This window comes from Eulemur rufifrons, chromosome 2, assembly GCF_041146395.1.
Source record: "Eulemur rufifrons isolate Redbay chromosome 2, OSU_ERuf_1, whole genome shotgun sequence".
Taxonomy (NCBI): domain Eukaryota; kingdom Metazoa; phylum Chordata; class Mammalia; order Primates; family Lemuridae; genus Eulemur; species Eulemur rufifrons.
Window position 1 is genome coordinate 3,163,947 of NC_090984.1, and position 123,425 is coordinate 3,287,371.

The 123,425-nt window shown below is 38.9% G+C and overlaps 1 protein-coding gene across 1 annotated transcript; it reads right to left on the minus strand.

Annotated features, from left to right (window-relative positions):
• Positions 1 to 24,958: 24,958 nt before the first annotated feature.
• On the minus strand, positions 24,959 to 75,612 carry LOC138380933 (zinc finger protein 737-like). Its single transcript, XM_069465359.1, has 5 exons — positions 75,517 to 75,612; positions 47,890 to 48,211; positions 36,597 to 36,723; positions 35,990 to 36,085; positions 24,959 to 26,443 (listed from the first exon to the last, which is right to left on the minus strand). Exons 2-5 carry the CDS (start codon positions 47,917 to 47,919, stop codon positions 24,963 to 24,965), a joined length of 1,734 nt encoding a protein of 577 aa, XP_069321460.1. The 5' UTR covers positions 47,920 to 48,211; positions 75,517 to 75,612; the 3' UTR covers positions 24,959 to 24,962.
• Positions 75,613 to 123,425: the final 47,813 nt, after the last annotated feature.

A 123,425-nucleotide genomic window follows, 5' to 3' on the forward strand; every position in this document is an offset into this window, starting at 1 on the left:
AGTGTTGAGTTTTTCTCCAGCCGCAGTCAGTTTACTGGGGGGCTGGTTGGTCTATCAAAGCTTTCTTGTAAGTTTTGTTCAGGTGGATCCAGAATATTCCGTACTCCACAGCTGAGGGAAACCCGTGCCTTTTCTGTGTCTCAGAGGAACGCCGGGGCATCCAGTGAGGTCTCCCCATCTGACAGTGGGAATTCTGGTTTTTTTCCAGGCAGACTCCAGACTCCGCTGTGCTCAGTTTTTATTCTCTGTGAGACTCATGGGTGGCAGGACTCAGGGAACTCCCATGCAGATTTCTCTGCACCCTCTCAAATATCCTGCTCCAAACATTGCCACGATCTCACAAACCCTCATCTCCAACCTCTGTGTCCTCCAGGCAGTGCAGCCACCATGCTGTGCGTGCGCCCCACATTTCTGTGCCATGTTACAGAGCGAGCACCGGGCAGAACGAGCCAGGCGTTGTGCAGCTCACCCCACAGATCCTCTCGAGGACACGTCACTGACTGTGGTTGCCCGATGTCCGAAAACATTTGCTTCATGTATTTGGTTCAGGTTTTTAGTTGTTTATGGCAAGAGGGAGAGTTTACTGCCAGTGGTATGTTGTGTTCTCATAAGTTGGTTTTAATTAATACTTTCCTCCTTTCTGAAAACAAGAGCTGGGTAACTCACTGCAGTTTGCTTTTTGTTTTTCCCGGCTGCCAGGAAAGTCAGAAGTGAATCACATAATGAAACAGACCAAGATTTGCCCTTGTGATTAGCTTATTTGCTTGCCTTGTTCATTAACTTAATACTTATTTCATTATGAATTGCACAGGCAATTCACAGAGAGCTGTGAGTCCACAGAAGCCCAATCAATAGATTCAACTCCTTCCATTTGATGCCCTCTGTCGAGGTTCTCCTTCACTCCCTGCCCTGCCCTATCTGGCCTCACTGTGACTGCCAAGTCCTCCTTAGCCTGCGTGCTGGATAAATTTGCCTACTTGGAATCCTCTTTAACCTTTGTAACAAAACAAAACAAAACAAAAAAAACAAAAACACCCTTTCCTCATGTTTCCACCAAAATAAAAACTCCCTAAGTGTCTTCTGTGCCTCACTCGTGTGTGCTGTGTCCTCTGTAGCGCCCAGTATTTTCAATGCTCTGTTTGGACAGGGCAGTCTTTAGATGAAAACCTTGGCTTAGCAGAGAATCCACAGTCTCACCAAAATAGGGCATTCAGCGAGCCTGCATCTCATCCGCTCAGCTGTTCACCTCTGCACAAGGCAAGGATAAATCAGTGATCCTCTCTCCTCCTAAAACTCAGCCAATGGCCTAAAGCAGGGCACTGACCGCAGAGTAAATCATCACTCCCTTGGCAGTGATCTAGCAACGTGGCTCATGCAAATGTCCCCACTTGCTGAAATTCTGAGCTGGAAATCTAGACCTCGGATCACTGAAATTTGGTGCAGAAGGAATTTGTTAGCATTGTGAACTATCGCATTTGCCTTTCTTTATATCCAGCCCATTTTTCTTCCCCTATGGCAACTTTTAATTTAGATTTGGGAGTGGTTAAGATACTGGCTGCTCTTTGTTCTCTGAGCCTGTAAAACAAATACAAAGTGAGAGCACTTCTGAGCAAGGCACTCTGCTAGTTGGTAGTGAAGATACGAGCAAGAAAGAGCAGATGTGTCCAATGTCAACCCTGAAGGACACTCCAAAGCCCGCACACCTACCGCAGATGCCAGGCACCCAGGAGCGGTGGATTCTCGTTCGTAACTGCATCAGGAGGGGTTCTCCAGGAAGACAGACACGATAGAGAAGACAGAGGAGAAGTAGATGGGTAGAGTTTAAGGAATTCGCTCTCGTGACCATGGGCACAGGCAATCCAAACTTAACGGAGCAGGTCGGCAGGCTGCAAACCCAGGCAGGAGTTCACGCTGCAGGACGGACGCAGAATTCCTTCCTCCGGAAGCCTCAGGTTTCTTTGAGGCCTTCAGCTGATGGGAGGGGCCACCCACCTTAAGGAGTGTAATCTCCTTTACTTAAGGTCAACTGGTTGTAGATGTTAAGCACACCTGCGAAATACTTCCACAGCAATACCTGGATTAGTGTTCAATTAAAAGACTGGGGACTGGTGTTTAGGCAAGTGGACACCTAAGCCAAATTGTCACAGGAATCTTACAGCCTGTAGAAGGAGCAGAGAGGGACAGTGCCCAACCAAAGAAACCCTAGAACCATTTGATTAGGAAATGTCAGGGAACACTAGGAAACAAAAGTCATTTTCCATTCACTCGTGCAGCAGTATTTACAAGAATTTGTAACGCCTGTGCACTGAGAGACTTCAAAGAGAAAAACTCATCCAGGAAGATTCCTCATGGGCATGGGCTGGTCTTGCACTTTGTTGTGAAGAAACTCCAGGATTCAGAGTAATGACGCGAGACTCCAGATAAGCTGGAGTTTAAGAGTCAGCATGGTGATTTGGCTCAGGAAGGGAGGCTGGACTTTGAGTGTGCGAACAGAAAGCATTTTGTAAAAATTACTGCCTATTTGATAGACGCATTATTCTCAGTGGGAGGAAATGGATTGTGCTCTGTGAGGTTTTTTATTTTTGTAGCATCTATAATGTGTTTCACAAGTTGAACAGCACTTCTAAGTCCATAATTGCTTTTGTTTCTCAACAAAATTCTGTGAGAACATAGGGTACATGTAAAGACCACCACCACCATTGCATAAATGAAGATGTCCCCAAGGTCAAACAGGTGGTCTAATGGCTGCACCAGAGACAGGAGTCCAAGCCTTCTGGGTGTGCACCTGGCATTTTCTCTCCTGTGCTTGTGGAACGTACTCTGTAACACCAAAGGGGCAGAAGGTAAAATCTGCTTATGCAAGAGTCTCTAAAAACAAATTTAGAGGGGTGGGTTTGCCATATCAAGGCAGAAAGATGTCACATCCACTGACAGTCACCCCTCGGCTTTCCATAACAACATTTCATCCCAAACTTCTTACACATGTCTTGGTTTTCTGCATCTAATTTTATCTTTACAAAGGAAGAGAGGGAGAGATTTTCAGTGATCTGGAGGGATGAGGGACCAAATGCCCAAAGAAGTGTGGTCAGCCTCCCTGGGCTGGCTGCACCCCAGTAAATGTCATCAACAACTGCAGGAACTAGGGTTCCGCTGCCGCCTGAGGACAGAAAGACCAGAACTCAGGAAGGCAAGACTGAAATTCTTTCCTCACCCTGATGATGTTTAAAGTTTATACAGTATGTCTGTTCACCTACAAAGAATACATGAAGATGCTAAATTATATGTGAGCTGCAAACATCAAAGCCAACCTGAAATCCAGGAATCTTGAGGAGTCCCTCAGCCGCGTCCCTCCTTGGGGCTGTGATTATGTAGGCAATGTTCCTGGTCTGTGATCACATTAATTTGAGGATCTCCACAAGGGAATTATGTCCTTAGCAACTATAAAGCCCCCATTAACTACACTCATGGGCATACAACAGGACTATTGTACTCCTCAAAATCGTCCTTGGTAGGGTAAATAATAGAAAGAAAAAATGGGCAATAAAGGCTTTTGGGGGGTTTTGTTTTTGTTTTTTGCAAATAACAAAATATGACCAATACAGCAAGAGAAAGTGAAAGAAAAGAATCAAACTAGCTTTGACAATGTATTATTCCATGAAGTCAGGAAAGATACGATTAGCATATATGACCACACAAACATTTTTTGAAAATTAAACTAAGCTATGTTTTAAAAAATATGATAAACAAAGTTAAAATACCATTTTGGAAAAAATTTTTGCAAATATTCACAACATAGAAAACATACCAAGGCATAATTTTCTTACTATATAAATACTTCCCACAAATCTACAAAGAAAAATCTTAAATCATCTTATATAAAAATAAGTAAAATTAAGCCAGGCCCGATGGCTCATGCCTGTAATCCCAGCACTTTGGGAAGCTGGGGAGGGAGGATCTCTTGAACCTAAGAGTTTGAGGCTGCAGTGAGCTGTGATGGCGCCATTGCACTCTAGCCTGGGCGACAGAGCAAGAGCCTGTCTCAAGGGGGGGAAAAAAAAAGATGTGAATTAAAGGGAAAATAAGAAAAATATCTCCATAATGACCCAACTCACCTATCAATTGTAAACTATTTTAGGCATTAAAAATATAAAACATTATTTGGCTGTACTCATCAGCTATGACTGATCTGCAACATTTCATTGAAAGATGGAAGAGGTAACGTTTCTAGACACATTCTGCATTTGGCCCTGTTTAGAGGGCCATTTATTAACCCATTTGTTGCTCACAGTGATCCCATATGGTAGCAAAGATTATCTCCATTCTACAGGTAAGGAAACTGAGGCACAGAAGGAGGCACAGTGTCTTGTTCTTGGCTATACAATGAGTAAGTAGTAAATTTGGGACTTGAAGCCACAGTCTGCAGCAGGCTGGGGATCCTCTCTTCCCAGTGCAATGTCACAGGTGACACTCAGGAAGTCAGCACGCGGGAAATATGGTCACGTGATCTGGCAGAATCACGTTCTCTCTGCCATTCTTCTGCTGAGGTTCTGTGAGGACAAACATGAGTCCTCTCTGCCACCCAGTAGCAGACTAGAGACCCAAAGATGTCCCAGAGATGGTAGAAGAGTCTAAAGTTCCCAGAACTGAGGCCAGTAGAGTCTTTCCTGAGGTGGCCCAGGGTTGTGGAGGTGCCAGAAATCCCCAGGCAGTGGGGCCTTCCAGAGACCTCTGCATGGGGCGTCTGCTGTGAGGCACCCCAGGGCTCGGCTCCCAGGGCTCCTAAGGAAGTGCTTTGGCTCCCAGAGTCTGAGCAGGGTACAAGGTGAGCAGGCTTAGAGCATCTGGAGCCCTGTTAAAACACAGGTGTGGGGCCCCAGGACCACTGAGTCTGGAGATAGAGCAAGGGCCCAAGAATTCACACTTCCCACAGGTTCCCAGGATGCTGACACTGCTGGTCCAGGGAGCTCACCTGGGGACCACTGGCCGGGAGCATCTCTGGTGACTCACCAGGCCCTCCCACACACGTGCCTCCCAACCCGTGCCAGCCCCTTCCTTCCATGTAGTGTGCTCTCACCACCCTCTGTGGATACCATGTAGATGCTATTTCCAGGAAAGCCTTTCCTGACACCCACATCTGGGTGTCTCTTAGAAGAAGGGTCCCTCTTCCATGTCACTGCCCTCACCACAGGGTGCTGGTCACTGTGGTGGGGTGCACCTGCCCACTCAGGGACAGGCTACACATGCTTGGAAAGGGACCACACCCAGCCTACTGATGCCCAGCCTCCCCTGACTTCTGCAGTGTCTGCCATGTCCGGTGCAGTCCAAGGACACTTGTTGACTGATGAGCAAAATGATCTATCTCAAGGCCATCCTTTTAGAAGAGGATGTTGGGCATCCCTGCTGGAGTTCATAGTCCCTGTGGGTCTGCAAGGCTTCAGTCTCCTCCCCACACTGGCATCTCGACTCCTTCCCTATAGGACCTGTTCAAACCCCCAACTCAGCCAAACCCCAGGTGGTACAGGTAGGTGGCCATGTAATTCATTGTCTGAGCTAAGACACTTCTGAGTACGACAAGGGGTACTAGTAATAATTCATTCAGGAATAAAGGACATAAATTTGAACTTAGGAAAGCCAGCCTAAGTGTGGAACGTCCTGATTGGTGCTCTCTCGTGCTTACAAACCAGAGATAGCTCCTTCGGGACAGGTGTCCATCCTTGGTCCAGTCACCTGTGGTCAGGTTGACAGAGCAGCAGTAGAGCTCAGCAGTCCATGATCAGGTGGAGGCACAAAAAGGACTCCAAGGGCTCCTTGCTGGTGTCAGTGTGACTGGCTGGCAGCAGGCATGGGCTGTGTCTTGTAAAACCTGTGCTAAGCTCGCTAACAAAGAGTTTGCAGAGACCACGTGGGACTCATCTAATAACACTCCCTGGAGTACTGGGAGACAGGGAACAAAGCCAGGAGGCAGCATTCCCGAGGGACTCCCTCAGGAGCTGCCACAGACATGTGGATTGTAATTTCGGGGTGCCATAGACATGTAGATTGTAGTTTCAGGGTGTCACAAACATGCAGATTATAGTCTCAGGGTGCCACCAGAAATGAGTGCTGGTCAGCATCAGTGGGGGCTCACGTCACAGTGGGTGGCTGGTGCAGGCTTGAGCGTTTGGAGCTCCTCAGTGGCAAACGGGATCTGGGGAGGAGGAGAAGAGGGACCTCACTCACCTGTCTGACACATTACCTGGGGCCAGTTCCATTGCCCAGAGACAGGGAAGGCCTCCTCCTCGTCTGCTCGGCTGAGCTGCCTCTGTTCTGAGATCTCAGCACTTGTGTTGGGACCACTCAACCACACATTAAAAAGCAGCCTAGGAAATAATGGACTTAAATAGAATGCTATAACAAATGGGCCTGACTGACATCTACAGGACATTCTACCCAAAAACCACTAAATATACTTTCTTCTCATCAGCTCATGGGACATTCTCCAAGATTGATCATATCCTAGGACATAAAGCATGTCTTAAAAAATTTAAAAATATAGAAATTATACCAAGACAACAATCAAACCATAAGGGAGATTAATAAAATAAAAAGTTGATTCTTTGAAAAAATAAACAAAATTGACACGCCTCTGGCTAGACTAACCAAGAGCAGAAAAGAAAAAAACTCTTATAACCTCCATCAGGAACATGAAAGGAGAAATCACGACTGATGCCACAGAGATACAAGATATCATCTATGAATTCTACAAAAATCTTTATGCACACAAATTAGAAAACTTAGAGGAAATGAACAAATTCTTAGAATCACACAGCCTTCCCAGGCTCAACCAGGAAGAAATAGAATTCCTGAATAGACTGATATCTAGATCTGAAATCGAAACAGCAATAAAAAAACCTTCCCAAAAAGAAAAGCCCTGGACCAGATGGGTTCACACCTGAATTTTACCATACCTACAAAGAAGAACTGGTGCCCATCCTACATAAACTATTCTCCAATATCGAGAAGGATGGGATTCTCCCCCAACACTTTTTACCAAGCCAACATAATCCTGATACCAAAACCAGGAAAGGATGCAACCAAAAAAGAAAACTACGGACCAATATCCCTTATGAATATAGATGCAAAAATTCTCAATAAAATCCTAGCAAATCGAATCCAAGTGCTTATCAAAAAAAATAATCCATCACGACCAAGTGGGCTTCATCCCAGAGATGCAGGGATGGTTTAACATACGCAAATCTATAAATGCAATTCACCACATAAATAGAAGCAAAAATAAAGATCATATGATCCTCTCAATAGATGCAGAAAAAGCATTGACAAAATTCAACACCCTTTTATGATAAGAACACTTAACAAAATAGGCATAGATGGGGACTATCTAAAAATGATACAAGCCATATATGACAAACCCACAGCCAACATCACACTGAATGGGGAAAAACTGAAAGCATTCCCACTTCGAACTGGAACCAGACAAGGCTGCCCACTGTCCCCATTACTTTTCAACATAGTATTGGAAGTCCTTGCAAGAGCTATCAGGCAAGAGAGCAGAATCAAGGGAGTCCAAATAGGGAAAGAACAGATCAAACTCTCACTCTTTGCTGATGATATGATGTTATATCTAGAAAACCCCAAGGATTCAACCAAGAGACTCCTGGAATTGATCAATGAATTCAGTAAAGTCTCAGGATACAAAATCAATACACACAAATCAGAGGCATTCATATATGCCAATAACAGTCAAACGGAGAACCAAATTAAGGACTCAATACCCTTCAAAATAGCAACAAAGAAAATAAAATACCTAGGAATATATTTAACTAAGGAGGTAAAGGACCTCTATAGGGAGAACTATGAAACACTGAGGAAGGAAATCGCAGAACATGTAAATAGGTGGAAAACCATACCTTGCAAATGGATCGGTAGAATCAACGGTGTTAAAATGTCTATACTGCCCAAAGTTATCTACAGATTCAATGCAATCCCTATGAAATTAACAACATCATTTTTCACAGATACAGAAAAAATAATTTTACACTTTGTATGGAACCAGAGAAGACCCCATTTAGCAAAAGTAATTTTAAGCAACAAAAACAAAATGGGAGGTATTAATTTGCCAGACTTTAAACTATACTACAAGGCTGTGGTTCTTAAAACTGCCTGGTATTGGCACAAGTGCAGGCACACAGACCAGTGGAACACAACAGAAAATCCAAATATAAAACCATCCTCATATAGCCATCTAATCTTTGACAAAGCAGACAAAAACATACTCTGGGGAAAAGATTCCTTACTTAATAAATGGTGCTGGGAAAACTGGATAGCCACATGTAGAAGACTAAAACAGGACACACAGCTTTCACCTGTCACAAAAATCAAGTCACAGTGGATAACAGACTTAAACCTTAGGTCGGAAACTATTAGAATTCTAGAAGAAAACGTAGGAAAGACTCTTACAGACATTGGCCTAGGCAAAGAATTTATGAAGACTTGTAAGGCAATCACAGCAACAACAAAAATAAATAAATGGGGCCTGATCAAATTAAAAAGCTTCTGCACAGCCAAAGAAACAGTCATGAGAGTAAACAGACAACCTACAAAATGGGAAAAAATTTTCGCATATTACACATCAGATAAAGGACTGATAACAAGAATCTATTTAGAACTCAGGAAAATCAGTAAGAAAAAATTGAACAACCCTATCAAAAAGTGGGCAAAGGACATGAACAGAAGTTTTTCAAAAGATATAAAGATGGCTAACAAACATATGAAAAAGTGTTCAACATCTCTAATCATCAGGGAAATGCAAATCAAAACCACAATGAGATATCACTTAACTCCAGTGAGAATGGCCTTTATCAAAAAGTCCCAAAACAATACATGTTGGCGTGGATGCGGAGAGACAGGTACACTCGTACACTGCTGGTGGGACTGTAAACTAGTGCAACCCCTGTGGAAAGCAATGTGGAGATACCTTAAACAGAGTCAAGTTCGATCCAGCAATCCCATTATTGGGCATCTACCCAGAAGAACAAAAGTCATTCTATAAAAAAGACACCTGCACCCGAATGTTTATAGCAGCACAATTCACAATTGCAAAGATGTGGAAACAACCCAAATGCCCATCAATTCATGAATGGATTAGCAAAATGTGGTATATGTATACCATGGAATATTACTCAGCTATTAGAAATAATGGCGATATGGCATCTCTTTGGTTCTCCTGAAGAGAGTTAGAACCCATTCTATTAAGTGAAGTATCCCAAGAATGGAAAAATAAGCACCACATGTACTCACCAGCAAACTGGTTTCCCTGAGTGCACATTTGGGAATAACACCAATTGGGTATCGGACAGAAGTGGGGGCTGGGGGGAAGGGATGGGTGTATACCTACTTGATGAGTGTGATGTGCACTGCCTGGGGAGTGCACAGGCTTGAAGTTTTGACTGGGGGGGATGGTGGAGGGGGGAGGGGATGAGTGCATACCTACATGATGAGTGTGATGTGCACTGTCTAGGGAATGGACACACTTGAAGCTCAGACTTGGGGGGATGGGGAGGCATGGGCAATATATATAACTTGAACTTTTGTACCCCCATAATGAGCTGAAAAAAAATACAATAAAAAAATAAAAAAAATCAAAATCAAAATAAGAAAATACCTAACTCTATTTAAATAATGAGAAATGTTTTCTTCTGATGAGATACATTTCCTTTCACTCTACAATAAGAGATTTTTTTTAACAGTTTCTTCTCTATCCAACCAAGCCAAAGTAAAATCCAAAATAATAAATTGCAAAAAATTAGAAATTAACTTTGATTTTTCTCTAAGTTTTTAAAACTTTCTAGTTTTTAAAAATGCTACAATGTTCATCGTATTGTTTTCTCTGGTTTAAATATGTGCTCCAAAATTGTGTTGGAAAATTAATACCCAATGCAGTAGTGTTGAAATGTAGGAACTTTAAGAGGTGATCGGGTCATGAGGGCTCTGCCCTCCTGAATTCATTAATATTGTTACCAGAGGAGCAGTTTAGTTATCACACGATGGGGTTCCTGATAAAAGAATGAGTCCTTCTGTCTCCCACTTCCTCCCCTCCTTGCCATCCCCTTCCACCATGGGATTATGCAGCATGAAGACCCTCATCAGATGTGGTCCCTGAGTCTTGGACTTCTTGCCCTCCAGAAGCATGAGACAAATAAATTTCTTGTCTTTATAAATTACCCAGTCTCCAGTTTCCTGTGATAGCAGCACAAAATGGACCAAGACACAGTCCACATTTATAGTACATGCTAAGTAGGAAAACATCTGAAAGGATAATGGAAAATTACTACAAAGTATTCCTAATGCATTGGTCTGGAAGGGTAGGGATTACCGAGGTTTTCTAAATTATTTTTTAAATGTAGTCAAAGTTTATGGTTTAAATTATTGTGATGTTCAATAACAGAATGCAATTAAGATTGTTAATCAGCTGACATTAAGATAGGGACATTACCCTGGGTTACCCAGATGGGCTCAATGTAATTATAAGAATCTGTAAATGTGTAATCAGGAGGCAAGAGACTCGGTCTCACAGGGATATAACATAAGAACAACCACTGCTGGCTTTGCAGGTAGTCGGCAGACAGGAGCCAAGAATTGCAGGTAACTTCAAAAAGCTTGAGACAAAACTCAGAACCAAGAAACCCAAGAAAATGGATTCTCATCTAGACCCCCCAGAAAGGAATTCAATCTTGCTGACCTCTTCCTTCTACTCCTCCTTCTCTTAAGACAAATTTTGGTCTTTGACACTGAAGAATGTAATATGATAAATATATGTTGTTTTAAGGCTCTAGGTTTGTACTAATTTTCCAACTCAGAATATCATCACATTTGATGAGAAGCTTTTTTAAAACATCATCTTGATCTTAATAAAATCTTTTCTCCTTTCGGTCAGAATAAATGAAATTTCATCAAACTGTTGAAGAACTCCATTACATCTCCAAAGAAAAAGTTTTAGGCAATAAGTCAGAATGTGAAAAACCCAGAAAAGATGTAATGGACATAAGATATTTTTTAATTGTTAGACTTGGTGATTCTTTTTCCTTTAACATAAATTTAATTCAGTTCATTTGTGCAAGCACCATAGAGTAATTTTTGTATGCTCAGTGAATTTTTAATCAGAGAAAGTAGAATATTAATAAATGCTTCCAAGCAGTGAGGCCCAGGTGTTGTAGGAGCATAGCTAATGGACGGCTACACAGGCTTGGTTGTGCTTGAGATGGTGCTAGGTGTATAAAAACTACATAACATAAAAAATAATACAGAGAGACTGATTATTTAAAAATTTGTGTGAGCTAGTTAGGGTTACTCAAGGATCATTGGGTTGAATAAAAATGATAGGAGTGGCAATAATTTTGCCTACATAAAATAACAGATCATGTGAGTTCTATTGTGTTTTTCAGAAACAAGATGTGTTTCTTTTTTGCTGTTAAAATGAGAAAACTTTCCACTTATGTTACCATTAGAAAATGTCTTTTTTTCCAAGCAGGCTTCTCAGCAAATACTTTCCTCCTTCTCTGTGCATCTCCACACTCCATCTTGAATGTAGGCCTAAGCCCACTGATGTGACCAGCAGTGACTTGGCCCTTGTCTACATACAGCGGTGTTCCTCATTGAAGTGTTTACAGCATTTTCAGAACTGTCTGACTCATTGAATTTTCAAAATGACTTCAAATGTAAGGCATTTTTCTACCTGATCAGGGTGATGAGAAATTTCTCCATCTGCACCACCTGCCTCCTCAGCTTGCTCCAGGTCATCACCATCTACCCTCGCACCTCCTGGTTTGCCAGGTTCAAAGAGAAATTCACGTGTTACAGCTCCTATTTCTTTTTCTTCCTCTGGTTTGTCGGTGTCTTTCAGTAATAACCTGATCTTCTACACTGTGAGATCTTCCAACTGGGCCCAGACCAATCTAATGATTCTCACTAAATCCTGCTCCCTTGCTCCCAGAAGTTATATGAACAGGAGCCTGTTTTAAATGCTGGCACTAAAAAGAGATATCTCCTTTTTTGTAGGAAATATGCTTCTCTAGTGCATTCATGGTGATTCTCGTGTCCAGGCATCAGAGGCAATTCCAGCACCTTCACAGCAGCAGCCTCCCCCCAGGAGCCTCAGCAAAGAAAAGGGCCACCCAGACCATCCTGCTGCTGGTGAGTTTCTTTGTGGTCATGTGCTGGTGGACGTCATTATTGCATCCACCTTAACTGTGTTATGCGGGTATGACACAGTCATCCCAGGTGTTCAGAATCTTGTGGTCAGTCTCTATGCCACTGTCTGTCCCTTGATAGAAATGTGTTCTGATAAAAGAATAATAAATATTCTGCAAAATATACAATCAAAGCACCATTAATTTTTAACAAAGTAGTGATGGAAAAAATCTTCCATAGATTCTTCTACCAATTATTCAAGTAGTATAGGATTTGCTCTCTGATTTAAATAAAATGTGTAGAACTAACACATACAGACACACATAACCATTTTTTTTATTTTGATGTTGCAAAGGCTATTTGGCTTCTCTAATTCAATGTTCATCAGTGTTTGATATTCCCATACCCTGTCTCTTATTCTTCAATTTTCACTTTTAACTTTACATACAAAACATTACTTGTCTCTTAAAATGCACTCCTAGGAAGTTCCTATTTGTAACTAAATCACTTGGTGTTTTTACCTTTGAAATTATTTTAATTTACCCATTTTTGTTAAAGTTATTTTAGCTAAGCATTCAATTCTAGGTTTAACGATAGAAAAATAAACAACACTGAGAGAAACTATTTTTGGTTTCACACAAGCTATGGAAATTTTGTTCTCATTTTCATAGGTTATCTTTGTTCTCTCAGTCATTTTAAGTGTTTCTCTCTTCTTTGGTGTTATACAGCTTGACTATTATTTTGTTTAAGCCTTTTAAAAAAATTATTCTCATTTTAACACACTGCATTTTTTTTTAACTCAGTGGATTTAAGGATTCATGTATTCATCTCTGATTTTCAATTTTAGAAATTTATACATAACCAATGCCTTGACTATTACCTTGCATTTTTTATATATATCTAGATAAATAAAGAGATGTGGCCCATGTGTTTTTATTATTTTCTTCATATATGTATGTTTGTATTTTCCATGTTTTCTTTTTTTACGGTATTTGACTACGCTGTGTTCAATATTTCTGTTTACTAACCTCATTAGCTCAGTATAATTTAGTATTTCATCCATATGTTGTATATTAAATTAATTTTATTTTCAATAGTTTACTTTCTATTTGGCTCTTTTAAAAACATGGCTTGCCAAGCTTATAATTTCTTGTTTTTTTCCACATTATATATTTTTTCTTTTGGATTGACTTACACATTTAAACATTATTCCTATATCTGAAGTTTGTGTGATATAGAATTTCTTCTGACCCTCATCCTGATAATTTGCTTCGTTATGTGCAACATAAATTATAATTTGGTTCTTATATATGAGAGATTTTTCATTTGGGCTGTCTGCAGTCAGGGTTAAAAGAGTAGATTTTTAAATGTTTATACAACAGAAAATTACAAATATGTGAAGTGATGGATTTGTTATTTAGCTTAATATTTTCCCAATGTAAACGTACACCAAAATATCCCATTGCACCCAATATATACCACTATTTTTTTAATTAAAAATAAAATTTTTTCTAAGTTGATGATTTTTTCCAATGAATCTTTGAGCTGTTCATTTTATATTCTTGTATCTTAAGCCTGTATATATTTAATGGCTTACAATAGTGCCTAACATATTGTGTGTCCTAAATGCTAACCGCACTTATTGTCAAATTATCTCTTATACATATCATTCTTCAAATACAGTATAATTTTGTATTTTTTCTTATTAAAACATTTTTTCTCATCTAAATATTGCTTAAAAAAATAAGAGGCAGCCTTGCTTTTTCTGATTTATAGATTTCAAAGTACAATGGCAGTTTCACTAATTTTTTATATATCTCACTTAATAAATGCGAATTTTGTGTGTGAGTTTTTTATTTCAGAATGTTACTACCGTATAAGTGATTAGGTTATATATATTGCCTTTGCCCTTCCTGAGCCAGAGCTATAAGCATGTCCATCCCCCAGACAGTGTGCACCTCACCCATTAGGCATGAATATACCCATTCCCTCCTCCCTGCTCCAACACCAAATGAATGCTACTTATGTGCACATAAGTTTTGATCAATAAGTACCAATTTGATGGTGAGTGAGTACCTGTGGTGCTTGTTTTTCCATGCTTGTGATACTTCACTTAGGAGAGTGGGTTCCAGCTCCATCCAGGAAAATACAAGAGGTGCTAGTTCACCACCATCTTTTTGTGGCTGAGTAATGCACCATGGTATAAATATCCCATATTTTATTAATGCAGTCATGTATTGATAGGCACTTGGATTGTTTCCATATCTTTGCAATTGTAAATTGTGCTGTTATCAACATTCTGGTCCAGATGTCTTTATTACAGAATGTCTTTTTTTCCTTTTGGTACATGCCCAGGAGTAGGATTGCTGGATCAAATGGTAGTTCTACTTTTAGTTCTTTGAAGTATCTCCATATTACTTTGCCTAGAGGTTGTACTAGTTTGCAGTCCCACGAGAAGTGTGTGAGTGTTCCTATCTCTCTGCATCCAAGCCAACATTTATCGTTTTGGGACTTGATAAAAGCCATTCTCACTGAGATTCAGTGATTAGCTTGTTGTGGTTTTGATTTACATTTCCTTGATGATTAGAAATGTTGAGCATTTTTTCATATGGTTCTTGGCCATTAGTCTATCTTCTTTTGAAAAGTATCTGTTCCTGTTCTTTGCCCACTTTTTAATGGGGTTGTTTGATTTTTTTTTTCTTGCTGGTTTTCCTGAGTTCTATTTTGATTCTAGTTATCAGCCTTTTATTAGATGTATAGCATGCAAATATTTTCTCCCATTCTGTAGGTTGTCTATTTGCTCTAGTGATAGTTTCTTTGGCTTTGGAGAAGCTTTTAAATTTGATCAATCCCATTTATTTATTTTTGTTGATGCTATGATTGCTTTACGGGTATTGTTCATAAATTCTTTGCCTAGACCAATGTCTATAAGAGTTTTTGCAATGTTTTCTTCTAGAATTCCTGTGGTTTAACTCCTTAGGTTTAAGTGTGTTATCCATCATGAATTGATTTTTCTGAGGTGAGAGGTGTGGATCCTGTTTCAGTCTTCTACATGTGGCTATCCAATATTCCCAGCACCACGTACTGAATAAGGTTTCTTTTCCCCATTTTATGTTTTCTCTGCTTTGTCAAAGACCAGAAGGCTATATGAGGATGGTTTTATATCTGGGTTCTCAGTCCTGTTCCATTGGTCTATCTCTCTGTTCTTGAGCTAGTATCATGGTGTTTTCATTACTATAGCCTTGTAGTATAGCTTGAAGTCTGATAAATTGATGCCTCCCAATTTGTTCTTTTTGCTTAAGGTTGCTTTAGCTATGTGGGGTCTTCTATGGGGTCATACAAACTGTAGAATTATTTTTTCTAGATCTGCAAAAAATGATGTTGGTATTTTATTAGTGATCACATTGAATCTGTAGATCACTTTGGGTAGTATAGACATTTAAACAATGTTGATTCTGTTAATCCATGAGCATGGTATGGTTTTCCTCCTGTTTTTATGTCCTTTGCTATTTCCTTCCTTAGCATTTTATAGTTCTTCCTGTAGAGTTTTTTTTACCTAGTTAGTTAAATATATTCCTAGGTGTTTTATTTTCTTTGTTGCTATTGTGAAAGGTACTAAGTACTTTGGTACTAAGGTACTTTGATTTGGTTCTCAGTTTGCCTGTTGGTGTATATGAATGCTACTGATGTGCAGATGTTGATTTTGCAACATGAGATTTTGCGGAACTTAGGTATCAATTCCAGTTGTCTCTTGGCAGAATCTTTGGGGTTTCCTAGACATTAGCTCACATCATCTGTGAAGAGCAATAATTTGACCTCTTCTACCCCCATTTGGATGCCCTTGATTTCCTTCTATTGTCTGAATGCTCTGGTGAGGAATTCCAGCACTCTGTTAAGAGAAACAGTGATAAAGGGCAACCTTGTCTCATTCCAGTTCTAAGGAGGAATGCTTTCAATTTTTCCCCGTTTATTATTATGTTGGCTGTGGATTTGTCATATATGGCTTTTACCATTTTGACATAAGTCCTGTCTATGCCTATTTTGTTAAGTGTTCTTATCTTAAAAGGGTGCTGAATTTTATCAAATATTTTTTCTGTATCTATTGAGAGGATCGTATGGTGTTTTTTACTTCTGTTTATATGTGAATTAGATTTATAGATTTACATATATTAAACCATCCCTGCATCTCTGGAATGAAGCCCACTTGGGCATGATGGATTTTGTTTTTATAGGGAGCCGAATTTGTTTTGATAGGATTTTATCAAGTATTCTTGCATCTATATTCCTAAGGGATATTGATCTGTAGTTTTCATTTTGGTGAGTTCTTTCATGGTTTTGCTATCAGGGTGACGTTGGCTTCATGAAATGTGTTGGGGAAGATTCCTTCCTTCTCAATATTGTGAAATAATTTCTGTAGTATAGGCACCCGTCCTTCTTAGTAGGTCTGGTAGAATTCAGGTGTGAAACCCTCTGGTCCAGGTCATGTTTTTTAGGAAGAGTTTTTCATTGCTGCTTTAATTTCAGTACTTGATATTGGTGTGTTCAGGAATTCTATTTCTTCTTCATTGAGCCGAGGGAGATTGTGTGTTTCTAAGAATATGTCCATTTCCTCCACATTTTGAAGTTTATGTGCATAGAGATTTTTATAGTATTCAGAAATGATATTTTGTATTGCTGTGATATCAGTTGTAATTTCTTTTTTATTTCTGATTGAGTTTATTAGAGTCCTTTCTTTTCTGCTTCTGGTTAATCTAGTGGGAGGTGTGTCAATTTTGTTTGTCTTTTCAAAGAATCAACTTTTTGTTTCATTAATCTTTCATATACTTCTTTTGTTATGGACTTCATTTAGTTCTGTTCTAGTCTTGTTTATTGCTTTTCTTCTGCTGGGTTTGGGATTGGTTTGCACTTCTTTACGCAGCTCTTTGAGTCGATTCATTAGATTGTGGGTTTGTGATCTTTCAATCTTTTGGATGTAGGTTATTTAAGGCTATGAAGTCCTCTCAGGACTGCTTTCGCTGTGTCCCAGAGATTTTGATAATTTGTGTCCTCCTCATCATTTAGTTGAAAGAATCTTTTGATTTCTGTCTTAGTCTCCTCCTGGATCCAATAATCATTCAGGAGTATATTGTTTAGTTTCCATAACTTTCTGTAGAGATGAGTGTTTCTGTTGGAGGTGATTTCTAATTTTATTCCACTGTTGTCTTAGAAGATCAATACTATAATTTCTATTTTTTTAATAATTTGAGACATGTTTTGTGGTGTAGGATGTGCTCAATCTTAGAGAGTGTCCCATGAGGTGATGAGAAGAATGTATACTCAGTGGTTTTCATGTAGAAAGTTCTGTAAATATTTGTTAGTCCCATTTGTTCTAGAGTTCTGTTTAAGTACAATGTTTCTTTGTTTATTTTCTGTTTGGAAGATCTCTCCTATTCCATCATTTGGGTATTAAAGTTTCCAGATATTACAGTGCTTTTCTTTATTATTTTGTTTAGATCAAGTAGGTTTTGCTTTATGAATCTGGGCACACCTTTGTTGGGTACATAAATATTTAACACTGTTATGTCTTCATGTTGAATTGTTCCCTTTACCATTATATAATGACCATCTTTGTCTTTCATTTCTTTTGTTGATTTGAAGACTACATTATCTAATATGGAAACTGCTATACCAGCTTTCTTTTGGTTTCCATTTGCATGGAATATTCTTTTGCATTCCATCACCTTGAGCCTGAATGAGTCCTTGTGGGTAGATGTGTTTCCTGAAGACAGCAGATATTTGGCTTCTATACATTTATCGATTCAGCCAGTCTATATCTCTTCAGTGGGCATTTCAAGCCATTCACATCTATTGAAATAATTGATAAGTGGGGTGGATTTCTGTTCATCCTGTTGAATAGAACTTTGTTTCTTTTTTTTATGCCTTCAGCCACTGTGGTGTCTGACCTTTGACCTTTAGCTTTTAGATGATTTTGCACTGGTGTCTATTGTTCTGATCCATGTGTAACACAGTTTTGAATAGTTCTTGCAGGGCTACTGTTGTTTTGACAAATTCCTTCATCTGTTTGCTTGTATGAGAAAGTATTTATTTCCCCCTCATATATGTAACTTAGTTTTGCAGCATACAAAATTTGAGGCTGGGCATTATTGTTTGAGAAGACTGAGAATGGGGCCACAGTCCCTTCTAACTTGTAAGGTCTCAGTTGAGAAATCTGCAGTTACACTGATGGGCTTTGCTTTGTAAGTCACTTGCTGCTCTCACCTTATGGCTCATAGGAGGGCTTCTTTCATGTTTATTTTGTCCAGTCTGATGACTATGTGTTGTGATGTTTTTCTCTTTGTGATGAATCTCCCAGGAGTCCTTTGAGTTTTTTGTACCTGACTATCTAAATTTCTGGCAAGAGTAAGGTAATTTCCTTCAATTATTCCCTCGAATAGATTATCCAACCCATGTGTATTTTCTTCTTCACCCTCACGAATAGATATGATTCTTATGTTAGGCCTCTTTAGATACTCGTGTATTTCTTATAGGCTTTGCTCTTTTGTGTTATTTCTCTGTTCTCTTTGTGTGACTGACTTGTGGAATTGAAAGATGTTGTCTGCAAGCTGTGCTATTCTTTCTTATGCTTGATCTAACTGTTTCTTAAGGTTTTTCACTGTTTTGTAATTCATTAAATGAGTTTTTCATTTCCAAAAGTTGTTTGATTTTTAGTATTTCAATTTCTTTAGTGAATTTTTAATTCATTTCCTCCATTTTGTGTGTGTGTGTGTGTGTGTGTGTGTGTGGTTTCTTTGTGTTGGGTTCCCACTTTCTCATGCATTTCCTTGAGCTACTTACAATCCATGTCCAAAGTTCTTCATCTGTAATTTCAATGTTCTGATTTTGGTTTGGTATTCATTGCTAGAGAACTGATGTTACCATTTCATTCTTCATACTTCCAGAGTTCTTTTGCTGATTCCTTCTCATCTGGAGCAGCTGTGCCTTCTTACCTTTGTATTTTCTTTTGTATAGATAATGACATGCGCTGTTTAATATCTGAGCCAGTAGGTGGTGCTTCTGGCAAAGAATTGACCACAACCTGTATGATGAGTCAGTAAATGTAATAAAAGGGCATGCAAATTGACCTCCCTGTCAGTAGGTGATCCTTGCTGGGAGGAACAAGCTTCAGTTTTGTTTTTGGGTCCTGCAACCAGCTTTAGTTTCTCAGGAGAAGCATTCTAATGCCCTAGGTGGTGGATGGGACCCTGGAACTTACAGGTGTGTTCTTATTCTACACCTCATAAACCTGAGTTTTAAGTAATAAAATCATATTCATATTCATTATTCTAACAATGGAGAGAATTTTGAGCCATTTACTGCTTGGGCTAAAGATTCATTCTTTATTTTGATTCCAGATAATTCCATGTCAAGTGCCTAAAATTTTCATTTTTAGGAAATACAACAAAATAGAAATAAATGTATTGATAGCCATAAATTATGACAGTAAACTAAAGAAATTGATACGAATAGACATATACAATGAAACAGAATATATAAACAGTCATATAATAATAAAAAGAAAATACTTAAAAATATTTCCATATAGAAAAGTTCAGTATCAAATTGCTTAAATTGTAAAATCCATCAATATTTAATGAACTAATATTAATTCTTTATAAAAACGTTCAGCAGTAGATGTAACAGTTCCCAATTCCTTGATAAGCCAGTATACCATGATGTGAAGACCAGACAAAAGTATCACAAGTAAAGAAGAATATGGGCCAATATTCCATAAATATACAGACACAGATATCCTCCTAAATACTAGTAAATTGAACTCAGCAACATATAATGATCATATAGTATGACTAAGTAGGATTTTTTCACAAATGCAATGTTAGATTATTATTCAAAATTCAACCAATGTATTGCAAAATATTATTTGAATAAAAAAGTAATAATTTAAATAGGCAGAGAAAACTTTGACAAGTCCAACACCTATTTATGATAAAATTCCCAGCAAATTACTAGAAGAGAATTTCTGGGACTTGCTAAAATGCATCTACGAAAACCTACAGCTAATATCATTCTTAATAATTAGAGACTGGGTGCTTTACCCATAACTTTGGGAACAAGAACTTCCTCCTTTAGTTGTCTTTTCAACATTGTACTGGAAGTATTAGCCAGAAAATTGTATTTGAAACATAAATAAAATTCTTTAGGAAAGAAAAAACAGAACAGCCTTTTATCACATATTTCATAACACTGTATAAAAATGTGTAAGGGATTTAATTTAAAAAACTCATTAAGGTAAGAAACAAGTTCATTGTCACAAGCTATAAGATCAGCAAACAAAATTTAATGTACTTTTATATGAAAGAAATCAACAAATGGAAATTAAATTAAGAAAATCATTTTATTAATAATAGCATCAAAAAGAAGCATTTAGAAATAAATTTTTAAAAAGAAGTGCAAGTACTTTATATGAAAAAGTTATTAAAAATGCTGAAAGAAATCAAAGAACTGAAGGTATTGAGATATATTCAATGTCCAAGGGTAACAATAATTAATAGTAACATCAAAATACCCAAATAATTGATCTATGAATTCAATGCAAATTTCCAAATAACTTTCCTTTAATTGAAATTGAGAAGCTCCCCCTAAAATTCATATGAAAATAAAATCATATACACACAAGAATTTTCAAAAACTTCTGGTATGAATTGCTTCAATGTTACAGTAGTGAAATGTATAGTACTAGCATAAGGATAGATTTTTGTAGATTAAAAAAATAGAATTGAAGGTCCATTGGTAAACACATTAATTTGTGGTAAAATTCATTTTGACAAAGATGCCAAATAATTATGAGAAAAAATTCTGCTCAACAAATGATAATGGAAAAATTAAATATCCACATGCAACAAAATGAAGTTGGACCCCTAATCCAAATTACACACATACAGAAATACTCAAAATGGATTACATACCTAAATGTAAGACATGAAACTGCAAAATTTTGGGAAAAATATTAGAGCACCTTTTTGTGATCTTTAGTTTGGGAAAGATTTTTTTAGATGTTACACCAAAAGCACAATCAAGAAAAGAAAAAACATAATCAATTATACCTTAAGAAATTAAAAATATTATTTGAACATAATAATAAATATTAAAGGAAAAATTCCTTATTGAGAAAATATTTTAAATTATATATCAGTTTAAGATCTAGTATGTAAAAATTTTTTCCCATTCTGTAGGGTACACGTGTACCCGAATGTTTATAGCAGCACAACTCACAATAGCAAACATGTGGAAACAACCCAAATGCCCATCAATACATGATTGGATTAGTAAACTGTGGTATATGTATACCATGGAATATTACTCAGCTATAAGGAATGATGAAGATACGACATCTCTATGGTTCTCCTGGAGAGAGTTGGAACCCATTATATTAAGTGAAGTATCCCAAGAATGGAAAAACAAGCATCACATGTACTCACCAGAAAATTGGTTTCCCTGATCATCACCTAAATACAAATCTGGGATCGACACCAATTGGATATCAGACTGAGGTGGGGGATGGGGGAGGGGATGGGGGTATGCCTACACAATGAGTGCATTGCGCACCATGTGGGGAGTGGTAACACTTGAAGATGCTGACTCGGGAAGCGGGGGTGGCAAAGGGAGGGATATATACCTACATGATGGGTGCAATGCGCACGACCTGGGGAACAGACACGCCTGGAGCTCTGACTTGGGGGGAAAGGCGGTACAGGAGCAACGTATGTAACCTGCAATTCTGTATCCCCCATAACAAGATGAAATTAAAAAAAAAAAAAAGATCTAGTAGAGAGAATCTCTTACAAGTTAGTAATAAAAAAGTTTACCAATTAAAAATGGACAAAGTATTTAAATAGACATTTTTCCTAAGATGTAAAAATTTTCATGTAAAATATGCTAAACATATTATTCATTAGGGAAATGAAAATCAAACCACAATAATAAAATAATCAACACCCACTAGAATGGTTATACGCAATACAGGAGGTTCAGAGCATCTCATAAGAATGTGTTTCGTAAAGGGTGAGTGTGCCTTAATAAATTCTATTGAACTTCTATTGCCCTTGGCACAGTGTGATGTACATGATTTAACATAATAAATGCTCCCTGGGTAAATGCGTGAATATCTGGAATGCCCAGATTTCAGTCTCTCAGAGTTAGGCTCTTTTTTCACCAGCCCAGCCAGAATTCTGCCTGGGCAGAGTTAAAATGCTTGTGGTTGTCACCTAAGCTGGCAGAGGGTTTCCAATATATATGAGATAAGTGTCTTCTTAGAGAATTTCTCCTCGACAGAGATCCCTGTTCAGAATGCTAATAAATGCTTCCTGTGCCAACTTGCACCTCCTGATATTATCAATGATCTCCATTATGAGGTGGTCAGAAGAAGAAAAGGGGCTTTGAGACTCCCTCATTTATTCACCCTGCACCAGGTGCACTGGTCGGCCCACCATATGGTACTGAAAATGACCAAGTGGTCCCTGATCCCCTTCCAGGAGCCCAGAGTCTGAGGACAGCTGGATTAAAGCAAGGACATGTGAAAGAAAAAAGCAAGTGCTGTATTGAAAATCACGTAGGATGTTGGGAAGGAGGGCTGGGGAGTAACTGCATGCAGGGACCCAAATGCCTCACTAAGGTGACACTTATGCTGTAACCAGAATGACAACAGGTAGCCAGCCCTGCACAAGTCTGGGAACAGTGTGTCAAGGAGAAGCCACCCCTGGTACAGAGACTTACAGGTAGAAGTAACCGTGGGAGAGGAGATTGGAAAGGGGCCAGTGGGGCTGGAAGGGGCCTGGGGAAGAGAGGAGCAGAGGGAGGGAGGATCCTGGGGCATGAGACATGAGGGGAGTGACCTGCTTCTCTCTGACAACACTGCCCCAAGACATAGTACTTTTAAACAACTACTTAATATCTCATAATTTGTGTGGACAAGAATCTGGGCACAGTATAGGGGGGAGCCTCTGCCTCAACGTCTCTCATGAGGCTGGGCTGTGGTCTCAGCTGGAGCTGGATTGGGGGAGGATCAGTTTCCAAGCTCACTCATGTGGGTACTGGCAGGATTCAGAGTAGACACAGATCCTGGGCTCGCCCCTGTCTGCTGGCCTGGACACTTCCTCAGTTCCCTGCCATGTGGGGCTTACCACAGGGCAGCTCATAGCCTCAGAGCTTGCCTCCTCAGTTTGAGGAATACAATAGAGAAAGAGAAAGACACGGACAGAGAGATATTGAGGAAGGGAACAAAGGACAGAGTGAGTAGGAGGTAAATGAAAACTTTTTGTTAATAAAATCTTAGAAGTTGTAATAGACTAACTGTCTCCCATAACTTGTATGTTGAAATTTTAGTCCCCAACATAATGTACCCTGCCTCCCAAGGGTGTTAATATCTTTTTGATTTTTTGCGAATCTGGTGTCTGTGTGGCAAACGAAATGATTGTTCCTTTCATTTCCAGGTTTCCAAATGATACTTGTGAGTCACCTCTGGGTTGTTTAATATCTAACTTGAGTTTTGTCTTCCTTGAGTCATCTGTGCAGATCCTTGGCCCTGTGATGGGCTTTTTCTCATGCTGGAGTCTCCTGCCATTTTCCCCATTGCCAGCTTAGGATTATTGTAGCTGTTTCTTAAGGATCCCTTTACTGCAAAATAAAGGGAAGCGATCATGTTGCTTTAAGTCAAAATGTTTCTTCTAGAGTGTCTTTTGCTGTGCATTGTACCTAAAATGTGAAGAAAATGAGGCTTCCCCAGGCCCTTCCCCTCCATGTCAAAAGCAGATAGAGCCTCTGGTAGCACAGAAGGAATTTCATGCAGCCCTCACTGCACAAGATTCTCTATTCTGATCTGTGGGCTGGTGAGCAGCTGGCTGCAAATGGGGAGTCACTCACACTGGACACCATAAGGAGGTCATGTCCACAGAATGTGAGATGTGATGCCCTCCTAAAGCCTATGCTTTTCCACCCCTGTAATAAAAAATTTTTTGAGGACTCAGTGGAATGATGGTTTTCATACATACAGGCTATTAATACAGGTGGGTGCTATTGCTCTACAGCTGAAAGAACATCATGGAAATTCCATGAAGGTATTTTATTGGTGCAGGTCCCTGGGCTCACTATGCAATAGAAATTAGCCAGAGGCTGGAAGAGAGTCACAAGCAAGGCTTTATTGGGGCTTATGTTCAACATAAGTGAGGCAACACACAGGAAATGTTCTCTTGCTAAGTCCCCAAGGGAAGTTCAGGGAGAGTTTTAAAGAGGCTTATGTGGGAAAAGGATGGTGTGTGAGGAGGTAAAAGTGAAGATTTTCTTGTGTCTCTGTAGCTCTATTACATGCTTCTTCTTCCATTTTATGTCCCATTAACATGTTAAATCTCCAACCCTGGGTGTGATTTTTAGCATTCAAGTAGGAATAAAATGAGTTACAATCAAGGCAAGTTCAGTGTGGGGGTCCTGTTTGGCTTGAGGAGGTTAGATCTGGATATATCTGGTTTCTTTGCAGAGAGGTTCTTCATCTAATGTCAGCATCTTGTTTCAGTAGTCTTGAAAAAAACATTACCCAAGACACAGATTATTGGGCCTCTCTCCATACATGGGTATGGGCTGAGTTCTAGTGGCCACCCCTGTCATGTCAAGTAAGATGCGAACAGTTATTAAAAGATGTGCCACATTGTTTACATTTGTAGGATTTCTCTCAGTATGAATTCTCTCATGTATAGTAAGGTAAGAGCACTGGTAAAGGCTTTGCCACATCATTCACATTTGTACGATTTCTCTCCAGTATGAATTGTCTTATGTTTGGTCAGGGTTGAATGCTGGATAAAAATTGTGCCACATTCTTCACAGTTGTAGGGTTTGTCTCTGGTATGAATTCTCTTATGTCTGGTCAGGTTTGAAAGCTGGATAAAATCTTTGCCACATTCTTCACATTTGTAGGGTTTCTCTCCAGTATGAATTCTCTTATGTTTGGTAAGCATTGAACACCAGTTAAAGGTTTTGCCACATTCTTCACATTTGTAGGGATTCTCTCTGGTATGAATTCTCTTATGTGTGGTCAGGTTTGAAAGCTGGATAAAAGCTTTGCCACATTCTTCACATTTGTAGGGTTTTTCTCTGGTATGAATTATCCTATGTCTGGTCAGCTTTGAACGCTTGATAAAATCTTTGCCACATTTTTCACATTTGTAAGGTTTCTCTCCAGTATGAATTATTTTATGTGTGGTGAGGGTTGAACACCAGTTAAAAGCTTTGCCACATTCTTCACATTTGTAGGGTTTCTCTCCAGTATGAATTGTCCTATGTCTGGTCAGCTTTGAACGCTTGATAAAATCTTTGCCACATTTTTCACATTTGTAAGGTTTCTCTCCAGTATGAATTATTTTATGTGAGGTCAGAGTTGAACACCAGGTAAAAGCTTTGCCACATTCTTCACATTTGTAGGGTTTCTCTCCGGTATGAATTCTCTTATGTGTGGTCAGGTATGAACGCTGGTTAAAAGCTTTGCCACATTCTGCACATTTGTAGGGTTTCTCTCCAGTATGAATTCTCTTATGTTTGGTAAGTACTGAACACCAGTTAAAGGCTTTGCCACATTCTTCACATTTGTAGGGTTTCTCTCCGGTATGAATTCTCTTATGTGTGGTCATGTGTGAACGCTGGCTAAAAGCTTTGCCACATTCTTCACATTTGTAGGGTTTCTCTCCAGTGTGAATTCTCTTATGTTTGGTAAGTGCTGAATACCAGTGAAAGGCTTTGCCACATTCTTCACATTTGTAGGGGTTCCCTTCAGCACAACTTGACTTATGATTAGAACGGCTTGAGCAAGATTTGAAGACTTTGCCACATTCTATATATTTGTAATGTTTCTCTCTAGTATGAATTCTTTTATATTCAGTAAAGTGTGAACATTTGTTAATGGCTTTTCCACATTCTTTACATTTGAAAGTCTTCTCTACAGTATGTCTTATCTTATGTCTATTTCGTTCTGATAATTTTCTGAAGACTTTCAAACATTTATTACATTTGACGACTTTGCAATGGCTAGCTATTGAAAATTGGTTACATCCATTATGACATTCTTCCTGCACCTGGCACGCACCCACAATTTCCCAGTCTTTCCTTAAGCTTAAATTATGAAGTCCAGAGCCTTCATAATTTCTCAGTAGCACTTTTTGGAATGAATCTTTCAGATTTTTCCCAGGCAAATGGTCTTGGGTGTAATGAGAAGACAGAGCTGAAAGAAATAAAAATAACAAACTATCCCACTTGTTTTTTTTCAGCCTTAGATGAACATCTATTATAAATCTAACATATAAAATTATAGCAAGCACATTATCAAAATAGCATAGTAAAGTACCACAGGCCCTAATACAGTTACAGCTACATAACATTAATAAAAAATATACTGACCAAATTGCTTCTGTGTTAATTTTAAAACCAATTAAAAGTTTGCAGCATCCTAGGAGAACACAATGCCAAAAGCCACACAGAAGAGGAAGAAAAGTTTGTTACATTTACCTACCATTGCCCTTCCTAATATTAATATAGCATGGTTTATATGGGTTTAAAAAATCAACTCGTGGATTCTCCCCAAAAAGAAAAAGAGAATTGTGGCACATATATATATTTGGACTTTTAGGGGCCTTTCCAGAGACTGGTTAGTGTTTCCCATAACACAGAATGCTGAACATAATTGTGTTGTGCTTTGGAAGGTAGACTGGGTTTGCTGAAAACAAAGGTAAATGACTGTTACGGCAGCAGAGAGACTTCAGTACAAGGTGCATACAATAGGTGTAGCAAATTACAGGGCCTTAAAAAAAACATGGAATAATCACTTTACCTGGAAAATAAACATACAATTCCACAGAATAAACATCATGAGAATAGATTTGGGAGGCTCCAAGAATCTGTAGCCCAAGTAATTCATATGAGAATCTCCCAGGACAAAGCCATTTCTTAAAGAATATGAGAGATGAATTTTTATTTAACCCCCAAATATCAACCAAAGATCATAATATACACAAAGTATCAGGATATCCTAGCCCAATAAGACAAACAAAATAAATAATCAGAAATTAGCTATAAAGAAATAATGATATATATATTACCTGAGAAAATTAAAAAGCCCCATATGAATAGTGCGCAATGAGTGAAATGAAATCACAGACAACTAAATGAATAGAGGAAAATTAGAGCAGCAACCAAAAGTATAAAAGAAAACAAACTGTGAAGCTCAAGAACACAAATAGAAATGACTGAGCAATTCTAAAATGTGAGAAAAAGAACTAAGAAATCAAGAAGCTCAACACACTTTAACTAGAATAAACAAAAAGACCCATAACAAGACATTATGAGCAAAGCTTTGAAAGTCACAGAAAAGAAAATCTGAAAAGCTGCAAGACAAGAGTGATGTGTCATCTATGAGCTTGCTTCTATGAGAGAACCAGTGCATTTATCTTCAGAAACTTTGCCCTGCAGAAAAAATTGGGTTACATAGTCACAGTGCCTAAAGAACAAAAACTGCACAGCAGAAATACTGTATCTAGCAAAACTATCCTACTAAAAGAAGAAAATATAAAGATTTATCAACATAACCAGATCCTGAAAGAGTCTGTCAGCACTAGGTCTGCCCTACAAGAAGTGCCAAAGGAAGCCCCTTTCACTGAAAATAAAATGATGCTAGAAAACAACACAAAATTATATAACAATAATTAACTGAAGAGGGGATAGGGCAAGAGGGCCTACTAGAGACCTCACTTGCTGGAGCACCCCAGAGGGAAGAAAGTGTTTTAGATAAAGAAAAGGGAGGAATGGGCACAGCTCATGTGTAGTTTGGAGGAGGTGCCAGAGCCCGCTGCCTACTTCACAGGGGGAAACTGTGAAGCAGAACACAAAAAAGGAAAAATAAACAGGAATAAGAGAGTACTGCATTTCCCCTCCCTACACACCTTTGGTGATCAGCAGGCTACTGAGTTGTATGTGAGCGTTCCCACATTTATGAGCATGGGCACTGCTGAACCCACTGAATCGTGTGGAAACAGGAGTGGCTCTGGAGCTTGGATGTTTCATGCAGGCTTCCTTCCAAGGAGGACGACTGGAGGAGCCAGGGTCCTGGCTCTATTCCTGACTCTCTTCCTCCTTCCCCCACCCACTGCAGCTGGGAGGGCAGCCACCTCTCATCACCTACAGTGTTCTCCACACCTTTACCTTTGGGGACCCGTGGTGGCCCCAGGGGTGCCCAGTCTGGGAGTTCCCTGCCTGTGGTACTCTGTGCAGACACATGCCAGTGAAGAAGACACACAGGCTGGATCCTGTGCCCCCACGACTTGAGTGAATTCCCAGGGGGCACAATGGAGAGATTTGAGAGACTAACTTGGTAGGCAAGGGAGCCCACATGGGAAGAAATGATGCGAGAGTACAGTGGGGGTTTGAGCCACAGAAATCTGGTGAAATGCCCGTACCCCCACAGGAAAGTCACGCTGTCAGACTAGAGTGTATCCCTCGCATAAAGTTCCCAGCCTGTGTTCCCACTGTGGCTGAGTGCAGCATGTTTCTGTGCCCAATTGCAAACAGACACTGGAGGGAGCCCCTCAGGGCAGGGGTAATGAGAGACGGGCAGAGCTCACTCCAAGGGCCAGTTGGTGAGCTACAGAAAGCCCCTCCCCCATAAGCAGTCCTTTTAGTTTTAATAGATCTTTTTGGCCCCTCTCCCAGTGGCTTTTCCCAGGGCCCTGAAATAGGACTCTGAGCCCTGCCAAGACTTTGCAGAGCCTTCCAGGCTTGCTCAACCTAACCCCACCCAGCCTCACTCTCCCACTCTCCTCTCTTGTGGTGGAGAGTAAGCAATCCCCTGGGGACTGCAGGCCCCTCCCACTGTCTGGGATAGTCAAATGCTTCTCCTAAAGGGCTGAAGCCTATTCCAGGCACAAAAGAACCCCTCTGTACTTGGCTCTTTCCTGAAAGCATCAATCACTGACAGGGAGAATGACCATGTAGCCATTACAGCACCTACTGACTTAATCCAACAAGGTGTAGCTGACTCTTATAAGCACCACCCACCTCAGAGCTTAAGCCAGGGGTCCCAATACAATTCACACTACTGGGAAGAGGAGAAGACAGCAAAATTGAAGTAGCACTGCTTTTTAGGAGAGGAATAAAGGTTGCAGGCAGCTTGAACTGTGAGGAGTCTTCCCCATCCACTGCAGACCTCTGGGCTCACTGGGGAGCTGCTCAGAATCCATGCAGACACACTGCACACGAGAGCAGGAGATGATGGCATGGAGGCAGAGATAAAGGAATCCTTACACACTGTTGGTGGGACTGAAAATTAGTACAACCTCTATGGAAAACATATGGAGATTTCTCAAAGAACTAAATGTAGACCTACCATTTGATCCCGCAATCCAACTACTAGGTATCAACCCAAAAGAAGAAAAGTCTTTCTATCAAAAAGACACCTGCTCTCAAATACTTCCTTCAGCACAATTCACAATAGCAAAGGTGTGGAATCAACCCAAGTGCCCGTCAATTTATGATTGGATTAATAAAATGTGGTATATTTCTACCATGGAGTACTACTCAGGCATAAAACAGATCAATTAATGCCTTTTGCAATCATTTACATGTAACTTGGGACAATTATCCTAAGTGAAGTATCTCAAGATTGGAAAAACACCACATGTACTCATTATTAAATTGGAACTAATTGATGAGCACACATGTGCATAGAGTAAAGTAAAATTTGGTGGAAATCAAGCAGGGGGCAGGGGGCAGGGGGAAGAAGGAGAGAAACAAAAACCTGCCTGATGGGTACAATGAACAATATTTGGGTGATGGGTACACCTGTAGTCATGACTCAAGCATCACAAAAGTGATTCATGTAACCAAAAATATTTGTATCCCCTTAATATTCTGAAATAAAAGAAACCCTGTCTGAGAAAGTGATGCAATTACATCTAAATAAAGTTCTGCAGTATTAGAATAAAGGTTCAGAAAATGCTCTTAATCATGCTTTAAAGTTTATAAGATAAAAGCACAAAAATGATCAGAAACATCTGTTAGGCTGGGTGCAGTGGCTCATGCCTGTAATCTTAGCATTCTGGGAGGCTGAGGGAGGAGGATCGATAAGGTCAGGAGTTCGAGACCAGCCTCAGCGAGAGCGAGACCCCATCTCTACTAAAAATAGAAAGAAATTATCTGGACAGCTAAAAATATATAGAGAACAAAATTAGCCAGGCATGGTGGCTCATGCCAGGAGTCCCAGCTACTTAGGAGGCTGAGGCAGAAGGATTGCTTAAGCCCAGGAGTTTGAGGTTGCTGTGAGCTAGGCTGATACCACAGCACTCTAGTGCAGGCAACAGAGTGAGACTCTGTCTCAAAAAAAAAAAAGAAAGAAAGAAAGAAAAGAAACATCTGTTAATGGATATACAGTATAAGAAGATACAATTAGAGACATCAATAACATAAATTTTAAGGCAGATGTAATGAAGAAGAATTTTTGTATACAAGTAAAAAAGAGTTGTTACTTACAAGTTTAAAGTATATTGTTGTAACTATAAGAGCTCTTATGTAATCCACATGGTAACCACAATAGAATACCTGTAGTGATACATGTTTAAAAAAGAAAGGACCAAAGCAAGTCACTACAAAAATCAAGGAGACACAAACGACAGAAAATGAGGAAAAGAAGGACAAAATACCTGCAAGAAGCAAAGAAAACAGTTAATAACATGGCAATAGTAAGCCCTTCCCATTCAAACAATTATTTAAATATTTATAGACTAAATTCCCAATAAAAAGAAAAAAACTGAGTAAAGGAGTTTAAGGAAATTCAAAAACAAGATCCAACTATATTCTCTTTATAACAGACTCACATTAGATGTAATGAAAAAAATGGACTGAAAGTGGCAGGACGGAAAAACACACTCCATGCAATGGTTAAGCAAATGAGAGCAGGAGAGTCCCAATCATAATAGGCAAAATACATTTTGAGTCAAAAGCTGTCCTATTTCATAAAACACACTACTTTATGCCACAACTGTCACGAGACAAAGAAGGACACTAAATAATACAAAGTTTCATTCACTGGAAACCTATAATTTATATATATCAAAAATGTTTTTATATTTGGGATCCTAGATCCCAAAGCTCTTATAAAGGCACTTAGAGTGTGACATATATTTTATATATAAAACTATTATACACACACACATATTATAAATCAGGGTTCCCAAATATATAAACGTATAGGTAAAAAATGTATATAATTTTCTATAGAGATATGGCTGATTTGTATTTTAATTAAACCAGACATTGATAAAGTGTATATAGGAAGCTGCAATTTCAACCAAAATTATAAAGTGTAGGTAAAACAAAACACACAATAAACTTATGTCAAATGACATAACTTAAAAAACAAATGCAATAACATGTCATTGCAAAACAAGAAATGTTTAGATGTAAAATTTGATATAGAACAAAATAGAAAGTGAGACTATACAGAGAGAGTGATATTAACAACATGGTGAAATAGGAAGTCTCCTACTTTTCTGTCTCCCCACAGCAATTAAAATTTGGCAGCCATCCATGGACAAAAGTGACTTTATGAAAGCCAGGCACAGTAGCTCAAACATGTAATTCCAGCTACTCAGAGGCGAAGGAAATAGGATCACTTTAGTCCAGCAGTTTGAGACCACCCTGGGTGGTATTAGGAGAGCCCCATCTCAAAATCTAAGTGCTTTTATAAAAGCTTTGAGTTACAGGAGGGAGGTTGTAAAATAATACTAAAGCCCAAGACCAAAGAGGGTCATTTTGAGAAGGCAGGCCCTCATTCAGGTGGTAAACTTGAGAATCCCTGGTCTTAGATGCAGACCAAGAAATGGCTCACTCCACTTGGTACCACTGAGAATTCTGAAGTGACTCTATAAGCAACTTCAGCTCCTCCCAGCCACGGTCTAGGATGATCCTCCCTCTCCAGAGGCCTGCAGGGAATGTCCATTTGTGTCCATGGAGGCAGGCCTACAGACCTTGGCATTCACTGTGGTCTCTGAAGCAGCTGTACCTCAGTTCCAGTTCTCTCAGCCACAGTGCAAGGCCAGTGCTGCACACCTAGGGACCAACACCGTGCCCTGGGGAAAACCTCTCACATATTCAGTAGGAGCCACACCCATACATATACTTGACACCCTCCCCACCATATGCAGACCCAACTGTAACTTCCTGCCCTACAGATCAAAGTCCCGAGGGCAATCCAGTCTGCCCAGAAACAAGACAGAATTGACAACTGTCCAAGCCCCTAGTAACAGACCCACTAAAGGGAAGCATCAAAGCTGACCCAGAAGCAGCCTTGTTAGCCAGCTAGAACCCCTATTCTTTGCAAGTCCAGAGGAGAACCCAGCAAGCTGTGGACCCAAAAAGGAAAGATCTTTACCTGCTGAAATTGGTTTCTGAAAAGTGGATGACACATTTGATCCTCAAATGCACAGACACAAATGCAAGGCTGTATTGTACACACTTTCAATCCTTCTATTTATCATAACATTGGAAGTCTTAGGCAAAAATATTGGAAAAAAATTTTGTAAAGCCATCAAACAGAAAAGAAAAAAAATCACTATTTATACATGACATGATCTTCTATATAGACAACCGTAAAGAGTACAAAAAAACCTGTTTCAACTAAAAATACACTGAGTAAATGAGCAGAATATTAAATTAACGTGCAAATGTCACTTGTGTTTTCATGCAGTAACAAACTATCCAATAAAAAAGAAAATAATCTCATTTATAGTAGCATCAAAATAATAAACATTTTAGCACTAAACTTAACTAAAAAGGTGAAAGTGATGTACACTGAAAAATATAAGTTGGTGATGAAAGAAACTGAAGACACAAATAAATGTGAAGATTTCACAGGTTTATATACTAGCAGAAAAAATACTGGTAAAGTGCCATATTATGCAATGTCATCTAAAGATTCAATGGACTCCCTATCAAAACTTCAATGGCATTTTTTCACAGTAATAAAAAACACAATCTTAAAATTTTTATGGAACTACAATATATTGTCAGTAGCCAACATAATACTGAGGAAGAAGAACAAAGCTGGAGGCCTCATACTTTCTGATTTCAAACTAATTTCAATACTATACTAATAAAAACAGACTAGAACATGCATTAAAAAATGACAAAAAAACCAATGGAACAAAACAGAGAGCCCAGAAAAAAAATCCACGCATGCAAAGTCAACTCATCTTTGACAGGGGCACCCAGAGCACACAGTGCAGAAACTATAGTCTCACCAATACTTCACTACTTGGTGCTAGAAAACCTGGATACTCAGAAGAAAAAATACAATTACACCATTTCTTGTATACCATATCCAAAAATTAATTCAAAATATAGACTTATATAAAGCACAAATCCTTAAAAATCATAAAAGAAACATATGGAAAACCTCCTTGATAATGAATGACCTTGGCAATGAATTTTTTGGATACGACATCAAACATGTGACCACAAAAGTAAATATAAATAAGGTGGGCTGCAATAATCTAAAAAAGCTTTTGTACAGCAAAGTAGACAATGAAACAAGAAAACATAAAGGATGGGAGAAAATGGTTGCAAGCCATATGTCTGGTAAGAGACAAAAACAGTAATAATGATAATAACCCAATTGAAAAATAGGAGAAAGACTGAAAAGATCTTTTCCCAACAAAGACATATAATGGCCATACATATATGAAAAGATGCTCAACATCACTAATCATTAGGCACTTCAAAATCATGTTAAAATACCACTTCATACATGTTAGCATGGCTAATATCAAAAAGAGTAGATAACAAGTTTTGACAAGCATGTGAAGAAAAAGAAATCCTTTATACTGTCGGCGGGTTGTAAATTGGTGGAGTCATTATGAAAACCTGTATGGAGGTGCTACTCAAAATGAAAAATTAGAATTGCCATACAATTCAGCAATCCCACTTCTGTGTATATAACCAAAGGAAATAAAATCAGTATTTTTCCCTGGATGTGGTTGCTCATGTCTGTAATCCTAGCACTCTGGGAGGCTAAAGCGGGACGATCGCTTGAGCTCAGGAGTTCGAGACCAGCCTGAGCAAGACTAAGACCCCATCTCTACTACAAATAGAAAAAATTAGCTGGGCAACTAAAAATAGAAAAAATTAGCCAGACATGGTTTTATGTGCTGTAGTCCCAGCTACTCGGGAGGCTGAGGCAGGAGGATGGCTTGAGCCAGAAGTTTGAGGTTGCTGTGAGCTAGGCTGATGCCACAGCATTCTAGATTGGGAAACAAAGTGAGACTCTAAAATAAAAAAAAAAATCAATATCTTTAAGAAATATCTGTACTCCTATGTTCCTTGCAATATTATTCACAATTGACAAGATATGAAAACAAGCTGTTTGTAATATTCTGAATGGATAAAGAAAATATGATATATATACACAGTATATATATGGTCTACTGAATATTGTTTAGCCACAAAAAATATTATTCAGCCATTTCATCAAACACAGATGGTCCTGAAGGACATTACGCTAACTGAAATAAGCCAGGCACAGAAAGACAAATAGTGCATGATCTCACTTATGTAGGGAAGCTAAAAAGATTGAGGTAGAGAATACAAATGTGGTTTCCAGGGCCTGTGGTGGGGAAAATAGATGTTCAAAGGGCGCAAACTTTTATCTGATGAATACACTTTGGAGATTTAATGTATAGCACCATGGCTATAGTTAATAATAACTTGTATCCTGAAATTTGCCAAGACAGTAGACCTTAAGTGTTCTCAATACAAACAAACAAACAAAAAAAAAAAAGGTGATTGTGAGGTGATAGGCATATTCATTAACTTGATTTTATCAATCATTTCACAATGTATACAAACGTGAAATAATTATATATAACTTTTATTTGTAAAAAAATGTTACACATCCACATGTGTGTGTGTGTGTGTCTGTGTGTATAAATGAGACAGTTCCAGTGAACTTCAAACTAAGTAAGAGAAAACTATAAAATGACAGTGATTAAAATATAAAGTAAATATTGGGAGTTTAATGTATGCTCAGCAACGTTCTAAGCTTCCCAAACACATACTATATTTAAGAAATGCAGAAAAAAGGTACCTTAAGCTATATTAAAGTTGAGGAATATGAACATATAGAATTTAAATTATTTATCATAGTTGATACAAAAACAGAATTTTGAAGTAAAAGAACATTTGACTTCCTATACTTAGAGAATTCTGATAAATTACTGAGTATGAATTTCCCGTAAAATTACATTTAAAACCTCCACAGGATAGGAAACCATAAAGCAGAAAACATACCACATCTGTTTGTGGCGTCCCTGGGATACCTGAACCAAGTACTAATGTCACAACTTCACTCACACATGTCAGATATGACGCAAAAGGAAAATGAAAAAATTGTTTCACAGAGACTTCCTCAAAAATACACAGATATTACCATGTCCTGAAAGGCAAAAGAACAGGACTCAGACCCTGCTGTCCCTTGTAAGCCACGAACAGAACTTTGGTTCTCACTGTAACCTTCAAGGAACATCACTGATGGGGAATTAGTGCTTAGGGAATTAAAACACAAAGACAAGACATGCCCTTATGTGAGACCCAGGCAAAGAAACCCAGGCCTCCTAGAAATCATTTTCACTGAAGCACAGCTTCCAAAACCCCATTTTAAGGTCTGGCTTCCTTCTTAAATTCTGGACCTCTCCCACCTGTGCCATCTGCTTCATTCTCTCCCACCTACCTGGGTATTTGGCTACTGCAATGTATTTCGTCACCTTCCAAGGTTCCTTTCTTTGCTCCAGACAGGTGATCAGGTCTGGTTTAGAGACAGCAAGACCTATTTTATTAGAAAAAATTCACATGACTCTTACTGGGATTCTCCAATTACCAATCTAGTACTGTGCTCAGTAGAGAAAAGAAAACATATAGAAAATTGTAGAAAAATAATCCCCAAATACTCTTTCCTGACAGAAACTTTAGAATACTTAGAAAGCACTTAAAATCTGTGGGTTCTTAGCTCCACTACCCAGTACTACGGAATCAAAAATTGGTGGTGGAAATTGCATTTCAAGGTATGGGCAACAATATTTTCTGCCACTACATTTCTGCAATTCCTACTAATGTATGTAGAATGAAAGATACAGATTTCCAGCTCAAAAAGAGTTGAGATTAACATCAAGATAAAACACTTTGAATATTTTCTTTTCTACATCAAAAATCCCCAAGTTTCTCTTGGAAACAAGGATCAGAAACTCATTCATGCAAAGCAGAAACTCCCAGAAAATAATTTACAAAAATTATGAAATTATTAGTGTGGAATGGGAATGATGTATTGAAGTTATCCTCACCTACGGAGACCAGGTTTGTGTAGTTCTCTAACATCACATCCCAATACAAATTCTGCTGAGCAGGGTCCAGGCATTCCCACTCCTCCAGAGAGAATTCTATGGCCACATCCATGAATGTCAACAGTGCCTGGAAGAAAAAAATACACATACTTACCAAGGAGCCATGGGCAGAGATAATTTCAGTCCTGGTGAAATGAGAGAATAAAGAGAACTGGTTCTGACTTATACAAGTGACTGGAATTATCCCATAAGATAATTTTAACAAAAAAGTATTTCCTAATGTATTCTGTAAGTCTGGGGAAAGAGGACAGTATAACATTCACAAAAACAGTGCAGATACTATATTTTTTAGATAATGCAGCATAAAAGTAAGGCCACTCACACAGCCATGAGCATCTTGGAGTGCCTTGTTTACATCAGACATGATTAAGTTGTGTATATTTCTCTGATAGAAAAGTCATGGTAGGTTAGAAGGTACCTCTCAAATTTTAATGTGTACAACAATGAATGGAAGATCTGGTTAAAATGCAGAGTTTGATTCAGAAGATATGGGATGAAGCCTGAGTCTCTGGCAAGCTCATGAGTGATGCCAATGCTTCTGGCCCAGGAGGATGTTTTGTAAAACATCCACCAAGTGGTAGAGCCTGGGTTTATCTCAGTTTATCAGACCAGTAAATAAAGATGAGAGCCTTCCTTTTCCAAAGCAAGCTGTATGAAACAGAATCTAAGAACAAAGGGGAACTTCCAGATTCAATGTGATGGTTTACACACATCTCCCCAAGGTGTGTATTAATGGAGAAAAATAATTTATAGTGGAAAAAATCTGTTAAAGAGCATCTTAACTAAGTGTATAAAATTAACTACCATAATAGAGCAAATTGGTATCAGGTGCTGATTCACATAGGCGGACACAACATCATTGCTGTGATGATAGTGGCCCAAAAAAGTAAATCATAATTTGAATCTAATCATGAGGAAACTCAATTGTATGCAAACCTCAAGCTACGTGTATCTCCCATGATTTATAATCTCTAATAGTGTATGTAAAGTCTTTTCTTAGCATCCTAGAAAGCAAGTCTTCTCTAATTATTCTTTTTTAAAACTCTTGAGTTATTCTAGGCAATTAATGTCAGCACTTTAAGAGCACATTTACTTCATCCTGTTATGCACAGAGCTGATGGAGCATCCACATGGAACCTAAACAGTTTCATGTTCCCCTTCCTCACAGATACCCAAGGACCTGACCCTATCCCAAATAAGAATCTTAGGCAGCCACATGATCCCATGTTTGACAGCCACAAAGGGAACATTTTCTATATTGCAGCTCATAAACTTTTTGAGATGTGTTCATGGCACATAAGGGGCCTGGATGGAGAGAATGAATAGAAAGCTCTGCTATACAGGGAAGATTTTTCAGAGCACCTTGACCATTATAAGAAAAAAGGACAAAAGAATCATTGAAACAAACTCATTAGGCCAGAACATCACAAGAGAGAGAAAGATTTTCATTCTAAACACATGACATTTCAGGATGACACATGAACATAGTTCTGGACCTGGGACCTGTACATAAGAACCAGCCATTTCTTCCTCTTCCTTCTCTGGAACTTTTTCTCAGGTGAGAGGATCTGGACAAATCACATCTGCATTTTGATAAAGTGCCATCAATGGCATCAGCACAGGCCCTTCATCTGCTACGACTACACCCACAGGCAGAGGGACCTTGAAGTGCAAAAAGTCCACCCTTCCCTGTCCTTCATCACAGAGTCATGAACATGGAGCTTCTACATGAAGACCAATGAGTGATTTCTCTCCCTTCCTGCCCACAGGTGCCCTCCTCTACCACAGACACCAGCAATACCTGCTACAGCAGTGGGCACGTGGGCTGGGCTGTGCTGCCCTGCACCACACAAATCCATGCAGAGAAGACTCTGTGAGGTCCCCGTGGAACAAAAGCTGCACTCAACTTTCATAAATATATCTGGGAGCCCTCGTGCTTGACTCTGGACTCACTTTAGCATCAGGTGGGGCACTTAATTAAAACCACATAGATGCTTCAACCCCCACAAATAGAATCTGCAGGGAGGGCACAGGTGATGGTGTTTCTTCAAACTGGACACGTGATCCTAATTGGAACCTGGGGCTGAAAACACTTAGCTAAGCATTGCCTCTCAGCCTTTATTGTGCATATAAACTATTTGTTATTCCAGGCCACACTAAGTCATAGAATTTTGGGATTACAGGTGTGAATCACCACCCTAGGCTTCTTCGTACATTTTATAACATACAATAATAAGCACTTTAATAAAAAACATTTAAGTTTTTCTGGAATTATATTAGAACTAGCTAAATATTTATTCTTAACAAGGTAAAAGCAATAAAGACAAATTAAAACAACTCTTCTCTTCATAGATGGCCTTTGTGTGCTGACAACAGAACTCACAACATAAGGAAAATGGCCCAAATGAAGCAAAAGTCTGAGCAACTTCCTCGTCTTGACTACATGATGCTGAATTCAACCATTTAACCATTTGCTCTAGACTGGACAGGAGGAACCATGCCTGCTTTACTTGTTCCTCTAATGCTCATATGAAATGGAAAGAATTGATTGATCTATCAGTTTGTGTCTCAAGACCTCCTCCTTGTTTATCACTGAAGTACCAGGAAACTGCAGCAACTCCAATCTGGACACCAACAAGGGGGATTCTTTTCTATGCGAGGAGGAACAAACCTTGGATGACTTATTCCTCTTCCTTGAAATGGAGGGGAATTATATCCTGTCATCCTGACCCCAGCATGGAAGAACATCCCCAAATGTCCACAAGCCTCCCACATGCTGGTGAGAGGGTCCCCAGTGAGCTTGGGCTGATGTCCCCATGCTGATCCAGGCAGGAAAGAATCAGGCTGGCTCTGTGAGGTCAGCAGAGAAAATGGAAATGCCCTGGTAGGGCAGCTGATCCTGGATCCAGGTGTGACAGAACCTGTCCTTTATGGACTAACTGTTAGGTATGAGGAAGGAGAAGAACACCCTATTCCAGTAACCGTACAGGAAGCTGTAGTTGTGATCGTGGCTGTCAATATTTTGTGGACCTGGCCTCCCACAGCTGAGGTGCTTGTTTACATTTACAGATTTTGCCACTAGATTCTATTTACAACAGGAACCCTTCATACAAATCTAAGAGCTCACTGGACAATATCTGGAAATCTTGAAAGGCCTCATTTAGTAAAGGCTGGCTTCACAAAGTCTATGTTGACTTCTCACAATGCAGAAAATGTTTCCCTCAGGTTTTCTGTACAAACTCAGTCCCAAGACTGGCCCTGCCTTGTGAATCCCAGGTAGGGGCCAGCCTTACGTGCGGATTACAGGTGGAATCAACCTGGCTCTGTGTTCTTGGGTGATACAGAATGAGGGGGAACTAGAAGCTGCTCACGGAAGCTGCTCTCTCACGTCCTTGTGATCATGAGGACCTGGATTCAGAATTTGCAGCTGCAGATTGAGGTCTTGCAGGAATAGGGAAGCAGCTGGTGCCCTCTACATATTCATGAGTATTTGGGAAAGAGGAGGAGAGGGAGTTAAGATTCTCAGGCCTACTCAATGCATATGTGTCTACCTGGCTGGGTTTGCAAACCCAACAGACTCTGGATAAATTTCAGGTCTGAAAATGCCAGGGTCATTGACAAACAGCTGGAAGGGATGATTGCTGTCTTGTAACATTATTTTTGTAGAAATATGGTCAAACTGCTCTAGATAGCAGATTGCAAATAGCAGAGAGACCATTCTACATGTAGATATTGGAGGCACCGTGCACTTTGTTGCACAATTGTGAGTTATTACTGGAAGGCCAAGAAGGAAAGAGATCTTTAGAGTGAAGCCTGGTGAGCACTTTATATTTTTTTACCATGCCTGGTAATTCTTAAAAGTGTTTGGAAAATATAATTAAAAACAAAATTGTTTTCAAGCCCAGAATAACTCTCCACAATGGTAAAACAGAAGGAAAACTTTTGTTATACAATTAAACCAGAATGTACTGTACATCTCAGGCAATCTGATAAGAGATTCCAAAGACATAAAGAAAAGTCAACATAATTAGTCCTCAAGTAGATTTGTCAGCACCATTTTTCAAATGTAGTTCACCCAAAATTCACCTAGTAATTGGAAAGGCCGTGTGTGTTTACTAATGGGCTATATTCAAAGGAAAAAAAAAAACCCTTTCATATGTTCATGACAGAAGACAACTTTGCAACTTGGAGCTAGGTGCCTACTACTGAGAGGTTCCTACTCTAAAAGAAACTGGGATACACGCAGATTTTTTTGACTATTTACATTTCAAAGCAGCGGTTCCTAGATTTTTAAGAAAGACAATCCCGGAGTTAAAAAAAAAATAATAATAACAAAAGGCCTGTTAGCTCATAAAATAATTTATATATATTTCAAAGTGGCAGAGAAAAAAGTACATACAAAAGTAAAAACTTTAAGAAAGAGAAGAGAGTATAATCTCATGTTTATAAGTTGAAGGATCCAGTTGGTATTTTTCATTTGCATCTGTTCTTACAAAAACCATGTCAAGGGCCGTGGCCTTCAACTCATGAGTATAATTCCAGAGGGTGCTGAATTCAGGCACCAGAGGAGTAGCCTTAGTCACACTATGTGCCCAAGAAAGAACGTTTGTGGGGAAGAAAAAAATCAGAAGAAAGACAAGTGCTATCAATTACCCAGGGGTGGGAGACAGTGCAGAGCTGGTGTGAGGACTGGTTGCTGCTGTAGAAGAAACCAGAAATCTCAGGACAATCCCTCAAGCTCCTTATGCAGAAGCAAAGGTCAGGGTTGGAGGCCGAGTCATGCAACACCTTACAAATGAATGGTTATTACTAGCATTATGCATCAGCCAGATCACGGAGAGGTAAAAGGTTTTAGGGATATACATGGACTGCCCACACAGACCATTCAAACAAAATTCCTCGTTGGCCTTCCATAAGTAAGGACTCATAAGTTGTAACTTTTCATCTGCACTTTCAGTCTAGCTCCTAAAACTAAAGTCTGTTCAACTCCACACTAATAATGTTGATTACAAATTTATCTTCCCAAGTGCATAACAGAAACAAGATCAACCTTTCTTCTACCTATCCAGGGACATCTACATAATTGAGTCTTCCTTCACTTCCCTTTTCTCTTCAAACATTCATTTTAGCTTATGTAATATGTAAATTTTCTGGGCCTCACAAGAATGTAACAATTTTTGCCTGGCTGCCCACACCCCTCCTCCTTTTACTTTCTCCATGTCACCTTTAAATACTGAAGTTCCCAAACCCCCCCTTGGAAAAAGTCACAGATTTGTCTGTGGTTTGGTTTTTCCCAAGCACATCCTTATATGGTGGCCCAATAAACCTCTATCAATTAGTATGTTTGCCCCAGTCACTTATGTTGGGCTGTCAGTGCTAAAGATACTAGCCCAGGCTGGGATATGCTCTGGCATTCCTGTGTCCATGCAGGCATGAGACTATAATCAGGCAATCCAGCTGTAAGCCTGGATTGGTGGAGGGCCAGATTTCTGCTGCACATTTGGAGTCTGGGGGTGGAGCTAAACCAGGACTCCAGTGTGGATATTTGGTGGGAAACTCTAAGAGCAATGGAGCTGTGGTCTCCATTCCAGAGGGAGGAGACTTGCCTTGGAGGGGCGTGGCTCCATCAGTGCCTGCTGCACCACTGCATGAATGGGTGCGAATCACATGGTGGCAGCAAGCTGCAGAGAGGGATCTGACCCCAGGACTCCTCCTGTGTCCTCAGTCTCCTCTGACCACAGGAGGAGAAGCAGAGTCAGAGCACAATACGTGGTGTGACAGCCCATGTGCAGGAGAACAGACTCTCCCTTCCCTGAGAAACATGACACTTCTCACACCAAATGTGTGGAGTCTGATGAACACCGACCACTTTTTTGGCACCAAATGTTTCTCCAAAAGTCAATTCTGACACCACAGATTTCATACAGACCTCATGAGTTCAGGGCTCGGTCCTACCACACTGCACTCACTGCAGATGCCAGTGGCAGCCCCAGGGGCCCATGCACAATTTTGAGCAACTGTCTATCAATAAGATGCTCCTGTAACCCCCTCTGAAGTTTAATAATTTGATAAAACTAGTCAATGAACTCAGCAAACCACATTACTTACATTCATCAATTTGGTATACTAGAAAGTACACCACTCAGAAAAAGCCAAATGGAAGAGATGCATAGGGCAAGGGAAAGTGGCGGGGGAAGATTTGGGCAGGTAATCCTGGTAAATAGTTGTGATGACTGAAACCACCCACCCTTTGTGTTCTGTAATAGCCGCTTACTGCCAAGAAACAACCTTCCCATTACAAAAGAGGTTATTACTCCTTTTTCACCTATCACAAAGCCTGACACAGATTCTTTAAATTTCCATTTATTGCCTCATAAAAAATGAGAACAGTTTTCTTTTCAGTGGTCAGAACAAAATATTTCTTGACCAAACTTTGCTTAAGTTTTTCTTCTTCCCTCCAGGACCCTAAACATTGACTGATCCTCAGCCTGAGCCAACATGCAAACCTCCTTTGTGCTCCTCCTAAGAACAGGCTGACTTCAGGGTAAAAAAGCCTCTAAGCTAGGATGTCACTTTTGCACCATCCATCCTGCCCTTCCCCTCCCACCTTCTTTCTAAATTCGTTTGCTCCTCTCAAGGAAAAAAAGCCCTTGTCTGTGTAAACTTCATGATGCTTGCAGATTTATACTCGGTGCTTTCCCCTATCACAATACGTCTTTAAATAATTAAGACTTTATTTTATTGAATGACAAATTGTAATTTCAAATATGTTGTAGTGGACAATGTCTAGAAAGAGCCCTAGGACAATAGCAATTACACCCTCAGAAAGTGCATCTCATCACTCACCCCTACCTCCATCCCGACCTCCACTCCATCTGCCTGTGGATCAACCCCTAGCTTCCCAGGGCTCTGAAACTTCTCTCAGTATAAAGGGCTCCTTTCCTGGCTGATGGGAGCAAGCTGGGATATCTGCAGGGGAGGCTCCCTGGGCCCTCAATGACCACCTTCTGGAAGATCAAGACTGACATTAGCTTTGTCATTAGGCTCAAAACTCTAGTTCCAAGTAAATGTTATTCACTTAGTTTGGATGAGAAAAGTTCCAGTGTTTGAATAATTCAAGCCAGGCATGATGGCTCATGCTTATAATCCTAGCACTCTGAGAGGCTGAGGCAGGAGGATCACTTGAGGCCAGGAGTTTGGGTCCAGCTTTAGTAAGAGTTAGACCCCCTCTCTACTAAAAATAGAAAACATTAGTCAGCCATGGTAGTGTACACCTGTAATCTCAGCTATTCAGGAGGCTGAGGTACGAGGATCACTGGATCCCAGGAGTTTGAAGTTTCAATGAGCTATGATGACACCACTACACTGTAGCCAGGGTGACAAAGTAAGACTCTGTCTCAAATAAATAAATGAATAAATAAAAATAAATAAAAGTAATAATAATTCAGCAAAATCCCACAAACTCAGTGTTGATGTTTATAGGAGGTAAGGCAATGGTAAGGCATTCACATTTCACTTTTCTGAATTTTACATTCTGGGAAAGTGTGTGTGCCTGAGGAAGATTAAATGAGGGGAGACACTAAGATTTTTTACATCAGAGTGCCATGAAATCATTATCTATTTTCTTCCCATGTAAAATGTTCAGAAATAGAAAATCAATATTTTAAAAATAACCACCCACTGTTTTGCAAAGAAATGACAAGAAAACTAAAATACTCCATCTGTTTGCATTGGGCAATAAAGGAAAAACAGTTGATATTGTAAACTGGATGTGAAGTTGGCATTTGGAAATGTAGCAAAGAAACTGAACATTTAGGATTTTACTGTAAGGCCTACAAGAGTTAGGCTGAGGAAACAGGGTGGTGAATTTATGCCCCACTTGCCATACATCTAGAAAATACAGGTAGGCCAGGCACTGTGGCTCACACCTGTAATCTTAGCACTCTGGGAGGCTCAGGTGGGAGGATAGTTTGAGGTCAGAAGTTCAAGACCAGCTCGAGCAACAGAAAGATCCCATCTCTACTAAAGGTAGAAAAAATTTGCCTGGGCATGGTAGGTTTTGCCCATAGTCCCAGCTACTTGGCAGGCTGAGGCAGGAGGATCACTTTGGCCTGGGAGTTTGAGATTGCTGTGAGCTATGATGATGACACTGCACTGTAGCCCCAGCAACAGAGCAAGACTCTGTCATTGCTGGGCATATACCCAAAGGAAAAAAGATCATTCTATAACAAAGGTACGTGTACCCAAATGTTTATAGCAGCACAATTCGCAATAGCAAAGATGTGGAAACAACCCAAATGCCCATCAATACATGATTGGATTAGTAAGCTGTGGTATATGTATTCCATGGAATATTACTCAGCTATAAGGAATGATGAAGATACGACATCTCTATGGTTCTCCTGGAGAGAGTTGGAACCCATTATATTAAGTGAAGTATCCCAAGAATGGAAAAACAAGCATCACATGTACTCACCAGAAAATTGGTTTCCCTGATCATCACCTAAATACAAGTCTGGGAATGACACCAATTGGACATCAGACTGAGGTGGGGGGTGGGGGAGGGGATGGGGGTATGCCTACACAATGAGTGCATTGCACACCGTTTGGGGAGTGGTAACACTTGAAGGTGCTGACTCGGGAAAGGGGGGGTGGGGAAAAAAATATGAAACTATTGTTTTTAACTTGCACTGTTCACTTAATAATTTATCATGAATATTTCCCATATTATTTCATATCATTGTACAAGAAATAATGTATACATTATGAGGACATACTGTATCTAACAAGATATACTGTTAGACTCTTTGATTCTGTAAAACTAAATTGAAAAAAAATATATATATAATAAAAAAAAAAAAAAAAGAGAGAGAGAGAAAGGAAAAGAAAATGGAGGGAATACAAGTCTCTCTATGGAGCGTTATAATAAATAGGAGGCAATTAGACTGCAACAGCTCTAGTTCCCTGCTTCCATACCTCAGGAAACCAAAATGTAACTCAAATTTATTTCCTGTAAATTCCTAATATAGGGGCCAAAGGAAAACTTTTCTCTTTATTCTCAGAAGGTTCACTGAATATCAAATGACAAGAGGCAAATAAGAGAAAAGGCATGTGAATGTATTAATGTGCATTTGGGGACATCACAGAGGGATTACCCCAACCGTCCACTCAGGTTCAGATGCTCAAGTACTATTTTGCATAGGATATGCAAATGGAAATGCATACCATTCTTTTGAGAAGCAAAAAACGGTTATTAGCAAGAATGAATGGACCAGGGAGAAAGAAATTAACTTGTAAATTGTTCTTCTTGGCATCTGAATGAACCTGAGAGGCAGGCATTATGTCGAGGGAAACACCATTCAGGAGTGCTAGTATTATGTATCTGCACTAGCTAATGAAGCAACAGGATGGCAACAGAAGGCAATTGTATTGACTTTCATAAAAAGCTTTCTTTGTTAGATAAGGAAACTTCAGAGAGTCCCTCAGCCTTTGGGGTGAGGGCACAAAGCATCAAGGCAAGGTTAGAAGGATGGTGATTTTCCAGCAAATTTCTGAGGCTTTCCAATTTTCAAAATCACACAGCATCACTAACCTACATTTTTTTTGAAGAATCATTTCTTGTACTCCAGTATTACCTTAGAGGAAAACTGTTAGGTTTGTTCCGGGTGGGGACCCCAGAAGTACATGCAGGACAGAATATGGTTAACGTTGTAGAACAGGAAGGAGAGCAGGAGTGACTCCATGACAGGCTGAACCTCCTGGAATGGGCCTAAGTTTCGGTTTCCCAACGCAGGTCCTCCCCTTCCCCAAAAAACCGCTGATAACAACTAAAAGGTCCTGGGACTTGGAACCAACCAATCAGAAGCCAACACGACCTTGGAGCCAACCAATCAGGAGCCAACACGATCAGCCACTTTTGAAGGAGCAAATGAACTAAAGGAGGGAGGGGGATGGTGTGCCCAGTGCATGTAACCTACTGAAAAGTATAAAAGCTTAGTTTTTACCCTAGGGCGGGGTCCTGGTTCATGGAGAAGCCACTGCATTGGCACTCTGGGACTTGGACCCTAGCTCAAGCTAGCCAATAAACTCCTTTGCCTTTTGCAGCCTTGGTGACTCTGCCTCTCTCTTCCTGGGGCCCAGGGGAACTGGTTCTAACAATGTAAAACTGAGGCTTGTAAAACAATAGCCTCAGGAGTCTGGAGAGTTCCAGGACTTTGTAAATACAACAGACAGCTGCAGGCAGTATTCCTTCCCCCGCCCTCCCTGATAAGACAGGAAGTTCATCCCTTGCTAGCTCTCCTGATAAGAACAACACCAGAGCTAAAGGACCGATATGACTGGGGCAGGGGTCCCTGAAAATGATTGTTAAAAAAAAATTGAATTCAGCGGCTGTTCTGGCCCAGGTACTCACTCCCCACTGAGAAACCCTCTATAAAACCCAAGGCCTCCCTCTTCCTCGATGTGGATGCTTTTTTACCTCCATCCATCTGCACCCAGATGCTCAAAATAAACAGCGCTTTGCTACACATTAGGCTTCATGTGTCTCTCTGTCTCTCCCCCCCGCAACATCCAGACCTAACAGAAACAGAATTTAGTCTTAACCAACTACAAACTGCCCATTATCCTCTGATTACAAAACCACGTGATTTTTGCCTGTATAGTCCAAATAAGCACATGAATGTAATCCGTTATTGAACTTGGTGTGCTTCCTCACCACACCTGATAAAAGGCTTTCCTTCAAGCCCCACCCCCGTGGGCCCCCAAACCACAACCCATCCCTGAAGGCCTCATTATTCTTGAACTGCTCTTAGTTACAATGAAATAAACTCTTTACCATTTTATTGCTGCCTCAGTTTACTTTTAACAAAAGTTAGAAGGGACTGGGAACCCCACAGACGCCAGCTCCTCCCACGCACGACCCCACACACCAAGGCAGCAGGACCCTCCCCTGATGATTCTCCCGTAGTCACCACACAATCTGGGGGAGAAGAGGAGGCGCAATAGATAGAAGAGATGCCCAGACAGGGTTCAGGGCCAGTGTGAAGTCACCAGACAGGATGGGACAGGACACGCTGGAGCCCGGCTGCCAGCCCCGCAACACCCTGAACGGGAGGGAAATGGGGGTTGAACTGAGTCAGGGGGCTTAGACCGGCTGACTCTGGAACTGCAGCGGGAAGGCCGGGTCCCCACAACCGCTTCCACCCCGCCAGGGCAAGCAGACCTGCATACTCACCACTTCCCAGCTTCCGCGGTGTCCCAACATCCTCCCTATAGATCTTCAGGTACCTGGAGGTCACAGGGCAACACAGCCTGCAGCAGAGTCACCTGGGCCTCCGGAAGCCGAGAACAAGGAGCCCCAGAGACCAGACCAGGATTGGGAAGCGCTCACAAAAGCCCCGTAGTAAAGCGCCCGTCGCCAGGGCACTGAGACCGTGGAGTCCGCCCCCTCCACTCTCCTGCGCACCCGATTGGACAGTTCTCACTCACTTCAGCGCCCTGATTGGATAGGGCTCCAGGCCCTGCCTCCTCCGGTTGAGTGACAGGAGATGCAATTACTGGTGGGACAAAAGAAAGTCACAATTATCAGTTTTGTTTTGTTTTGTTTTGTTTTAGACAGAGCCTTACTCTATAGCATGGGCTAGAGTGCCATGGTGTCAGCCTAGCTCACAGCAACCTCAAACTCTTGGGCCCAAGTCATCCTCCTGCCTCAGCCTCCCAGACTGCTAGGATTACAGGCTTGAGCCACCACACCTGGCCTCTTCGTTTCTTTCTTTAGGTGAACGACTGTATAAAGTGATTGCACTTGAGAACAAAACCAAGAATGACATTGTCAAAAATATAAAATAAACTTGAAACCACTCAAGTTCCACATGTGGTACAACAGGTGAGTAAACTGAGTGACCCATAGGCTCAGCATCATGTGTACCACACAATGAGGCCAGAAACCATAAAAAAACCTTTTCACATAATTTTAATGGTATCTTAATGGGAACATTAAGTTAATGAAGAGTCAAAAAGGAAAAACTAAGGAAAAGTCTGCTTCATGATACATAGATGGTTAAGCTAAACAAACAACAAAATAGTCAGAAGTTTGGTCCCCTCTAGGGAGACACACCGGAACTGCCCACAGCTTATTTATTCACCTGGATGGTGAGTCCATGGGGGATTATATTACTTTTAAAACTCAGCGTGAAACAAACGGCATACTTCAAAACTCATCTGTGCTTCTTCAGACCATACCACTCAATCTACTCATATTTTCAACCAAGGAAATAAAAAGCTTAAGCTGAAATCATGGAATAAAATTCTTAAATATTTAGGCAAACAGGAATTACATGGCAGAAAAATTTTATAAAATGCTCCTTATATGGTTGGTGTGAGCAGGCTGGGAAACCTGCAGCGGAGGCTCCCCAGGAAGAACTAAATGGGCCTTTAATGACCTCCTTTGGCAGATTCAAAACTGGCCATAGGGCTGGGACAGTGATTCATGCCTGTAATCCTAGCATTCTGGGAGGCCGAGGTGGAAGGATTGCTTGAGGTCAGGATTTAGAGGCCAGCCTGAGCAAGATTGAGACCACACCTCTAACAAAAATAGAAAAAAAGTTAGTCAGGCAACAAAAAATAGAAAAAATTAGCCAGCTGTGGTTGTGGGCACCTGTGGTCCCAGCTAGCTACTAGGGAGGATGAGGCAGGAGGATTGCATTAGCCCAGGAGTTAGAGGTTGCTGTGACAAGACTGATGCCACAGCATCTAGCCTGGCAACAGAGGGAGACTCTTGTCTTAACAAAAAAAAAAAAAAAAAAAGGTTGGCCTTAGCTTGGAGTCCCTGGGCTCAGGCCTCAGCTTTTTGGTCAGGGTTATTTACATATTTACATAATTTTAAATGAGAAAATACAGTGTTTACATAAGCCAGCATAATCACTTAAACTCAGTGTTTATAAGATGAAAGGAAATTCTAAGGGAAAAAAAAATCTCATATCATAAATGTTTTCCTCTCCTCTCTCACACCACAACAATCAACACAGAAGAGTTCTGTGACCAAAGGTGAGAGCACTCCTCCCTATCAACAAGCAAGCAATCAATTTTGCAAGAAACAACGCTGGAGCTGGGTCTCAAACTCACTTCAATTCCAACACTATCTACCTGGAGATGGGGTACAACTTCATGCTCTTGCCAGAATCACCACCTTCTAGGAAACTCTAGATGTTCGGGTGTCTGGAAGCTTCCCAACCCCCTGACCCTTTTGGGTTTTTATGGAAACTTCATTTCATAGTTATAAATAAGTAAACCACAGGTGATTGGTAATTAACCTTAAGACCCTCTCTTCTCCCCAGAGTTTGGGGATGGAAATAAAAATTCCATTTCTCTAGGTATGCGGCTGTGTCCCTTGGCAACCAGCCTCCCAAAGAGTTATTTCTAGGGACTTTATAGAAATCCCCTTATAATGACATAAGCTCATTTATGTTACACTTGAGGGCTGTATAAACAAAATAAGTAAAAAATAAAACAAAAACCAACCCCATAATCTCAAGTGTTTGAAAGGGCTTCTTGTAAATAACAAAAGACTATCTTTCACCTCTACTGATTAGCAGCCACTTCAAAAACCAAGGACACAAGACCAAATAATCTAACAAATGTATTCTTATTGCTCTAGTCACTTAGGACACAGGAAGGCTTAAAGGAGCTGAGGGCCAGGAATCATGGGAGAAAAATGTGTATATGTATCATAATATAACAGCAATTGTAAGGCACTTAAATGTCCTATCCCAACAGAAAAAGTATCTATCCATTTTAGAAAATAAACAGATCATTTAATTTTTATTTCCATGATAACAAACCATTTAGTACACAAATTTGGGAGTTGCCAAATGCCACCACATAAGATTTAGCATTAAACTCCAACATCCAGATAGCAGTAAGCAAAACAGAGTTATCCACTGTCACAAATTCCCCATCTTGCAAAAAAGACAGAAATGGATGTTTTGGTCAATGTTTGTCATTCACCAATTTTTCTGCCAGACTTGTAGACATGTATTCACTTATTTTCAAACAAAATGGAAGAGAAATTTTTCCTTTTTTTTTTTTTTTCTTCTCCCAGGTAGCATTCCCAAAACTAAGCCCTAGAATTCCATTCAAAATCACCTCTAAATAAAGAACAGAAAAATTTACTACACTCAGTTTGGGGAAGAAAAAATTTTTCACAAATGGAATATTATATGTCCAGATTTTTTGTTCTAAAAGTTACATTTTTCTTGCCTGTTTGAAAATATGTTCATATCTTTCAAACTCTACTGTTAAAATTCATTGTAAAGTTGGTGAAAAACTCATTTGAAATAAGAACAAATCTCAATGTGACAAGCCTCGAGGGGAGCAGTGGTGGCAAGAACACAGATATGTCTGACTCAAGTGCCAAGTCAGGCCTCCTGTCCTTCAGGACAGCCTGCCACCCCTATCCTGCTCACTGAAGTACTGGATGACCACCCTCCCAGGAGATACCGCACTGTGCCTCGCTGTGTGCCTGAAATGTGTTCTGCTTTGCACATTCTCGCACTACCTCACTGGGGTATGTTTCCCCTGTCCTTCAGGATGATTTCTCTCCCTTCATAAGTGTGAGAAACTCCAGAGGGCAGGAATCATTTCTTTTTTTCCTTAGTACCAGCATCCAATTGGCTGGTAACCAATATGCCTCCAAGAAATGAAAACTGGGGCTGGGGAAGAAAACTGTAAATGTCTCCAAAAGGTAGCTCTTTAAGTGAAGGCACATCAGGATATTCCTCTCAGCCCCAGAACATATAGCTGCTCCCATGAGAGGCTCCACCCTCATATTTCAGGTTTTCAGGGAGATGAACTAGGAGCTGATATTCTCTAAATATTCTAAAAGACATGTCCACTGTGGGCATCTTTGGTCATTCCTAGACAGTTATATAGTCCAACACCATCAAAACACAGAGAGTGGCTGAGGATTTATCACCCTTAAAGTTACCAAAGGGGAAGCTTAACATAAATACAGGGTAAGATGTGTGTGCCTAGGGAATTTAAAAGGAGAGGCACAAAGATATTTTACAATGAATGTAAAGTGAATATTCTGAATTCCCCTCATGTGTAATGTTCATAAAAAGAAAATATTTAAGAAGAGCCACCCACTGCTCTGTAAAAGAAATAATTAACAATTAAGACACTCAGTCTCTCTGAAAACTACAATAAAGAAAAAATAATGGACAATGAGAATTGGAAAGAGGAAGCTGGCATTTGGAAATGTCAAAAGGAACTGGAAATTTAAGATTTTACTGCAAGCCCTAGAAGAGTTAGGCTGTAGAAACAGCGTGGTGGATTTGAGACCCTACCTGCCATACATTTGGAAAACGCAGTGGAAAACAAGTCCCTCTGTGGAGTGTTAAAATAACTAAATAGTAGCCAGTTAGACAGAAATGACTCTAGTGTCCTGGGTTCCTACCTAATAATACCAATATCTAACTCAAATGCATTTTTTTTTTTTGTAAATTACTAACTTAGAGAAAAACAATATTTTGGCTTAACCAACCAAAAACCACCAATTAACTTCTGATTAAAAAACTAGAAGATACCCACCTGGATTGCCCAAATAAGGTGACTACATAATGGTACCCAAGCAATTACAGAATTGGGTTTCCTTCCACATACACCTTATAAAAAACCTTTCCTTCTAGCCCTTCTGGAGGACCCCCAAACACAAAGCAAGGCTGGGTGCTCCCCAATTCATAAATCACTGTTTACTCTAATAAACTGTAATGTTTTAACAGTGCCTTAGTTTAAATTTTAACAGGAGAAAGGACAGATTGGGGAGCCCATGGACCTCAGCTCCTTTCCACGCATGAACCCCGCACACTGAATTGGGTTTCTTCCTTGATGATCCTACCGTCGTCACCACACAAGCTGGGGGAGACACAGGGCTGCAGGTGCAGAGCTACCCAGAGAGGGCTTCGGTCAGGGCCAAAGTCACGGGTAGGGATAGACAGGGCCCCCAGAGTCCTGGCTGCACCAGTGGGAACTTAGTTCTCAGACTCCAGAGTGAATGGGGGAGGCTGGGTCCCGCCACAACCGGTTCTGGGCAGTTCCAACACCCAGGATAGCCAGCCCCGCACACCATCATTTTCCAGCTTCTGTCCGACATCCTCCTGACAGATCTTTCAGTACCTGAAGGTCACAGGGTCACAGAGGCAGTGGCAGAGACATCTGGACCTCCCAGAGCAAAAGAAAAGGAGCACTGACCATAGACTAAGCTTGGTGGGTTGGTGCAAGAGACAGAAGGCCTCCCTGTTCCTAGAAGCCACTCCTGCCTCTCCCGCTGAGGCTGAATTGATAGTTCCCACCCCAGCACTCCTGACTGGATAGGGCCCCACGACCTTCCCCTTAAGCCCCTGAGTGACAGGTGATGGGATCCCATATATTCATGGCTGTAACCCGGGCTTCCTCTTTCTACAGGGACCTGGCACTGCCTGGAGAACATTCACATTTAATCTTGTATATAATATAAGGTTATATCCATTATGAGTAATATATATGATATTCAAAATTAGAAACTATAATGACAAATATTTTAAAATTTCAGATTTGGGACCAAGTGTGGTGGCTCACACCTGTAATCCTAGCACTTTGGGAGGCCAAGGCAAGAGGACCACTTGAGGCCAGGAGTTTGAGACCTGCCTGAGGAAAATGTCAAGATGCTGTCTTTGCAAGAAATTAAAAAAAGAAAAATTAGTCAGGTGTGGTGGTACATGCTTATAGTCCCAGCTACTAGGGAGGCTGAGGGAGGAGGATGGCTTGAGCCCAGGAGTTGAAAGCTGCAGTGAGCTCTGATCAGGCCACGGCAATGTTGTCTGGGTGACAGAGCAAGACCATGTCTCTAAAAAAACAATTCAGATATAACCTTCATGGCCTCTGGTCTTTTGAGGAGTGCCTGAGTTTTGAAAAGGGAAACGATCTTCTCAGGCAGTAATGCCTACCATTTCTAAAGTAGGAGCCACATATGTCATTTTAAATTCTCTAGTAGCAACATAAAAGAAAAAGAAATACATGGGATTTACTGCAAAAACTGAATTAACTCAATATATCTAAAATATTATTGTTTCAATGTGATCAATATCATATTTTTAATGAAGTTTTTGTGGAGGGTACTAAATCTTTCACAGCCACTCTGTATTTTAAGCTTCCTGAACAACCCAATTAAGACAGCACATTTGGATGCACATGTCTGATTTTTCCACATATATTTATATTAAGGTTGATCAATGGGTCCAGGGAATGTCTGCCTCTTTCTTTCATATAATTGCTTATTGTTACTGATTAGTGTTTTCCTAATTTCAGTCATTTCACTGACTGTTGCAAAATAGCAGTTTTCTAATTCTATTATATCCTCTGCATGTAATAGTTCTCATTCTTCTATTAAGAACTGCATTTTATCATGAGCTCTTCATTACATTCAAAACTAACTGATCAGGAAAGGAAGAATAAAAGCTTGATTATTTCTTTTACCCATTGTCATAATTATAATGGGGCCCTAGCAAACAAACATATAAATGATAATTTTCCTAATACTATTTTTAGTATATTTGATAGGATTCGATACACTGTAGTCTATATTTATTTTTGAGTTCAAATGGTCCCATAGGTCTGTGTTTTTGTGCCATGAGACCATTGTTCTGACAGCTTTCTTATTTTCTGGAATGAACACACGTGTGCTTCCCTTTAACTGTTATATAATTTGCAAATAGGTATCCCATTTGGCATTTTCCTTTTTACTTGACTTATGGTGCTTCCTACCATACACAATATTCTGGTTTCATACTGCACATTTTATCAATCTTTTTTTTGTTGTTGTTCTTTTTGTTAACATTTCTTGGTCTGAGTCACAGGCCAGACTTCTTCTCATAACTGGTAGAAATATTTACCAATGTTTTCTTCTACTATTTGTATGTTTTCAATTTTTTGTCATTTAGATTTCTCATGTCATTTATCTTACTATTATGTGTAAAGAATAAATCCATTTCACCTTTTTTTAAAAAAGAATATCCATTTCCAATCACCAAATATCAATAAAAGTGCCTCCTCTGTAGTTTTTATTGCATAACTTCTTTTATGCACCTTGGTAGATTTTAGAATTTTCTACTGTCCTGGTCTGTTTGCCTATTTTTGTATCAACAACACACTGCTTTAGTTACAGACTATTTTAATGTGTTTTAACTTATTATAAGACCACTCTCATTGTATTTCTTTTTCAGAGATTTTGGCTATTCTTGTATGTTTGTTCTTCCATGTCCACTTTGCAAAATAATTGCTACCTTAAAAAAAAAACTGGCCGGGCGCGGTGGCTCACGCCTGTAATCCTAGCACTCTGGGAGGCCGAGGTGGGTGGATCGTTTGAGCTCAGAAGTTCGAGACCAGCCTGAGCAAGAGCGAGACCCCATCTCTACTAAAAATAGAAAGAAATTATATGGACAGCTAAAAATATATATAGAAAAAAAATTAGCCGGGCATGGTGGTGCATGCCTGTAGTCCCAGCTACTCGGGAGGCTGAGACAGGAGGATCGCTTGAGCTCAGGAGTTTGAGGTTGCTGTGAGCTAGGCTAACGCCACAGCACTCACTCTAGCCTGGGCAACAGAGTGAGACTCTGTCTCAAAAAAAAAAAAAAACTGATCCATGTCAATAAAGTATAATCAGATCAAATACAATGTTGAAATTTTCTTAAAAAATGACTTCTTTATATTACTGAGTTTTTCTATCCAAGAATAAGACATGACTTTCTATTTGGTTAAGTCTTCATTCATATATTTCAATAACTTTATTACTTTGCTCACATAGACTCTGTACATTTTTAATTAGATTTGTTCCTAGGTAATTTTATTTTACTTCTTAAAATTTGTATTATACTTTTCCATTGTATTCTTCTCACACTGCATTCATAAATGATTAAGAGTTAGACTTGCTACAGTTTCGTGCATCAATATTACATTGTATTAGTTTACCAAAGTATTTTTTGTATTAGGTTTTTCTACAATTCCTTTGTATTTCCAGGTATATAATCATTTCATCTGCAAATTGAGTCCTACATATTTGTTTCCATTTCTTCTTCCACCTCCAATTGCCTTGAATAAAACTCACTGCAAACACAATATTGTGCTTTTTAGTATTGTTTCTGAAAATAGTAATGTCCTTCATATTTTCCATAAATACGAAGGTTGTTTTGTCAAGATTGAAATTCCTAATTTTAATGGTTTTAAGTAGTATTGTGCATTAAATTCTCCTAAACAGACATTTCTGCATCTATGAATGATTATGTAACCATTCTGTTTATCTTTATGAAAATGATGAACATTATCAGTGGATTTCCTAATATTGAATTACTCTCAAACTTCATATATAATCTGAATTGTCATTAGGTATTGTTTTTAATAATCAATTAGGATTTGTCTGCTAGTATTTTTATTTTACGTATTTCTATGTGTATAGAGATGAGATTTTTCTGTAATAGTGTACTTTGTACAGCATTTGGAAGTTTTGTTTATGAAGGATCTATTTGATTTTCATAATTTATTTAGAAGTTATATTTCCATTGTAATGTCTTCAGTTTGAGTTAGAAGCATTGACTTATATGATATTTAAATATGATTGTAAAATCCTATTAAACCACTTGATCCTGAAACTTTGTGAGAGCCTCTTTTATAAACTTTTCTGCCCCTACTCCTTATTCTGTTCACATCTTGAATCTAAACAGGGGTCCATATAGGTAAACAGTATTTTTGTAGAAAATTTCCATATCATCTTTTTCCCAAATCAATGTACATTGATTGAGTTGAGCTAATTATTCTTTAGTGATTTTAGTATAAATTTTATGATAGCATATTCCATGTTCTATATCCAACCCATTGTAGCATTCTTATTTTTTTTTTTTTTACATCATCTCATATTTCTTCCTATAACTTAAATAAATGGACATCTCAGGAACCCAGGAGTTAACAAAGCATTCAATTTTGGGTAAAATACCTTCTCATGGAAGCACACAATCAAGCGTACAAAACAGGCCTCACTGCCAATACCTCCAGTGTCAGACCTCAGCATTTCCTCCTCTCTTCTACATGAGACCCTGTCTGCCTCCAAGGATCATGGAAAAAGAAAGAACCTCTCACAAATGCTTTAATTGTCTCATTGAAGATGCTGATTGGAACTTGGCAATTATTTGGGGGATTCATAACAAAGATAATTTTTTTTCTCAGAAACAATCTCAGTTCCATTAGTGTGTACTGTCAATTCCACTACAGATAAAATGACAACAAGCAGTTCTGTAGAGAGGTGAGGTCACAGAATGGCATGAGTCTAGGTCAGGGTTTTCCTGCTTCCCTTCTACATATACCGTGACTGCGAAAACTGTCACAATACTACCACCATGCTGAAATCAGGAAGGAGTCAGCTGAGGATGTTTCTTTCTTTTCTTTTCTTTCTTTCTTTCTTTTTTTTTTTTTTTTTGAGACAGAGTCTCACTGTGTCACCCAGCTAGAGTGCAGTGGCATCAGCCTAGCTCACAGCAACCTCAAATTGCTGTTCTCAAGTGATCCTCCTGCCTTAGTCTCCAAAGTAGCTGAAAGTACAGACACATAATACCACACCTGGCTAATTTTTTCTATTTTTAGTAGAGACAGAGTCTCACACTCCTGAGCTCAAGAGATCCTTCCTCCTTGGCCCCCCAGAGTGCTAGGATTATAGGTGTAAGCCACTGAACCTGGCCAGGTGAGTATTTTAGATTTCAGATTGAGAAGCAGAGTCTGTAAGGGAAAGAAACTTATCAGAATTATGGGTGAGTGCACCTGTCTGCAAAAGGGATTCTTCTGGATTTCAAATTGGTCCAGTGCCTAATACACTTGGGATGGAAAAATAATTCCTAGGGAAGGGCTGATCTCTTGGAAATAGACTGAGGTCCTACATCCTAGACCCTATACTGATGTCTTATCTTCTCCTAATATCATTCAATACATAGTAATGGAAGTTAATGTTTTATCTTAGTAAATGTAAGCTGATACTTAAATTCTATGATTGTCACTCTGAAATTAATCTTCTCTACTTAAATCACAGACACCATTTTCAGAAAAATAAAAATATTGGCATAAAATCTCCATGCATGTGATTATAATTTAGTGGACCTATAATACAATAATCAATTGCTGTACAGAAAGCATGTGTCTTAGTTGCAATTAGAATGTTTCTTTTCCCAAATGCTGGGTGTGTGATGTGTTTAACGGTGACAGGACCTGTTTTTACAGAAAACCTCTGTGGTTTGTTAATTATGATGAAATTATTTTCCATGTAGAAATAATGGAATGCAGAAGTTACATTGTGATACTGGGATGATATAGCAGAAAAAACCCAAAGCCTTCAAAACTTTCTGCTTAAAAAAATTTGCAATATCACCTCAAGTCTCACTATGAATCTCTCCAATAATATTCAAAGCACTTATCCCCATGCCTTTTAGATGTATTTAAGTATTTATCTTACATTGATGTATGATTTCATAATAATTACATTATCATTAGCTCTTATAATTCCATTTATTACTAAAAAATCATAATATGACCACAATCAATAATAATTTAGTAGTATCCTACAATGTTTAATCTTTTATTCACAGGTTCAATCCCATTGCATAGCTCACAGCAGTATTCTGCAAAGATATTGGTTGTTGGCACCACTGTAATCTCATTTCTGGATCAAGAAAGTATACATAGGCTGGACACAGTGGGTCACACTTATAATCCTAGCACTTTGGGAGGCTGAGGTGGGAGCATTGCTTGAGATCAGGAGTTCAACACAAGCGTGAGAAATAGCAAGATGCTGTCTCAACAAACAAACAAACAAAAAAAAAACTAGAAAAATTAGCCAGGCACATGCCTCTAGTCTCAGCTACTCAAGAGGCTGAGGCAAGACAATCAATTGAGCCCAGGAGTTTGAGGGTGCAGTAAGCTATGGTGATACCACTGCACTCTAGCCTGGGCAATGAAGCAAGACCTGTCTAAAAAAAAAATATATATATATATATATATATATATATATATATCTCACCTTGTTAGTGTAGTATTATGAGTAGGTATCATTTTTTGACAAACAATCTAGATTTAATTCATGATTCAGGCCACTTACTGGAATGGGAGTTAAAAAAGTAATTTCCACCTCTTTGCCTAAGGTTCTTTATCAGTCATGAGAACATCATCAACAGTTTTGCAGAGCTGAATATTCAGTCAGTAACTACATGCAAATGTATAATAATAACTCTTACTATAAGTGCTGCATAGAGGATAATAAATATGCAAACAAAAACCAATAACTTCTTAAAGCAAATAATAAGTGTTTCTAAGTGTGAACAAATTCCATGTTGAGAATATTGGGCTGCAGTAGCCTTGAAGTAAGACCATGGTCATGTTTGCAATGAAGACATAAAAGTGATGACAAATATACAAAAACGTGCTCAACAACACTAATCAGCAAAATGCAAATCAAAATTACAATGAGATATCAACTTCCATCTCCCAGGATGGCCATTACTAAAAAGTCAAGCAATAATAAGTATTGGCAAGGATGTGGAGAAAAGGGAAGTCTTGCATACTGTTGGTGGGAATATAAATGCATACAGCTGTTTTGGAAAACAGTATAGAATTCCTTAAAAATTATAATTTAATTTTCCTCAAAATATTATAAAAATAAAAATGTTATAAAAAATTTAAAAAATAAAATTTTTAAAGATTAAAACTACCATGTGATCCAGCAATCCCATTTCTGGGCATATATCATCAAAAGGAAATAAAATCAGTACCTTGAAAAGACATCTGTATTCCCATGTATCAGCTACAGCATTATTCACAATAGCCAAAGTATGGAAACAAAGAAAGTGTTTTTAATGGATTGGTGAATAAAGAAAATGTGACATAGAATGGAATATTTTTCACCCACAAAAGGGAAAGAAATTCTGGCATTTGCTACAACATGGATGGGCCTAAAAGATGTTACGTTATGTTAAGTGAAAAAAACCAGGCACAAAAAGACAAATACCACTAACTGAAGCACTAACTCTGTACTTGCCCTACCATGGTTCTTAAGCATATTATAATGTACTGGAAAGTGTTTAACAATCGCCACACCCAGGCTTCAGACAAGAACCAGTAAATTAATAAGTCTGAGTCATGGATTCAAACTTCAGTATTTAAGGTGATTCCTGTTTGTAGTGAACCTGAGAACCAATCTACCCCACTTAATAATCATTAATGTGCATAAGAATCATCTGGAAATATTAAAAATCCACACATTTTGATACAATTGGTCTAGGTTTTGCCTGAGAATCTGTATTTCTAAGAAATTACAGATTTGTGGAGCACATTCTTGTACCCATGAGAATAAAATTTGACTGCAGACATAGCAGCCACGGTGGCAGCTGTCGTGCTTTCCGTGTGACCTGCCTTACAGGCCATGGGCCATGATCTGGGTTGGGACTCCCCTAGTCCACGGGCCACAGCTGCATCAGCCTCGAAAGCGCTGCTAACAACGGATTCCTCCTGGAGAAGGCACCGCTGCTCAAGCCTGCACTGGGCTGCTTCCCAGAGGGTGCTTCCAGCCTGGCCCCGCCCAGAACATCCTCCCGCAAGGGCAGCAGCAAGGCAACAATAGTCCCCGCGCAGTGTCACAGGTCTCAGCTCAGGTACGCATGCGGGCCTGGCCCTGGCCCGTGACCAGCCTCCTGGTGCTCCGCAGCTGCTCCCAGCTGGAGGAGACACCTGAGCGGAACCACCAGAGCCCACCTGATTGATGAAAAGACCCATAGATCAGGGAAGCTATAAATTCAGAAACAGACCAAAGTGCATAAGAATGTCTTAGTCCATTCAAGCTGCTAAAAAAACCAAAACCAAAACAAACAAACAAACAAACCACCTTAGACTGGGAACTGTATAAATGACAGAAATCTGTTGCTCAGAGTTCAGGAGTCTGGTAAGTCCAAGATCAAGGCACCAACACTTGTGGTGTCTGTTTGAAGACCCTGTTAATCTTGCTATGTCCTCACATGGCAGAAGGGACAAGGATGCTCCCTTCAATCTCCTTCACAAAGACACTAATTCTATTATGAGGACAGTCCTGACTTAATCACCTCCTCCAAAGGCACCCACACTTAATACTATCACACTGGGGATTAAGTTTCTGCATATGAATTGAGAGGTGGAGGGACACAAATATTCAGCCCATAGCAGAAAGTTCATAAGCAATAAAAACTACAGTAAGGATGGCAATAAAACTTGGGGTGTGGGAATTTGATTTTCCTATCACAAAAGCAAAAAAAAAAAAAGAAAATGATTTATTCTTCACAACCAATAACAAAATCAAGGTCCAATGAAAGATGAATCTATATGGGAAAAAAAAAATCAAGTTTTGACAAGGTTAATTCTAACAGGTTGCACCAGGGTTTTTGATGTTTCTGGGGTGCAAGGCCCCAGAATTCCTTCCTATGACATTTTCACTGAAGTTACTCATGCTCATACTTGATTTGGAAGTTGATAAAATGTTTTCTCTGTTTCATTATTTAAGAAATTGAAAATGTAGAAGGCTGATTTATGCATGATCCTCAAACAATTATTCAGTCAGTGCTGCTTTGCTGAGGAAGCTCACAGAATCTCAAACCCACAGAAGCATAATGTTCCCTCAGAAAGGAGACTTCACCCTGAGCCAGACCTTCATCTCTCACTCATAATCAGAGGTTTCACAGGTCTGTAACCACTCTGTGGCCCCACCACACAGGCTGAACTCTGAGAATCTGACTTCAGAATGTGGGTGATGAGCACATGTCCTCTGATCTATAGGGATCCTGCCCTATCTTAATCATCCCTTCCAGGGCTCTGAGATGTCTCCTGGATCCATCTACCAGTACAGATAAACTGGAAAATGTGAGCAGAAGCTTTGATTCCCCCTAGGACCTTTGTCCTGCACCACTAGCTTCTCTGGAAGTACAACATTTTAATCTCTCCTGAAAGACCCATCTCTGTGCCAACATAATTGATTTAGTAAAGTGGGAAGAGAAATAAGCAAGAGTCAGTTTATGCTGGGGGCTGGGTCTAGGGTTCCTTTACCTGATTTATGTCTCTAACTTATGCAAATACTGACAAATATAGATTCATCTCTTGGTGGTAGAAAAGCAGAGGAGGAGCCCCAGCTACAGAGGAAGGAGAAAGTGGAATCAGTGCTGCATGGATCCAGCTTAAGCTCTGCGATGGGTTACTAGGTGTCTTTGGAAAAAAGAAATAGCTCCCCATCATATCAAACAACTGTGGCTTCAGACAGCAGGATACTGGAAGCACGTGTTTTTCACTAGAATTGCATGCCCACACCACAAAGAATTGGAACGGTCTCAAAGGATTCTCTCCCCATAGAGCCAGCCGCTTTGATTTTGCCAGTGGATGGGGGAATAAAATAACTACCAAAGATAAATCCTAATTTTCCCTTTACAGCTGAGATATTTCTCAGTCCAATTTCCTTCCAGAAGATATTGTTTCCATTTAACAAGTGGATTTCTGAAGTCTTTGACAGAGTTCAAATTGGCCCACCTCAAAATTGGAATATAAAGCTGAGGAGCCCCCAGCCCTTGATGGGTTAGGATTCAGTTTGCCAGGAGCTCTGTAGCAAGCTCACAGCTGGGTTTAAAATCAATGTAACTAGTAGTGTTAGGGTGGCTATGATTCTAAACCCCAAGGGATTTCTTTAGTGGAAGTTGAATCCCTTTGCCAGAGCCTCCAAATGGCAAAATCGTTAAGTTTTCCTTGACCACTGGATAAACTTTGCAATGCTAACCTGCCTACATAGTTCCACTAGGCCTTAATCGGAAAGCGGGACTTTGGATTTTCTTGAGTCTTATCAGCTACCCCTGCTGGCAGAGAGATACCATCCCAGACAGAAGCTTATGACTTGGCAGTCAACAGAACGTCATCCACAGAGTGAAAATATTGGCCATCATAGCACAGAGTCACTCATGACAGATCTTGATCTTTCCTGTGTGGCAAATGGCAAGGAAGTTTGTCTTATACTTCTCTACCTGTCCCTCACCTGAATTGGAATAATCCACTCTGGGTCTTATGGAATAGGGAAGCACAAATTTAACAATTCCTACTATAAATTCTGATGAAGAAACAACGTAGGAGATTGAATTAGCCCAAAGGGCCCTACCTCCATTGTTAGGTGACTTTCCTCCTCTCACTGTGAAAACTGCTCAAAACCTGTCAGTGGAGTTTTGGTGGGTTTTTTGTTTGTTTGTCTTACTTTGTTTACTTCTCCTCTATGCAAACCTGGTCTAAAAAGTTTACACTAACCCCAGGGGAGGAGAATGCAAGGGACCAGGAGGCTAGCTAGAGTGTATCCAGGAGGTAGGGCTAGGGCAATGGGGAGGGATTATTCTCTTTGAACTTTTCAAAGTTCAAAGCACAGATCCTAAAGTCTGTGCTGTTCTCTTGGCTTCTTTGTACCTTCCAGTATTTGGGGAATATTCAGAATCAGAAGCTTCTATCTGCATCTTTTCAGCCAGGGTTCACCCCACTGTTCTTGGCATTTTCACCCACCTCTGCACCTACTGCCCCTGTCCAGAAGACCATATAGGATGGTAACTTGGACATTTGTATGCAATAGAATTATATAAGCTTGAGTTGTTCTCTCCCCAAATTTTTCAAATACATCTGACATTTTCCATAAAGTTGCTAAAGTGGGGAATATGTGCAGGGAAGGCTCAGTGGGTATAGGGATTGACACCGGTTAGTAGGCAAAGCCCCCAAAGCCACACTTCCTTTTAGTTTCTAGCAGTCTTTCAAATGGTCTCAGAAAAACCACAAGAACTTAAATATTGTCAATTTATACAAAGTACTATATTAGCTTTGGGTACTTCTTGTTCTTTTTTCTTCCTAACAGGGGAAGAATAAACAACAAATGAAGGACATTCAGACAGCGAATTTCAATTCTCCCTCTCACACACAGCCTCATTACCACATCAGAGAGTGGAGGGATCTTACTCTCACTTCATTCCCACGTGGTGAGAGAATTTTCTACTTGATCTGAGGAGCCTTCTCGTATCCCCTAACTATGCCTGTGAAGAATCTTTCTACTTTCCTCATACACAAAGTCATATATCTATCAGCATGCCGTCCACATCAGGAAAACTATCAAAATTGTGAAAAGTCTTAGATTTCTACTCTTTTTGCAAGCCAACAAGATGGACAGTCAGTTTCATGTATCTCATGCCAAAAGAAGGTAAGAGATCTCTGGGTCTGATAAAAAATAATTATTCATCATAAAAATGGAATAAAGTCTCACATTTGCATTTGTTCCTTATATTCACCCCAAGTGACATAAAGATGACGCAAATAGACCCAACTGGACATGTTATGCACAATAGACTTGTATTATGGCTGAGGAACCTCAAGGTTAAGAAACCCCAATACTTCAATGTGTTTCAAAGGAAATCTCTCCAACCATTGCCTCACACAGAGACATAATCTCTATTAAATTCTTTCAGGTATTTATTTGCCCTTTATGCAGGAGAGAGATACTACTGGCATCTCCCAAGGGTATTTGTTATTTTAAAAAATCTTTGAAAAGATAGTTTAAAAAAGAAGCTTACACAAGATGTGAAAAACTGAACTGAGAGATCCAGGAAGAATTGTCTCGAGTAGGGTACAACATTCTCTTAAAAATATGAGAATATTGACGCAGACATAATGAAAAACAGTACAGGGTTAAAAAAAATAAATGAATAAATATATAAGATGGAACTATCATATTATCCAACAATTCCACTTCTAGGTACATATGCAAAAAAAAAAAAAATCAGTATCTCAGTGAGACATCTGCACTACCAAGTTTATTGCAGCATTATACACAATAACCAAGATATAGAAACAAGCTAAATGTCCATCAATGGTTGAATAGATAAAACAAATTGTGTTACATATATACAGAGGAATAGTATTCTTCCACAAAAAGAGAAGTCTTGTCATTTGTGACAACATGGATGAACCTGAAGGACAGTATGCTAAGTGAAATAAGCCAGACATAGACAAATACTGTTTGATCTTATATGTGGAGCCTCAAATCTTTGAACTCATAGAAAAAGAAAGTACACAGTGGTTCCCAGGAGCTGGTGGGTGAGAGAAATAGGGAGATGTTGGCCAAAAGGTATAATCATTCAGTTATATATTTTATAACAAATTTTGGCAATTTAATGGACAGCTTGGGTAGTGATGGATGCAGTTGTAATCCATGTCTACTGCTGTAACAAAATACCTTAGAATAGATAATTTAGAAACAGCATGAACTTATTTCTCATGGTTATGGAGTCTGGGACATCTAAAATCAAGGCACTGGCAGGTTAAGTGTCTGATCTGAGCCCAGTTTCTGCTACACCAAGATGGCACACTGAATGCTGTGTTCGCATGTGGCAGAAGGGCAAAAAGGGTAGAACTCACTCCCTCAATCTCTTTTATGAAGTCACTAATCCCACTGATGAAGGCAGAGCCCTCATGACTTAGTCATCTCCTATAGGCCCCATGTTTTAATACTAGTACTTTGGAGATTAAGTTTCAACATGAATTTAGGAGAGATACAAACATTCAAACAATAGCAAGTATGTTCATTAAATTCATTTTGATAATCACTATACAGTATGCATATATCAAATCATCACATTGTATACCTTAAATATATTCCATTCTTATTTGTCAATTAACATTTGAAAATGAAAAATAAAAAAAATAGAATAAAATGTAAAAATAATTTATCTGCTGAGCAAAAAGTCCCACTGAAGATTTTTGACCAAAACTAACATTAGCTATTTTGTACTGTGGGGTTGCCATAAACTGAAAGAGGAAGAAAGAAATACAAATAATTACATATGATCTTCACAAAAACATCAGCTGTGCAAGTGTTTTTTATTACAAAATTTTTACGGGGGTACAAATGTTTGGGTTATAGCTATTGCATTTGCACTGCTGAAGTCAGAGCTACAAGCGTGCCCCTCCCACATGGTGCGTACCACACCCATTAGGTGTGAATTTACCCATCCCCTCCTCCCCCACCTGCCTGATCCCCAATGAATGTTTCTTCCATATGTGCACATAAGTGCTGATCAATCAATACTAATTCGATGGTGAGTACATGTGGTACTTGTTTTTCCATTCTTGTGATACTTCACTTAGTAAAATGGGCTCCAGCTCCAGCCAGGATAAGAAAGTGAGGTGATGTTAACTTGAGTGAGGCAATGAGAGGTGACAGCAAATAAAAAAAGACATTTTTAGAATAAATTGAATTTTGTTAGCTTACTGGAAAAATACTTAAATCACTAGCTATACAACAAATCAATTCTGAAGGGAATGCAAAATCAAAATTTAAACATAAATCCTGATTTTTAAAAAAAGATGAATATCTGTGATGTTAAAATAGAAAAAGATTCATTAAAACAAAAGAAGTTTACTACACTGGAAAAAACAACAAATGAGATTATATTGAAATTAAGAATTTCTCATCAGAAGACAGGAAGATAGAGACAGAAAGCAAGAGTGAGAGCAAGAAAGAAAGAAAAAGAGAGTGCTAAGAAAGAAACAGTGGGGTGATGGACAAAATAAAATAACAATCTTCAAAATAGAGGTCATTCAACGAAAGAAAACATGAAAAATATTCCACTTTCTTAGTAATCAGAGAAATACAAATAAAGCCTAATATAATCACACAGCCATCAGCAGACTAAAATGAACATGACAGAAAACACTAAATGTTGGCATGGATGTTGGGACACCAGAAAACTAATACACAGTTGGTGGGTGTGAAATTTGCAAAAAACATTTTGGAAAACTGTTTGACAGTATCACCTAAAACTGAAGACATATAAACAAGAAAACACAAAAAATCTACTACTACTTATGTTTCCAGCAGAAATTTGTTCATTCATCACCAAAACATTTTCCAGAATTTACATACCTCCACTTTTCCTAATAACCCCAACTGAAACACACATGTGCATCACAGTGGAATAACTAAGTTAATTGATATTTACACTATGGAATTCAATGCTAAGAAATAATCCACAACAACATGCATATAAATTCAAAACAACCTACGGAATTTAAAAAGCCATGTATAGGCCGGGCGCAGTGGCTCACGCCTGTAATCCTAGCACTTTGGGAGGCCGAGGCGGGTGGATCATTTGAGCTCTGGAGTTCGAGACCAGCCTGAGCAAGAGCAAGACCCTGTCTCTACTAAAAAAATAGAAGGAAATTAGCTGGACAACTAAAAATATATAGAAAAAATTAGCCGGGCAGGGTGGCGCATGCCTGTAGTCCCAGCTACTCAGGAGGCTGAGGTAGTAGGATTGCTTGAGCCCAGGAGTTTGAGGTTGCTGCGAGCTAGGCTGACACCAGGACACTGTAGCCCGGGCAATAGAGTGAGACTCTGTCTCAAAAAAAAAAAAAGCCATGTACAAAAAGTTCCTGTTGCATAATATTAACACAAAGTATAAAAGGAATAAAAGTGGCCTCTGCTCTTAGATGTTAGTGTAGTGCTCGTCCTTGAGGATAGTGACTGGCTGGGATCACAGGAAACATCTGTGGGCTAAAAATGTCCTTTTTTAATCTAAAAAGTCTCATACAGAATCATATCCAACTTTTTAAATTTCCATTTATTCACTACCCAGTTATAACCTCTGCATGTATCTTTAAATATTTTAAATGAATGGGAATTTTTTTTAAGTTGAAGAAAGGCAAACACATTATCCACAGGACACAGGTATTAAATCACTTGACCCTGTTATTAATGTTTAAAGGCAAGGTGTAATTTCTAAATTAAAATCTAAGAGAAAACAAATATACAACTTTCAATTACAAAGAGGAAAAAGCTTGAATTATGTTAAAAATTAATACAAAAGAGTATCAAAAAATAAGAGACTAAAACAGTTTATCATGAAAAGCACACAGTAAGTAAAAAATCCAGTCCCAAATGTATTCATTATTATATTCATCAAAATAGACCAATTGCTCCTATTAAAGACAAAAAGTATTTGACCATATTCAGCTGGATAAATTAAAGACAAATTAACCATTCATCACTTACCATAGTGATATAAATATCAAATATAACAGACTTTATGATAAAGCATTTTCTCATTGTCACAATTAGTACTACTTTTACATTCCTAATGTAAAATTTTCTAATATTATTGCTTGAATTAATAGGCATGATCTGACTGTCCAATACAAATACGTACACCCACATTTATGCTTATACAAATGTACGTATGTATATACTGTCAGTTTCTTGTACTGTGATTACTTCACAATTGTGTTTAAAATCCTATGAAGATGACTGAACAAACAACATTGAACAAATTCATATAACTCACATATTTCTGAGAAGATTGGGGAATTTTGTGTTACTTATCCACGAATAGCAAACTTGGATACATTGGAATCTCTGCTCATAAGAATAAAGGACTGACAGTGGGAAAACTGCATTGGTTATCACAGAGATGTGCACCTTCAACTGACTGGGATTATGAAAAAGGGCCAAAAAAACTTGAAAGATGAGGAGAGTGTAAAAAGATACAAAGGTGCTCACCAGAAGAAGGATGGCTCTAGTAGCTCTGGACTCAGGGAAGGATCTGGGGGAGACAATAGTCAAATGTATGTATTTGACCTGTACACGTAAAAACATAAAACACCAGGGCATGATCACAGTGCTGCATGGAGTGACTGGTTTTGTTAGGATGGACAGCAGAATGCAGAATAGTATCTCAAATCTTTTTGTCTTTGTGCTATTTTTGTTACTTCATTTGCCAGTCACGTACATAGGAAAAATGATGTTTCAGAATTTGGAGCATCCACTGCAGGAATAGGAAGGAGTCATCCTATTTGGGATATTTTCCTTCAAGCTCTGCCCCACCTGAGGTTACTAGGACTGACCATAATTGCCTGGAAGACATTCGAGAGGCAGATGGTGGCAGTGGACACACCCCTGCCCCCACTCTATGAATATAAATATTAAGTTTTCATTTGAAATCACTGAGGGAATGTTGCCACCAAAAAGCTGCCATTGGCAGTAGATGTCAGTATAGTGCTCACCCTTGAGGATAGCAACTGCAAGATGAGGTAGGATTGCTTCAATCAAGTGTTAAAATTCTCTTTTCATTATTTCAGTTATATCTTAATGAACATAACTAAATACAGTTGATTTTGTCCAGGTTAAAAAAAACATTTTTGTGGGTCTAACGAAGGCATAAATTTATAGATTTTTTAAAAGACTTTTATAATTTGTAACATATTTCAACTTAAAAGCTATGATGATGCCAAATGCACTCTACTCAGGGTGACAGAGGGAGACTGTCTCAAAGAAAAGTACTTGTAAGTGCACTAATGCTCCCAAAGGTGCTAAGTCTTAATCCCCTAATCCCCAGATTTTAGGAATACATTAAGTTTCACGGCAAAGGAAAAATAAAGTTGCAGATGGAACCAAGTTTGCTAATCTGCTGATCTAAAAATAGAAAGATTACCTAGATTAGCAGGGAGGAGAGTATAAATACAGATTTTTATAAACATAAAAGAAAGATGAAGAATAGAAAGTGTAAAATGAAGTGATGTGTAAGACAAGTGAATTTATTCCAGTTATTTGTTTTGTTGAGTCTTTTTTTATTAACACAAAATTTGTTCATTTCAGATTTATAAATACAATAGAATAATTTTATATACCTATCATTCTTCTGGGTACTAAATATTAAATGAGAGAAGGTAGAAAATAAATTTTTTTTAAGTGAGAAAGGCATTGGTCAAATTGGAATGTCGTAAATACTGTGTGTAGGCAAGATTATTAATTGTTGGTGTTTGATACATGTGTGCATGTGTGTGTCATATTAGGTAGAAAATAGTAAGTAGGTTGTATTTTCAATAATTATAGTGAGCTAGTCAGGGTTATTAAGAATAACTGGGTGAAGTAAAAATGATGGCAGTGGGTAAAAATTTTGACTACTGAAAAAAAGAACATTGATGATGTGAACTCTATTTTTCTTCCAGATACATGATATATGAGGGTTCTCCAGAAAGTATGCAGCCATGTATTGTAATATGAAAAATAGTATTAACAATGGCTGGATACTTTCCAACAGCCCTTGTATGTTTCCTCCCTGCCATTAGTTGAACACACTTAACATATGTAACCATTGAAAACTACCTTTCTTTTCCAACCTGGTATTGGACGGACACTCAGCCAGTACCTTCCTTCTTTTTGTCCATATTTTCACACTCCTCCATTGCAGGCAGAAGCTCACTGACCTGATCACCTGTCACTTGGCCCTCATCCACATAGTGATGCTCCTCACTGTACCGTTTTGGTTTTTTCCCAGGTCTGTGTGGTCTCTGAATTTTCAGAATGACTTCAAATTTAATTCACTTTTTTCTGTATTAACAGGGTGATGAGGAGCCTCTCCATCTGCACCACATGCCTCCTGAGTATGTTCCAGGGCATCACCATCAGTCCCAGCATCACCTGGTTGGCAAGGTTTAAAAAAAAAAATTTCTGTGTGAGTGTGTGTGTGTGTGTGTGTGTGTGTATATATATATATATATATATATATATATATGACATTTTACATGTTTTTGTCTTTTTATGGTTCTTTAATTTGCCCTGCAGTAGATACCTGATCTTCAACACTGTGGCTTCTTCCAATATGACCCAGACCAATCTTTTGAATTGCAATAAATACTGTTCACTTTCCCCCATGAACTATAATACACCATCAGGCTTGTGATGTTCATACTGACAACATACAGGGATACCTTCCTTGTAGGAGTTACGCTATTCAAGTGCATACATGGTGGTGATTCTTTTGTCTAGGCATCAGAGGTATCCCCAGCACCTTCACAGCACCATCCTCTCCCTGAGAGTTTCCCCAGAGTAAAGGGCCCCCACCCAGGCCACCTGCTGCTGGTGATTTTCTTTGTAGTCATGTACTAGGTAAATTCAATCATCACATAACCCTGCACCCTGCTATGCATGTACAACCCAGTCATCCTGCGTGTCCAGAGTCTTACTGTCAATGTCTATGTCACTGTCAGTCCTTTGGTGCTAATCAGTCCTAATAAAAGAATAAGCAATATTCTGCAAAATACTCACTAGAAATGCCATCAATTTTTAATAACTTAGTTATGAAAACTTTTTTCTGAAAAAAAGATTATTTTTCCATCAGTTAAATTATTCAATTATCAGAGGATGTGCTATTTCATTCAACAAAAATATACGAAATTTTACTTTTAACAGTCTAAATGCCTTCGTACCTCTCTCAATCTTTCTTTCTGTGCTCCGGCTTCTAAAGATTTGGAGATTCTGCTTTCAACTTTATGGCTTACCTATCTCACTGCTTTTAATTTTCTCACTTCTCTTGGTGGTATGCAATTTTACTGTAATTTCTGTTAAGTAGTTTTTTAAATCTCTTTTGACACAAATTCTCAATTCATGGATTTATGATTATTTTTAGAAATTTTATAAATTATCATTTATTGGTTATCGTCTTTCATTCTTTTTATATATTCAGTGTAAAACTTAGAGTGTTTTGTTCTTCATTCTATTTTCATATCTAGTCCTCTCATCAGCTCAGTCTAATTCAATATTTAGCTTATACTTTGTATATTACGTTTACTTCTTATATTTTAATTGTTTACTCTTTGGTTTATTTCTAAATATTGCTGTTTAAACTTAAGAGTTTCTTGTTTTTCTGACATTACTTTGATTTTTTATTTTCCCTGCTGTATTTATTTAATATTTACAACATAATTTCAATATTTGAATTTTATATGACATCTGTTTCTTCTGACCCTTCATCCTGGTAGCTTATTTTTTTTTTTTTCCTGATTCAAACTTTACAATTTACTTCTCACATTTGGGAGATAACATATTTGGGATGTATTTTGGTCAGTTGATTTCTGTTTCTTCCAGTTTCCCTCCTGGAAGCTGGATAGAACCCACATGAATTTGTCATCATTGTGATTTGTTAATAAGTGAAGGGAGTACTTGATTTTTAGTTTGATTACTCCTTTGGATTGTTTCCTTTATTTAGTTTTGCTCCTGAGGAGTATTCATATTTTTCTTTCAACTTTATTTAGAATTGTGAGATTCTTGTTACTTTCAGTTGTCTGTTATTAATAGTTTTTGCTATATACAATTTTTTATATAACCACAAATATCCATAGTGTACACATGAGTAGAATATTTCATATAGACATTTTCTGGCAGACAACAGCACCTCATGAAACATGGAAATTCTTTTTCATTTGGAACATTTCTCTTCAGATATACCATATAGTAAAAATAATTTGTAATGGGTGATTATTTTTTAACATGCAAAGTTCTAATTTATATTGTATGCAAATTTTGAAAAGATACACTCCATTTCAGTGAACAGTACCTGCATATGGCCAGAATTACTGTGTTTATATCATCATGAGATATCAGTGTACTATCATTTACCTGAACTCAGGTCTCTTGGTTCCAATCCGCATGTCTCCTCTTTAGCATACACCTGACTCTAAAAATAATCTCAGGTAGGATTTCCATTTAATCAAGAAGTTAATTAAAAGAGAAAAATGAAATTTATATTTGGAAAGCTATACTGGATGATTACATTAATTTATATAGTCATTTCACAATATCTAAAAAAAAGTGATTTGTTTAATATTGCTTCAATAAAGTTAATGCCATTTTAGGCCTAAAACATTATTGTTTTAAATAATTTTCTATTCTGCTGAAAAATAATATGTATCTCATGTTTTCTGGTGAATAGTGTCCATTTGTCACTATGATTAATGAGTCAAACTTTCTAATAAAATTATTTAAAATTTTATGTTTGGTTATGTATTATATACCAAAACATATTTTATTTCTGTTATGGCTTTAGTGTTAACTAATATTATAAATGTGTTAATTTGTCATTGTCTATAAACCATTGTATTATGTATTTTAAACTCTCTGTAAATCTATTCGTGTAAATGACTTAGAATAGTAACTAACACAGTATATGGACAAAATAATTATTTACGACTCTGATCCATCAAATTTCCATTTTTAATACCATTCATTATTTTGTATTTATTTAGCATTTGCTCCTATTAAAATTTGTTTTATTGTCCTATCTAAATATTGATGAAAAAGATGAGGGAGGCTCAGTATGCTGTCTTAATAAAAGCTAAAGACAAATGGCATGCTTCACTAGTTTTCTTTAGCTTAAATAACACATTTTGCTTATATAATGAATTATATATTAGATATAGCAATTACAGTCATGCTTCATCCTATAATGGAGATAATTTTATATCAATCATTGATTACACTAAAGTCTCATTATCCTACATTGAACTCCTTGAATTTTCTGTGTTAACTATTTAGAAAAATCTACAAACATAGAATATTGTAAATTTGAAATGAATACTTTGGTAGGCACAAATTATCAAAGTAAATTCAAAAAGAAGTAGACTACATATTAATAAATTGACATATATGTAAAATTATTAAATTAATTTAAAATCTTTCCACAAAGAGAAGCCTAGAGCCACATTCCATGACTGGTAAATTCTACTAAACATTTAATGAAGAATTAATGCCAACTCGTCACAAACGCCTCCAAAAAACAAACGAACATTATTGGGAATACTTTCCAACTCATTCTATGAGGACTGTATTAACCTGATAGTAAAGCCAGAGAAAAGCTTTGAAGTAAAGACGACTACGGAATAATATCCCTGATGAATATGCACAGAGAAGCCACAAAAATAACCTAGCAAGCAAATTTAATCTAGCCACACAAATGACTGTACATCATTACCAAATAGAATTAACACACAAATGCAATGTTGACTTAACATCCTAAAATCAATCAGTGAAATACACAAACAGAATAAAGAAATGACACTTTTAATACACACAGAAGAGTATTTGTCAAATCCAACACCTATATATGATTAAACTCCTAGCAAACTAGTAATACGAGGAAACATTTCTAGACCTGCTAAATGGAAGCTATGAAAAACCTACAGCTAACATCATAATTATAAAAGACTTCAAAGTTTTGGAACAAGAATGTTCACTCTATCACCCTATTCATGATAGGACTAAAAATATTCTCCACAGAAATTACATAAGAAAAACAAATAAAATTCTCCATAGAAGAAGAGAAGAGGTAGAATTGGGTTTTTATTGCACATAACATAAACTTGCATATATAAGTTTGTAAGAAATTCACTACAACTCACCAGAATAAATGAGGTCAGCAGTCGCAAGGTTCAAGATCAACACAAAAAATTCAACTGTATTTTTACACAGTAGCAATGAGCAATAAGAAGATGAAATTAAGAAAACAATTCCACTCATTATGGCATTAAAAAAAGGAAAGATAAACACTTAGAAAAAAACTTAACAAAAGAAGTGTCAGGCTTTTACACTGATTTTCTAAAAAACTTTTTGACAAAAGAAATCAAAGAACTGAATAAATAGAAAGACATCTAATGTTCAAGGATAACAATATGTAATATAGTGAAGATGTCAATACTTCACAAATTGGGCCGGGCGCGGTGGCTCAAGCCTGTAATCCTAGCACTCTGGGAGGCCGAGGTGGGTGGATCGCTCGAGGTCAGGAGTTCGGGACCAGCCTGAGCAAGAGTGAGACCCCGTCTCTACTAAAAATAGAAAGAAATTATATGGACAACTAAAATATATATATACAAAAAATTAGCCGGGCATGGTGGCGCATGCCTGTAGTCCCAGCTACTCGGGAGGCTGAGGCAGGAGGATCGCTTGAGCTCAGGAGTTTGAGGTTGCTGTGAGCTAGACTGACGCCACAGCACTCACTCTAGCCCGGGCAATAGAGTGAGACTCTGTCAAAAAAAAAAACAACTTCACAAATTGATCTAAAGTCCTTCTATGGAGTATTAAAATAACAAAATAAGAGGCAATCAGACTGAACTGACTCTAGTGCCCTGGGTTCCTACCTAATAATACCAATAGCTAACTAAAATGCATTTTTTGTACATTATTAACTTAGAAACAAAATTTAAGTTTAACCAACCATAAGTCTCCATTAACTTCTGATTATATAACCAGAAAATAGCCACCTGGATAGTCCAAATAAGGCAAATACATAACAGTAACCGGTCAATTACTGATTTTGGTTTGCTTCCTCATGTACCTTATAAAAGTCTTTCCTGTATGCCCCTCTGGGAGACCCCCAATTAACAAAACACGGTTGGATGCTCCCCAATTCACAAATTGCTGTTGCTCAAATAAACTCTTTAATGTTTTAATGGTGCCTCAATTTAACTTTTAACAGGAGAAAGGAATTAGGTAGATAGTGAGGGATTCCGGCTCTAGCAGGGACGAAGCTAGGCACCTTCCGAGTGCCCAAATCTACAATCTACCTAACACAGGGACTACAGACCCTGGGACCACAACTCCTCCCATGCACGAACTTGCACACCAAGTCGGGGTCCTCCCCTGGTGGCCCTCCCGTCGTTATCTCACAGTCTGGGGGAGATACCGCGATGTGGGCGCAGAGCTGCACAGAGAGGGCTCCGGGCTACAGCCAAATGCACCCTGCAGGGACGGGACGGGACGCCTGGGGTCCCAACTGCCAGCCCAGCTACCCACTGCGGGTAGAAGCGACTGAGGCCCCAGCAGCGACTGAGGCCCACTAACCTCACAGCTGACCGCCGGGAGGCCCAAGTCCCGCCACAGCCAGTTCCGGGGGATTTCAACCAGCCCCTCTCCCCTCTCCAGACACGCGGCCCACAAACTCACCATTTCCTGATTTCCGGGGTGCCCCGGAGTCCTCCCTACGAAACTCCCAGTACCTGCCGGTCACAGGGTGACACAGGCTGCGACAGACCCACGTGGAACTCCCTGCGAGAAGGAGGAGCGGCGAACACTCGGGCAAAGAAGACAAACGCCCAGCCAGAACCCGGAAACCGCCCCCTCCTTTCCGGCTTCGCGCCAAATTAGACAAGCCCCACCCCACGGCCTTGATTGGATAGGGCTCAAGGCCCCGCCCCCTTATGCCCAGAGTCACAGTAGATGCCATCCCAGGCGTGGCGGAAGGAGGTCAGAATAACAGGGTTTTAGTTTTCAAGCTCTATTTTCTATTCAGTCCCTTTTTAGTCAGGACTTCCTCCCTGCGCTGGAACCTGGCGCCACTTGAGGGACATTCCCATTTAACCTTGCATATAAAGTTATATTCATTCATGAATAATATATACAACATTTAAAATTGGAAACAATATAATGACAATTATTTTAAATTTATGATTACATAACCTTCGTGGTGACTCTGGTCTTTTGTGGAGGCAGCCTGATTTTTGAAAAGTGAGGCCAACCACTTACGCAGCAATGGCCAGTGGAAATAAAATGGGAGCCACATGTCATTTTAAGTTTTCTAGTAACCACATAAAAGAAAACAAAACATGCCGGGTGCGGTGGCTCATGCCTGTAATCCTAACACTCTGGGAGGCCAAGGAGGGTGGATCACTCGAGATCAGGAGTTCAAGACCAGCCTGAGCAAGAGCAAGACCCCATCTCTACTAAAATTAGAAAGAAATTATCTGGCCAACTAAAAATATATATAGAAGAAATTAGCTGGCCATGGTGGCGCATGCCTGTAGTCCCATCTACGTGGGAAGCTGAGGCAGAAGGATCGCTTAAGCCCAGGAGTTTGAGGTTGCTATGAGCTAGCCTGATGCCACGGTACTCACTCTAGCCGGGGTAACAGAGCGAGACTCTGTCTCAAAAAATAAATAAAAAGGAAAACAAAACAGATAAAATTAATTGCTATATATTATTTAATCTAATACATTCAAAATATTATCATTTAAATATGTGGTCAATGTAATATTATTAATAAAGTTTTTTGTGGTAATAAATCTTTCAAAGTCACTCTCTATTTTAAGCTTCCAGCTTATCCCAATTCAGACCAACCACATTCCAGATGCTCAGCAGCCAGTGGCTGCCACATTGAACTGCAGCTCTGAGGTCTCTGACTCCTCTGACTTCAGAGAAATGAAGGATCTTACCCCCTTCTTCCAGATGTGAGGGGACACCCATTTCCTGCCAACATCTCTCCTCAGGCCTAAGTGTGGGGGAGACAGTGCCCAGAAAAAGAGCAATGCCTGCAAGCAGGTATTTGTCCACAGGTGGACCACTGCTGCCCACCTGCTGCTTGCCAGGGGCAAAGGCCACTTCCAAAGATCACAGAGTGAACAAAGTATATGAGGGGCCAGGAGGAGGGAATCCATGTCTTCAGGTATGTTTACATTCTTGGCCTGCAGGGTACAGATGTAGAGGGAATAGATTAAAGGCAAACTTCTTATTTTACACTTTGGCCTTGGCCCTAATGATCAGGCTGTGGCTGTCTGTTTCCTCCTACGGTGTGGGTCACTGTGTGAGTTTAAGTGCCAATCACATGGACACATGTCTACATGCATTTCTGTATAACTCAACATCATAGAACAAGAGATCCAACTTTACATAAGGAGGAAAAAAAATCAAAACCTATAGAGTGCCTTCTGTTTCTCAGGTAACTAGTAAGCAACCTGTCATTTAATTCTAGCATTCTATCTGCACTGGGTATACGTGTCACTTAGCTAGTGCTACACAACAAACCACTCCAAAATTTAGTTTATTATTGAACTGTAAGCCATGTAGCCTGGGCACAGCTAGGCCATTCTTCAGGTCTCAGTTGGGCTCCTTCAGCCATGTGTGGTCAACAACTGGTTGACTAGGTAGCTCTGCTTCTTGGGGTAAGCTGGCTGTTGACTGAGGCACTTTAGTTCTTTTCCCTATGGTATCTCATGATCCATCAGGCTAACATGGGCTTGTTCTCATGGAGATGGCAGTGTAAGAACATTTGTCTCTAGGCCAAAAACAGGCACACTGTCATATTCACAGCTTATCTGGCCTGAGCAAATAAGCTCAACCAGATGAAAGGTTCCAGGAACATTCTGTGATGGAAGCAGCTATAAAGAGGGCATTGCAAAGAAAATGAATACAAAGAGGGATGAATAATTACTGCTATTTTTGGCAATGGACATTATTATACATGTTCTTGCAGAAAATATAAGCAGGTTTCCTGGGAGATTCTCATCCATCTAATACTGTTTACCATTGGGAATAACCCCCTGTAGAGAATGCTTCTGAAGCATCTTGGAAGGTCATGGAATAATTTGAGAAAATGGCTGAGGGCTCAGTTTAGGAAATCCCAGCATAATGTTACATTTTTCATTTCTCATCATAGGAGAAATTTGAAAGCATCTGTAATGCACTCCACATGTCTGCAAATTCTTTTCATCTCTTTTAGGTATTTGTAGGCTATTTATGATTTTCAACACAGAAGAAACAAATTGCCATGCCTGAACCATCTCTTCCTTGAAAGCAAGTGGCATAAAGATAAATCTGCTGAAAAGACATTTTCTTCTGCTGCAATTTAGCCAAGCAGCTGAGCATGTTTTGAAGGCATCCTTATATTTTACCAGGGCAGAGCTATTTTACAAGACTCCAATAGATCATTTGACTTTTGAGGTAATGCTGTCATCTCAAAACATTGACCAAAGAGATTGTAGGTCTGGGGATGGGATGGTGAGGGCACCTGCACCAGTAAGTGAGTGGCAGTAGGACCATAGGTGATACCCATTCATCAGGTGGGGTGTTTAAGGTTCTGATGTTTATAGCAAAAGTAACATGTATATTACTAAAATAAATTCTATAATATAACATTTAAAATAATGCAATTATATATAAAGTAAGCATGTCAATAATTCCAATCACTATTTTTACTATAATTATTATTATTACCACTATTAGAAGTAGTAGTTGTTGTTGCTGCTGCTGCTGTTGTTTTAGAAATGGTGATAAAAACATCCCGTAAAGCCTCCTCCTCCTTCCACCCTGGGGCTGCTGACTTGCTAGTTCGGTGCAGACTCCAGACTTCTTTTATGAAGATGCAGTTGAAGAGACTTCAGGCTCTGCTATGGACAAAGCAGAGCCTGAGTCGAGACTGAGACCTATGATCCTATGAACTTGAAGGTGGAGGGTAGGATGGTTCTGGGTGCAGTTGAAGGGAAGGGACACACACCACTTAGTGAGTGTGGGGAAGCCTGTGGTGAATCACAGGGTTTGTCCGTGGGACAGATCAGATTCCAGCCAATCAGTGAAACAGACTCACCTGCACATCTGCAAAGTAGGACAGAGATACAATTGCTGTGTTCCAGCAGCAAAGTGCCTGCTAAGAATGAGCCTGTTATTTTGCCCCAGATCTCTGTTTCCACAGACCGAACAGACAGTCTCATGAGGAAAGCCACAAAATGGTTCCACCACATCCTGACGGTACAGTATCATTTTCTCTATTCCTTCTTTCTCATTCCCCATTCCTCTATTGTACATAAAGTATCTGGTGTAAGTGCACAAACATGTTACTGCTTTTGTTTGTTTGTACTAAATGACCAATGGTAAGTGTTGATGGACAGACAATGGAGATCGGGTGGGGGAAATACTGATTCTGTGAAAAGAATCCCTTTCTCCAGTGGCTGCTCATTCATCTCTTATCTCTATATTCCAGACTTTATTTTAACGAAAAACAACAAAACACAGTAATCTTCCCATTTATTGTTTAACTGGAGAACTTTAATGTTTTCATATATCATTATAAAGCCAAGAATAATTTCATAATTTTTTTCTATGTAGCTGTTATACACAGAGCAAGTCTGTCTTTACATAGGGCTAAATGATACTTAACAGGATGAATCTCATATATGTTCCCTTTGAAACTGAGTATCTGGTTGTTTAAATACACACCCTGTGTAAAAGGAAAAAATTAAAAAAATATATAAATATAAGAATAAAAACATGCAGCAGAGTTTCTCTTGCCACCAAGTGTGTCAGTTGGACTGAAAATGAGGACAGAGGGGTTTCTATCTACAGGAAGTTCTATCTACCTAGGAGCCCAGAAACCATCAGCACCTTCTGAGTTCTTTTTCCCTCCTCCAACTTCTGCCCTAGCAGTGTGCCCTAGTAAGATGCACAGGTCTTTGCCCAGGAGGCACATGGAGGGGAAGATGTTGTCTTTCTCATATGCAGGCCAACAACTCTGGCTCAAAAGCCTCTGGAAGAATATTTCCCAGGTCCCCATCAACTTCCAGAGTCAAGCCCTTCCAGAAAAATTATAGGCATAAATTGTTCTTGGGGATCAACCCATGGGTGATACTAAATGACTTTGCATCCTGGACAGAGGGCGACCCATCGAATGCAACTGCAAAGTACAATGAAGCTCTATCAGCGACAAAACCCAACAGACAGAGACTGGAACATCCTCCTTTTTGCTCTGAAGGAAAGAACAGACTAGAAGTGGAAAGGGCCACCTGCTCTTGACTGCTGTTGTCAGGGTCAGCTGAGAAGTGCAAGAGTTCTGAAAAGGACAGTGCTGCATAACAAGCTGGAGGGGGTGACAGGGGAGACTAGAGATGGAGCCTGTGAAGTTAGATGGAAGTTCCACTTCATGGACACATAGAACTTTTCTTCCTCAAAAGTGAAGAAAAAACAAAGAAGAAATAAAAAAGGAAACCTGCAGGCCCCCTATGTCTATTTAAAAAGCATAAAGAAACTTCTATAACAAAGTCCTCTTTAGGGTGTGGATGTCACATCTGTGCTTTCAAGCAATGATTGGCTGAAAACTGCTACCAGGAAATTATTCCAGTTGAGTAAAGGGTTCCAGAAAATTAAGAAAAAAATAAAATGGTGTATACTCTTGTCACAGACATGTGAGAAACTCAATTTTGATGTTTTACAAAAGAGGAAAACAAATACTACCCGTATTGAACCGGGGATGGGACTTATCACCCCTGGAGCAAAGCACACTCAAATAGATTAAAGTGTTACTCATGGTGTGTGTGTGTGTGTGCAGTGTGTAGCATTTGCCATTGAATATCAAAAAAGCTGCCTTCTTGAACTAAAGGAAATTCTATGATTCTAAATAAAAGTAATGTCCTATGGAGCCCCAGAATCCTCCACAGCTGGGAGTTTCTTCTCCACCTTCAGTTGTGAGCCTCAGCTCCTTTGAGCATGGCCAGCAGAGCCAGTGCAGTGGGTGGGCGACTCCAAAGAGGATTCAAGGTCCTTGTTGGGGCCAGACAATAACCAGGGAGAATTCTGTGAAAGAACACATCCTTATCCACAATCCGGGGCTCACATCAGGGTGTCAGCAGGTGGTGGCCAAAGATTGAAGATGAGTATCACTGGAACTGGAACCAGCTGCAGGTTCTGTGACTTTATTTTTGGACAAATAATAATTTTGTATGTTTATGGGGTATAATGGGGTATCATCCTCAGTTCAATCTGGGTAGTATTTTTTTTCCTCTTTTGTAATACATGGAAATTGAGTTTCTCACATGTCTGTGACAAGAGTACACACCATATTATTTTTTTCTTAATTTTCTGGAATGGGGTACAATGTGATGTTTTGATATATGTATAAATTATGAAAAATTTCTATCAAGCTAATTAACATATCCATCACCTCACCAATTTATCAGTTTTTGTGGTGAGAACATTAAACTTCCATTTTTGCAATTTTGAAAGATGAAATACATTATTATTAACTGTGATCACCATGTAGTGCAATAGATCACTTTTTCCTCCAGTCTAATTGAAACTTTGTATTCCTGCATAAACACTTCTCTTTCTCCATCCTTCCCTTCCCCCTGCCCCAGCCTCTGGTAAACACCTTGCTTGTCTGTATTCTCTGTTTCTGTGAGATTGACTTTTTGATTTCACCTATAAGTGATGAAACTATTGTACTGAAAAGCAAACATTAACATCTAAAGAAAATATAGACTTTCAGGAGAAACACAGCTAAGCACAAGCAGCTGCCCCTTTAGCCCATTTCCTTGTAGTTACTTACAGCTTGCCCATTAGCTCTCCTATAGTTGCTTTTTGTCTTAAGGTCAAGTAGATCCTGTCACAGTGCGCTAACTTCCCTTAATATTTTCTATAACATCTTGAATGTTAAGAAATCTAAAGATTTCCATTTGAGATGTTTTTTAGATCCTGGATTCCTGTGGGTCTGCTGATACCAGTCAGTCTGAGGAACTGATTCAGTTTTCACATCCTAATGATTTCACCTCTCATGCCCCAATCAATCAGTGACCCCAGCCCCTTAGCCTCTTAACCACCAAAATGACCTATAAAACCCCAGCCCAAGACCCCTTGAAGAGGCAGATTTGAGGTTCTCTCCCACCTCATTTGGTGTCCATCCAATTATTAAACTCTTTCTCTGCAACAACTGCTGTTTTAGTGTATGGGTTTGTTACTGCACAAAGTGCAAGAAGCTGTTGTGCCTATAACAGTGAGATCACACTTTGTCTTTCTGTGACTGGCTTATTTAACTTAGATAATATATTCCAGTTCCATCCATATTGTCACAAATGACAAAATTTCCTTCATTTTTAAGTCATAATGGTATTCTCTCATGCATATGAATCACATTTTCTGTATCCATTTACCTGTTGGTGGACACTTAGGTCGCTTCCATATCTTGACCATTGTGAATAATACTGAAATGAACTTGGGAGAGCAGATGTCTCTTCAACATAATGATTTACGTTCCTTTGGATATTTACCCCATGGTGGAATTGTTATCAGAGGATACTTTTACTTTTTAATTTTTTAAAGAACCTCCCCACCATTTCCAGAATGGTTGTACCACTTTAGATTCCCACCAACAGTGAACAGATGCTCCCTTTTGTCCACATTCTTGCCAACACTTGTTATCATTGGTCTTTTGGATAACAGACATTCTAACAGGCCTGAGGTGATATCATTGACACTGCTGTCTTCTTATTTCAATCAAATGGTCAGGATGTTGTATTTAAAGCCTGCGTATGGCCTCAAATTCTCAAGTTAAAACCATTTCTCATTGCATTAGGAACATTTCAAACTACATATCAGAACCAACAGAGCCCCGTGTGAGATGACACGGAGTGGGGAGAGCAGTGAGCAAGCTGTAGCCACAACACTGCAGGGAAGGAGAAGGGCTGTGATGCAGGTGCAGCAGGTGCTGAAACTGAAGAGACAGAGAGGGACTGGGGCTGGATTAGGAAATGAAGCAAGCAGAATTTCTCTTCCTAAGTTCATTGAGAATCAGTTGTGCAGCCTGGGAACAGGTGTCCTCTCTCCTCATGTGGAAGCAATGCCACTTCTTCATCTGGATGTTTCAGTCTCAGACCTGGAGATACAATCTAACTCCAATAAGACCATTCATTAGCCCTACCCTCAACTGCTAAGAAGAGGGAGAGGGTGAAAATTAAGCTGATCACCCAGAGCCAATGATTTAATCAGTCGTTCCTACCTCATGAAACTTCAATAAATTTCCAAGAGAACTGGGTTTCTAGAGGTTCTGAATAGGTGAATACATGGAGGTTTCTGGGCAGTGGGGTGCCCACATTAAGAGCACATATTTTGGTGCTCTGTGTGTGTGTGTGTGTGTGTGTGTTGTTTTATATTATCTAGTCCAAGGCCATTGTTTTTGTCAATATCTTTCTGGCCAATTGTAACATTCTTTAATTGACAAACTTGAGGTTGATTTGAAATCTTTCTTTTTTTATGTAAGACTTTACTGCTATAAATTGCCATCTCAGCACCATTTTTGCTGCATTCCAATTTTTTATGATGAATTTTTACTTTCATTTATCTCCAAATATTTTATAATTTTCTTTTTGATTTCTTCTTTGACACATTGGTTACTTAGGATTTTATGTTTAATATTCACACTTTTTTTTTTTTTTTTTTGAGACAGAGTCTCGCTTTGTTGCCCAGGCTAGAGTGAGTGCTGTGGCATCAGCCTAGCTCACAGCAACCTCAGACTCCTCGGCTTAAGCGATCCTACTGCCTCAGCCTCCCAAGTAGCTGGGACTACAGGCATGCGCCACTATACCCGGCTAATTTTTTCTATATAGATTTTTAGTTGGCCATATAATTTCTTTCTATTTTTAGTAGAGATGGGGTCTCACTCTTGCTCAGGCTGGTCTTGAACTGCTGATCTCGAGCGATCCACCTGTCTCGGCCTCCCAGAGTGTTTGGATTACAGGCGTGAGCCACCACACCCGGCCTATATTCACACATTTCTTAATTCATTAAATTTCTAGTTGTCATTAATTTTCAATTTTCTTTTATTGTTGTCAGAGAATCTTCTTTGCATTTGTAAAATTCTTTTAATTTTGATGTTGTTTTATAGGGCCTAGAATATAGTCTGTCCTGGGAAATGTTCCATGTGCACTTATGAAGAATATATATTCTGCTTTTTTGGGGTGGAGCACACTACACAGGTCTGTTAGGTCTAGTTAGTATGCAGATTAATTCAAGAATTCTATTTCCTTATTGATCTTCTGGTTTGTTTTTTTTTCTATTCATTATTGAAAGTGCAATATTTATGTCTGTAACTCTTATTGTTAGATGATTTATTTTTCCCTTTAGTTTCATCATTTTTTTAGCCCATGTATTCTTTGCTCTTTTGTTAGGTAAATTTATGTTTATAATTGTCATATATGAATATATCATATATAGCATGTATGATTTTCTGATAAGCTTCAAAACCTTTTATTTAGATCCAGCTGCACTAAGAGTAAAAAGTAAATTTAGATCCATCACCTCACAGGCCCTCCCCTGACAAATCACACTAATTAAGTACCATAGAATTCAATTAAAATGTTATAATTTGCTTTCATATAAAATTTATAATTGGCTTTAACTGCATCTTTATTTTTCTGATGTAAAAACATAAAAACAAATACAACACAGTATTTCAATGCTATAACATTACACAAATGACTTAATCTAAACTTCTTACACATCTGTGGAGATTTTCTTGATATAAAAACTGATTCAGGTTCATGTTACTGTTTTCCTCTTGTACTGAAAGCTGCAGAAATACAGCTTTAAATACAAAGACACTTTTAAGTCTTCAAAATAAAAAAAAAAATCTTATTAACTGTCACTGCTCTGACTTTGCCCACATTCTTGGCTATTATTCTCTGTGCAGTGTTGGTAGCTCAGGCAGGCAGTGTGTCATCTGTACAAAATAACTCCAGCCAAGCTAAGGCTTCAGAAACAGTATGTTACATACCAATGATGTATTTTGTCAAAATATATCATCATTTTCTGCCAGCATATGTGTTTAAACAGCCCAATTAGCTAAGTGACCTTGTGAAAGATATGTTCCCAGAAAGGTCATTTCCTAAGCTCACAGATACAGATAATAAAAGTTAATAACAGTAGAGAAAATACATTCCTTTGTTATTTATTTTCTATCGTAAATAGCTTTAGTAAAATAACTTTAGAAAATTACAATTTCATTTAAAAGAACTGTTTGAAAAGAGTTTGATAAAGAATGTCAAGGCATAATTGCTATTATTTTGAATATAATATCCAATTATTTTCTGCAAATTACATTCCACTACTGTCAACTTACTGAAAAGTCACTTGTCATGGTTCCTTAACATTTTACCTGACATATATCTTTTCCACTTTTGCAGTAAGATCTGTAAAGGTGAGGGGGAAACTGAAGGGCTTGTTTTTGTACTGATGAAAGGCCTATTTTATCAAAATTTAATTTTCAAAGGATATTTTAACTAATTCTCCAGGCTGTTAGGGTGCAATGATGACCACATTGTTTCTTTCCAGAGTAAAGAAAGGCATTTAAAAATAACAAAAATTCTATGACATAAATTTTTCAAACATAGCTTCAAGTTAAAGAGTTCTATTAAGTATTTAAGAATTCTAAAGCTTAGTACATCACCACCGCACCAGAATTTCTTTAAACATTTCAATGAGTATAGGGCATTTTTACCAGTGTTTTAAAAAAATTTTACTGAAACTAAAGTTTAACAAAATAGGCCGACGGAAGATGGCGGAGTGGCGGTGACTGCTTGGATCTGCGCTCCGGCGAGGAACCATGGATCCGGACCTGCCACAATGCTAGAGGACCGCTCCCACACAGGAACAGCGGTGTGAATCCACGGAGAATCAGCGTGGGACAAACAGAGCAAGTGAGGTCTGAGGTGAACAGAAATTAAGATCGCGGAACTCTGCGGAAGGCGCGGAACAGACAGTAGCCAGCGGAGCGCAGGCGGCTGCGCCCGCCCCCAGGTGGGGCGGGGGCAGTCTTTAGGAAAAGCGGCTTGCGCTCCTCACTGACCTCCACCCCCAATTGCTTGGAGACCCCCTCGCAAGCCAGAGCAGAATCACCGAGGGAGACGTAGGGCATTGCAGACAGGAGGCTTTTTCGGGAGAATAGCTTGGAACCTGGGAAGTCTCGGCTGAGACAGTCCTTGGTGAGAAGGGACGGACCTGTGCCAGGGGGGAGGGGCACGAACGATCCCTGATCAGCGAATTGCGCTGTACCTCTGCGCTACTTTTGTCGGTGGTTCTTCAGCCGGTGGCCCCCGGCGGCTTTGCCCGCCAACCCCCCCGGCAGCGGCGGTCCCTGGTCTCTGCCTGCCGGGGAGCCGGTCCCCCTCCGACCCCGGAGCGCTGCGGGCGCCATCTTGAAAGCAAAGGCGGAACCCCTCGGGAGCCATAAGGTGCCGAGCAGCTCTCTCTCCCCGGTGCCCCCCGCTGGTCTCTGGGCCCGCGCCATCTCCGCCGGCCGCACTCGATGTGAAGGGGCGGAGCTGCGCTAAGACGTAAAATAAACACTGAGTTGCCGCTCCGGACCCAACGGAGCGGGCGTGAAGGGGCGGAGCTGCGCTAAGACGTAAAATAAACATCGAGTTGCCGCTCCGGACCCAACGGAGCGGGCATGAAGGGGCGGAGCTGCGCTAAGGCACAAAAACACAATCATTGAGCCGCTGAACTGTATACTTCAGAATTGTGTATCCCTTCGTTTAGCGATGTGCTGTGGTGCTGTGTAGCTCTGTTTTTGTTCTTTTGTGTTTGTGTTTTTGCTGTTTCTGGGTTAGGTCTCTTTGTGTTATTTGTTAGTTTGGTTTTTGTTTTTTCTTTGTTTTGTTTTGTTTTATTTTGCTTCTTTTGTTTTTTTTTTTGTTTTGTTTTTTCTTTTCTCTCTTTCCTTTTTTTTTCCTCTTCTCTTCTCCTTTTCTTTTCTCTTTCTTTTTCTTCTCCTTCTGTTCTTTCTTTTCACTTCCTTTTTTTTTTCTTTTCTTTTCTTTTTTCTTTTTCCTTATTTCTTCTCCCTTTTTGCCTTCTAACTGGGAACCCACGGTGAGCTTGGGAACGGGCCAGACCCCTGGCTCTGGTACATACCGGAACCTGAGTACTCACTCCCAATGCCGGCGATCTGCGGGCGCGCAATAGCCATCTTGGGGCCCACAGCCAAGTCACTGCGGAGCAATAGGGTGCCAAGAGGCTCCCTGGACGGTCCCCTCCCCTGGTCCACAGACCTTATATAGGGACCCCACCCACGTCTAAACATTGACTACTTCTCCAGAAGTGAGAGTGTGGAGCCTGGTCCCTGGGGACATTGGGCCAAGGCAGACTTTTGCCCATGGGAGTTGTGGCAACTGGGGCGCTGAGCGAGCGAGGGCACCATCCACTCCCCACAGCTAGTATCTTTCCTGCAGATAGAGACAGAAACCACCCCTATAGAGGAAGAACCAAAGGGAAACAAACAAACAAAGAGAATTTTGGTCCACTACTAGTGTGGACCCTGCCTGCCTTCTGAAAGACTACAACACAGTGTCCTAACTCACCAAAGCAGTCTTGGATCACTCCAATCCTCTAGGATTGGACCCATCAGAAGCAGTCCCCCAACTGAAATAGAAAAATTTCTAAACAATTCACAACAGTCTTCCCCTCTTGCCAAAGGAAGGAATATACCTAGACTGCTCCACAGCCTAAGAATAGAGCACAGAGAGTGCTGTTAACCAGACTAAATCTATAAGAAAAGATCCAACGATTAATCTAGATGGGAAGGGCCCAGCGAAAAAACACAGGAAGCACAAAGAATCAAACAGAAAGCTCACCCCCAAAGAAAAATACCAGCTCTCAACCATTTGACACAAACCAGACTCAAAACACCAACATGTCACAGGAAGAATTCCAATTATGGATCATAAACAAGCTGAATAATATACAAGAATCAATGGACAAACAACACAAGGAAAATGCAAAAAAAATACAGGATTTGGAGGAAAAATTCACTAAAGAAATTGAAATATTGAAGAAAAACCAAACTGAACTCCTAGAAATGAAGAATTCACTCAGAGAGCTACAAAACACTGTGGAAAGTCTCAAAAGCAGGGTAGATCAAACAGAGGAAAGAATCTCAGAAATTGAAGATAACTCCTTCCAACTAAATAAGTCAGTCACAGAGATAGATCAAAAAAGTAAGAGAAATGATCTGAGTCTTCAAGAAATGTGGGATTATGTGAAGAAACCTAACTTGAGAGTTATTGGCATTCCTGAGGGTGAAGAAGACAATAAGCAAGGGTTGGACAAGCTATTTGAAGACATAATCGAGGGAAATTTTCCAGGCCTTGCCAATACTCTAGACATACAGATTCAAGAAGCTCAAAGGACCCCTGGGAGATTCATAGCAAATAGGAAAACACCACGCCACATAGTCATCAGGCTGACCAAAATATCCACTAAAGAGTCCCTTCTCCGAGCTGTAAGGAGAAAGAAACAGGTAACTTACAAAGGAAAACCCATCAGAATTACGCCAGATTTCTCAGCTGAAACCTTACAAGCAAGAAGAGGTTGGGGCCCCATTTTCACGCTTCTGAAACAGAATAATGCCCAGCCTAGAATCTTGTACCCAGCTAAGCTAAGTTTTCTATACGAAGGAGAAATCAAGACATTCTGAGATAAACAAAGGTTGAGGGAATTCACCAAGACAAGACCAGCCCTACAAGAAGTACTCAAAAGAGAGTTACACACGGATCAGCACAAGAAAGATCCACGAATGTAAAACTACTCAAGAGCTAAAGATGAAATTCCAGATACCACAATGGCTCAGGAGAGAAAACATCGCAATGAAGTTCTACCCAACAAGCTGAACAAAAAACCGTCTCACTTATCAGTTTTCTCAATAAATGTGAATGGCTTGAATTCCCCGCTCAAGAGACATAGACTGTCCCAATGGATAAAAAAGCACAAGCCAAGTATCTGCTGTCTCCAAGAAACCCACCTAACGAGCAAAGATGCATTTAGACTGAAAGTAAAAGGATGGAAATCGGTATTTCAAGCAAACGGTAACGAAAAGAAAGCTGGTGTGGCAATCTTAATTTCCAATAACTTAGCTTTCAAACCAACAAAAATAATAAAAGACAAAGATGGCTACTACATACTGGTCAAGGGCACAATTCAACAAGAAGCCATGACTATACTCAATATATATGGACCCAACCTAGGTGCACCTACATTCATAAAGCAAACCCTACTAGATCTGAACCAGATGATAGATAATAATACTGTAATAGCTGGAGACTTTAACACCCCACTGACAGTACAGGACAGATCCTCTAAACAGAAAATAAACAAAGACATAATGGACCTAAATAGAATGCTAGAACAAATGGGCATGGCTGATATCTATAGGACATTCCACCCAAAGTCCACAGAATATACATTTTTCTCATCAGCTCATGGGACATTCTCTAAGATTGACCATGTCCTAGGACATAAAGCATGTCTTAAAAAATTCAAAAAAATAGAAATTATACCATGCATCTTCTCAGATCACAGCGGAATAAAGGTAACAATGATCACAAACAGAAACCCTCACTCTTACTCAAAGTCATGGAAGCTAAATAACTTTCTCCTGAATAATTATTCTATAAAGGAAGAAATCAAGATGGAAATCAAAAGTTTCTTTGAATTAAATGACAATGGAGATACAACTTATCAAAATCTATGGGACGCAGCTAAAGCAGTCCTGAGAGGGAAATTCATATCCATAAATGCCTATATCCAAAAGACAGAAAACATGCAAATAGACAACCTAACGAATAGACTCAAAGAGCTGGAGAAAGAAGAACAGAACGACCCCAAACCCAGCAGAAGGCGAGAAATTACTAAGATCAAATCAGAATTAAATGAAAAGGACAACAAAGAAACTATAAGGGAAATTAATAAAACAAAAAGTTGGTTCTTTGAAAAGATAAACAAAATAGACACACCTCTGGCTAAACTAACCAAGAGCACAAAAGTAAAATCTCTAATAACCTCCATTAGGAACATGAAAGGAGAAATCACAACCGATGCTACAGAGATACAAGATATCATCTATGAATTCTACAAAAATCTTTATGCACACAAACTGGAGAATGCAGAGGAAATGGACAAATTTTTAGAAACACATAGTCTTCCCAGGCTCAACCAGGAAGAAATAGAGTACCTGAACAGACTAATATCAAGAACTGAAATCGAAACAGCAATAAAAAACCTTCCCAAAAAGAAAAGCCCTGGTCCAGATGGGTTCACACCTGAATTTTACCATACATACAAAGAAGAACTGGTGCCCATCCTACATAAACTATTCTCCAATATTGAGAAGGATGGAATTCTCCCCAACACGTTCTACCAAGCCAATATAACATTGATACCAAAACCTGGAAAGGACGCAACAAAAATAGAGAACTACAGACCAATTTCTCTCATGAATATAGATGCAAAACTTTTCAATAAAATACTAGCAAATCGAATCCAAGTACTTATCAAAAAAATAATCCACCACGACCAAGTGGGCTTCATCCCAGAGATGCAGGGGTGGTTTAACATACGTAAATCTATAAATGTAATTCACCACATAAATAGAAGCAAAACCAAAAACCATATGATACTCTCATTAGATGCAGAAAAGGCATTTGACAAAATTCAACACTCCTTTATGATAAAAACGCTTAACAAAATAGGCGTAGATGGAATCTACCTAAAAATGACACGAGCCATATATGACAGACCCACAGCCAACATCATTCTGAATGGGGAAAAATTGAAAGCACTCCCACTTAGAACTGGAACCAGACAGGGCTGCCCACTGTCCCCATTACTTTTCAACATAGTATTGGAAGTCCTTGCGAGAGCTATCAGGCAAGAGAGCACAATCAAGGGAGTCCAAATAGGGAAGGAAGAGATCAAACTCTCACTTTTTGCTGACGATATGATGCTATATCTGGAAAACCCCCAGGATTCAACCAAGAGACTCCTGGAATTGATTAATGAATATAGCAAAGTCTCTGGCTACAAAATTAATATACACAAATCAGAGGCATTTATATATGCCAACAACACTCAATCAGAAAACCAAATTAAAGACTCAATACCCTTCAAAATAGCAACAAAGAAAATAAAATATCTAGGTATATACCTAACTAAAGAGGTAAAGGACCTCTATAAGGAAAACTATGAAACACTGAGAAAAGAAATAGCAGAACTTGCAAATAGATGGAAAAATATACCATGCTCGTGGATCGGAAGAATCAACATTGTTAAAATGTCTATACTACCCAAAGTGATCTACAGATTCAATGCAATCCCTATTAAATTACCAACATCATTCTTCACAGATGTAGAGAAAATAATTATACACTTTGTATGGAACCAGAGAAGACCCCGTATAGCAAAAGCAATTTTAAGCAACAAAAACAAAATGGGAGGTATTAATTTGCCAGACCTCAAACTATACTACAAGGCCGTGGTTCTTAAAACAGCCTGGTACTGGCACAAGTACAGGGACACAGACCAGTGGAACACAACAGAAAATCCAAATATAGAACCATCCTCATATAGTCACCTAATTTTTGACAAAGTAGGAAAGAATATACTCTGGGGACAAGAATCCCTATTCAATAAATGGTGCTGGGAGAATTGGTTAGCCACTTGTAGAAGACTGAAACAGGACCCACAGCTTTCACGTCTCACAAAAATCAAATCACGGTGGATAACAGACTTAAACCTTAGGCGTGATACAATTAGAATTCTAGAAGAAAATGTAGGAAAGACTCTTACAGACATTGGCCTAGGCAAAGAATTTATGAAGAAGACCCCCAAGGCAATCACAGCAGCAACAAAAATTAATGAATGGGACATGATTAAATTAAAAAGCTTCTGCACAGCCAAAGAAACAGTCCAGAGAATAAACAGACCACCTACAGAATGGGAAAAAATTTTTGCATACTACACATCAGATAAAGGACTGATAACAAGAATCTATTTAGAACTCAGGAAAATCAGCAAGAAAAAATCAAGTAACCCTATCAAAAAGTGGGCAAATGACATGAATAGAAACTTCTCGAAAGAAGATATAAGAATGGCTAACAAACATATGAAAAAATGCTCAACATCCCTAATCATCAGAGAAATGCAAATCAAAACCACAATGAGATATCACTTAACCCCAGTGAGAATGGCCTTTATCAAAAAAACCCAAAACAACACATGTTGGCATGGGTGTGGAGAGACAGGAACACTCATACACTGCTGGTGGGACTGCAAACTAGTGCAACCCCTGTGGAAAGCATTATGGAGGTATCTTAAACAGATTCAAGCAGACCTGCCATTTGACCCAGCAATCCCATTACTGGGCATATACCCAAAGGAAAAAAGGTCATTCTTTAACAAAGACACATGTACCCGAATGTTTATAGCAGCACAATTCACAATAGCAAAGATGTGGAAGCAACCCAAATGCCCATCAATACATGATTGGATTAGTAAGCTGTGGTATATGTATACCATGGAATATTACTCAGCTATAAGGAATGATGAAGATACGACATCTCTATGGTTCTCCTGGAGAGAATTGGAACCCATTATACTAAGTGAAGTATCCCAAGATTGGAAAAACAAACATCACATGTACTCACCAGAAAATTGGTTCCCCTGATCATCACCTAAATACACATCTGGGAACAACACCAATTGGATGTCAGACTGAGGTGGGGGGTGGGGGAGGGGATGGGGGTATGCCTACACAATGAGTGCATTGTGCACCATTTGGGGAGTGGTAACACTTGAAGGTGCTGACTCAGGAAGGGGGGTGGGGAAGGGAGGGATATATACCTACATGATGGGTGCAATGCGCACGACCTGGGGAACAGACACGTCTGGAGCTCTGGCTTGGGGGGAAGGGCGGAACAGGAGCAACGTATGTAACCTGAAATTCTGTATCCCCCATAACAAGATGAAATAAAAAAAAAAAAAAAAAAAGTTTAACAAAATAACCGAATTACAAACTATAACGAGAGGACAAATAGCCAGAGATACAAGTTCCTCCGGAAAAAGAATATTCGCCTCTCATTGAAGTTTTTCTGCAGGTTATCTTAACGATTTCGGATAGAATTTAAAATTCGCCTTACAAATAGAAACAAACAAAAGGACTAGTTAACCTAACAAAAACTAATAAAAATATGTTCAAATTTACTGACAGAATAATGTTTATATCATACAATAATTAGACTCTACCAGTTCTAAGTAAAGTAAATAAGGGAAAAATGTAATTATAAAGCCAGTCTCTACTCTGGGGAAATAAAAAGCGGCTTGTGACAAATCATTCCCCACAACATACACATATCCCTGCCCCAGCCACCCGCCTGGCAGTGCGTGTCCCCGCACCGCAGCGACCTGGAGCTTCCCTTGCGGGAGCTGCTGGGCGCGGCCTTCGGCACCGGGATCCCGCTCCCCGCACCGGCGGGTCCCCAGCTGCAGGGACGGCGCGGGCGGGGCAGGAGCGCAGGGTCCGGGACGCCCGGGTGGGCTCAGATCCTGAGCGGTCTCTGCCACGGGCACAGCCGGGCGCCGGCTTCCTGCTCTAGAAAGTTTGCTGCCGCTGCTGCCCCGGAGGGACTGAGCCGGCTTGGGGCAGCCTGCCCGCCACCGCCTGAGGACGCCATGGCCCTCATGGGCGCCCGGGACTGCGGCCTGGCTCTCTGCTTGGCCGTGATCATCCTGGCGACACCGCCTCGGAGTCCAGGGGCTCGGAGCAGCGCGTCCTGCAGAGAGCGGCAGACGAGGAGGGACCCAGTGGAGAGGGGATCTCGCTCTTGCTCAGGCTGGTCTTGAACTCCTGAGCTCGAGCGATCCTCCCGCCTCAGCCTCCCACAAAGGCTTTTATTATCTCTTATTAATACTTCATGAAAATCTTGTTTAAAAGAGAAAACCAAATTTTGCCATTGTATTTATTAACGTTAATTTTAATAAAATCTTTTAAATAGATCTAGCCAATCTCAATCAGCTCTGATTACACAAGATGAGATTTCTATCAACTTTTTTTAACCCTTTACAATCTTTTCTAGTCTCTTTTGCCTCCTTTTTTCCATATTCATTCAGTTTATCTCATTTTCCCTTTTATCCTTTAATTTTAATACAACATTTAAATAACCTCTAAACTAGGCAAAATTACTTTTTAAAGAAGAAAATACATCCTTGTGTCTCTTTTTTATAATTTTTTTTGCCAAAAGCACCTTATTTTCTTTGTACACTCTGTATGCAGAATTGTTTGTCTTGTTATCTCTAGCTTTATTACCATATGCAAGTCAGAATTTTAACTTTTAGTTAATCTTAATTCATAGTGAAGACCTAAGAAATAAGCAATATTTTTGAGACTGTGTCTCACTCTGTTCCTTGGACTAGAGTACAGCGGTGTCATCACTGCCCTCTCCAAACTCAAACTCCTGGGCTCAAGTGATCCTTCTGCCTCAGCCTCCCAAAGTACTAGATTACAGGTGCAAGCCACTACACCTGGTTGAAATAGACAATTTTAACTGTTAGTCACATACTAATTCTTTATGAGTACATCTCTTAAATTTTTTAAAAACATAAGCTATCTGATGTTTCTGCCTATGGATGGAGTACAGTCACTTCTAGAGGACAGTTAGACCAAATTCCTACAAGAATACCCTCACAGGGTGACAATCAGTAGTTCCAGCCCTATCTTTCAGTGTTCCTTGCATGGAACCTGAAACTGGACCTGAAACTGATCCAGAGATCATGTGGCTGACACCCACCCAGATGGGTGAATACACACCATAGAGCCGAGAACCTCCGCACCTGCTGCATCCCTTGCTCAAATGCCAGAGGATGTACAGCAGGTGCTGCTGCTTCCCCACTTCCTTAGGTCTCCAAATCTGCAGCTTCAAATTCTGAATCCAAGGCCTGGACTTCTACAGGATACACCAGATAAGGCTGCATGAGACAATCTCTCCTCCAGTTTCCCTTCCCACCACAGTAAAACCCAAGAATACAGAGCAAGTGTAATTTCTCATTGAACATACATACAAGACCTGGCCTCCAGCTGGGATTCAAAAGACAGGGCCAGACTTCAGACTGAGGATGTAGAAACCAATGTGGACTTTGTAAAAACTGAGAGTCCTCTCCAGGTGAAGCCCCTGGAATTTTCCATATTTTCTCCAGTGACCTGCATTAGCTCTGTAAGTGCATAATCTGTAAGTGAAAACAATCATCAGCATAAAATCCAACGTTTCCAGGGACGACAGACCCTTCCTTGAGTCAACATAAAAATGGAGAAGATTAAAACTGAAAAGTCAGGAACACAAAATATTCAGAGCCATGATCACAACTCCTCCTGCCTGTACACGGTGTTGCCAGAGTAGGGTATTCTTCCTCTTACCCCAGAGCTAGCGGATCAGGAACCGGTGATATTACACCTACATTCAGGGTAAACTGCACCACCAGGCCAGGTTTATTCTCTACGCAGACTCCACAGGGTCAGCCCGAGTCTCTCCTGTCTGGATCACCATAGGAGCATCAGGCCATGCTCACTGGGTACCCTCTCAGCAGTACCTAGGAGTCTTTGAGACCTTGGGGTTGTCCTGTGCAAATGGGGGTCAGGCTGACAACAGGGTCTAATCCTCCTTCCATGTAAGAGGGAGAAGAATGTATCATCTATTTGTTGTTCCTCCTCTCATAGAAGGAATTTGCTTGGTTGGTGCCCAGATGGGTGTTGTGAGCAGGGTGCTATGAGGATTAACACAGGCAATGTGAGGTTCCCAGCACAGTGCACTGTAACATAGTTGGGTGCACATAGAACATCATCAGTAAACATTCCATTAATGCATGTGTACATGCTGTTTTCTAAATGCAGACTTCCTCAGATATAGTTGCTTTCTCTAGCCTCTGTAAGCTTTAAAGAGCCATCAGAGATGTTGTTCCAGAGTGATCATTGGTGGTCTGCACTTGGCCCAGTAGTGTATGTGTTATGATAGAAGTGTTGGGTGTAAGACTCTGTGCTGTGCCTGGTGTCTCTAGCTGAGTGTTGCTGATTAAAGGTCAGGGGAGCAACATCAGCACTCACAGGGGACTTGTTATTGAAGCCAATCCACGGACCCCTCCCACACCCACAGAGTCATATTTCTTAGAGTGGGTCCTGGACTACCGCATGATGTATATGCAGATTGAAGCTTGAGAGGCAATGTTCAGCTAAGTGGCTCTCAGCCTAGGCTCCCAATTAGGACAATATACCGGTTTGAAACACCATCACCTGTGCCCTTTCCACAGATTCTGTCCATCACTCTGGTTGGAAACATCAATGTGGTTTTAATTAAATGCCCCATTTGATTCTAAGGTGAGGCCAGGGTGGTGGATGTGGGCTCCCAGATCTGTTTATGAGAATGGAATTCAGCCTTTTTTCTCCAAAGGGCAGTCACAGGGTCTGCTCTGCTTGGGTTTGGTGGCGGTGAGTCAGTGTGGCCCATATTGCCATTGCTGCAGCAGAAATTGCTGGTGTCTGAGCCAGGCGAGGGCACCTGAGGGCAGGAAAGGAGAAACTCACATTTTGATCATTTTCATCTTTATGTGGGAGCTCAATGTTGCTGAATCTCTATTGTGACAAAAGACAGGTGTCACCATTTCTGTACTTCAAGATCCTTATGCCTGTATGTATGGTGGTAGGAGGTGAAGGGGTTGTGCTGATATCTTTAAAGGCATATTCTCAAGATGCAGCTATGATTTGTCCAGATAATCTCATCTGAAAAGGAATCCTCGAGGAGGAGGAGAAGGAAGAAATGGCTGGTCCTCAGGCAAATCTTTCCCAGGTCCTAGGCTATGTCTACTTTTACTCCTACAATGTCATGTATTTAGGACTTTCAAACCATTGCTTCTCTACTTCTGGTGTTTCTGCCTAACACCATTGTCTTACCTATTTTTTTTTCCTGTCTTCATATGATGTTCAAAAGGCTTTAAAAATTCTTCTGCCCTATATATCACAACCTTCTCTTCATTCTCTCCATCCAGGCTTTTTACATAAACAGTTCTCACCATGAATTTATGACCTGCAGTATTAAAAATGTTTCCTTTTTGACAGATTGCCATGAGAAGTTATAGATATTCAAGATTCCTCTTGGGCTTGGGGTTGGATCCTCAGATATCAGTGAAGAAGAGAATTATGTACTGTTGAGCTTCCATCTGTATGCTCCATCATCTCTGTGCAAAAGAGGATTTAAAAATGGACATTCACCTAGGCCAATGTCTGTAAGAGTCTTTCCTACATTTTCTTCTAGAATTCTGATTGTATCATGCCTAAGGTTTAAGTCTGTTATCCACCGTGATTTGATTTTTGTGAGAGGTGAAAGCTGTGGGTCCTGTTTCAGTCTTCTACAAGTGGCTAACCAATTCTCCCAGCACCATTTATTGAATAGGGATTCTTGTCCCCAGAGTATATTCTTTCCTGTTTTGTCAAAAATTAGGTGACTATATGAGGATGGTTCTATATTTGGATTTTCTGTTGTGTTCCACTGGTCTGTGTCCCTGTACTTGTGCCAGTACCAGGCTGTTTTAAGAACCACGGCCTTGTAGTATAGTTTGAGGTCTGGCAAATTAATACCTCCCATTTTGTTTTTGTTGCTTAAAATTGCTTTTGCTATACGGGGTCTTCTCTGGTTCCATACAAAGTGTATAATTATTTTCTCTACGTCTGTGAAGAATGATATTGGTGATTTAATAGGGATTGCATTGAATCTGTAGATCACTTTGGGTAGTATAGACATTTTAACAATGTTGATTCTTCCGATCCACGAGCATGGTATATTTTTCCATCTATTTGCAAGTTCTGCTATTTCTTTTCTCAGTGTTTCATAGTTTTCCTTATAGAGGTCCTTTACCTCTTTAGTTAGGTATATACCTAGATATTTTATTTTCTTTGTTGCTATTTTGAAGGGTATTGAGTCTTTCATTTGGTTTTCCGATTGACTGTTATTGGCATATATAAATGCCTCTGATTTGTGTATATTAATTTTGTAGCCTGAGACTTTGCTGTATTCGTTAATCAATTCCAGGAGTCTCATGGTTGAATCCTGGGGGTTTTCCAGATATAACATCATATCATCAGCAAAAAGTGAGAGTTTGATCTCTTCCTTCCCTATTTGGACTCCCTTGATTGTGCTCTCTTGCCTGATAGCTCTCGCAAGGACTTCCAATACTATGTTGAAAAGTAATGGGGACAGTGGGCAGCCCTGTCTGGTTCCAGTTCTAAGTGGAAGTGCTTTCAATTTTTCCCCGTTCAGAATGATGTTGGCTGTGGGTCTGTCATATATGGCTCGTATCATTTTTAGGTAGGTTCCATCTATGCCTATTTTGTTAAGCGTTTTTATCATAAAAGGTGTTGAATTTTGTCAAATGCTTTTTCTGCATCTAATGAGAGTATCATATGGTTTTTGTTTTTGCTTCTATTTATGTGGTGAATTACATTTATAGATTTACATATGTTGAACCACCCCTGCATCTCTGGGATGAAGCCCACTTGGTCGTGGTGGATTATTTTTTTGATAAGTACTTGGATTCGATTTGCTAGTATTTTATTGAAAAGTTTTGCATCTATATTCATGAGAGAAATTGGTCTGTAGTTCTCTATTTTTGTTGTGTCCTTTCCTGGTTTTGGTATCAATGTTATATTGGCTTGGTAGAACGTGTTGGGGAGAATTCCATCCTTCTCAATATTGGAGAATAGTTTATGTAGGATGGGCACCAGTTCTTTGTATGTATGGTAAAATTCAGGTGTGAACCCATCTGGACCAGGGCTTTTCTTTTTGGGAAGGTTTTTTATTGCTGTTTCAATTTTGGTTCTTGATATTGGTCTGTTCAGGTACTCTATTTCTTCCTGGTTGAGCCTGGAAAGACTATGTGTTTCTAAAAATTTGTCCATTTCCTCTGCATTCTCCAGTTTGTGTGCATAAAGATTTTTGTAGAATTCATAGATGATATCTTGTACCTCTGTAGCATCGGTTGTGATTTCTCCTTTCATGTTCCTAATGGAGGTTATAAGAGATTTTACTTTTGTGCTCTTGGTTAGTCTAGCCAGAGGTGTGTCTATTTTGTTTATCTTTTCAAAGAACCAACTTTTTGTTTTATTAATTTCCCTTATAGTTTCTTTGTTGTCCTTTTCATTTAATTCTGATTTGATCTTAGTAATTTCTCACCTTCTGCTGGGTTTGGGGTCGTTCTATTCTTCTTTCTCCAGCTCTTTGAGTCTATTCGTTAGGTTGTCTATTTGCAAGTTTTCTGTCTCTGTGGAGACCTCAGCCTGGGGTGCATGCTTGTTGGAGAGAAGCAGCCATTTGCAAACTTCTTGGCTCAAACTTCTCTCGCAGTTGTAATGGGTGGGTGAGGGGCCAAAGCTTCTGGTCAGCCCAATGCAAACTGTTTTCTCAGTTGCAGTGGCTAGCAGAGATGCAGGGGAGGAAGTACCTTCCCTTCTGGAAGAAGGAAAGCCGGCACTCTGGCCTCTCATGGCACTCTCTCAAGGGAGCCCCACATGAACTGCCTAAACTCAACAGACATGCTGGTTCATCCCACTATTATTTATTTGCCACCATGCTTGGGATCATGGAGTGGAAAAGCCTTCAATAAACTTAGCAGCCCACTGTTCACCACAGGAGGGAGAGGAAAATCTCCCCTTACTTTTTCACTGGGCTCCAAGCCTCTCTGGGTTTGATCCTCACCAGTATCTTCTCCTCTTTATCTTCTTCCTTCTAAGCTTGGCAATTTATTTCTATGGGGTCCCCAGCCATTGATGTCTTCTTTTTTATTTTTTACAGAAACTAGCAGCTTTATTTGAGGAAACAATAATCAGGATGTGATGCCCTTGATTTCATATTTTGGGTATACACAAATATGTTCTGGCATTGCAACTAATTATCATGTTGTCATAACCAAAACCCTAAATTGTCAAGGTCAAAAAATACGATTTGTGTTACACTTTCATTGTCTATATAATTTATTTAACCACATTATTGCCATTAATTTCCTCATAGACCCTCATTTCTCAGAACAATTTCAGTGACCAGCATATCCACAGGACGAAATGTAACCAACCCCACATGGTGGAATATTATAACCATCTTACCATATCTTTTTTGAGCACTTTTAATGTTATATTCTGTGCTAGTTTCTTTGTATATATTTGTATACAATCTTTATAGTGATTATCTGTAATGTGCACCATTATTCTAAGTTTAATAATGAAAATTTTGTCCTTACAGGTATTTTTTTCCTTTTTTTTATTTCACCATACTACAGGGGTACAAATATTTAGGTTACATATATTGCCTTTGCCCCACTGAGTCAGAGCTTCAAGCCTGTCCATCCCTCAAGATGGTGTGACTGCACCCATTAGGTGTGTATATACCCATCCCCTCCATCCTGGTTGACACCCTACCATCTGGTTGACACCCAATGAATGTTACTTCTATATGTGCACTTAAATGTTGATCAGTTAATACCAATTTCATGGTGAGTACATCTGGTGCTTGTTTTTTCATTCTTCTGATACTTCATTTAGTAGAATGGGCTCCAGGTCTCTCCAGGAAAATACAAGTGCTAGATCAGCATTGTTTTTGGTGGCTATATAGAACTCCATGGTATACATATATAACATTTTATTAATCTACACATGTATTCATGGGCACTTGAGTTGTTTCCACATCTTTGCAATTGTGAATTTTGCTATAAATATTCTAGTGCAGATGTCTTTTTTATAGAATGTCTTTTTTTCATTTGGATAGATGCCCAGTAATGGGATTGCTGGATCAAATTGTAATTCTACCTGTAGCTCAACAAAATATTCCCATATTACTTTCCACAGGGGTTGTACTAGTTTGTAGTCCCACCAGCAGTGTATGAGTGTTCTATCTCTCTGCATCCATGCCAACATTTATTGTTTTGTGACTTTTTGATAAAGGACATTCTTAGTGGATATACGTGATATCTCATGGTGGTTTTCATTTGTGTTTCCCTGATGATTAGAGATGTTAAGCAACTTTTTATATGTTTGTTGACTATTAGTTTATCTTCTTTTGAAAAATTTCTCTTCATGTTCTTTGCCCACTTTTTTTTATATGTTTATGTTGCCTCAAATAGAAGTTTTTATTTTATTTATTTATTTATTTATTTTGAGACAGAGTTTCACTCTTCCTGGGCAAGAGTGCTGTGGTGTCAGCCTAGCTCACAGCAACCTCAAACTCTTGAGCTCAAGCAATCCTACTGCCTCAGCCTCCTGAGTAGCTGGGACTACAGGCATGCGCCACCATGCCTGGCTAATTTTTTCTATATATATTTTTAGTTGGCCAGATAATTTCTTTCTATTTTTAGTAGAGACGAGGTCTTGCTCTTGCTCAGGCTGGTCTCGAACTCCTGAGCTCAATCCTCCCGCCTTGGCCTCCCAGAGTGCTGGGATTACAGGCATGAGCCACCGCGCCTGGCCTATTTTTATTTTAATTTTATTATTTTTCTTTTTTATTTCAGCATATTACGTGAGTATAAATGTTTAGGTTATGTATATTTCCCTTACCCCACCCAAGTCAGAGTTTCAAGAGTGTCCATCCCCCCGATGGTGCGCACTGCACTCATTATGTGTGTATATGCCCATCCTCTCATCCCCTCTCCCATTTTCCCGACACCCAATGAATGTTATTACTATATGTGCACTTAACTGTTGATCAGTTACAACCAATTTGATGGTGAGTACATGTGGTGCTTGTTTTTCCTTTCTTGAGATACTTCACTTAGTCGAATGGGTTCCGGCTCTAGCCAGGATAATACAAGAGGTGCTAGATCACCATTCTTTTGGGGCCAAAGAGAACACCATGGTATACATATACCACATTTTATTAATCCACTCATGTATTGATGGGCACTTTGGTTGTTTCCACATCTTTGCAATTGTGAATTGTGCTGGTATAAACAATCGAGTGCAGATGTCTTTTTTATAGAATGTCTTTTGTACTTTTGGGTAGATGCCCAGTAATGGGATTGCTGGATCAAATGGTAGTTCTACTTGTAGCTCTTTGAAGTATCTCCATATTGCTTTCCACAGAGGTTGTACTAGTTTGCAGTCCCACCAGCAGTGTATGAGCATTCCTAACTCTCCGCAGCCATGCCAACATTTATTGTTTTGGGACTTTTTGATAAAGGTCATTCTCACTGGAGATAAGTGATGTCTCATTGTGGTTTTGATTTGCATTTCTCTGATGATTAGAGATGTTGAGCATTTTTTTTTTCATGTTTGTTAGCCATTAGTCTATCTTCTTTTGAAAATTTTCTGTTCATGTCCTTTGCCCAATTTTTGATAGGATTGTTTCATTTTTTCTTCATGATTTTCCTGAGTTCTGTATAGACTCTATTTATCAGCCCTTTATCGGATGTGTAGCATGCGAATATTTTCTACCATTCTGTGGGTTGTCTGTTTGCTCTTGTGACAGTTTCCTTGGCTGTGCAGATTAATTTGATCAGGTCCCATTCTTTTGCTTTTCTTTCACTCTTTCACTTTTGTTCCTGCTTGTTTTCTCTGTCATTCTCTCTTTTCTTCTTTTCTTCCTTTCTTTTCCAATTTCTTTCACTCTTCCTTTATTTCACTATTTCTTTCTTTTACTATTTTTTCTTTATTTCAATTTTTGTTCTTTCTTTTACTCTTTCTTACTTTCACTCTTTGCTCTTTATTCTTTCTTCTTTCACTGTTTTGCTTTTTGTTTTACTCTTTCTTTAGCTCTTTCTTGCTTGGTTTTCTTTTTTTTTTTTCTCTTCCCTTTACTTTCTATCTCTTTCACCATATTTTTACTCTTTCTTTCAGTTTTTCATTATTTCTTTCTTTCACTCTTTTTTGACTTTTTACTTTGTTTCACTCTATTCTTTCCTTTTACAGTTTTGCTCTTTTGCTCTCTTCTTTTTCTCATTCTTTCTTTTGCTCTTTCTCTTCTTTGTCTTTATTTTGCTGTTTCTTATTTTCATCCTTTTTTCTTTCTTTCCTTCACTCTTTTGCTCTTTCTTTTTCTGGCACTTTTTAAAAAAATTCTTTCTTTCCCTTTTTGCTCCTTGTTTTCTTAAGTCTTTCTTTTGCTTTCTCTTTGCTGTCCTTTTCCCTCTCTTTTTTGTTGTTCTTTTTCCTTTTGCTGTTTCTTTTGCTAGTTTTACTTATACTCATTTGTTTTTCTTTTTCCTCTTTCTTTTTTTGACTCCTAAAGACTGCTGCAAATGGCTCCTCCTGGGAACTGAAGGGCATATGTGCCACAAGGTAGAAACCCTTCATTTCTAAAATTCTAGAAGATGTCCTCTGTGCCACAGGCTCTGTACATTTAACAGTAGGATCAAAAGAAGGTCTTGGTACTTTTATGGTCTGTTTCATTTGGTTAGGTTGACATTTATAATTTTGCTTTTAGAACCTCATCTATATTCTTGACTTTGGTTATTTTCAATAAATTTGTTCTAGTATAGAAAATTAAAAAATACTCTTTGCTTTAATAAAAAAAGAGTTTACTTGATTATGGAAGACCTTCTAATTCTTGACTTTTATAATCAACTTACCTGAAGGGCTTTGTCTCCTGGGACAAGCTGTCCATCTCTCTGAGTCTTATTTGGTTGTTCTAAGATAGGAGAGAAAGAATGTTTCACATCCATATCCCTATTCTCAGCTCCAAATACATACAATGACCTAATTTCTGAAATCAATTATTTTTCTACACTTACTGGTCAATAAAACTAAGCCAGTCAAGATAATAATTTTGAATCTTGGACACAAGCAACTTTACCTAAGTTCAGGGCACAGAATATAAATATGGATGTACTCGAGTCCTCCCCTCCTCTACCATAGTGAATATTCAGCTCCTGTTGATGACTTACCTGATCCTAACACAAATCAGGGAACAATCACTGGAATCCTTGTGTGATGAATTCAGAGCTCCTGAATGAGAAATAGTACCATGGGCTGTGGACCTAACTTTCACTGGGACCTAATGAATTTTCTTAACCCTATCTCATACAACAGGTGTGAGTATCAATTATATATAGAAAAGTCCATGATCTGCAGAAGACCATAACTGGGAGCCACCTTCCCTCTCCTCTCTAGCACCAGGCACTCTTCCCAGGGTCACAACAGGGGGAGGATATTTCCCCTCTAGTCTATGAAAACTCTGACACAGGAAACATACCCCTCAGAGTGTCCCAAAGTGCAATAGTGCTGGTGCTCTGGGCAACTTGCAGCTTATCCTACAGCGGTTCCCAGAGCCCAGGCCCCTCCCAGCCATGCTCCCTGTACCCATCTTTGCTCCAGGGTTGGCTGGGAAAAGACATTGTATTGGTGTTTCTGTTGTCTGTCCCCTGAGTAGAAGGACAGCTATCTTGAGGACAAATTCCACTTGAAATGAATAATGTAGAAAAGAGAGAAATTTGGGAAGGAAATATATATCCCATTATTTTAGGAGGAAATACACATTCAAATTACTTTGGATGAAAGGACAGCCATAGATCCTAGTGACCTTGATTTAGGAACCATCATTTCCAACACAGAAAAATGACAAGAGAAACATAACAGGTTCTAGGATAATGAACTCTAAAATAAAATTCCTTTTAGAAATAACAGGAGAATCTTAAAAAATGAATCATGAATGATCTCAATGAGACAAAAAAAAGGGATAAACACTTCCCCTAACCCCTATTTTAAGAAGACATACATAGTGGATGGGAAAAGGGGATATCAACTCAGGGTGGATCAGTAGCATGCCCAGGATGTTCAAAATCAAGCTGGGGCTACTAAAATAAAAGAGCTTAAGATAATGTAAAGGGCCTTTTTCAGTCCAGGTTGAGGAAATGCCTGGGAGCAGTAGGGTTCTGGATTTTTTTTTTTTTTTTTTTTTGAATATTTGAATTATACCAGTTGACTATCACAAATCCAAACTCTAAAATCTGAAATTTTTCAATGAACATTTCTTTTGAGCATCATTTCAATGGTGAAAAACTTTTGAATTTTTCAACATTTCAGATTTGGGATGCTCAATCTGTACTTTAAAATAAGGAGACATGCCTACGACTTGGAGAAACTAGTGTAATGTCAATAGAGGACAGCAAGACAATAGGAATTCTCAATACTTGTGTTACCTCCATTTTCTTCAGTAAAGAGAATTGTGAACTAAGAAGTAGAACACGTATAAGAGAGAGAACCTAAAGTTCAAGATAGCTGAGAAGTAGCTGAGTAAGTACCTGGCCTTCTTAAATGAGTTAAACTCTCTAGGACCAAAATTATATCTCATGATGCTAAATAAATTTGTCCTTTTGAGAAATTATAGATTGTAGTGTTGGTACAAGACTACAGATAACAAATGACTGAAATTTTTGAGAATAAAAGTACTGGATTCCATAAATTGCAGACTAGAAATTCATGTGCTAATCTGTAGAATTTTAAAGAAACATTATAGACACTTATAGATATTGATACACATATCAGTAAATCTTTGGAGAAAACAGGGACTTTCTAACACAATATCACAGTAACCTAAGCTTATTTTTTTCTAATATGATTGGTAAGCTGATATTCAGGGAATGCAATAGACATAAAGGATCTTAACTTCATCAAAACATTTGATTCACTGTATGTTAAGTTTTATTTCTCATCAGACAAGAACAAAATTTAAAAAACAATGTGTACGATGGTTGTGGTGTGACTTCTTTTCCTTGCTATTAATTTTTTCTTTTCCTGATGTTGTAATGCTTATTGACATATATGTATCATATGTGTAGCGATATCTACACTTAAAAATTCAGTGCATAGACCAAGCTTACTCATATGTAAATATAGTTCATGAGACATTATTTCCATGGCTTAGTCAATCACCAAAATTTGGATCCTGCATTTTGTGGAATAGAGTAGGCAGACATAACTTATTTTTTTTTTAAAGAAATGGGGTTGATCATGACTTCCTACATGAGTTAATGATAAGATGCAATTGCTAAACTGCATTAAAAGAATGTTTTATCTTATGTGGGGAGGTAATAGTGTGTCTGTGGTCTGTACTGGTTGGATGATATCTGAGGTGCTGTGTTTAAATATGGTCACTTTATTTAAGGGGGATGCTAACCAAATAAAATATGTTAAAAGGACAGCAACTGGAATGGTGAAAGGGTAAAAAATCATATGAGGAAGAAAAGCTTAAAGATCTAGAGTTTTCTCCTGGATATAAACCTAGAAAACTAAGTCTCATTTCAAATACTATATGGAACAAAAACAAATGGTGGTACAGATGATTGAAGACTAGCAGGAGACAGACACTTTGCTCAATATAAGAAAGATACCACCTAATCACAGGATATGTTGTGAGTTGTCCATCAGTAGAAGTATTTAAATAGAGGTGGTATAAACATCAGTCAGGGTAAGAGAGACTGGAGAAGATCTTCTAGGTCTTCAGGATTTGAAGGAATCGAGATTCTCTGATTTTAACTCTACCTCTGCCTTTTTAAATTAAGAAAATTCTTAATAAAAATGAATAACATCTGGGAATGGTCTAAATTGGTGTTGCCAAAACTAATCACAGATTCTGTAAGATGTTAATAGACATGCTGCATTCCAAGAAGGTTGAGGAATACTATACGTTACATGTTATATTCGGGGTGTTGATCCACAGTGCACACGGTTACCAAATCTGTGAAACCAGTTTCTGAAATGCTGTTTTGGATGCTCAGTTCACCTCACAGAAACCTTACTGTGATGCAAGACTCAATTTCTTTGGAGGAAACCTAGGATTTAATAATTTGGGCCATTCTCTCATCTAGTGCTCAATCCTACTTTATACTTTCTTTACTACTGAAACAGTTCCACGATCTCAAGAGAATAAGAGAACCACTTTGTGCCAGATACTGCTCTAGGCACTATGTTTGTGTTTTTATTTTAAGCTTCATAACTTATATGAATTATTATCCCTTTCTATAGGTAAAACTGTCGGTAGCTAGGACTGCATGCCACAATGCCTGGTCTAATTTTTAAATTATTTTATGCAGTTAGTAATGCTGATATCTAAGCTACACAGGGGCTACAACATTGAAGACTTGGCAAAAATCCCTACACTTGTGGAGCTTACACTCTGATCAGAACATATATGAAAGCCCAGAAGTTTAGAGAATTAATGAATCACATTTTGTCCCCAAAATTCTGGGGACAGGAAGGGAAGCCTGATGCTGATCTCATTTTCTTCCACTTTCTTTTCTTTTCTCTTTTCTTTTCTTCTTTCTTTCTTTCTTTGAGTATCATGCTTTAAACTATCTGGATGTTCTGGAATATTTTTGTTAGTCTTGAAATTTAGATTTTTCTTTGTGTTATTTCAAAGTTTAGCTATAAGGTTTTTTTGTTGTTGTTGTTGTTTTTTTTCTCTCTCACTATATCCCCTGTCCCCTAACTATGCCTGTTACTTTGGATGTTCTTTCAATATGAGAGCCCAGGTCCTGGGAAAAATTGTCTCCTATTATATCTTTTTGGTATAAAAACACACACATATACACATATTATTATATACATTTATTTATATGGAATTCTATGTATCTATTTTTCACGTTTCCAATCCCTTCACTTAGAATTTTTATCTTCTTTTGAGTTCTATTAGAATTTCTTTAACTTTCTTCTCATTCACTTATTCAGGTTTATTCAGTATTTGATCTGCCCTTCATTGATTTGTTTTAAAATTCTGAAACTGTGTTTTAAATTTCCAGTAACATTTTTGTTCTCAGTTCGTCTTTTTTTGGGGGGGGGGGGATTAACTGATCTGATTCTAAACGATGCTGTACCATCCTAATTTGACTTTGAATAATAATTTACTTTTCTAAGTTTTCTTCTGCACAAAAAGTCTGTTTCAAACAGGCCTATTTGCTTTTGTTGATCAAATTGGTCGTTTGCAAATTTCTTGGCTCAAGGGATCCTCCTGTCTTGTCCTCCTGGGTGGCTAGGACTACAGGTGCATGCCACCATGTCTGGCCTAATTTCTTAATTATTTCATGCAGCTAGTATAATGCTGATATAAACTGAATAAATATAACTACAAATATAAACATTTGAATAACTACCAGAAAAACTGAATTCATTGCTCAGTAACATAGTTGAAATACACTCATCAAATAGTTTATTCAAGGAATACAAAACTGGTTTAATATTAAGAAATGGGTTAATATGATTCATGCCATAATTGGATCAAAGAGAAAAACCATATGTATCAACTGAAAGATGTAGAAAAGACCATATGATAAAAATCAGTGTACACTTCTTAAAAATTAATGTGGTAAATTAAAAAATGAAGATACATTCTTTTTAATTGTTAAGACTATCCACCTAAATTCTCAGGGATATATAATGTGAGGAATAAAGCAAAGATTCTTATTGCACCACTGTTTTATATTGTTCTGAGATTTATAGCAAATGTAGATAAGCAAAGGGGGAAAAGCTATAAATATCCAGAGAAGCTATTTCCCTAAGAGAAAAATATACAGGTTAAAACAGTATAAAGTATTATTCTAGTAAACAAAAACTACTGAATTTTACACTTAAAAATGATTAAGATGGTAAATTGTATGTTGTGGGTTTTGGTTTTTTGTTTTTTTTTTTTACCACGATTTAAAAGTATATGCACATATAGGAACAGAAAAGGGTGGTGGTTATTCCTATAATAAATGTATGTAGTAGCAGGATTTCTCATTGCGCTTGTGTGCCCTGCACTCCACCCCAAACACATCACAATGTTCACTCCCCTCATGCATTATTCATTTCACCTCCAGAAAAACCCCTGACCCTGTTGGTCAAGGAGGCAGATTTGAGACAGTCCATACTTCCCTTCTCCCAGTAGATACATCCACTGAAATAAATCCTTTCTTCCTTGACAATCCTCATTGTCTCAGTAATTGGCTTTCTGTGTGGTGAGCAACAGTGAACCCCCCTTGTGGGCTCATTAGCAATTTGGAGGCTTGCCCAGGATTCATTGCTTGTGGCTTGGTGGCCATAGATTGGGGAAAGACTTTAAAGGCTCCTTAGCAGCTGCCCAGCTGAATTTCTGCTGTTCTTTGGTTTTGGTTTCTCCCACCAGCCTCACTGTTACCAGCCCCAGATGTATCCCTGATTGTCAGGGAAAGATAGACCTTTGACCTTTGGATTTTAACATCTGTGTCCAAATGGGTGAGTGGTGTTTAAAGGTGCTCCATAGCAGAAAGCTCCTCTTTTCATCTGGGGAGTTTCTCTGGAGTTCCCATGTGGGTTGAGAGCCTCAACCATTTGAGAGAGTAGGACCTAAAAGCTCCTCTCTCCATTTGGGGGGCTCCAGAGAAATTCCTGTTTGGATTAGAAACCTCAACCATTTGGAAAAATAAGACCTCCGGCGGATTATATTTGACACTCCCTAGACTTATTTATTGAAACTAGAGCCCCTCTGATATATAAGTGTATTTGTGTGTGTGACTATGAGAAATAAAAATTTGATCCCTAAATATAGAAATAATCTTTTCAACTACATTCTCCAAAACTGATGTACACACTACAAATCCTCTGTCTCTGCCATTTGGGCTTTTATGGTCATTTGTGGTACTGATTGGTTTAAAATAAAATTCTTGAAAACTTGTCTCCAGTCTCCTTCTGTAAAAATTCATTTAAAAGTACTCTGTTTTGACTTTTGTTTTGTCTAACATGGTGTTCCCCGGCTTGTTTTTAAACCTCTTAAATTTTTCTTTGTATTAAGTGTTTATGTATGTTAGTATGTGACATATAAATGTAGTGTCTATAAAAAAGTTTTAAAAAATGCCAGATTTTTTAGGACTCCAGCTGGTCTCCACATACTATGTTCTGTTCTTGTACACCTATTTAAACTGATAGAAAAATTACATCAAAAAAATTTCAGAGCTCAAACGGTCAACCTGCCACTATAGAATTAAAATATATAGTTTGTTAAATATTTTTTTCTGCCTACTTGTAAACTGTGGTTGCTAGGTTACTGGTATTGAAATAAAAGTCAGTGTCTATGTTATCATTTGTTCAAAGTCAATTGAAATAGCCAGTTCTGGCAACAATGTAAACACTAAAAACTCATTTGAAACTGGAAAAAAAAAAAAAAAAGGTTAAAGAGGCCTTTAAAGAAAACTCAAATGCCATAAAAGCTGCTTTATCCAAAACTTTAGTCCATAATTTTCATTACATTACCTGTTGGGATGACTAAAATTTGGCCATGTGAAAAGTTCCAACTTTGTCAAAAATAAGTTGATCCAACTATCTTTTACCAACTAGTCTGAATATGGCTATGAGCCAAAAAAGAAAAAAAAAAAAAAGACATACTTGTGTAATACTGCCTGGCCCCAGTACTTTCTCAGGTCTAGGAAGATATGGCCTCTTTATAGATACCTCATGTACAGTCTTTTATAGTTCTGTATCAAAACAAGCCAGATCAAATTAAATGTAAGACTCTAGTGCAGAACACAAAAGCCTTCAAAAAGGTCAGGAAACAAGAAGTGAACCCTGTCTTGCCATCAAAAAGAAAGTCCCATGTTGCAGAAGACCTTTGGACAGCCATGGCAACAGCTCCACCTGTGGCTGCAGCAGCCCAGGCGCAGGCCCTGGCTGTGGTGGCAGCTCTGGCTGCAGCTCTGATTTCTTTAAGAAATTCCTATCCCTTCCTGCCCTCCCCACACCTTGTGAGTCTAAACCGTTTCTTCACTCCCGCTGGCTCCTCCAGCCATTTATCCTTTGCTTTCTTCCTTCTCTGAAAACAGTCATGGGAAACACAGGGACATGTTCTCTGCTTCACACACTCAGCAAGGTACAGAATTTGCTCCCAGTCCTCCCTCCTTCACAACAGGGCAATTTCCTTTGAGACGGGTCCCTGCAAGAAAAATAAATGAAAATGGACAACTGGCTAGATTAATATGGGTTTATAACCCATTAAACACTTCTGATTTAACAACAACAAAAATTTATAAAATAAAACAACAGACAAAATATTTTACAGCAGTTCTGACAAAAAACTCTAGGGGGGGTCCCCTCACCCCCTGTTGACCACCATCCCACAGAAAAAAAAGAACCCACTATTTGGACAGGAGAATGTCAAAAGCCTTTTTTTGACTATTAAAACAACAACAACAACAACAAAAAAAAGCCTTATGACTGTCCCACCGTTGGGCCTCCTGGATTTACACAGCCTTTTGATTTGTTAATCCAAAAAGGACAAGGAATTGGACTGGGGGTATTAACCCAAACTTTGGGGGCTCATAAACATCTCATGACCTATTTCTCTAAACAATTAGGTATAATGGCGAAAGGATGACCCACTTTTTTGAGAACAGTTGCCTCTACTTGTGATATTTTACAAAAAACTAAAAAGTTTACACTTGGACAGCCAGTGACTGTTCATACTACACATTATGTGTTATCCCTACTAGAACAGAATGGGGGCTATTTGTTGACAACTGGACATTTGGACAAATATCAAGCTACTCTGTTAGATAATCCTAATGTAAATTTTAAGGCAATGTCTACCTTGAATCCTGCCACCTACTGCTTATAGATTCTCACCTCTCTATTTCATGATTACATTCAAATCATTGACCAAGTCTATTCTAGCTACCTGGATTTGACTGATCAGCCCTTGTTAGACCAGGATAAAATATTCTTCACAGATGGGAACAGCTTCCTGGAACATGAACAACACAAAACTGAGTATGCTGTGGTTGCCAGCCAACAGGTCATTGAGACAAAAGCCCTACCCACTGGGATGTCTGCCCCAAAAGTGGAATTGATTACATTGACTAGAGCCCTATATCATAGAAAAAATAAATATATCAATATATACACAGACTTTAAATATGTCTTTATGATGATACATGCTCATAGAACTATTTAAAAGAAACAAAGATATCTTACTTCTAAAAATAAATTAAATATGGGCCTCAACTTCTTAAATTATTAAAAACAGTTTTACTGCCTAAGGAGATAGCCACTAGGCACTGCTGGGGACATCAGAACACGGACACTCATATTACAAAAGAAAACACTATGAAGTTTAATTGCAAAAAGGGCAGCCTGACTAATAAATTGTCAACTGACTCTAATTCCCTCTCTTCAATTAGATAAACATGATCCCCAATATTCTAAAAAGAAACTAGAGAGAACTAGAAAACAAAAATTCTCAAAGTGGAATAATCAAAATTGACTCACAAACCCAAAAAAGGTCCTCCTTTTCAAATGTCATCAGACCAGTGCTTAAACAGAGTCATCAGAGTGCCCAGTTTAGATGAGATGCCACCTTACAATAAACACAGTCCCATATGCCTGGGCCCAACTTACAGAAAACTATTCAAACAATAGTCCCAAACGGACTTACATACTTAAAAAATAACCCAAAGCCTCCTGAAGCCTCACAGCCACCCCTAAAAGAAAAAATATAATACAAAAGAGTTTCCCAAGAAAAGACTGACAGGTAGACTGTACTGTGATGCCATGACTCCCTAAGAATTTCCAATATTTACTGGTATTTCTTGATATTTTTCCAGGATGGGTTAAAGCTTATCCCACCAAGACTAAATAGACATCAAAAGTCACTAAGATCCTTCAAAAAAAATATTCCTAGCTTGGACTTCCATAAACTCTCCAAAGTAATAACAGAACAGCCTTTGTTGCCAAAAACACCCCAAAAGTATCAAAAAATTTAAAAATTAATTAAAAACTATTAAGACATTTATCATAGAGACCCCTTTAAAAAAAAGAACTAAACAGATAATGAAAACCTTAAAGAAGACTCTCTCTAAAATTTGTCAGGGGACCAATTTAACTTGGCACAAAGTGTTATCCCTTGCCCTGTTAAAAATTCAGGTGGCCCCAGAATTAAGCTGGAACTTAGCCCCTTTAAAATTTTCTGAGAGGCCATTCCTAAGAGCCTCCAGCCAGGGCTTACCCAATAATTGTCTACCCCCAGTGATGGAGGCTCACTCATATGTAAAACAGCTTGATAATATACTAACTGATATTTCTGAGTTTACTTCCAACAGCCTCCAGTTTCCAGTGGATGTGCCCCTTTATTCCATAAGGGCAGGAGATGAGGTGTACCTGAAAACCTGGAGAAACCAACATCCTAAAAGTCAACTGTAGCCACAATGGATTGACCCATTTGAGATGCTCCTGACAGCTCACTCATCAGTTAAACTCACAGGAGTTAAGCTGTGGATCCACCACACTCAGATAAAAGAGACACCCCTACTGGAGACCCCCACATCTCCAAAATTCATCCCCTTCTGAGAGACCAGAGGAACAGTGGACTTATGAGCTTTTAGAGGACCTAAATTTGCTCTTCCACAAAAAGAGATAAGTAACATAAAGTTATATACCCTATACATCTTACTTGTTCCTTCAAAATTTTTGTTTGCCTAGTGAGATAACTCTTTAGTTAAGATTTCTCAAACTATCACCTCCTCCACTAACATGTCTTGCTACTGGTTTTGTCATCTTAAACCTCATTCAGTACAAGACCATGCTGACCCTATAGTTGTCCCTGTATACAATTTCACTAATGTACCCTCTGTACATTAAAGTCATAGAAGTCTGTCTCTTGGGTCACCTACAGGGTATAATTAATAACTCCATATTCAGAGGTCCCATGTTTCTTTTGTACCCAGCCCTATAAAGGACAGACATTATGTACAAGGTGACAGTAGGGACCCGTGCTTTCACAAGTGTACTTCCTACTGGACAATTGGTCTCTCTAAATTGACCACCTGTTATAAAAACTTGACAGTTATAGTCTCTTCAACACCATGTTGAAATTATTAACAAATGTTTTAACCCCTTGGACAAAGACCATGAGACCCCTTTCTTTACTATAGTACGTCAACAGAAACTGTCCTCGAGGCTATGGGAAACTGACAGCCTGCCAACTAACTCCCAGAGAGACAGAATCAACTCTCTTATTACAGACCCTTAGTTTAAAAATATAATCCTAATGTTACCTAAAATGTTTCTATAAACCTTCAAATAAGAACAAGTACTGTTTGTACAGCCCTTAGATATATTTTTGTCTGTGGAAACAAATAAACAAAAAACCTTCTTGGACTTATAATTACTTAAGCAGAATGGGGGATACTTGTTTATTAGGATTCCTCACCACTCCCTTCTCAGTCCATAACAGATCTAAAGTTGCTCATTAGACCAGTTCCCTAAAATTATTTTCATGAATAACTAGAAAAATTTTAGACAGAGCCTCCATCTGGGGAGCCCCAAAGCAGTATCTCTCAGGGAAAATCCAGATGGAGATGACTATTTCTTTGAGTACATTCTACTACCCTAGTAGAAAGTGACAGCTCATCAATACATGTTCTGAAACCTCTCCATAAAATTAGTGTTGAAAATTAACACTAATAAAATTACAATAACAAACTCTTTAGACGCTTTAGCTCGAGTGGTTCTTGATAATCACACTACTCTTGACTACATTTTAACAGAACAAAAATGTTTGTTTTATAGTTAAGTCTTCATTCAAGGCTTATATAAATACCTTCATGAAAGTAAAAATACCTGTTAATAAAATTAGACAACAAGCTTCATAGTGAAATAGGTTAACAGAAATAATCTAAAAATAAAAAAAATTAGTTCTCAAGACTGTCCTCTTAAATTCCTCAAGATGTTCACTCTATTCTTTCAGGAATCTTAAAATTTAGCCTTTCCCTTTTACTACTGATTTTCTTAATTTACCTCATAACAACTATATTAATTAAGTGTGTTCTAAAATGTTGCTTCAAAACAACAAACAAAAACACTCAAAGAATGATACTAAAGACATTCAGTCATGACTCATAAATACTTTAGCAACAGGCTCAAAACTTTCACTTCTCATATCCCAACTACACTCAATTTCAAAAAAACAGCCAGATCAATTGATGCTCTGATTCCCCAAGATTAAAAAATAAACTAAGGGCAGGAGGGACAGGAATTGTAACAAGCTCCATAAGGAAGAAAACTTTTTTTATAGTTTTTTCCTTGTTCTCTTATGTTTCAAGTTCCCAGACCAGTAAAATTTTCTGACCAGAACTTTGTAACTTTCTGTTGCACTGACGCATTCCCTTTTGAGTTTCTTTCCCAGAGATGGTGGTGCCTCCTCACAGTCATGAGAAACTGCAAAGCCTCGCCCGGCCTGTTTGTTCAGAGAAGTCAAGACAAGTGATGCTCCGCCACAGATTGTGCCCAGGGGCCCACTGAGCCTATACACAAGGCTAAAAAATGACTAATAGTAACCGCTTGTTCATAGTACTAAAATCCCCACCCTGGGAGGCACTTAATCAACCATTTTTTGATCACAGGATATGATCAAACATGATTTCTCACTATACTTATGTGCCCCACACTCCACCCTCAACGTGTAATGATGCTCACTCCCCTCATACGTTGTTCATTTCACCTCCAGAAAACCCCTTGACCCTGTTGGTTGAGGAGACAGATTTGAGATATTCCATACCTCTCCCTCCCAGTAGACATGTCCACTAAAATAAACCCTTTCTTCCTTGATAATCCTCATTGTCTTAATAACTAGCTTTCTGTGTGATGAGCAACAGTAAGGCCCACTTATAGATGCAGTAACAGGCTCATTCAGGATGTCATTGCTCGTGTTTCAGTGGCTGCAGAGCAGAGAGAGACCAACAGCACCCCTTAGCATCTGCCTGTCCATATTTGCCAGGGGGCAGCTTTGGACTCTCCACAATTACCCGCCTCCACCACATTCTCACCAGCCTCTCATGCATCCACGGTTGCATCCGCTTGCTTCTGAAGGAAAAAACTTTCAATTTGGATTTTGAAATTTGTGTCCAGGCAGGTGGGTGCTGTTCAAAAATACCACAGAGGAAGGGATGCCCTTCTCAACTTGGGAAATTCTCCTGGAATTCCCATTAGTTTTCGATTGGATAATCCCCTAACCATTTGGTTTGTGAGAGGAAAAACAGAGAAACTAACCTAACTGTTTTGATTTGGCACTCCCAGGGCTTACTAAGTGAAACTGCGGTTTGTTTGTTTGGAACTTCTTGAATTTCTTTTTATGTTGAGTGTTTTTCTGTATTGGTGTGTGGCACATAAATGCAAAGTTTATTAAGCTCTTTGTCTCTCTTTTCTTTTTGCCTACTTAAAATATGGTATTGGTGGTATTATAAGCACATTACAAGGTCTGAGAAGTTGAAAGAAACCTCTAATGGTAGTTTATCTTGGGACTCTAGATCTAAAAGGTTAAAAGGTTAAAAACATCTTCATCCTAAATTCTTGGGATTAGAAGACATCTCTGTCCTGTGGTCTAGGACAGTGATCTCCAACATTTTTGGCACCAGGGACCAATTTCATGGAAGACAATTTTTCCATGGACAGGGGAGGGGGATGGTTTCAAGATGATTCAAGAGCATTGCATTTATTGTGCACTTTATTCTTATTATTGAATTATAATACATAATGAAATAATTATATAACTCACCATAATGCAGAATCAGTGGGAGCCTGAGCTTGTTTTCCTGCAACTAGACAGTCCCATCTGGGAGTGATGGGAGACAATGACACTTGAATTGTGTTGCTTATGTCCAGTCTAGTCCTTAATCACATTTTGGTTGCTGTCACTCCAGAAAACCATGCTCCACAAAGATGGGATGTTGAAAATGGAAGCAGGCTTTTCAGTGCTTTTGTGGCAGTCTCAGGATATTCTGCCTTGACTTTAATCCAGAATGTATGGAGATTTAAAGTTGTCTCAAACATACTTTTGAGGCCATTATTATTTACATTCTCAAGTAGTTGATCCTCTTCTAGCCCCAAGTCAATTCACCTGGCTTATTCACAAATGGGTTGTGGATCTATCCCTTTCCAGTTTGGGGCTCCTTTGTGGTCGGGAACTAGTGCTCAAACCCTTTTGAAAGCTGAGCTAGGTGATCATGCACCAGCTGGGAGAAAGGCAGGCGCAGCTCAGTCTCTTCCAAAATCTCTAATGTTTGAAACAGGTCAAAATTCCCAGTGTTCACTCATTGCCCCTGTAAGTCTAGTTTGGCTTTGAATGCAGTTGCTTTACCTGCTGGCTGGAACACAGTTGTCATTCTGCCCTGAAGTGACAGATTGAAACCCTCATTTTTTATTGTGCTACATCAATTCAAATATTATTATAGAATCCTCACTTCTTGTATTCCTGCTGTTCAGATCAACTGAAAAACTTAGTTGTATATGTTTTCTTAGCACATAAACTAGGATTTAATATAACATTAAAGAAAAAAAAACAGAAGTGCAGAAAAATCCTCAGTGCTGAATCTCATCCTAAACAAATGGGACATAGAAATTTACACTAGTTTCATTGCTGAGGCTAACTGAAACACCAGAGGGCATGTTTACATTTGCATTACATTAGGATGAAAAGGTTTCAAATAGCTTAAAAGTTCTGAGTAGCACAAATTTGGATGTGACAGGCTCATTTGGTTAGGTCATTGTGATAAAGGAAGCCAAAATTACAGTTTCAATTCTTACATGTGAACAACTAATTTTTTTTGATTTGTTGAAATGAAAACCTAATTGTAGACTAAATTCTGTCATTCATCTTTAAAATGTGCTTTTTGGATCAGCAGAAAAAGGGCAAAGAAATATGGAGCAAAAGGGATAAATCTATGACCACTTCTAAATCACATGACCAATACTTTGTGTTGATAAAAAGGTGGCAAAATGTGTAAACAGAAAGTCTACATTAAAACAGTGACAACTAAAACAAGTGGATCATGTATTAAAATAAGATAAATGAATATATGAAAAGTTGAAAAATATAAACTAATTATGAGTTCTTCTAAATATCTTCTATAGTACATTCCATAAAACAGAAACAGTTTTCAGTTTTTCTCTTGGAGGAAATAAAATATTGTCTTGGAATCCATTGGAGATTTTTCTCAGGAGAATTGTGCTTGCACTTGAATGATCATAAGGGTTTAATTCCGAAGTTAATCTGTAGAAGAAGAAGATAGGTGAGTAGACAAGTTGATTTTTAAAATAGCTATACATCACTGGACATGGTGGCTTGTTGAGCCTAAGAATACTGAGTTATAGAAATGCCCCCTGTATTTCTGGACACAAGATTTGATTTCAGAAGTCAAATAAGGCTTTGCCTTAAAGAAAAAATAAATGTGTTAGTTCAAAAGCTGCCTTGTCTCAGGAGGGCGTCTTGCTGGTCAGCAGAAGCTGCACCTCAAAGAGACAGCTGTAAACTGGGCCTTTGGTTCTCACCTGTTTTGAAAGACAAGGCAGGCCTCCCTTAGAACCAAAGGTTGCCGGAGCTGTCAGATGGACCCCCGGAGATGAGAGCTAAGCAGATAGATATGCTAATGCCCAAGCCGGGCCCAGATGGAACCATGTGGTTAAAGTAATTAACACAAAGCACAGCCCCTGTTGACTTCTGGGATCATCTCTGTCTCCAAGAATACAATCACCGGAGCCAAGATGTCTCTGTTTGTTGCTAAAGTAATAGCCTTATCATAAAACTTAGAAGTTTGCCCCAAGATGATTTTATAACTCATTGTTCCCCTAGTTAGAGTTAGTTAAAGGATCAGTAGTAGCCTTTTAGGAGACTTTGACCCTAAAGCAAACTGCCTGTTAGTATGCAAATCCCGTTGCCCTTGGCAACGGGGAGCCTGTATGTACCCTATATAATACCTGTGTGGAGTTTCAGTCGGGGAGATATTTTATGCGGGTAAACTATTTCCATCCAGATACCCTCCTTTATCTATTTTCATAAACTTTTACTTTATAAACTATATGTTTGTCTCTGTGTATTATTATTGCCATTACTTTATCTTTTATTTCTGTTTCCTACTATATTTTTCATCCTTTGCGATGACACCTGCCTGAGAGACCTGATTGGAAGAAAAAACCTCTTTGCAGGGAGCATAGCTAACTCCCTGCAAACTGGCGTAGTCAACTTACAGACCTGATCAGAACAAAGAGAAAAGGACCTCTTTGTGGGGAGCCTAGCTAACTCCCCACAGTGGCTCATGCTTGTAATACCAGCACTTTTGGAGGCCAAGGTGGGAGAATTGTTTGAGCCCTGGAGTTCAAGCCTTCAGTGAGCTATAATCACCCCACCGCACTACAGCCTAGGTGACAGAGCAAGACCCTATGTCAAAAAAAAAAAAAAAAAAGAAAAGAAAAGAAAAGCTACACATCAATTTTAATCACTTTTAACAGTCTTGAGAGGAGTTTTTAGTAATAAATATGAAAGAAATAGAAAGAAAACAATTTAAAAATTTTACTGGGAAATGCATAGCTGTTGAATATCTCCATACATGTAGACCTAAGCTAGGGTATGTCTGTGACTTTTATAAACAAAAACTTGTACCTAAATAATCTGATGCAACTTTTAGGTAAATCATATACATACTCTCCCCTCTGCTTATCAAATACAAATAACAATCACCCTCCTCTATGCTGTTATGACTAGCACTTTTCAGGAACAGTCTCAAGCAACAAGTTATGTTGGGGTCAATTACTGTCAGAAGCCAGCTCAATATATCAAATATGCTAAAACAAAGAAGGTTCCATGTGGCTAGCATTCTTTAGAGCATCAAATGGCTAATTTTAACTCCATGCAACAAGTGAACAAATTTAGTCAGCTGTGGTTTATTTGGGGGTTAGTCATCATGGCAGATTTAAGAGGGCTGCATAAAAAGTTCAATGTTCTAATTTACAGGAACACTTCCATGACAGAAAGAAATTTTTAAATTTTGTCCTCAATTTCCAAAGTTAAACTCTCATACCTTCCTTCCAACAGCATGATTAATTTGGACCTTCATCCAAAGTATCTTCTGAAGAAAGTCATAGGGCTTCTTCTAAAACTTTTGGCCCTATCTATGTCTGCAGTCCACCTTGCACCAAAGTGGGATAATCTCCTAGTTGCATGAGACTACAAAACAGATTCTTCAATTTTCATAAAAGAAAATTTTCCATCATATGAGATAATAATAGTTGTCATGAGAGGGCTATGACACTCCTCAGCAGTGTCCACGTCAATCTACTTATATGAACCAATCTTGTACGAAACTGGGCCAAGATCCAGACAGATTAATGGCTATGGAAATATTTCTCAAAACTCACAATAATTGCTCTAAGTTTTAAAAAGGGATTTAGTGGTCAAATTACAATACACTACATCCCTGGCTCTTACAGAATCAAAATGCACCTTTATATATTAAAAACTAATCAGTCTAGCAGTGAATACTGTCTAACTCAGCATTTCACAAATTTATCTACTTAGAATCTTTTTGTCCCCTCCCAGTAATATGGATTGAATCTTACATGAATACACACAACTTGGGCTTCCCATTTTAATAGAAGTCTGAATCATCCATTTTAATGATACTGCCAGATCACTAGAAACTTACAGAGCTAAACCAACTGCTTTGTTCTACATGGAAATTCCTTCACTGATTTGAAGTTTATTAAACTGCTTTTGGAGAAAACTATTCTTATGTAAAAGATCCACACAAAAGTTATTTTAAAGGGTTTTTTTTCCTATATTTTAAAAAAGATGATGAGACAATACTAGCTATTTAGAAAATACTTTTTGTCACAAAGTGGCAGGAAGAGACTCACAAGAGTCTCTAATCTAAAGCTTCTGAAATTATTCATGACTACTTCCTACAAAAAAATAAATCATACATACTACCATTGCATCTATAAAATGAGAATATCTGCAGAAGAAGCCATAGTAGGTATCAGTACCTAAGTCATAATAAAGTTTAATTAAGAATTTTCAATGGAAGTCCAGAAAAATTAGGTACCAGAATCAAATAGGAGCAGACTTAGACACACACACACACACACACACACACACACCCCAAGATGTTCTACTATGTATTAAAATACAAAGATCAAGAAGGCTACAATAAAAGAAATGACAATGCACAGGAAAAAGGCAAAATTACCCAAATGACAAGCTGGTACTCCCCTACCTTGAGGTTTCAGGGTGGGCACATGACCCAGGAATAGCCAATCAATCACAGCTCTGCTGGGACTTCCCAAGAAACAGGGGAGAAAGGCAGAGCTATATTCTATGGTGGTGGGTACTCAGGAGCTGCCAGGGCCCCAGAAATATGCACATAGAAAGATTTAGAAAGATGTCCAGAAAATAAAAACACATCAATACCATGTATTGTATGTGAATGCCCTAAAAAATTATTTTAAAAAAACCTCTAAGAATGTTTGGAACTAGGGAAAATATTTTTGATCTTATGATTAGAGGTTATGAATAAAATTATATTTTGAGACCCACTACTTTTGTATTGTCAATTTAAATTAAAACTTAATTAAACAGCATGAAATTATGATGGAAGAAAAATAAGACTTAAAAATTAATCTCAGGTCTTAATGTAAACATCCTTCAGAGGAAAAAAATCTGTAAGACACCACTAACATTGAATACTTCTTTTCCTCTAATCTAAGATTCTATTACTAATAGTTACAAGATCCATCTCAATTACACAGATGTTAAAAATATAAACATATCTACAACTTAGAGTAAACAAAATGTATTATTAAATTTAGTGTTAAATTTATGCAATTATAAACTGTCAAGAAATAATTTTTCTTGTCAAAATATTAATATTCAAGGGAGAGGGTAGTGACCAAGAAATTAACTGACAGAAGTGGCATATTTTAGAGGAAGAGATTAATTTTAACATATTAATTTCAGTATATCCCAATTAAATAGAAGCAGCTTCTGGGCTAAGTGCTGGGCACCCACCCATTTAAGGCTGACTTCATTGACTGGCCTGCTCTGTCATCCCTGTGCTGAACACTGTGTTAGTTCTATGGCCCATAACACACGCATTTTAAGTCTCTCAGTTCCAACGTAAAGTCTGATAATTTTGTCTGAGTCCACACTGTCTTACCTGGTGGCCTTGAGCTGGCGGGTCTCTCCAGAGGGCACACAGCCATGACAGAGCTTCCGTGCCCAGGCCAGTGCTCACGCATGGCTCGCTTCTGCTTTCCTAGCCTCTGACAATCCGAACTCTGGCTTCAAACCTCTTCTATACCTGCTCTGCGTCAGTTCTCAGTCTTGCCTTAACTGTTTTAATCCTCAATCTATGATTTAGTGACCATGACGAGCTGTGACATTTCATATACTGTAGTATAACTTTCACCCTTTATATATGTCTTAATAGCACTTAACTCCATTTCTTAGACTTTTAAAAACATTTCTGGGTTACGAGTACCTCCATATTCTGTATTATCCAATGTTACTATAATATTTTAACCCTAAAGCTTAATTACTTTAATATACTAAAAAAGGTGATAAAAAGGTAGTATTCAAAGAGGTCCATATAAGTCATTCTATAAATTCTGTTCCTATATGCCATGGATCTGGAATTTACATTCTTGGTCTACCAAGTTTTATTTTTTTAAAAACTTGGAAACTCAACTTACACTTCTCAGAGCCTGTCTTGTCTTATGTAAAACAGGTATAATTCCTAGACTACCTAATTCAAAACACTGTGAGGATCAAATGAAATGGAAGAGCAATATATATACTATATAATGCACAATAAATTATGAAATGAAGATTTCACTAACTTAAAAGCAAAAAGTAAACATTTAGCATTCATTGGAAAACCCATGCCAAAATAATATCTTGGGCAAATATGCAATTTGGCTACCTACTAAAGTTAAAGAGAAAATAGTCACACACAATCACAAATGTTGTTTTTTATTAAATAAGCAAATACATATTTCCCCTGTTTTCTTTCATATAGATTAACATACGTTCTCTCTCTTGCTTTTTTCATGTAACATATCCTAATGATCACTCCCTAGCATATAGAGATATTCTTTTTTATCACTCCATGGTTCCCCCCGTGTGGATGTACCACTTTATTTTACCAGTCCCTTACTAGACATTTAAGTTATTTCGAATATTTTGCTATTAAAAATAGTGCGGGCAAGGTGTGGTGGTTTATGCCTGTAATCCCAGTTCTTTGGGAGGCTGAGGTAGGAGGAAAGCTTGAGGACAGAAGTTTGAGACCCACCTGGGCAATATATTGAGACCCTGTCTCTACAAAAAATAAAAAAGCCAATTATGTTTATCTGTAGTCCTAGCTACTAGGGAGGCTGAGGTGGAAGGATCACTTGAGCCCAGTCATTGGAGGCTACAGTGAGCTAAGATCAGTCCACTGCACTCTGGCCTGGGTGACAGAGTAGACCCTGTCCCTCGTTTATAAAAAGAAAAGAACACAGCAAAAAATTTGTGCATAGGTTGTTTCATATTTGTGGGATGTACCTGCAGGATAAATTTGACAAAGTAGGATATCTGCATTAAACTTATTTACAATGTTGTGAGATTGTGCCAAATTCCCCTTCATGGCCTAGAACCATTTTGCATTTCCACCAGCAATATATGAATGTAACTTTCTTCACAGCCATACCAAAGAATGTACTGTCAAGTTTT

Coding starts and splice junctions, on each gene's coding strand:
- LOC138380933 (XM_069465359.1), bottom strand. CDS start 47,919: ATGTTGGGACACCGCGGAAGCTGGGAAGTG. Junction 36,724..47,889: donor ACCGCGGAAGCTGGGAAGTG/GTGAGTATGCAG, acceptor TTTTTCTTCCAG/GCACTGTTGACATTCATGGA. Junction 26,444..35,989: donor TGCAGTAGCCAAATACCCAG/GTAGGTGGGAGA, acceptor TATTTCTTTCAG/CTCTGTCTTCTCATTACACC.